The sequence below is a fragment of the Carcharhinus amblyrhynchos genome, chromosome 12, assembly GCF_965287045.1.
Source record: "Carcharhinus amblyrhynchos chromosome 12, sCarAmb.v2.hapA, whole genome shotgun sequence".
Taxonomy (NCBI): Eukaryota; Metazoa; Chordata; class Chondrichthyes; order Carcharhiniformes; family Carcharhinidae; genus Carcharhinus; species Carcharhinus amblyrhynchos.
Genome location: NC_137335.1, coordinates 8,767,801 through 8,911,979, shown reverse-complemented (window position 1 = coordinate 8,911,979; position 144,179 = coordinate 8,767,801). Strand labels below are relative to the sequence as shown.

The 144,179-nt window shown below is 47.3% G+C and overlaps 2 protein-coding genes across 2 annotated transcripts; both read right to left on the bottom strand.

Moving 5' to 3' along the window:
- Nucleotides 1–40,495: 40,495 nt before the first annotated feature.
- On the bottom strand, nt 40,496–73,560 carry hao1 (hydroxyacid oxidase (glycolate oxidase) 1). Its single transcript, XM_080199725.1, has 8 exons — nt 73,424–73,560; nt 64,521–64,672; nt 56,534–56,789; nt 53,801–53,973; nt 50,858–50,949; nt 46,965–47,123; nt 43,465–43,534; nt 40,496–41,067 (listed from the first exon to the last, which is right to left on the bottom strand). Exons 1-8 carry the CDS (start codon nt 73,558–73,560, stop codon nt 40,997–40,999), a joined length of 1,110 nt encoding a protein of 369 aa, XP_080055851.1. The 3' UTR covers nt 40,496–40,996.
- Nucleotides 73,561–81,301: 7,741 nt separating this feature from the next.
- On the bottom strand, nt 81,302–130,807 carry tmx4 (thioredoxin-related transmembrane protein 4). The gene is made up of 8 exons (XM_080200040.1): nt 130,499–130,807; nt 109,038–109,153; nt 98,393–98,438; nt 94,719–94,847; nt 91,961–92,006; nt 87,128–87,229; nt 85,069–85,132; nt 81,302–81,992 (listed from the first exon to the last, which is right to left on the bottom strand). The coding sequence occupies exons 1-8, from the start codon at nt 130,642–130,644 to the stop codon at nt 81,760–81,762; spliced, it is 882 nt and encodes a 293-aa protein (XP_080056166.1). The 5' UTR covers nt 130,645–130,807; the 3' UTR covers nt 81,302–81,759.
- Between the last annotated feature and the right edge of the window lie 13,372 nt (nt 130,808–144,179).

Here is a 144,179-nt window from a genome sequence, read left to right as displayed (position 1 = left end):
TATACTCTATGAATGGTATTTCTTGTTGGTACAGCATGCAAGAAACAATACTTTTCACTGTATCCCAATAAAAGAAATTTGGAATCAAGAATCTACTGATGACCATAAACCATTGTTGGAAAACCCCAGCTGGTTCACTAATGTCTTTAAGGGAAGGAAATCTGCCGTCCTTACCTGGTCTGGCCTACATGTGACTCCAGAGCCACAGCCACAGGAATGTGGACTCTCAACTGCCCTGGGGCAACTAGGGATGGGCAATAAATGCTGGCCGTGTTCCACAAATGAATTTTTTAAAATGTGATAATAATAAATCAAATCAAATTAGTATCTTGGGGTGGAATTTTCCAGACCCGCCTACCATGGGAATTGTGGTGTGCGAGACAGGACCATGCAAAGTTCCATTGATCTCAGGTGGGATTTTCTGGTCTTGGGGCAAGCAGACCAGAAAGTCCCACCTTTTGCGTCAACTTCACGGTAGAAGACACTTAATAACTTTCCAAGATTGCTAAATAATTGAGGGACATGGGGCGTGGAGTAAATATCACAGGGAAAAAATATTACTTGGGAATCTAATGGGGCTAATGGTCGATAAGTCCTTGGAATGATGAGTTGCATTAAAGGAAGCAGATATAGATACAGTGGGTGAACTTGGGGGGTAATCTTCCAAGAATCCTTAAGTTCAGGAAAAGTCCCAGAGGATTGGAGAATTGTTTCTGTAAGACCCTTATTTAAAAGGGTAGGAGACAAAATACAGTCAGTAGGCCAGTTAGTTTAACATCTTGAAACAGAGAAATAAGAAGAGAAATTACTAAAATACTCAGTAGGTCTGGCAACATCTGTGGAGGGGGGAAGAGAGGTAAGATTTTGGGCGGAAATTTCTGGTTGCGCTTGCCCTCGCCATCTCCGATTCCCGTGCAGGTAGGTCGGGAAAATTTGCCCCTTAGAGTCGAACATAACTCTTCTTCAGAACTGAAGGGGGGGTAGAAATGCGATGAGAAGCAGGAGGGACAGGAAGATCAAAATGCAAGGCTGGGGATGGGGGAGGGTATGGGAGAGATTAAACGACAAAAATGTCTTGGAACGAAAGGCTAAGGGAGTGGAACTGGTTGTCAGAAAGAAACAACGCGTAGGCCCAGAATGAGTGTGAATGGCAGAATAAGGGATATCTCCGCCTAAAATCAAAAACCTGAAGAACAAGATTCAAACCGTCACATGTCAAAAGAGAAACAGAATCAAAATGGAGGACAGAGTTCCTGGTTCGAAAGTTGAGGTCAGAAGGCTGTAAGGATCCAAGTGGAAGATGAGGTGCAGTGCTCTGATATACATTCACTGGAGTACTGCAGCAGGCCAAGGACAGAGAGGTGAGTGTGAGAGCAAGGTGGTGAATGAAAGTTTTAAGTTCATTTGTTTATGTCACAAGTAGTCTTACATTAACATTGCAATGAAGTTACTGTGAAAATCCCCTAGTCGCCACACTCCGGCACCTGTTTGGGTACACTGAGGGAGAACTTAGCAAGGCCAATGCACCCAACCAGTACGACTGTGGGAGGAAACCGGAGCACCCAGAGGAAACCCACGCAGACACAGGGGGAATGTGCAAACACCACACAGTCAGTCATCCAAGCCAGGAATCAAACCGAGGTTCCTGGCGCTGTGAGGCACCACTGCGCCTCTGTGCTACTGACGAGATGATGCTGTTGGAAGTTTGGAATCCAAATTGTGTGTTCGGTAAATGAAACATCCTGTGGTGATTATCAACGCTGTGAAACTCATTTTACAGTAAGCGATTATGCTTCCCTGATTGCCTCATCTACCCAAAGGGAGCATTTGGGTCAGGAATGCATCCCACTGTCACCACATCCCTTGCTACAACTCCCGCTTCTGAAAGTGCAATCAGATTTACAACGGTGAGCTGATGTCGGGATTTTAGAGAGCTTGTTTTTGTTTAAAATAGATAAGCCAGACATTGCTCTCAAAAATGAAGAACGGCAGGGTTGTAAACCATTCATTCCTTGGCTTGCGATGAAGAACCCCACTTTCAATGAAGCCACATCTGAATACTGCAGAGTACAGGCAAACACAGAGGTCACCTGGGACACAGCAGGCCCCACAGCAGCGAATGAGCCTCGGAATATAATTAAGGCAGAATTAGATAGATTCATGATAAGCACGGGGGTGAAAGGTTATTGGGGGTCATGGCAGAAATCTGAACCATAGAACTCCTACAGTGCAGAAGGAGGCCATTCAGCCCATTAAATCTGCACCAACTTTCTGAAAGAGCATTTTACCCACCCCACCCCATCCCCACAACTCCATGCAATTACCTTGGCCAATCCACCTAAACTGCACATTTTTGTGCGTGGGAAGAAACCAGAGCACCCAGAGGAAACCCACACCGACACAGGGAGAACACGCAAACGCCACACAGGCAGTGACCTAAGCCGGGAATCGAACCCGCATCCTTGACGCTGTGAGGCAGCAGTGCTAACCACCGTGCCTGCCGTCTACTGACTTTGTGTACGGTTTGCTTCGTTTCTGCAAAGACTTCATTTTAAGATATTTCTGCCCATGCGGTTACAATTAAATGCTAAGCTTAAAAAACCTGACTACATTTTAAACCTAAGTTGGCCACATTTTAAAACTCAGAAGGCATGCTGGGTTAGCTGGAAAGCTGACGGCATTTGCTGAAAGTATGATGCAAGGGTAAACAGGTTCTTTTTATCCGCCAAAGCTTTTCATCTGCGAGGCTGCAAGATAAGGATGGATACCTTGTGGAATATTAAGTATGTTTTGAGTTCTGCGTTGTTCTGTACAGGACTGGCAGAAAAGCCAGTTTTTCTCTCTCACTCTTCTCCCCAGTTTTACCCTTTTCTGTTCGCTTTGTAATGATTTAATTTTAAGTTCTGTTCAATAAAAGAAATCCATCGTATCAGTGCCGTCTCCGCCTATTCAAAGGAATGAACGGACAGTATGGATTGCATTGGATGGCAGCTGAGGATTGTGGGGCCAACTGGCCTACTCCTGTTCCTGAGTCACATACTTCAGCATCATTAATGAAAACTGTAACTCATTAATCACAAAATGCTTGTATAACCATAGCTCAGGAATTTCCCCGCACTGCTTGGGGATTTTTAGCCACACTTTCAGAGCGGAGGTAGTTCCGGGTAAGTTCCTGACAGAATTGATTAGGGGATGGCCTACATTCCTTTTTAGTGATCCGTACTTAGTTAATGCACCTTAACTGATTTCAGCAAACTCACTGACAGGCAAGTTAAGAGAGGATTTGCATTTGCCCATAGCGCACTGCTTACAGTTGGAATGTCCGACTGAAGGATGATAGAATCACAGAATAGAATCCCTACAGTGCAGAAGGAGGCTATTCGGTCCATCGAGCCTGCACCGACAACCATTCCACCCAGGCCCTATCCCCACGTAGCTAGTTCCTTCTGACACCAAGGGGCAATTTACCACGGTCAATCCACCTAAACCAGAACATCTTTGGAGTGCGGGAGGAAACCCGCACAGACACGGGGAGAACATGTAGACTCCACACAGACTGTGAACCCGAGGCTGGAATTGAACTCCGGTCCCTGGCACTGTGAGGCATCAGAGCTAACCATTCTGTTGCCATTCCACCCAGGCCAGATTTTGCACACCCTGGCACCACATGCCAGCGAGAACGGGAAATTTGGCCCCATTCGCAGCAACGGGACTGGAGGATCCCATCTGTTGTCAGGGTCGGAGAATCCCAGCCCAAATCCCATGAGGAGCAAAGTCGGAAACTTCCAAAAGCGCTGAAGGTCCCTCTCCTCTAAGGTTAATTAATCTGGGAATCAGCGTGAAAGGTGCTGGGCACTTTTAAAATATGTATTTAACAATTGAACATGGGTACATTAATTCTTATCATATCCACAGTGTTTATTAAAGTCTAGATAGGCCGATATATTAAGCATTACCGACTGCTGTGGATCCTGTATATGGTCTGCTTCATTTACACAATGACTTCATTTTAAGATACTCCTGCCTATGCAATTACACTGAGATACTGAGCTTTTAGAGTTAACCTGACCACATTTTAAATGCAGCAGGCATGCCGGGATTAACTTGAAAAATCGACTGCATTCTTTGAAGTCGCAATGCTAGCTAGCAGAAACAAGCTTTGTCACAAGCCAAAACAAAGCTTTTCGTGTCCACAGCTGCAAATTGTTTATGAAAGTTGGAGACTGCCTGCATCAAACAGTTCTAATACAAGATAATGGAAAACTTATAATTCTGTATTCAGCCCTACGCTTGCAGTTTGGGTCAAGTCTGGTTTTGAAACCAGGACAATACTTTTGCCAGTATCTCTCTCTCTCTTTCTCCCAGTTAATTCATTTTCTGTGATGTGTTAATTTTGAGACCTGTTCAATAAAAATATGTCAACGTATTAATGCTGTCTCCGTCTATTCTGAGGAATGAATGGACCCGACATTGACCTTGGCCTTTCCTTTATAATTATGGAACAGGATTTTCCACTCTCGCGGCATACTTCGCGGCAGTGGGAGGCTCACCGGGAAACCCGTGGCAGAGGCACACCGTCAACGGGACTGTAAGATCCCGCCGGCGTGAATGGCAGCAAGATTTTGGTGATAATGTGAGCTTCCCTCACAGCTCAATTGACAAACTGACATCCGAGTGCGAACATGGCGAGATGTGGTTGGCTCGGCAACTTGACGTCATCACACCGGTTCGCAAAACTATGGAAGGTGAGTGGGTACCCAAAGCAGAATGACCAATTAACAGGCTATTGAGCGCGTTCAAGAGTTTGTCATTGTCTGCTGCATTACTCAAACGTCAAACAGGAAAACATTTAGGAATGCCTTACTCCAGCTATTGCATTCTAAATGATTTCCTTTTTGAGGTTTGAGTAATGCAGCAGACAATGACAAACTCTTGAATGCACTCAATAGCCTGTTAACTGGTCATTCTGTCAGAACAGGTCTGGGGAGAGCTTGGTGCAAGGCAGGCCTGAGGCCTCTTATAAGCCCTGGAAGGTCCCCCCTCATCCTCATGGTTGCATAGAATCATAGTATCCCTACAGTGTAGAAAGAGGCCATTCAGCCAACTCTCTGAACATCTTACTAGGCCCTTTCCCCCTAACACCACATTTTTACCCTGCTATTCCTCCTAACCTATACATCTTAGGACACTAGGGGGCAATTTAGCATGGCTAATTCCCCTACCATAAACATTTTAGGACCCCAGGGGGCAATTTAATATGGCCAATCCACCTAACTTGCACATTTTGGGATACCAAGGGGCAATTTAGCATGGCCAATTCACCTAACCTGCACATTGTTGGACAGTGGGAGGAAACTGGAGCACCCGGAGGAAACCCACACAGCCCGGGGAAAACAGGCAAACTCCAACTAGACAGTGTCCAAGCCGGGAATCGAACCTGGGTCACTGGCGCTATGAGGCAGCAGTGCTAACTACTGTGCCCGCCCCACAGGGGTATCAAGTGTTTAGGAAGGATAGGAAGGAGGAAAAAGGGGGGGGCGTAGCTGTGCTGATTAAGGATAGCATCAGGGTGGTAGTAAGGGATGATATAGGAACCAAAGAGCAGAGGGTGGAATCGTTGTGGGTGGAGATTAGGAACAGCAAAGGGAGGAAGACGCTGGTGGGTGTCGTTTATAGGCCCCCGAATAATGATCTGGAGGTGGGGCGGGCTGTTAACGCGCAAATAAATGCGGTGTGCAGGAATGGAACGGCAGTAATTATGGGCGATTTCAATCTACATATTGATTGGTCGACCCATGTTGGACGCGGTGGGCTTGAGGAGGAGTTCTTGGAATGCTGCCGGGATAGTTTCCTCGAACAGTGTGTGTTGGAGCCGACGAGGGAGCAAGCGATCTTGGATGTGGTGCTATGTAATGAGGCGGGTAGAATTAGGGACCTTGTGGTGAAGGATCCTCTTGGGAAGAGTGATCATTGTATGGTGGAGTTTCTAATGCAGATGGAGGAGGAGAAAGTGGGTTCCCAGACATGTGTCCTTTGTTTGAACAGAGGGAAGTATGGTAGGATGAGAGAGGAATTGGCGAATGCCGATTGGGGGAGTGTGTTGGAAGGTAGGTCTGCGGAGGAACAGTGGAGGATCTTTAAGGAGATCTTTCTTGGTGCTCAGCAGAAATTTATTCCGATGGTTAAAAAGGATCGTAGGAGGAGAGGTAATCAGCCGTGGATAAGGAAGGAGGTGAAAGGAAAGTGTTAAATTAAAAGCGGATGCGTTTAGAGTAGCTAAGAGTAGTGGGCGAGAAGAGGATTGGGAGAGGTTTAAATGTCAGCAAAGAATGACAAAGAAATTGATAAAGAAGGGTAGGATAAACTATGAAGCTGGGCTAGAGATAAAAATAAAAAAGGGTAGCAAGAGTTTTTATAAATACATAAAAAGGAAGAGGCTGGCTAGGGTGAACGTTGGACCCTTAGAGGATTAGAGGGGGGACTTAGTGGTAGGGGATGGGGAAGTGGCTGAGGCCGTGAATAACTTTTTTGTTTCGGTCTTCACGGAGGAGGACGTGAATAATTTGCCGGGTGTTAGCGATGGAAAGATGGTAGGGGTGGAGGGCCTGAATGAAATTATTGTTACTAGAGAGGCGGTGCTCGACAGACTGGAGGGACTGATTGTGGACAAGTCCCCAGGACTGGGTGGAATGCATCCAAGGGTTCTGAAGGAAATGGCGGAGGTGATAGTGGATGCCTTGGTGATTATTTTCCAAACGTCGCTGAATTCCGGAGAAGTGCCGGAAGATTCGAAAATGGCTAATGTTACGCCGTTGTTTAAGAAGGGTGGCAGGCAAAAGGCAGGGAATTATAGGCCGGTTAGTTTAATGTCTGTTGTAGGAAAAATGTTAGAATCCGTGATCAAGGAGAAAATAGCGAGGCATCTTGAGGAGAATTGTTTGGTAGAGCAGACGCAGCACGGTTTCGTTAAGGGGAAGTCGTGTCTGACGAACTTATTGGAGTTCTATGAGGATGTGTCCAGGGCGGTGGATAGAGGAGAGCCGGTGGATGTGGTCTTTCTTGATTTTCAGAAGGAGTTTGACAAGGTGCCTCACAAGAGGTTATTGCAGAAGGTCAGGGGGCATGGAGTTGGGGGTAGGGTGTTAGCGTGGATAGAGGATTGGCTGTCAAATAGGACGCAGAGAGTGGTGGTCAATGGGTGCTATTCGGATTGGCGGTTGGTGACTAGTGGAGTGCCCCAGGGGTCGGTGCTGGGGCTTCAGCTATTTACCATTTATATAAATGATCTGGAGGAGGGAACCGAGTGTATGGTGTCGAAATTTGCTGATGACACCAAGATTGGTGGAACGGCAAATTGTGCGGAGGGTGTGGAGAGTCTGCAGAAGGATCGAGATAGGCTGGGCAAATGGGCCAGGAACTGGCAAATGGAATTTAATGTTGGCAAATGTGAGGTTGTCCACTTTGGTAGGAATAATGGTAGGAAGGACTATTACTTAAGTGGCGAAAAACTGCAGCATGCGACGGTCCAGAGGGACCTCAGGGTCGTTGTGCATGAGTCGCAAAAACCCAGCTTGCAGGTGCAGCAGGTGGTCAGGAAGATGAATGGGATGCTGGCCTTCATCGCGAGGGGGATTGAATATAAAAGTAGGGAGGTCTTGCTGCAGCTGTATAGGGCACTGGTGAGGCCGCAGCTGGAGTACTGTGTGCAGTTTTGGTCGCCGCACTTACGCAAGGATATTTTGGCCTTGGAGGGAGTGCAGAGGAGGTTTACTAGGCTGATTCCGGAGTTGAGGGGGTTGAACTATGAGGAGAGGTTGAATAAACTAGGCTTGTACTCGTTAGAGTTTAGAAGAATGAGGGGAGATCTCATTGAGACGTATAAGATGTTGAATGGGATGGATAAGATAGAGGTGGAAAGACTCTTCCCGCTCAGAAAGGACAGTAGGACTAGAGAGCACAGCCTCAAGATAAAGGGGGGGCGGTTTAGAACGGAGTTGAGGAGGAACTTCTTCACTCAAAGGGTGGTGAATCTCGGAATTCTCTGCCCGTTGAGGTGGTGGAGGCTGCCTCGCTAAATATTTTTAAGACGCGGGTTGATGGGTTTTTGATAGGCAAGGGGATTAAGGGTTATGGGGAGAGGGCGGGAAAGTGGAACTGAGCCACGACAGATCAGCCATGATCTTATTGAATGGCGGGACAGGCTCGAAAGGCTAGATGGCCTACTCCTGCTCCTATTTCTTATGTTCTTATATTCACAGCAAGCGGGAAGCCTGAGGAGAGTGGGTAACTGTAGTAGATCGAAGGTGACTCATTAGGGCACAAAGCATAAAAGGATTTACGACCAACAACAAATAGTTATCTACGTGGAAACATACACAGAAAATAGAAGCAGGAGCAGGCCATTTGGGTTTGTTCCACTATTCATTCAAGTCAATAGGCTGATCCCACCTTCCCTCCCCATATCCCTTGACCCCTTTCGCCCCACAAACAAGGATCTGATGCAATTAAATATACAACCATTCCCGCCCCACCTCCCTCCCTGGCTCCAACTGAGGGTTCTCCCCAATTGGCTCAGCTGCCTGCCTTGACACCCCATAGGGTGTGGCCTAACCATGTGACCCTCCGGTATATCCCCCTTAAAGGGGCCACATTGAATGACTTGCTTTATTTTAACTGATTGATAACCACCACCCCCCCCACAACCCTCTCACCTCCCATTGACCCATTTCCACCAGTTAAAATCCGGCCCGTTCCCAGGTTAAACTCAGAGTCAGACGCTTGGGAAATGCACCAAGCACAGGAAATGGCACCATGCCAAGTTTCTGTCCTAGCCGCGATAAAGGAAACATTTCCGCTAAGCTTAAAGCTTATTTATTCGTGTCACAAGTAAGCTTACATTAACACCGCAATGAAATTACTGTGAGAATCCCCAAGACATCACACTTTGACGCCAGTTTGAGTGCACTGAGGGAGAATTCAGCATCAAATTCAGCCTTCCCATAGAATCCCTACAGTGCAGGAGGAGGCCATTTGGCCCATCAAGCCTACGCCGACCATAATCACACCCAAGCCCTATCCCTATAACGTATAAGATGATGAATGGGATGGATAGGATAGAGGTGGAAAGACTCTTCCCGCTCAAAAAAGACAGTAGCACTAGGGGGCACAGCCTCAAGATAAAAGGGGGGCGGTTTAGAACGGAGTTGAGGAGGAACTTCTTCACTCAAAGGGTGGTGAATCTCTGGAATTCTCTGCCCGTTGAAGTGGTGGAGGCTGCCTCGCTAAATATTTTTAAGACGCGGGTTGATGGGTTTTTGATAAGAGAGGGGATTAAGGGTTATGGGGAGAGGGCGGGAAAGTGGAACTGAGCCACGACAGATCAGCCATGATCTTATTGAATGGCGGGGCAGGCTCGAAGGGCTGGATGGCCTACTCCTGCTCCTATTTCTTATGTTCTTATGTTCTTATGTACCATGCATTTACCATACCTAGTCCTCCTGACCACTGTGCCTTCATTGGCATGGCCAATGCACTTAACCAGCATGTCTTTTGGACTGTGGGAGGAAACCAGAGCATCTGCAGCTGCTCGAGCGGCATGGTGGCACAGTGGTTAGCACCGCTGGCTCACTGCGCCAGGGACCCAGGTTCAATTCCAGCCGCAGGTCACTGTCTGTGTGGAGTTTGCACATTCTCCCCGTGTCTGCGTGGGTTTCCTCTGGGTGCTCCGGTTTCCTCCCACACTCCACAGTTGTGCGGGTCAGGTGGATTGGCCACGCTAAATTTCCCCTTAGCGTCAGGGGATTAGCTGGGTAAATGTGTGGAGCTACGGGATAGAGCCTGGATCGGATTGTGATCAGTGTAGTCTCGATGGGCCGAATGGACTCCTTCTGCACCGTAGGAATTCTATGACTCCCCTGGAGGAAAGCTACACGGACTCGGGCAGAACTCCGCACAGGCAGTGACCCAAGCTGGGGAAAGGAACCCCGATCCCTGGCACTGCGAGGGAAGCAGTGCTAACCATTTGTAACCATTTAACCTTTGTACGCCTTGGTGTGTAGAAATCCGAAACCGGTCAATAAAAGACAAGCTGCACATTGCGAGGATGAGGCTGGAAATCACTGTTTATTTTGAGTGAGTTAATGTCCGCATTAAAATAGCAGACAGACGAACGTCATGTGAATAGGTCCAACGCTTGTCCAATATCATTGCCGGAGCAGCGGGGGGGTACATTTCCATGAAGTGTGCTTTGGATCTATTTGCGTGAAAACACCCGAGGGGATAGTCTACTGAAAAGTACATAATTACATTAATCAGGAACTTGACCGCAAAATGCCGTGGTCCGAGAGGGAAAATGTTTAAAGCCGGCCTCAGCTGTCTGCACCCGAACAGCATCAGGTCAAATCGGTGCCTGGCTTGGTGGTCACTTGCTAGCAACGAGCGATTACAACGGGGAGACGTCGTTTGCTGACCCAGCGGCGCACCGTTTGCTCAGGCAGTGGGTTGCTACCAATTAAACGCAGCGGAGGATAAACTCCGAAACAGGAAATGAACAGAAGGTGGAGGGGGGACGGCGGGGGGGGCGGTGGGGCTCGGCCGAAAAAAAAAAGAGAGGAAAAAAAAATAATCGCTCAGTGCAGTGAATCAGCTTATTCGAGCGATTGCGCAAGTGAAGCCCAGCTGCTCAAAGCTTTGATTCATTCGCCAAGGCAGAGGGCACAATGTGCGATGTCACCCAATTCATTAATGGTGTCCAAAATTCAACACTCACACCCATTCCACCACCACCGCCCCCCCCGACAGTAACACACACTGGTGATTCATTGTCACAGACAAGTTTCCGACCACTTGCTATTTTTGAGCGCTTAATCAGCGCGGATGATTCCACCAGTGTCCCTCAGGTGACTGGACAACAGTGTTTTGTGGTCTTGCTCCCAGTACGAAACAGTCACGCCCGATGATTCGGTGACCACTCAGCACGTGCGTTGTTTTAGTCACAGACTTTGGAAGGGGGGGTGCTCATGTAATAAGTTAATCACACCGGGTTATTCCTTTGACCCAGCCCATCGTTCCACATCCTCTGGAATATTCCGCACTGACTCAGCCAACCAGCGAGCGAGCGAGCAAACAAAATGGCCGGAGGGAGCGGCTACCCGGCTGGTACTGTTGCAAACATTGCAGGAGTCACCAGCCGCGCTGATTAAGTGCGGGCTATAAATAGAGGAGTAGAGGTGGGATAATGGAGCTGCCTGTGCTCGGAACCATGACTCCAAACCCTGTCTCCAATGACCCCGTTGTACTGTTGATCTTACTGTGTCATCGGTCCCGCACCGGGTCAACAACAAGGCTGGCACACGTCGGCAGTGTGTTTGGATCCACCGAGCCCCTTCTCCATGGCAGCGCAGGGCAATCAATGTTTTAAGCTAGACACTGACCCATCCAGTGGGTCAGTTTTGTAATGTGGAGTTGCCGGCGTTGGACTTGGGGGTGGGCACAGTAGGTCGTCTCACAACACCAGGTTAAAGTCCAACAGGTTTATTTGGAATCACGAGCTTTCGGAGCGCTGCTCCTTCATCAGGTGTGTGTCACTCATCTGATGAAGGAGCAGTGCTCCGAAAGCTCGTGAGTGTCACTCATCTGATGAAGGAGCAGTGCTCCGAAAGCTCGTGAGTGTCACTCATCTGATGAAGGAGTAACGCTCCGAAAGCTCGTGATTCCAAATCAACCTGTTGGACTTTAACCTGGTGATATGAGACTTCCTACTCCAATTTATAAGGGGAGGTGATGGCCTAGTGGTATTATCGCTGGGCTATTAATCCAGAAAGTCAGCTAATGTTCTGGGGACCCTGGTTCAAATCCCACCACAGCGGATGGGGGATTTTGAATTCAGTTTGAAAACTCTAGCATTAAAAATCGACTGATGACCATTGCCTGTTGTCGGAAAAATCCACCTGGTTTCTTTAGGGAAGGAAATCTGCTTCCCACACCTGGTCTGGCCAACATGTGACTCCAGTTGACGTTCAACTGCCCTCCAAAGGCAACTGGGGATGGGTAATAAATTCTGGGCCCAGCCAGCGATGCCCGTGTCCCACGAATGAATTTAAAAAGACCCCCCTTTAGCCACTTGGGTGTAAAGAAAAGAACTTGCATTTATTTATGTATCAGCCGGAAATTCTCTGGCCGGTCACTCCGGCAGGATTCTCCGGACCCAATCGGCAGCGTACTTCCAGCCGCGGGTTTTTCATTGACGGCAGCGAGACCAGAGAATCCCACCGCGAGCAAACAACACGGCTGGGAAGTGAAGAATCTCGCCCATCGTCTTTCGTGACCTCAGGACATCCCAAACCACTTTATAGCCAATGAAGTACTTTTGAAGGGTAGTTATTGTCATAACGGCAGAGGTTGAGGAGCGACCTGATAGAAGTCTGCAAGATCATGAGGGGCGTGGACAGAGTGGATAGTCAGAAGCTTTTCCCCCAGGGTGGAAGAGTCCATTACCTGGGGAGGACAGGTTTAAGGTGCGAGGGGCAAGGTTTAAAGGAGATGTACGAGGCGCATGTTCTACACAGAGGGTGGTGGGTGCCTGTTACTCACTGCTGGGGGAGGTGCGCGGAAGCGGATACGATAGTAACTTTTAAGGGGCATCTTGACAAGTACATGAATAGGATGGAAATAGAGGGATATGGTCCCTGGGAGGGTCGAGGTTTTAGTTCAGCCGGGCAGCATGGTCAGTGCGGGGCCAAAGGGCCTGTTGCAGTTGCTGTCATTTTCTTTGTTTTGTGTTCTTTAACGTAAAGGATTCAATAACCAATTTGTGCACAGCAAGATCCCAAAACAACGTGACAACAACTAGGTTTTTTTTTGACTGAGAATCCATTTTCGATTTGATTTAGTATTGTCACGAGTATTGGGATTCAGTAAAAAGTATTGTCTCTTGCGCGCTAGACAGACAAAGCATACCGTTCACAGAGTACATAGAGGGGAAGGAAAGGGGAGGGTGCAGAATGTAGTGTCATAGAATCCCTGGAGAGAACAAGGATGGCCAATCTGGTCTGCGCTGACTGTCCAAAAGAGATCCTTATCCAAGCCTGCATGTACCCCCCCTCCACCCCAGCCTCCCACCCTATCCCCATAACCGTAGACATTTGCCCTGCTAATCCACCTAACTTACACGTCTTGGGATGCTGAGGGGAAATTTAGCATGGCCAATCCAACCAACCTGCACACCTGCGGGAGTTGAGGAGGAACTTCTTCACTCAAAGGGTGGTGAATCTCTGGAATTCTCTGCCCGTTGAAGTGGTGGAGGCTGCCTCGCTAAATATTTTTAAGACGCGGGTTGATGGGTTTTTGATAGGAGAGGGGATTAAGCGTTATGGGGAGAGGGCGGGAAAGTGGAACTGAGCAGCGACAGATCAGCCATGATCTTATTGAATGGCGGGGCAGGCTCGAAGGGCTGGATGGCCTACTCCTGCTCCTATTTCTTATGTTCTTAAACCCATACAGACAAGGAGTAAGTGCAAACTCCACACAGACAGTGACCTAAGGCTGGAATGAAATCTGGATCCCTGGTGCAGTGAGGCAGCGGTGCTAACCATTGTGCCACCGTACCGCCCAGTATGGAGGCAAAGTTGCGACGCTCTCCCGTGTTGTGAGTCTAAACTATACTGACCGAGATCTTTGTCCGCTTTCTTTAGTGACGCGTCCTAAAAACTCCCTATTGGCTCAGTGCCAACCTCTGATGATAGCGCTCCTGTGAAGTCACCTAGGAGCTTTCACAGCATTAAGGATGCTACATAAATGCAAGTTGTTGTTGCTGTTGCTTTCAAAAGTCAGAAGAAATATACTCTTACGGTGCAGAACAGATCTGGCAATCCTTTCTGTTGTTATCCTAGTGCCCTACCAAACATTTATCTGGTGCCCAAACCCAATCTATGAGGCTGCAGGCTCTCAATGATCTGTAAAAATAATCAAAAAGACAGAATCAAAATCATATAAGAAAACAAGAAACCAATATCTCCAACATCAAGTTACTGTCTGTGTGGAGTTTGCACCGTGTCTGTCTACCAGGGCTTCCTCCAGGTGTTCTGGTTTCCTCGCACAGCCCAGGGTTGTTCAGGTTAGGTCGATTGACCATGCTAAATTGCCACTTAGTGTCAGGTGAATTAGCAGAGTAAATATGTCAGGTTGCTGTATGGGGTCTGGTTGGGATTGTGGTCGGTGCAGACTCGATGGGCTGAATGGCCTCTTTCCACACTGTAGGGATTCTATGATTCTATGAACAACGCACTTTAAAATATACCAGTTTTGAGAGCTGGAGCAACTTCAAGGTCTTGAGCTGAGTGCTAGCGATGAGTCAAGACAGACCGAATGGGCCAAATGGCCTCCAACCATATTGTTATAATTTTATAATTCTCAATGCTTTGAAGCTGGCTGATAAACAAATAAAACTGGCCAATATGCAGCTGTCCGCTTGTTCAGTTGTGACCGGATAAATGATGCACATACATTAAATTTGAAAAATATTAGAGAAACGCGAGTTATAAAGTTAGTATTTATTTATTAGTGTCGCAAGTAAGGCTTACGTTAACACTGCAATGAAGTTACTGTGAAATTCCCTTCATCGCCACACTCCGGCGCCTGTTCGGGGTCAATGCACCTAACCAGCACGTCTTTCACACCATGGGAGGAAACCGGACCACCCGGAGGAAACCCACTCAGACAGTGACCCAAGCCGGGAATCGAACCTGGGTAACACGGTGGCACAGTACTTAGCACTGCTGCGTCGCATCGCCAGGGACCCCGGGTTCGATTCCCAGCTTGGGTTACTGTCTGTGTGGAGTCTGCACACTCTCCTCGTGTGTGCGTGAGTTTCCTCCGAGGGCTCCAGTTCCCTCCCACAGTCCAAAAGATGCGCGGGTTAGGTGTATCGGCCATGCTAAAAAAGCCCCTTAGTGTCAGCGGGTCTCGCTAGGGTGAGTACATGGGATTATACGGATAGGGCCTGGGTGGGATTGTGGTCGGTGCAGACTCGATGGGCCAAATGGCCTCCTTCTGCACTGTAGGGGTTCTATGATTCTATGATTGTGGGTGGATAGTGTTGTGAGATTGAGTTTGCAAAGGTATAAAGAATGTTTATAAAGATATAAAAGAATTGTAAAAATATTTTCATCGGGGGAAAGAAAACAGTACATGGTCCATTTAAAAGCTGTTTTGTACTAAAATGCAGAGTACACACAGACTGCAGGTTGTAATATTTGTTCCAAAAGGACAAAAAGCATAAGGGTTGACTTGGCAACAGGTTTTTTGCATTCTGCCAGCCTATCTGTTTAAAAAGCACCATCAACTATTAGATTTGAATTTGGTAGTGTTGACAGCATCAAGCCAATCGTGCGGTAAGAAAATTGCGAGGTCATAGCCGATATAAAAGGTCAAAGCAACAGCCTTTTCAAGACAGAACATCTTGTGAGAACATCTCCAGAGGCCAGGGCAGCCAGTCAGGAGGCCAGCATTCATCTCTAGAGCAGACCATCATCCTGCAAGTGTAAATATCTCTTCAGAGAATTATTCAGCTATCTAACAGAAGGATATTGAGTCAGAAAGACCTTACAGAGAGCGGACAACTTCCAAACAACTTATGAATGCTTTCAGACCTGGTTTTATATATATATATATATATATTTGTTAAGTGTGACTAATATTTTGTTATTACTGACTTGGTAATGAATGTTCCTTGTATTATTCAAACAACATTCAGTCGAATCATACCTTAATTAATATATTACTTGTTTAGTTAAAGTTCCTGGTTACTTAAATAAAATACTTTGCTAATTATTCACTTAAAGCAAGTGTCAGGCCTTCATATTAATGAACACTCACCGTTAATTAAGAACTGATAACACCTTCCCAAATATTTTTACCAGATTACAACGCGAGGCAAAGGGGATTAACATCCGTATTGCAACAATAAACTTTGTGCCAGAAAAAGCTTTGTGTTCAAGCCTCAGAACTTGCTGGGCAAGGCAGATATATTGGTAATACAGCCAAAAGATAATACGTCCAACCTACACCATAACCTGCAACCAGCACATGCCAATGGCAGCCGATGTGAGAATGGGAGAGATTTCTGACCAACCAAGGAATGTTGGGGCAATCACCATCCATAACTCCAGACTACAACATGCATGTTAAAGAGTGCACATTTCCCACTCTCACTCGCTCGCAATGGGTCTCGCCACGGATGAGACTGGGGAATCCTACGGAGGGAGCCTGAGTTGTGATTTCCTCTTAGTATCCAAAGACATGGACGAGCTATGGTAAATGTCAAGGGACAAAGCAGAGAGTGGGGATGATCAGGGATAAGATGATCCTTCGGAAAGTCAGTGCAGACATGAATGGCCTCTTTCTGCGTGGTAGAGACTCTTTGGCTCTCAACAATCAATTCACCCACCACCACCACTGGGCTAACATGTGGAGAATGACCAATGAATGCCTGTCCTGAGTGTGTAGGTGCCTTTAGAAGTGTTTATTTTTAATTCATTCATGAGATGTGGGCTTTCCCTGGCTGGGCCAACATTTACTGTCCACCCCTAATTGCCCATTGAGCTCAGCCATTTCAGGGGGCATTTTGTAAACAGTAAACCACCTTGCTGTGGCTCTGGAGTCAGGTATAGGCCAGTCCAGGTGAGGACAGCAGATTCCCTTCCCCAAAAGGAATTAGTCCAAATATGTGCTGGTTAGGTTGATTGGCCATGCTAAATTGACCCTTTGTGTCAGAGGGATTAGTAGAGTAAAAATGTGGGGTTACAGGAATAGAACCTGGGTGGGATCATGGTTGGTGCAGACATGATGGGCTGAATGGCCTCCTTCTGCACTGTAGGGATTCTGTGATAGCGAACCAGATGAGTCTTTGTGACAATCTTTGAGTGTCTGGAACGAGCTGCCAGAGGCAGTAGTAGAGGCTGGTACAATTTGTTTGTTAAAAAGCATTTAGAGTCATAGAGGTTTACAGCATCCCTATGCTGTAAACCGAGGCTCTTCAGCCCAACTTGTCCATGACACTCTTTTTTTTTAAAACCCCTAAGCTAATCACAATTGCCTGCATTTGGCCCACATCCCTCTATACCAATAGTCCCCATGTAACTATTTAAATGCTTTTTAAAAGATGAAATTGTATCCGCCTCTACTACTACCTCTGGCAGCTTGTTCCAGACACTCACCACCCTCTGTGTGAAAAAATTGCCCCTCTGGACACTTTTGTATCTCTCCCCTCTCACCTTAAACTTATGCCCACTAGTTTTAGACTCTCTTACTTTTGGGAAAAGATGTTGACTATCGACCTTGTCTATGCCCCTCATTATTTTATAGACCTCTATAAGGTCACCCCTCAGCCTTCTATGCTCCAGAGAAAAAAATCCCAGTCTATTAAGCCTCTCCTTATAACTCAATCCATCAAGTCCAGGTAGCATCCTAGTAAATCTTTTCTGCACTCTTTCTAGTTTAATAATATCCTTTCTGTAATAGGATGACCAGAATTGCACACAGTATTCCAAGTGTGGCTTTACCAATGTCTTGTACAACTTTAACAAGATGTCCCAACTCCTGTATTCAATGTTCTGACCGATGAAACCAAGTATTCTGAATGCCTTCTTCACCACTCTGTCCACCTGTGACTCCACTTTCAAGGAGCTATGAACTTGTACCCCTAGATCTCTTTGTTCTGTAAATTTCCCCAGTGCCCTACCATTAACTGAGTAAGTCCTGCCCTGGTTTAATCTACCAAAATGCATTACCTCGCATTTGTCTAAATTAAACTCCATCTGCCATTTGTCAGCCCACTGACCGAATTGATCAAGATCCCACTGCAATTGGAGATAACTTTCTTCACTGCCCACTATGCCACCAATCTTGGTGTCATCTGCAAACTTACTAACCATGCCTCCTACATTCACATCCAAATCATTAATATAAATGACAAATAACAGTGGGCCCAGCACTGATTCCTGAGGCACACCGCTAGTCACAGGCCTCCAGTTTGAAAATCAACTCTCTATAACCACCCTCTGGCTTCTGTTAAGAAGCCAATTCTGTATCCATTTAGATACCTCACCCTGGATCCCGTGAGATTTAACCTTATGCAACAACCTACCATGCGGTACCTTGTCAAAGGCCTTGCTAAAGTCCATGTAGACAACATCACCTGCACTGCCCTCATCTACCTTCTTGGTTACCCCTTCAAAAAACTCAATTAAATTTGTGAGACGTGATTTTCCACTCACAAAGTCATGCTGACTGTCCCAAGTCATTTACGTGAGTATGATGGGTATAGAGGGATATGGGCCAAACACGGGCAGTGGAGACTAGCTTAGTGGCTAAAAAAAAGAGGCAGCATGAACAAGTTGGGCTGAAGGGCCTGTTTCCATGTTGGAAACCTCTATGATTAATTGTTTCACAGTCATTGTTGGAGTTTTAGCTCCAGTTTATTTTTTCCCACCATCTGCTGTGGTGGGATTTGAGCCCAGGTCTTCAGGGCATTACCCTGGATGTCTAGGTTATTATTCCAGTGACAATACCACTACATCACCACCTCCTGTCATTGTGGGTTAAGATGGAAAAACGACAAGGCAAATTCAGGAAAAATGTTAATTATTTTAACTTCTCCTGCGTACGGCAACTAGTTTTCTCCACTTTGTTACATTTGCAGGCCGAAATCTTTCCCAAATGGACGTGGACATCTCCTTCCCAGCCATTTCTGCGTCAGATGAGCAGATTCCTGCACCAGCTGCACAAACGTGGCTTTGTAATCGAGATCATTGTTCACCCGACCCAGAAAAACACAGACAAATACCAGCTCGAGGGCCACTGCCAAGTTCTGCTGCTCTGTCGTGTTTCATGGTGAGAACCTTCGCTTGTTTGCGAGGACTTGCGTTCAACCGGGGTCTCACTGGACCCATTCAGGAAGCCACGATTCTCATCGTGCCAAGTCAGTTCACACTGCTCGGGTGCCTGGCTCTGGATTGTAAAATTGATCCCATTGGTTAGCATGTCCACGCACACTCCAACAATTTGAGAAGATACTGTGGGCAAGTAAGGTTAATTCTGTCTTCTGAAGTCCTGTCTTTGAATATATTTTGGGTGATTACTTGCAACGTTCAAAGTCTAATCAAGAGTTTTGGGTCTTGGCGAAGTGTGATTCCCTCCTTGTTCATCCAGTGCTGTCAAACTCTCTGACAGACATTACTGTGGTTCAAACAGAGTTGGAGACAGTGGTGTAGTGAGTGTATTATGGGACTAATAATCCAGAAGCACAGGGTAGTGTTCTAGGGACCTGAGTTCAAATCCCACTACAGCAGACGGTGATACTTGTATTAAGTTAAAAAATCTGGAGTCAAAAGTCAAATAATAGAAGCTCAACAATGCAGAAGGAGACCATTCAGGCCATCGAATCTGCACCGACAACAATACCACCTAGGCCCTATCCCCATAACCCCACATATTTACCCCTCTAATTCCTCTAGCCTACCCATCCCAGCACATTAAGGGGCAAGAAAAGACTTGCAATTACAAAAGTAAAACAAAGTATTAATCGTGTCACAAGTAGGCTTATATTTACATTGCAATGAAGTCACTGTGAAAATCCTCTAGTTGCCACATTCCAGCACCTGTTCAGGTAATACTGTGGGAGAATTCCTCAGTGGCCAATGCATCTAACCAGTATGCCTTTCAGGCTATGGGAGGACACCGGAGGAAACCCACACAGACACAGGGAGAATGTACAAACTCTGCACAAATGGTGACCCAAGCCAGGAATCGAACCTGGGTCCTTGGTGCTGTGAGGCAGCAGTGCTAGCTACCGTGCCGCTCCTATGATGACCCACGAATCCATTGTCGATTGTTGTAAAAACCCATCTGGTTCACTCATATCCTTTAGGGGATAGAGCCTGAGTGGGATTGTTGTTGGTGCACATTCAATGGGCCGAATGGCCTCCTTCTGCACGTTAGGGATTCTGTGATTCTATGAAACCTGCCGGCCTCCCCGGTCTGGCCCGCAGACTCACAGACTCTGTGACTCCAGACCCACAGCAAAGAGGTTGGCTCTTAAATGCTTCTCTGAAATAGGCCTAGCAAAGCCACTCAGTTCAAGAGCAAATAGGGATGGGCAATAAATGCTGGCCCAGCCCGCAACGCCCATGTCCCATGAATAAATAAAACAAATGAGGAGATCTTCTGTCCGAGTTTTAATATCGGATCTGAGCGCTGAGTTGAGGATTCACTGGAATGACGGATTGCCTCCTGCCAGGTTAATGGATGTAAAATATGTTTCACTGAGTGGTTGGTTATTTATGATGTAAACCAGGCAGCAAAACTCAGACTTTTTAGTTATTTTGTCCTCTCATTCTGCATCTGAAATGGGCAGCACGTGGCATACTCGTTAGATTCATAGAATCCTACAATGCAGAAGTAGGCCATTCAGCCCATTGAGTTTGCACCAACCACTGCCCTCCCAGGCCCTATCCCTATAACCTCATATGTTTACCCTAGCTAATCCCCCTGGCACCCAGGGGCAACTTAGCATAGCCAATCCACCTAACCTGCACACCTTTGGACTGTGGGAGAACATGCAGACTCCACACAGATGGTGACAGGAATCTGGGTTCAATTTCAGCCTCAGGTGACTGTGTGTGGAGATTGTACATCCTTCCCCTGTATCTCCGTGAGGTTTCCTCTGGGCGCCCTGGTTTCCTCCCACAGTCCAGAGATGCGCAGGTTAGGTGGTTTGGCCATGTTAAATTGTTCCTTAGTGTCAGGGGGACTAGCAGGGTAAATGGGATGACAGGGGTGGGGCCTGAGTGGGATCGTTGTCTATTCGAAGGGCTGAATGGCCTCCTTCTACATGGGAGGGATTCCATGGTTCCATGCTGCTTATCTGGTGCTGTAAGGTGGGCAATGAACTGTTCTTGACGCAAGAACAATGAGCATGGTAATGCAAAGTAAGATATCAATAGACATACTTGCATGGCCCACACGTCGTCACAAAACAGATAATGAATTTAACTATATCCCTGAAAGAATATTTAAGATTTGGCTGTATTAGATCAGTAAATCACTTATAATGCAAAGAAGTTACAAAGATATTTCAAATATTACTACTTGTTTAATTAAAATGTGCCTTTCCGACAATCTGTACCCCTTTAAAATTTCTGTGTTCCTTCACATCCTAACCTCAACACATTTGCAGTTACTTTGTATATTACAGTGGGGAAAGTTGGCTTAGCTCAGTCAGCTGGACAGCTGCTTAGCGATGCCAACAGCATGGCTTCAATCCCCATTCCAGCTGAGATTAGAACATAGGAACTGGGAGCAGGAGTAGGCCATCTGGCCCTTCGAGCCTGCTCCGCCATTCAATAAGATCACGGCTGATCTATTTGTGGACTCAGCTCCACTTACCCACCCGCTCACCATAACCCTTAATTCCATTACTGTTCAAAAATTTATCTATCCTTGCCTTAAAAACATTCAACGAGGTAGCCTCAGCTGCTTCACTGGGCAGGGAATTCCACCGATTCACAACCCTTTGTGTGAAGAAGTTCCTCCTCAACTCAGTCCTAAATCTGCTCCCCCTTATTTTGAGGCTATGCCCCCTAGTTCTAGTTTCACCTGCCAGTGGAAACCAGCTCCCTGCTTCTATCTTATCTATTCCCTTCATAATCTTAAATGTTTCTATAAAAATCTCCCCTCATTCTTCTGAATTCCAATGAGTATAGCCCCAGTCTACTCAGTCTCTCCTTATAAGCCAACCCTCTCAACTCTGGAATCAACCTAGTGAATCCCCTCTGTACCCCTTCCAGGGGTATCTTTTCTCAAGTAAGGAGACCAAAACTGTACACAGTAGGCTATTGATGAGGGCCCCGCCTTCTCAACCTTGCCCCTGGCTTGAGGCACGGTGAACCTCAGGTTAAATCACCACCAATTATCTCGTGCTCCCTCAAAAGGGGAAAGCAGTCACCTGCGACTGTAGTGACTCCACCTTTTATATTACAGCACCATCTGCTGGCTGAAGGTGAGGAGCTCAGGTTGCTCAGTCTGCAACCAATAATCCTTATTAAGACAGATAATGAATGGACGCACATCAGTGGATTGCTTTCCTGTTCACCGCTTCACAGTAAAGTGCAGGAGTGACTGTCTGCTGTGTGTAACTTCTCATTCCATAACTCACTCAAAGCACTAGATCCATTATTTCCACAGTTTCATTCCCAATCCAAGGCTGCAAGCTCCTCATTACTATCAGGAGGCACAGATTGGATAAGTAGTCCTTAATTAGATACCCATTTCACTCATTCGCTTCTTAATCTAATGAGCAGGTGTAAAACAACGGAGAGTTACTATTAATATTTTAGGATGGGAATAGAGGGATACGGTCTTCGGAAGGGTAGGGGGTTTTAGTTCATTCGGACAGCATGGAATCTGTTCCTATACTGTAATTTCTTTTGTTCTTCATATAAAGGCAAGATACAGCAGATAAAAATCACAGAGTCTCTACGGCGCAGAAAGAGGCCATTTGGCCCAGCACGTCTGCAACAACCATAATTCCACCTGCAACCCCATTCATTTATCTTAGCTAGTCTGCCTGACACTAAGGGGCAATTTAGCATGGCCAATCCAGCCATCTCACACATCTTTGTGATTGTGGGAGGAAACCGGAGCACCCGGAAGAAACCCGCTCAGATACGGTGAGAATGTGCAAACCGCAAACAGACAGTGACCCAAGCCAGGAATTGAACCCGGGTCCCTGGTGCTGTGAAGCAGCAGTGCTAACCACTGTGCCACCTTGCCACCATGCTGGAATCTGAAACTAAAGCAGAAAACATTGGAAAACCTCAACAGGTCTGACAGCATCTTCATTTGATTTGATTTGATTTATTATTGTCACACGTATTAGTATACAGTGTATTGTCTTTTGCGCACTACACAGGCAAAGCATACCGTTCATGGGGAAGGAAAGGAGAGAGTGCAGAATGTAGTGTCGCAATCATAGCTAGGGTGTAGAGAAAGATCAACAGAGATCTACGGAGAAAGAATAGAGCCAACATTTCAAGTCTCGACAACCCTTCATCAGAGCTGCTCTGACAAAGTGTCATCCAGACTCAAAAACATCAGCTCTATTCTTTCTCTACAGATGCTGCCAGACCTGCTGAGATTTTCCAGCGTTTTCTGCTTTAGTCCTGATGAATATCTTGTTGCTGCGTATGAGAGCTTGCTGCCAGCGAATTGGTTCCCCCATCTCCCATGTTCCGGCGGTAACAGTTTCTCAGAATCAAGTCACCAACGGGAAAGAGCTTGGTGACATCCTAAGGTCGCGAGAGGTGCTACATAAATGCAAGTCTTCCTTTCCAACAACCCAAGCATTGAAACCGCTCAGACTGGTAAACTGCTCAGACTGCGCAAAGAAATGCGGCGTGCAGGAATGGAACGGTGATAATTATGGGGGATTTCAATCTACATATTGATTGGTCAACCCATGTTGGACGCGGTGGGCTTGAGGAGGAGTTCTTGGAATGCTGCCGGGATAGTTTCCTCAAACAGTGTGTGTTGGAGCTGACGAGGGAGCGAGCGATCTTGGATGTGGTGTTATGTAATGAGGCGGGTAGAATTAGGGACCTTGTGGTGAAGGATCCTCTTGGGAAGAGTGATCATTGTATGGTGGAGTTCCTGATGCAGATGGAGGAGGAGAAAGTGGGTTCCCGGACATGTGTCCTTTGTTTGAACAGAGGGGAGTACAGTAGGATGAGAGAGGAATTGGCGAATGCCGATTGGGGGAGTGTGTTGGAAGGTAGGTCTGCTGAGGAACAGTGGAGGATCTTTAAGGAGATCTTTCTTGGTGCTCAGCAGAAATTTATTCCGATGGTTAAAAAGGATCGGAGGAGGAGAGGTAATCAGCCGTAGATAACGAAGGAGGTGAAGAAAAGTGTTAAATTAAAAGCGGATGCGTTTAGAGTAGCTAAGAGTAGTGGGCGAGAAGAGGATTGGGAGAGGTTTAAATGTCAGCAAAGAATGACAAAAAAATTGATAAAGAAGGGTAGGATAAACTATAAAGCTGGGCTAGGGCTTAATATAAAAAAGGATAGCAAGAGTTTTTATAAATACATAAAAAGGAAGAGGCTGGCTAGGGTGAACGTTGGACCCTTAGAGGATGAGAGGGGGGACTTAGTGGTAGGGGATGGGGAAATGGCTGAGGCCGTGAATAACTTTTTTGTTTCTGTCTTCACGGAGGAGGACGTGAATAATTTGCCGGGTGTTAGCGATGGAAAGATGGTAGGAGTGGAGGGCCTGAATGACATTATTGTTACTAGAGAGGCGGTGCTCGACAGACTGGAGGGAGTGATTGTGGACAAGTCCCCAGGACCGGGTGGAATGCATCCAAGGGTTCTGAAGGAAATGGCGGAGGTGATAGTGGATGCCTTGGTGATTATTTTCCAAACGTCGCTGGATTCCGGGGAAGTGCCGGAAGATTGGAAAACGGCTAATGTTACGCCGTTGTTTAAGAAGGGTAGCAGGCAAAAGGCGGGGAATTATAGGCCGGTTAGTTTAACGTCTGTTGTAGGAAAAATGTTAGAATCCGTGATCAAGGAGAAAATAGCGAGGCATCTTGAGGAGAATTGTTTGGTAGAGCAGACGCAGCATGGTTTCGTTAAGGGGAAGTCGTGTCTGACGAATTTATTGGTGTTCTATGAGGATGTGTCTAGGGCAGTGGATAGAGGAGAGCCGGTGGATGTGGTCTTTCTTGATTTTCAGAAGGAGTTTGACAAGGTACCTCACAAGAGTTATTGCAGAAGGTCAGGGGGCTTGGAGTTGGGGGTAGGGTGTTAGCGTGAATAGAGGATTGGCTGTCAAATAGGAGGCAGAGAGTGGGGGGTCAATGGGTGTTATTCGGATTGGCGGTTGGTGACTAGTGGAGTGCCCCAGGGGTTGGTGCTGGGGCCTCAGCTATTCACCATTTATATAAATGATCTGGAGGAGGGAACCGAGTGTAGGGTGTTGAAATTTGCTAATGACACCAAGATTGGTGGAACGGCAAATTGCACGGAGGGTGTGGAGAGTCTGCAGAAGGATCTAGATAGGCTGGGCAAATGGGCCAGGAACTGGCAAATGGAATTTAATGTTGGCAAATGTGAGGTTGTCCACTTTGGTAGGAATAATGGTAGGAAGGACTATTACTTACGTGGCGAAAAACTGCAGCATGCGACGGTGCAGAGGGACCTCGGGGTCCTTGTGCATGAGTCGCAAAAACCCAGCTTGCAGGTGCAGCAGGTGGTCAGGAAGGCGAATGGGATGCTGGCCTTCATAGCGAGGGGGGGATTGAATATAAAAGTAGGGAGGTCTTGCTGCAGCTGTATAGGGCATTGGTGAGGCCGCAGCTGGAGTACTGTGTGCAGTTCTGGTCGCCGCACTTACGCAAGGATATTTTGGCCTTGGAGGGAGTGCAGAGGAGGTTTACTAGGCTGATTCCGGAGTTGAGGGGGTTGAACTATGAGGAGAGGCTGAATAAACTAGGCTTGTACCCGTTAGAGTTTAGAAGAATGAGGGGAGATCTCATTGAGACGTATAAGATGTTGAATGGGATGGATAGGATAGAGGTGGAGAGGCTCTTCCCACTCAGAAAGGACAGTAAGACTAGAGGGCACAGCCTCAAGATAAAGGGGGGGCGGTTTAGAACGGAGTTGAGGAGGAACTTCTTCACTCAAAGGGTGGTGAATCTCTGGAATTCTCTGCCCGTTGAAGTGGTGGAGGCTGCCTCGCTAAATATATTTAAGACGCGGGTTGATGGGTTTTTGATAGGAGAGGGGATTAAGGGTTATGGGGAGAGGGCGGGAATGTGGAACTGAGCCGCGACAGATCAGCCATGATCTTATTGAACGGCGGGGCAGGCTCGAAGGGCTAGATGGCCTACTCCTGCTCCTATTTCTTATGTTCTTATGGTGGGTCATGGAAATAGTGAAAAGGGCATCAGCTCCGCCTGAAGGTGGAGGTTCAGCCTCAGCTCACTGGGTAGCAAGTTCCTCCTCAGACACGGATTATCACGGGTTTTAAGCCCCACTTTTCTGAGAGTGGAGCACAATTATCTCAGCTGGAGAGCTGCCGTGTCGAGTGCTGGATCTGTCAGTGGTGCTGTGTTCCAGAAGTACGCCACCCCAACTGGATGTTGAAACATCCCCACGAGGCAATTCAAGGGAGTGGAAGAAGAATCCCGGCCAACATCTGTGCCGCAACCTGAAAAACAGATGATAGTCTCATCGCTGTGGACAGGACCTAGCTGTGCACATTTCCTATATTTAAATCATGACTGCATATCGCTGGCTGGAGCACACTTGGGGGTATTCTAAGGTCACAAAATGCTTTCCTTCTCTCTCTTCCTCAATCCCTTCCCAATCGAGGCGATGGTCTCATGGTATTATCACCAGGCTATTAACCCAGAACTTCTGGGACCTGGGTTCAAATCCCACCATGGTGGAATTTAAACTCAATTTTAAAAAAAAGTACCTGGAATTAAGACCATGAAACCATTATTGGGGAAAAACCCATCTGGTTCACTAATGTCCTTTAGGGAAGGAAATCTGCCATCCTTACCTGGTCTGGGCCTACTTGTGACTCCAGAGCCTCAGCAACGTGGTTGACTCTCAACTGCCCCCCAAGGGCAACTAGGAATGTGCAATATATGCTGGCCAGCCAGCGACACCCATGTCCCCCAAATAAAATTTAGAAAACATGAGTTTATGAGTGTCATTGTGGCACAGTGGTTAGCACTGCTGCCTCACAGTGCTGGGTTCGATTCCAGCCTCAGGTGACTGTCTGTGTGGAGTTTGCACATTCTCCCCGTGTCAGCGAGGGGTTCCTCCGAGTGCTCCAGTTTCCTCCCACAATCCAAAGATATGCGGGTTAGGTTGATTGCAATTGCCCCTTCGTGTCGGGGATTAGTAAATGTGTGAGTTTTCAGGAATAGGGCCTGGGTGGGATTGTTGTCAGTACAGACTCGATGAGTCAAATGGCCCCCTTCTGCATGGTTGTGATTCTATAATTTCTGTAAGTTTACCGGGGAGATGGCAGATGGAGTTAAATCCGGAGAAATGTGAGGTAATGCATTTTGGAAGGTCTAATACAGACAGGAAATATATAGCAAATGGCAGAACCCTTAAGAGTATTGATAGGCAAAGGGATCTGGGTGAACGGGTACACAGGTCACTGAAAGTGGCAACGCAAGTAGAGAAGGTAGTCAAGAAGGCATACGGCATGCTTGCCTTCATCAGCTGGGGCATTGAGTTTAAAAATTGGCAAATCATTTTACATCTTTATAGAACCTTAGTTAGGTCACACTTGGAATATAGTGTTCAATTCTGGCCGCCACACTACCAGAAGGATGTGAAGGCTTTGGAGAGGGTACAGAAAAGATTTACTAGGATGTTACCTGGTATGGAAGGCATTAGCTATGAGGAGAGGTTGGAGAAACTTGGTTTGTTCTCACTGGAACGATGGAGAGGAGACCTGATAGAAGTCTACAATATTATGAGAGGCATGGACAGAGTGGACAGTCTGGCTTTTTCCCAGGATGGAAGAGTCAATTACTGGGGGCACAGGTTTAAGGTGCGAGGGGCAAGGTTTAAAGGAGATGTATGAAGCAGATTTTTTACACAGAGGTTGGTGGGTGCCTGGAACTCGTTGCAGGGGGGAGGTAGTGGAAGCAGATACAGTAATGGCTTTTAAGGGGCTTCTTGACATGAGTAGGATGGGAATAGAGGGATATGGTCCCAGGAAAGTTAGGGGGTTTTAGTTCAGTTGGGCAGCATGATCGGTGCAGGCTTGGAGGGCCGAAGGGCCTGTTCCTGTGCTGTAATTCTCTTTGTTCTTTAAATGTACACCTTATCCTTATTGTACCACACAGTGAAACCTGTGAAAATTAATGTAAATGTTGCTGAAATCTTTCATCTTGCATTTTTCAGGACAAATGCAAGAATGCCAAATTTCAAATGATTGCACCAATTATCCATGCACTATAATTGTTCGAAACTTGATCATCTTGCATTTGTCCTGATGAGTACAAGATGATGATATTCAGCAATATGTCTCTGTTTTCTGCCATTTTCAAGTTCTATACTGCCAAGTGAGCAGATGAAAATGTATTCAGTGTCACACTACACGAGGAGATCAGTAGCTACAGAATTGCTGGCAAACTCAATGAACAAGCAAAGAAATATTGCCCATGTACAAGGCAACTTGCTCTCAGAGTGGTTGTGTTTTTTGGTCGACCATTAGCTTATCAGAGTCAAGCATTGGTGGCTATCCCATATAGAGATATCCGAGAGCTTGAAGTTTGTCGGTGTCCAGATCACCAAAAACCTGTCCTGGTCTCTACATGACGACGCGATAGTTAAGAAAGCCCATCAATACCTCTACCTTCTCAGGAGGGTAAGGACATTTGGCATGTCTGCTTCAACTCTTGCCAACTACTAAAGATGCACCATAGAAAGCATTCTTTCTGGTTGTATCACAGCTTGTATCACAGCTCCTGCTCTGCCCAAGACTGCAAGAAACTAGAAAGAGTCTTGAATCAATCCTGGTCCATCACTCAAACCAGTCTCCCATCTAGTGACTCTGTCTACACTTCCTGCTCAGAAAAACAGCCAGCATGATTAAGAAACCTACGCACATCAGGCATTCTCTCTTCCACCTTCTTCTGTTGGGAAAAAGATACAAAAGTTTGAGATCACATACCAACCAACTCAAGAACAGCTTCTCCCCTGCTGCCATTAGACTTTTGAATGGACCTACCTCGCACTGAGTTGATCTTTCTCTACACCTTAGCTATGGCTGTATTACTGCGTTCTGCCCTCTCTCCTTTACTTAGAAAGGAGTGGTATGCTTTGGCTGTATAGCACGCAAGAAACAATACTTTTCACTGCATGTTAATACATGTGACAATAATAAATCAAATTAAATCAAAAGGGATTTGGGTGGGATTTTCTGGCCACACTCACCCCAAGACCAGAAAATCCCACCTGAGATCAATGGACCTTTGCATGTTCTGTGTCCCGCCTGCTAGGATTCCTATAGCAGATGGGGTTAGAAAACCTGCTGGTTGTTTCGCTGCTGCTGATCTGTATATGCCCAGTCCAGCAACTGACCAAATAGTTACTGTTCTCAATGACCATGTTTCTTACAATTGCATCTCAGAACTACTTCCCAGAGTGTAAAGCACTTTGGGACATTATGAACTTGTCAAGAACATTACAGGATGACAAATCATTCTCTCTCGCTTTATTTTAAACCCTAAAAACCACTTACTTGCAATGATGCCAGTTCCTGCTTTATAGAATCCAAATAATCCCAACAGTGCGGAAAGAAGCCATTCGGTCCACCCACTCACCCCAATACAACATCTCACCCAGACTCAGCCCACCCCCCCCCCCCCCTCACCTTATAACCCCACACAGTGGTTAGCACTGTTGCCTCACAGCGCCAGGGACCCAGGTTCGATTCCTGGCTTTGGATTATTGCCTGTGTGGAGTTTGCACATTCTCCCCGTGTCTGCGTGGATTTCCTCCATGTGCTCTGGTTTCCTCCCACAGTCCAAAAGACGTGCAGGTTAGATAGATTGGCCATGCTAAATTGTCCCTTAGTGTCAGGGGGATTAGCAGGGTAACCCCACTCATCCCCCCCGACACACAAAGGAGTTTCAGGTCAATGACCTTGGTGGGATTGTTGTTGGTGCGGGCTCGATGGGCCAAATGGCCTTCTCCAGAAGTGTAGGGATTCTGTGATTGTATGAAAAATACTCTGCAATATCTGGGATTGTGTCAACATTATTGAGAGTATGAGATACAGGTGACTGAGTATAAAGTTTAGAAAGGTGAAAGGGGATCTGATCAAGGTATATAAAATTTTAAAAGGGATTGATAAAGTAAACATAGGCCAAATGTTTCCTTTTGTGAGGCAATCGTAGAGTTCATAGAATCCCTACAGTGCAGTAGAAGGCTATTCGGCCCATCAAGTCCGCACCAACCACAATCCCACCTAGGCCCTATCCCCGTAACCTCACATATTTACCCTGCTAATCCCCCGACTCTAGGAGACAATTTAGCACAGCCAATCAACCTAACCAGCGCACCTTTGGAGTGTGGGTGGAAACCGGAGCACCAGGAGGAAACCCACGCAAACACGGGGAGAACATGCAAACTCCCCACACTGCCAGTGACCCGAGGCTGGAATTGAACCCAGGTCCCTGGCGCTGTGGGGCAGCAGTGCTAACCACTTTGCCACCATGCCGCCCTGATGGCTGAAATATCCATCGTCAATAGGAATGAACACGATAGAATTGGAAATCTGGTAATAGCATTGCCCCAGATACCTAACTGTCTGTGCAGAATCAGCAAGCTCAGCCCGTGTCCGTGTGGGTTCCTCCGGTGCTCCGATTCCCTCCCACAGTCCAAAAGATATGCAGGGTGGGTGGATTGGCCATGCTAAATTGCCCCTTAGTGTCCCAGGATGTGTAGATTAGGGGGATTGGCCATGCTAAATTGCCCTAGTGTCCCAGGATGTGTAGGTTGGGGGGGAGTTAGTGGGGTAAAGGTGCAGGGTTTTGGGGATACATAAGAACATAAGAAATAGGAGCAGGAGTAGGCCATCTAGCCCTTCGAGCCTGCCCCTCCATTCAATAAGATCATGGCTGATCTGTCATGGCTCAGTTCCACATTCCCGCCCTCTCCCCATAACCCTTAATCCCCTCACTTATCAAAAACCTATCAACCCGTGTCTTAAAAATATTTAGCGAGGCAGCCTCCACCACTTCAACAGGCAGAGAATTCCAGAGATTCACCACCCTTTGAGTGAAGAAGTTCCTCCTCAACTCCGTTCTAAACCGCCCCCTCTTTATCTTGAGGCTGTGCCCCCTAGTTCTACTGTCCTTTCTGAGCGGGAAGAGTCTCTCCACCTCTATCCTATCCATCCCATTCATCATCTTATACGTCTCAATGAGATCTCCCCTCATTCTTCTAAACTCTAACGAGTACAAGCCCAGTTTATTCAGCCTCTCCTCATAGCTCAACCCCCTCAACTCCGGCATCAGCCTAGTAAACCTCCTCTGCACTCCCTCCAAGGCCAAAATATCCTTGCGTAAGTACGGCGACCAAAACTGCACACAGTACTCCAGCTGCGGCCTCACCAATGCCCTATACAGCCGCAGCAAGACCTCCCTACTTTTATATTCAATCCAGCTCGCGATGAAGGCCAGCATCCCATTTGCCTTCCTATACGGCGGGGTCAACCTGGGGTAAAGTTTTAAAGTTAGTTTATTAGTGTCACAAGTAGGCTTACATTATCGCCGCAATGAAGTTACTGTGAAAATCCCCTAGTCGCCACACTCTGGTGCCTGTTCGGGTTACACTGACAGAGAATCTGTCATGGCCAATGCACCTAACCCAGTACATCTTTCGACTCGGACTGCAGGGAGTGACTTGCCCTACTCTTCCCCACTTCCCCCTTCCCCCTTACCTTCCCTTACTCCTTCCCCCCTCCCCCCCATTTCCCCCCTTCCCCTTCTCCCCCCCACCCCACTCCCCCACAGCGCACTTTACACGCAGGGAATCGAACAGAGCGCGGCGGAACTGACAATCAGTGGCTCACACAGACCGTTTCCAGCCCTCCCACCCTCCACCCCCCCCAACCCCACCGGCTGCCTGTCCAAACATAATGACTTCATTCAGCTGCCGTTGGAAAGTGTCAGGAAAGAAAATCCCACAGATCTCAAGCAAGCTTTCTGCAGTCCCAATCAGCACCGAGCTTTCCTCTCTCTCTCGTTTCCACCTACACACCCCCATTCACACTCCTCCCCGTTTCCCCCCCCCGCCCCCCCCAAAGCCTCAGCTCCCCCTCTCTCCCCCACAACCCCTTCCCCCAGCTCCTTCTCTCTTCCTCCCCCACCTCCCCTGTTTGCACTGCAGTCTTTGCCTGGGAGAACCTTAATATTCACAAACTGCTGTGTGCAGTAGCTCGCTGGGTTATGGACGGGCTAGATTACCTCCGTGTGTTCACTCTTACGTCGGCGACATGGAAGCTTCTGGTCCTTGCTTCAAGCCAAATGACGTTTTTCAATCCCCCTCCACCCTGCGCCCCCCCCTCCACGCACATACACACACACACATGCAAAGTACTCCCTGAGGTTCCTTAAGTTAGCCAAGCTTTAATGTGCTAAGCAGAAATACTGTCTGCCCTTTATTTGTCTTGGGATTACAGGAAAATATATATTACTTCTCAAGCCTTTAAATTTATTCATTGCTTAACATAATAGGCAGAAGTGTTGGCAAGACTGCTTCCCTGCATCTCAGCTGAGTATTTTCTCTTTTTGAATATAAAAGAACAAGACAGAGGTGCACATTGATGGAGTAAGAAAAAAAACACAACGCAAAAATATGTTGAGCTTGCCACAGAATTGATTGAGAAAAATAAATCACCAACCAAGAGGTTTTCCCTAAGCGTCGCTCATTAAGTGTTCACTGTTCTTTGGCCGTGACACACTCTAGGACATCCTCAGACTGCCAAAGGCGTCATCTTGGTGGCGCAGTTGTTAGCACTGCTGCCTCAGAGCGCCAGGGACCTGCGTTCAATTCCTGGCTTGAGTCACTGTCTGTGCGGTGTTTGCATGTTCTCTCCGTGTCTGCATGAGTTTCCTTCGAGTGCTCCGGTTTCCTCCCACAGTCTAAAAGATATGCTGGTTAGGTGCTAAATTCTCCCTCAGTGTACCCAAACAGGCACCAGAGTGAGGCGACTAGGGGATTTTCACAGTAACTTCATTGCAGCGTTGATATAAGCCTACTTGTGACACTAATAAAATCTTACTTTAGTATTTAAATGCCAAGTCCCTCCTCCGGCACTTCTTCAGAGTCCCACTAGCAAACCCAAGGGCCAGGATTCTCCAACCTCACCTGTGGCTGGTGTTGTCCAGTCCCGCTGCTGTGAGCGGGAGTTTTGGCTAAGCACCAAGTTCTCCATTCTCGCTGGCAACAGTGGCCGGGTGTGGGGATTGGAGAATTCTGGGCCTTTATATAATGATGGCCTAGTGGTATTATCGCTAGACTATTAATCCAGAAGCACAGCTAATGTTCTGGGGACCTGGGTTCGAATCCCGCCACGGCAGATGGTGGAATTTGAATTCAATAAAAAAATTCTGGAATAAAGAATCTACTAATGGCCATGAAACCATTATTGATTTGCAGAAAAACCTGTCACTAATGTCCTTTAGGGAAGGAAATCTGCCATCCTTATCTGGTCTGGCCTACATGCAGCTCCAAAGCCACAGTAATGTAGCTGACACTCAATTGCCCTACGAACAAGAGCAACTAGGGATGGGCAATAAATGCTAGTCCAGCCAGTGATGTCCTAAGAATGAATTAAAGAAATCAATAAACAAATGGACTGGATTTTGCGTGCCCCTGGCGACGTGCTTTCTTCCCCGGATAGCGGGGTCACATAAAATGACGTGGGCACCAATCCCAAGGTTTTACCGCCTACCCCAAAGTTTACCCCCTTGGCACCTAAAGCAGCAACCCACCCATCACACTTACACAGCCATTTAAAGCTCATGTAGGCTTGACATAAAGCTTATTGATCGTAATCATGTGATTCCCATGCCCGAATATGTTTGGCAGTCAGACAGTATCAGGAAGGCCAACCAGGACTCCTCTCAGGAGTCTGCATTGCTGTGGCAACATGCTATTTACATGCATGTTGTGGTCTGGAGCTCTGGACAGTAATGACAGAGGTTCTGATATCTTTCCACAACATGTCTGATCAGGAATCTCTCTGCCACATGTACTGCCTACCATTGATGTTTGTTGGTAAGATTTACTGTAAATCTCCTTGTTTGGACCAGTTAGGAATGCACTTTCCTTGACCATCAAGGTGTGACCTGAGCCTGGTACCTCTTGCTCAGAGACAAGGATATCATGAGGTCTCATCTGGGTGAAGTATTTGGTTTTATCGTCAGCTGAACATGGTTTCCAGTCATTCTAATTTTGTTATTTTTTTTATTCATTCATGGGATATGGGTGTTACTGGCTGGCCAGCACTTATTGCCCATCCCTAGTTACCTGAGGGCAGTTGAGAGTCAACTATGGCTCTGGGAGTCACATATAGGCCAGGCCAGGTAAAGACGCCACATTTCCTTCTCTAAAGGACATCAGTGAACCAGATGGGTGTTTCCAACAATTGACAATGGTTTCATGGTTGTTGGAGGGAATGAATGAATTGAGTCTTCAGAGATCATATAGAACTTCAACAAAAATAGCTTTATTCAACATGCATAAGGGAGTGCAGAACTTGTGGCTGTAACTACAGCACTACTCTATTAAGCATTGATTCTTACAGATTCTTATACTCTTTGCTTACATTACCAAGTTACATTTACATGAGGTCATCGTATTGCTACTTTGAATTGGTTAGAGTTCTGTTTTTGATTACATTAGATGGTTCCATTGTCTTGTGTGCTTTAGCTTTTAATGATTTTCTGGACATCTTCTGTCTACCTTTTTACAATACCAAAGCATTGTGCTTGTCAAACTGATTTTGATGGGGGTCAATTGTCCCATCTCCTGGATATTCGATTAGTTCTTCAGAGACACACTGATTCCTCTAGACTTTTTGGAGCCTTGATAACTGATATCAATTCTCATACGGTTGTTGTAAGCTTGGAGCGATACCACCTCAGTTTCAGTGCCGCCTGAGATGTTGTTACTTATATTTTGTCCAGTCTGCCTGAGTGTAGATACCACAGTGCTGTCTCTTTAACCCTTTTGACATATTCCTCACCTGCTGTAGCCCACACTCCCTGGGTTTGCCCTATTACAATGTCATCAGTAGATTCTTAATTCCGGATTTTTTTACTGAATACAAATTCCATCAGCTGTCGTAGCGGGCTTCGAACCCGGGTCCCCAGAAGATTTGCTGAGTTTCCGGATTAATAGTCTAGCGATAATACCACTAGGCCAAAGCCTCCCGATTTTGAGCACAATAAAACAATCTTGACTAGAATGTTGTGAGGAATACTGCTTTCAAAATATTTCTTTGTGTGATTAAGTGGTGCAATGTAGGGTGCGGTGTGGCGGCACAGTGGTTAGCACTGCTGCCTCACAGTGCCAGGGACCTGGGTTCAATTCCCAGCTCGGGTCACTGTCTGTGTGGAGTTTGCACATTCTCCCCGTGTCTGCGTGGGTTTCCTCTGGGTGGTCTGGTTTCCTCCCACAGCCCAAAGCTTTGCAGGTTAGGATGATTGGCCGCGCTGAATTGCTCCTCAGTAAAAAGTCTGACAACACCAGGTTTTAGTTGGACTGAAACCTGGTGTCGTCATGCTTTTTACTGTGTTTACGCCAGTCCAACGCCGGCATACCCACATCATTACTCCTCAGTGCCAGAGGGACTAGCAGGGTAAATACATGGGGAGAGGGCTTGGTTGGGATTGTGGCTGGTGCAGGCTCGATGGGCCAAATGGCCTCTTTCTGCGCGGTAGGGATTCTATGAAAGTGTACCAAGGATCGATATTAAGTACAACACATTTAAGTATCTCTTTATTGGGAGGGTTTAATGGATACTATCATCTAGTAAAATGTCACCCGAGATATTTGGAGGTTTTTCAGCTTTGCAATCAGAAACAATGCAATGTCCTGTCGTTTTATGCAAAAAAGTTAACAAGACAAAGGTTGAAATGTATGAATCACATCATAGTAGTTACACCACAGCAGTAGAAGTATTGTTCAGACATCGCTGCATGGTTCAGTGTGGGTTCTCCTGCCTGCACCAGGAACTACGCCCATTGGAAAATGTCATAATTAGAAGTTCTCAAATGAAAGTGTCTCTGGGTACACTCTGTTGGAGGAGTCAGCTGAGGCTCAGTGATGAACACTTTCATCCTTGGTGCTCAGAAGGCTATTGGATCAAGACCCATCTCAGGGATACATGCGAGGCTGGTATTCCAGAGTGTGCCGTACAACACTGAGGGAGCCAGAAGTTTAAATCTGCCAGTTTCCAGGTGGTCATATCCCGGAGGTGCCCCCGGGAGATGCATTGGGGGTCCCTTAGGAAGTCCCAGAGCAAGGATTCTATGGGAACAGCCCAGGAATTTGCAACCTCTGATGCACAATTACCCTGAGTTAGAGTCAGAGACTTTAGAGGGTTCATAGAGTCATGGAATCCCTACAGTGCAAAAGGAGGCCATTCGACCCATCAAATCCTTACCAACCACAATCCCACCCAGGCTCTATTCCCTATTCTGACACATTTACCTGGTTAGTTACCTAGGAAATACTAAACTTAAAAAAAAACTTTAAAAAGTTCCTGGATGTGCATCTGAAATGCTGGAACCTGTGAGGTTATGGACTGGGTGGTGAAAAATGGGATTAAACTGAGCCGCTAGTTTATTTTCTTCTCTTTATGGCTGGCACAGACACAATGGGCTGAATGGCCTCTTTCTGCACTGTAACTTTTCTATGGTTTTAACTCCTGGACAGTGATGCAAATATCCTATCTGAACTCTAGTTTGTCCAGCCCCTCTTTGTAACTCATACCCGCTAATCCAGACCACATCCCGGTAAACCTCTCCTGCACCCTCTCCAAATCTCCCTGTAATGTGGCGACCAGAATTGAGTGCAGTACTCCAAAACTGCGTCCTTTCCGAAGGCTTGAAACCTTAACTCTGTTCCTCCCTCCACAGACGCTGCTCGGACCTCTGAGTTTTTCCAGCATTTTATGTCGTTACTTTTATCATAAATAAGGGCGATCGTTTCATTGTAACTTTTAACGCTGGCAAACTCAAAGCAGTAGCATTAATTATTCACAAGTGAAAATTTGTTATAATTCAGGAAGACGGCATGTTCTGATATTTCAAAACCTTTCCGAGTGATACAGTGACTGGTTTTTGCTTGTGGATTGAATATATCCAGTGAGATTAATGGCTTTTTGATAACTGAAGGAACTTAGAGTAGAAGTTATTATAACAACCTTTCTGATGCAATACCTTGTAGGAATGAAGCAATAGGAATGATTTTCCCAGTGCTGATTCGCACTCCAATTTGTGAAGGAAATCTTTTTCCATTACACCCTGACTAGACACGGGGAGAAAAGAATTGCAGCTGTGACGCACCGTGGAACATGTACGGAATCAAAAACATTTTAAGAATGGTGTGAAGACAGTGAGGCTGTAGTAAGAATCGCTCTGTCCTCATTTTAACCCCTCACTTGTGTCCCCTTCCCACGAGACACTAAAATCAGGGGAGCCTGCATTGGGGGGTGGCAAGGCAGCACAGCAGTTAGCACTGCTGCCTCGCAGCACCAGGGACCCCAGGTTCGATTCCAGCTTTGGGTCACTGTCTGTGTGGAGTCTGCACATTCTCCCCGTGTCTGCGTGGGTTTCCTCCGGGCGCTCCGGTTTCCTCCTACATCCTGGAAGTCATGCTGGTTCGGGTGCGTTGACCCGAACAGGCGCTGGAGTGTGGCGGCTAGGGGAATTTCACAGTAACTTCATTGCAGTGTTAATGTACCTGTGACTAATCAATAAACTTTATCCGTTGTATTTCCACAACTGACGTAAACTGCTGTGACTGCACAATGCATTGAGGGCAGCACAGTGGTTAACGCTTCTGCTTCACGGCACCAGGGACCCGGGTTCAATTCCAGCCTCGGGTGATTGTGATGAGTTTGCATGTTCTCCCCATGTCTGCGCGGGTTTCCTCCCCCACATTCTGAAAGACATGCTGCTTAGGTTGATTGGCCATGCTAAAGTGCCCCTTAATGTCAGGGAGATTACTGGGTAAATACAAGGGTTAGGGTGATAGGACCGAGGTGGGATTGGCCAAGTGGCCTCCTTCTGCACTGCAGGGATTCTATGATTCACTTTGGCCCCCTCACTCGAGGAAGGATGTAGTTGCACTGGAGGCAGTTCAGAGGAAGTTCACTCAGCTGTTTCCAGAGATGAAGGTTTGTCTGATGAAGAGAGGTCGAGCAGTTTAGGTCAACACTCTTTGGGGTTTAGAATGATGGGGCATCCTAGAATAAGAGGTCATAGTTTTAGGATAATGGGTAGCAGATGTGAAGCAGAGATGAGGAGACACTACGGAGATGATTTTACCAGGAATATTCGAAGTGCCAAAAGAGGGTGAAACTGGGAATCACACTGTTTTTTGCGAGATTCAGTTAAATATACTTCTCAAAACCAAGATGTCAGCATTCCTGAAATGCTTAGAAAAGTATTCAGATTGTGATATAACTCAGTAACTTTTCCTTCTTTTTAACTATCCTCCGCTGGTTTCTATATTTAACTCTGTCATCTTTCGTCTCCTGCCAGTTCTTCCTCCATTCTATTTGCCCTTTTTGTTACAGATTTTTTTTATTGCTGCTCTCCTTTAGCTTCTGCAGGCTACGGGAGGGGTGGCACAGTGGCACTGCTGCCTCACAGCATCAGGGCTTCGATTCCTGGCCTTGGGTCACTGTGCGTGTGTGGGTAGAGTCTCCCCATGTCTGCATGGGCTTCCTCTGGGTGCTCAGTTTCCTCCCACAGTCCAAAACACGGCATGGTTAGGTGAATTGGCCATGCTAAATTTCCCCTTTGTATCCCAAGATGCGCAAGTTAAAGGGATTAGTGGGGTAATTATGTGGGATTATGGGGATAGAGCCTGGGTGGAGATTGTTGTTGGTGCAAATTTAATGGGCCAAATGGCCTCCTTCTGCACTGTAGGGTTTCTCTGATTCTAGAATCATCAGGGACCTGGGTTCGATTTCTGGCTCTCTTCACTGTCCCTGTGAGGAGTCTGCACATTCTCCCCATGTCTGCATGGGTTTCCCCCGGGCGTTCCGGTTTCCTCCCACCATCCAAAAGATGTGCTGCTTAGGTGGATTGGTCGTGCTAAATTCTCCCTCAGTGTACCCGAACAGGCGCCGGAATGTGGCAACTAGGGGATTTTCACATTGTTGCAGGGCAATATCAGGGATTATGTCTTTTATATTTTAATTTATGTGCCCGTTCATATTTTGTTTGATTTCAGTGTATTACATGCAGGGTCACATAGAGCAAGCCCAGACAGCCAGGCCTCACCGGAGGGAAGAAAAGGGTTAACACAGAAAGCCGGTGGCCTGCTCTGCTGATAGATAATGAGTAACACAAGCTATCAACTTCTAACAATAGTAATGCGCAGGAGATCTTTCCAAGTTATCATGACAATGGGAGAAATGGCATTAAGACAACCAGGCTCCGTACAGCCTAGGGAGATCATTGTCTTCTGGAAGACATGAAGTTTTCCAGAAGACTATGATCTTCAGGAAGCAAGGGAAGCAATTACAGAACAAACAGATCTATGTTTACAGGTTCATAGCTCCTTAAAAGTGAAGACACAGGTGGACAGGTGAAGAAGGCATTCAGCATGCTTGGTTTCATTGGTCAGAACACTGAATATAGGAGTGGGGACATCTTATTGAAGTTGTACAAAGCATTGGTCAGGCCATATTTGTGTACAGTTCTGGGTCACCCTTTTATAGAAAGGATATTATTAAACTAGAAGAAGTGTAGAAATGATTTACTAGGATGCAACTGGGACTTGATGGTTTGAGTTACAAGGAGAGGTTGGACAGACTGAGACTTTTTTCTCTGGAGCGTAGGAGGCTGAGGGCAATCTTATAAAGATCTATAAAATAATGAGGGGAAAAAATCAGCTAGTTAGTTAATATCTTTTCCCAAAGGTAGGGGAGTCTAAAACTAGAGGGAATAGGTTTAAGGTAGGAGATACAAAAGAGTCCTGTTTCTCCGTCCCAGTGTCAAACATTGTGTTGGCCATGTGCGTGTTGAAAGAGGTGACAGTGCTTTCTCAACGTAGAAATATTCTAACAATCAAATTGCTCAATCCTAGATGGACAAGGGCGTAGGCGCATGGGAACACCACCACCCCAGTCCCCTTCCGAGTCACATTCCGTCCTGCCCTGGAATGAATCAGCAGATCAGCCATTCCTTCATCATCGTTGGGTCAAAATCCTGGAGCTCCCTGCCTAACAGCACTGTGGGTATACCTACACCACGTAGATTTCTGTGGTTCAAGAAGATGGCTCACCACCTACCTTCTTAGAGGCAACAAAGGATGGGCAATTATTGCTGGCCTGGCCAATGATACCCGTAACTTGTGAACGAATGAATTTTAAAAACCCATAAAGTTTATTTATCCATCTCACAAGTAGACTCACATTAACACTGCAATGAAGTGAAACTCCCTTAGTCACCACATTCAGGTACACTGAGGGAGAATTTATCATGGCCAATGTACCTAACCAGTATGTCTTTTGGACAGTGGGAGAAAACTGGAGCACTCGGAGGAAACCCACACAGGCACGGAAAGAATGTAAACTCCACACAAACAGCTTTTTAAAGTTTATTTATTCATGTCACAAGTACGCTTACATTAACACTGCAATGAAGCTACTGTAAAAATCCTCTGGTTGCCACATTCCACTGCTTGTTCGGGTACACTGAGGGAGAATTTAGCACGGCCAATGCAACCTAACCAGCACGTCTTTCGGACTGTGGGAGGAAACTGGAGCACCCTGAGGAAACCCACACAGACACGGGGGACTGTGCACAGAACATGAACGAACGGTAAACATGAATGATTGCAGTAATTCACAGAATGATCGAGGGGGCTATTCGATGAAGATTAATATCCAGTCTTCCCAGTGCCTAAATTTAACTAACATTATGAACAAGAAAGGGAAATCCATCGTAGGGTGGATTTTTTTAGCAGAAGTTCACGCGGTAAACCAATATAATAGCACCAGAGGATTAGCAAGTACTTTAGTGTTTTCGTAACCACAATGGTTTCAGGGGGAGTTAACTGATTGGCCCGAATGCAGCTTTCCCTTGGAGAATTCTCGCACTGGGCTTGCTGCATCCATTGCTGACTCTGTCCCCTCCTTCTCACAATGAAGATCCTCAGATACGGGAAGTCACCCAGGGATTCCTTTTCACCAGAGACTTGTCAACTTCTTTCACACTGCGACACCCTGAAACAGGATTTTATATTTAATTCATGAGGACAGTGTGACAACAACTTAACGAGTTGGCCTTCGCAATAATTCACCTGAGCATCAAAAGCGGTCTGTTTTGTGTCACGCCTGGTCGAGGTCCTTTTGTTGCCAGTTTATTACAGCTTAAGGGCCTTCTCCTGCTGCCTTTGGCAGTGGAAGATGCCAGGCCCTCAAGTGGTCTAAGTGCTGGGTTGGGATAAGGGGAGGGGGGGGTGAGGGTTTGCCTCCTACCCTTCCCTAGTGAACCCAACCCCTGACCCGCCGTCGCCCAGGCCTGGCTGCCAGGCCCCTAGGAAAACCCCAAGCTAAATTTGAAGCTTGTCACCTCTTCTTCGGGGGACTCTCGGTGGTGGCCATTGTCTCAGGTGTCACCGCTGGATCTGGAGATCCTCCAAGCCACTTAATTGGCCTACCTGTGACTCCAGACCTACAGCAATGTGCTCGACTCTTAACAGCTCTCTGAAAGCGCCAAGCAAGCCCACTTAGTGGAGGGGCAATTAGAGATGGGCAACAAATGTTGGCCTTGACAGTAAAGCCCATGGGCAAAAGAGCTGCATTCAAGAGGGGAGGTGAGAGTGGTTGTCCTTGACATCAAGACAGGATTTGATCAAGGGACCCCAACAGAGCTGAAATCAATGGGAATCATGGGAAAATTCGCCAATGGTTGGAGTCAAACCTGGCACAAAAGGGAGATTGTTGTGTTTGTTGGAGACCAATCATCTCAGCAAGAGTTCCTCGGGGTAGGGTTCCTGGCTGTATCGCTGTGGAGGACACACATCCTAATTGCAAATTACAAGTGAACCTCTCATCATACTGGAATTTTAAAGAGACTTTACACGGCCAATCCTTTCCATGGAACTCCTGCTCATTATCAAAGCTGAGATTGTTAGATTCTTGTTAAACTGCATTAAGACTTATGATACCAAGGTGGGGTTACGATATAGATAAGCCAGGATCTATTTGGGATGGCAGAACAGGTTCAAGGGGCTGAATGGCCTTCCCCCTGTTTCCCCCGTCCCAATGTCGAACATTGTGTTGGCCGTGTGCATGTTGAAAGGGGTGACAGTGCTTTCTCAATGGCAGCCATACTCATAACTCTTTGGCACGGTGGCACAGCGATGCACGTTGCCATCTCACAGCGCCAGGAACCCAGGTTCAATTCCAGCCTCAGATGATTGTGTGGAGTTTGCACATTCTCTCGTTGTCCACGTGGGTCTCCTCTGGGTGTTCCAGTTTCCTCCCAGGCTCCAAAGTGTGCAAGTTAGGTGGATTGGCCGTGGTAAACTGCCCTTTAGTGTCCCAAGATGTGTAGCTTGGGTGGATGAGTGGGATTGTAGGACGGGGGGGGGAAAGCCTAAGTGGAATGCTCTTTCGGAGAGTCAGTACAGACTAGATGGGACAAATGGCCTCCTTCGGCACTGTAGAATGGTTCTATTTCACTAGGCACTGTGCAGCACTGTGAAGGATGCTGTGTATTGCCCATATAACAGGAAGGTAGCGAGTAATTAAGAGCACCTAGTCAACAATAGGGGAGGCGATGGCCTAGTAGTATTATCACTAGACCAGAACCTAATCCAGAAACTTAGTTAAATGCTCTGGGGGCCCGAGTTCAAATCCCGCCACAGCAGTCGGTGGAATTTAAATTCAAGAACAAAATATCTGGAATTAAGAATCTACTGATGACCATGAAAGCACTGTTAATGGTCGGAAAAACCTATCTAATGTCCTATAGAGAAAGAAATCGGCATCCTTACCCAGTCTGGCCTACATGTGACTCCAGAGCCATAGCAATGTCATTGACTCTCAACTGCCCTCCAAGGGCAATTAGGGATGGGCAATAAATGCTGGCCAGCCAGCGATGCAAATGCCCTATGAATGAATAATAAACATGCGTCCATTCCTCACCACAGAACACCAGAATCAGCAGGTTTAAGTCACGTGCTAACAAACACAGAACGCTACGTCACCATGCCGAACTAAAGCAAGCCCGGGCCCCTCAGCTGCACACGGAGGGGGAGGAGGGGGGGGAGGCATTTCATAATTTCAGAAAGCAATCAAAAGGTGAATCATCTCTGGTGGATCATAGATGGGGCTTAACTGATAGCTGGAAACTGGCGGCAGCCATGAAATAGCCTTGGGCCTAGTTGCTCGATGATTGAACGATGGGGTGAGGGAAAGAATGACCAAAACAGAGAAATGTCAAACAAACCCAGATAAAAAACGAGAGGAAGGAAGCTGGAGAACAGACTGAGAACAGGTTGACGGATATTTGAACTAATAACGTTGTAGATATTTGCACCCTTTAGCAGTAAATGATTCACAGTGTTAGGTAAATATTCTTGACGCCAAGATAATTATCCACACGCCACTAACCTGTAAGAGCCAATGCTAGCTTGAATTCTTCCTTTAACATCTGGAGAACTTCACAAACCCCTTCTTCTCCCTATTGTCGTGAGAAGAAAATTGCAGTTTAATAACCTTGACTTTACCTTATGGTGAGGTATTCAAGTCCCAAAATGTCTCAGTTTTTCTCAAGGAATTCTACTGGCCAGAAATTTAGGATGAGTAGAGGGGGAGGACTCGGGGTGAAATTCTGACCCACTGCTGCTTTGTGTTGGCCATGTTTCAGTTGGCGGCAGTCTTGTTCATGGATCAGGCAGCTGTGGGTTGACGGCCCACCTCAGAGATCTGAGCGCAAAAGTCTAGACTGATACTGCAGTGCAGTACTGAGGGAGTGCTGCATCGCTGGGGGTTACATAGGAAATAGGAGCAGGCGTAGGCCATTCAGCCCTTCGAGCCTATTCCGCCATCCAACATGATCATGGCTGATCCTCTACCTCGACACCAAACTCCATGCTCTCCCATTCGCCTTCTCACCTGTGGCATGGTGGTCAAGTGAGTCCTGTTGCTTCACAGCCCCAGGGACCCAAATTTGATTCCTGGCTTGTGTCACTGTGTGGAGTTTGCATGTTCTCCCCACGTCTGAGGGTTTCCTCCGGGTGATCCGGTTTCCTCCCATAGTCCGAATGATATATTGGTTAGATGCATTGGCCATGCTAAATGCTCCCTCAATGTACCCAAACAGGCGTCGGAGTGTGACGACTAGGGGATTTTCACAGCAACCTCATTGCAGTGTTAATGTAAGCCATTTTGTGACACTAATTAATTAACTTTAGCCTTTAGAATCTAGAAATCTATCTATTTCCTTCTTAAATATGTCCAATGATTTGGCCTCCACAGCTTTACTTGGTAGAGAATTCCAAAGATTCACCACTCTCTGAGCAAAGTTGTTTCTCCTCATCTCAGTCCTAAATGGCCTCCCCCATATCCTGAGTCTGGGACCCTCCTGTTCTAGAACTTCCAGACAGAGGAAAAGTCCTCCCTGCTGTCAGACTTTTATACATTTCAATAAGATATCTTCTCAATTTTCTAACGTCCAGTGAATACAGGCCCTGTCGCCCCAATCTCACCTCATATCTCACCTGCTATCCCAGTCTGGTTAACCTTCACTGCCCTTTCTCAATGGCATAGAATTATAGAATCCCTACAGTGCAGAAGGAGGCCATTAGTTCATAGGCTCTGCACCAACAACAATCCCACCCAGCCTCTATTCCTGCAACCCCATATATTTATCCTGCTAATCCCCCTAACCTACACATCTTGGGACACTAAGGGACAATTTAGCACGGCCAATCCACCTAACCAGCACGTCTTCCGAACTGTGGGAGGAAACTGAAGTGCCCAGAGGAAACCCACTCAGACACGGGGAGAACATGCAGATTCCGCACAGACAGTCGCCCGAGGCTGGAACTGAATCCGGGTCTCCGGCGCTGTGAAGCAGCAGCGCTAACCACTGTGCCACCCCCAGCTTTCAGATCAGATGTTAAACCCAGCGCGCAATCTCTCCGCAGGCTCCTTATCTTTCAGTCAACATCACAAAAACTGGTTATCTGGTCACCATTCAGTTCTGGGATCTTGCTGTGCACATTATTGGCAGCTTTTCCTAGATCACGACAGTCGCTACACTTCAAAAGTACCGAGTTGGCATTAAGCCAGTGAAGAGGGCATGAACGGTGCTATATAAATGAAGTGATTAAAGATTTCAGCTAGAGCAGACAGAGGAATCTTGTCCCATGAATCAGTTACCAAATGGTACTTTGGCCTTTATTGCAAAAGGGTTGGAATTTAAAAATAGGGAGATTTTGTTACGATCATGCAGGGTACTGGTGAGGCCTCACCTGTAATACTGTGTACAGCTTTGGCCCCCATACCTCAAAAAGGAAATAGTAACATTGGAGGCAGTCCAAAGGAGATTCACCAGGCTAATGCCTGGGATGAGAGAGTTGGCCTATCAAGAGAGACTGAATAGTCTGGGTCTGTATTCCTTAGAGTTTAGAATCATAGAGTCCCTACTATGCAGAAGAAGGCCATTCGATCCAGCGAGTCTGCCTCCGATAACAATCTCATCCAGGCCCTATCCCCACAACTCCACATATTTACCCCGCTACTCCCTCTAATCCAAGCATCCCAGAACACTAAGGATCAATTTAGCGCAGCCAATCAACCTAAGAGGCACACTATTGGAGCGTGGGAGGAAACTGGAGCACCCAGAGGAAACCCACGCAGACACGGGGAGAATGTGCAAACTCCACACAGGCAATCAACTGAGCTGGAAATCGAACCTGGGTCCTTGGTGCTGTGAGGCAGCAGTGTGCCACTGTGCCACTGTGCTGCCTGGTGAAGAGTGAGGGGTGACCTTTTCAAAAATATAAGAACCTGATTATATGGATTGACAGGTTAGATGGTGAGATGTTTTCATCAGTGGGAGAGTCTCGAACAAGGAGACATCATGACAAGATAGAGGGTTGGTCATTTAAAACTGAGGTGCAGAGGAACTTCTTCTCGTAGCGAGTGGTAAATCTCTGGAATTCTCTGCCTCAAAGGCTGGTGGAGGCTGGGTTATGAGAAGTATTCAAAGTGGAAGTGGGTAAATATTTGATGGAGCGAGGAATAGAGGGAAACTGGCACAGAAATGGAGCTGAGGTCAGAAGTTTAGAATGATGAGGGGGAGATCTTATTGAAACTTACAGGATACTGGATAGAGTAGACATCGAAAAGATGTTTCCAGCAGTAGGAAAAACTAGAACCAGAGGGCACAACCTCAGGCTGAAGGGACGATCCTTTAAAACTGAGATAAGGAGGAATTTCTTCAGCCAGAGAGTGGGGAATCTGTGGAACTCTTTGCCGTAGATGGCTGTAGATGTCAGGTCATTGAGTGTCTTTAAGACAGAGGTAGGTAGATTCTTGATTAATAAGGGGATCAAGGGGTTACGGGTGAAGGCAGGAAAATGGGAATAAGAAAAGTATCAGCCATGGTTGAACAGCAGAGCAGACTCGATGGACCGAGTGGCCTAATTCTGCTGTTATGTCTAATGGTTTTATGATCAGCATTGATCAGCTATGATTGTATTGAATGGTGGGGCAGACTTGAAGGCTTGGTGGCCTATTCCTGCTTCTATTTCTTGTCTCACAGTGAACTGCTTCTGTGGCAGAGTTGTATCCTTTACCCAGTTGGACTAGTTTGACCCTCCCTCTCTCAGCCATCCAGAGCCACTGCAGATTTCCATGATTCCCATTGGACAAGATGTCCAGGGAGCACTGAAAATGGCACAGGCTCCTCCCTACCCATGTTAAGTGAACAAACCTGACTCCCAGGATTTAGGACAGGGGGCTCAGTGATAATAGTGGTGGTGAGGGGGGGAGGGGCATGGAGGGGTGTAGAGGGTGGGGCGGGGGGGGCGGGGTTGAAAGGTCTCCAACTATACAGCATCCCGCCCAGGGCTTGTCCTAGGTTTTAACCACTCTCTCTTTACCTGGTATGCCAACCCCCAGAGAATGGGTCTTCCCAAAAACACAGCCTTGGCACCCATTGCAAGAGCTTTCAGCACATCCGTACCCTTCCGCACTCCACCATCCAAGAAGACTTCAACCTTCCCTTCTACAGCTTCAGTGATCTCAGCAAGGACATCGATCTGGGGAAGACCAAAACAAGTATGAGATGGAGTGTCCCTTTAAGTTGTTGAGCTGTAAATCCTGAGCTTATGATAGTAAATTGTGTTAGCTGTGGCACCTGCTGTTGTAATATGCCTTCAAGGGGTATCAGCATGACATCAATAGAAGAGGAAATGTGTCAGTCTTTGTTTTATTTCTACCTTGAGCAGAGCACAGGCGCACAGCTCTGATGTCCTCAAACTTTACCTCATCTCAATAAATGAACCCACAATGTGCTTGCCTGGCCCCTTGTGAATGATTGGTGCCTTGTATCTTGTATAGTAAATAAGCCCAAGATATATCATTGCAAAGTTGAGTTCATGAAGTTGGAATTTCATGTTGATAAAGATGTAAAAAAATGTAAAAATGCTAGAGGGGAAAAAGATTGTGTGGTTTCTTTAACGGCTAGTATTTGTTTCGGTGCTTGGAGGTTTAAAATGCAAATTACATACTGAATCCAAACTGAAACATTTTTATCAAGGGTCAGGCAACAGGATTGCCTTGGTAACAGGCTTCAGGCATTTGAATGTTTTTGAATTCAGCCTATCAATTTAAAGCAGAGACTCAATTACCAAGAACCTACATTTGAATTTGATGGTGTTGACAACATCAGACTAATCCTATTGTAGGAAAATTGATAGGTCATCACAGGTATAAAAGAGAGTGCAAGGGGGAAAAGAAAAAATAGACAGCAACTGCCACCTCTCAAGCCTCGAGAAGGAGAGAGAAGCTACCAACTCTGCCAGCTTCAGATACCTCTTAAGAGAAAGCACCATCTAATGAGCAAAAGATACCAAATCAGAAAGAACTTACAGACAAAGGAATCAACAGAAAAACTCTAAAAGTCTCCGAAAGCCAGAAAACCTGGTTCTGTCTTTTTGAGAGTGACTGAATTTTATTAGTTTTTTTTGTTAATGAATTGTATTTATTTGAACAGCATACCAGTAGAATCTTATTTTAGTTGATATTTTACTTGTTAAAGCTCCCTGTTAGTTAAACAATTATTAAGTGTTCATTTTAAAGTGAGTTTCGGGTATTTCTGTTAGTTAACCACCAAACGTTACTGAAGAACAGGTCACACCCCCCCACACACACACTTTTAACAGATTACGAGACGAGGTATTCCTCTTTGGGGGAATTTGATGTTACATCTCAAAAAGGAGACTGCGTCATAACAATATCAATGTAATAACACAACTAGTCTCTGAGTCTGCAGGTTGTGAATTCAGCTCCCACTCCAGAGATTTGAGGCAGACACTCGTTACCTAGAGAAATGTTACACTTTCAGAAGTGTGATTTTGATTTGATATATTATTGTCACATGTATTAACATACAGTGAAAAGCACTGTTTCTTGCACACTGTACAGACAAAGCATGCCGTTCATAGAGAAGGAAAGGAGAGGGTGCAGAATGTAGTGTTATAGTCACAGCGAGGGTGCAGAGAACTTAGTGCGAGGTGGGTCCATTCTGGTCAAATATTTATTCTTCAATCAGCGTCACTTAAAAACAGATTGGGCCTGCACTTGGCAATTTGAGTTAGGTTGCTGTTTTGCTCCTACATTTTTACCTTGAAATCTTTCTGATCCTTTCCCCCTGACCTTCTCGCTCAGACCAGGTGAGAAACATGCAGGGCAACATGTTTCTGGGGCCTTCTGTCAAGGGCTTCAGAGTGGGGTGCAGGGAGATTATGCACAATGTGTTACACGCTGGCTGCCATTAATCAGGAAGCGTTGAAGGTCCAGCCGTACTCAGTCAAGGAGAACATTGGTTTATCAGGCGCAAAAACTCAGAGGAAGGGAGGCAGTGGTAGGCAGTCGGTTTGGAGGAGTTCTAGCTGAGCCAGGCCCAGGGCTGGTCGGGGGTTCTTCATGTGTATTTGTCAGTGTCACAAGTATGGATGGTATGGTGGCACAGTGATTAACACTGCTGCCTCACGGCGCCAGGGACATCGGTTCAATTCCGACTCAAATACAATTCCTCGACTGACTGTCTGTGTGGAGTTTGCACATTCTCCCGTGTCCGCCTGGGTTTCCTCTGGGTGCTCTGCTTTCCTTCCGCAGTTCGAATGCTGGGTTAGGGTGCATTGACCTGAACAGGCGCTGGAGTGCGGGCGACCAGGGGAATTTCACAGTAACTTCATTGCGGTGTTAATGTAAGCCGTACTTGCGATTAATAAATAAACTTCAACTTTGAAACCTTTCCATGCCCTATCCACAGAATGTTAAGGTGCCCTCGGAGGCTATTTGGCCCATCAAGCCTATACCTGCTCTACCAAATGAGCATTTTGAGCAGGATTTTACAGCCTTGCTCATCCTGGGACCATAAAGTCTCACCCTAGATCAACAGACCTTCCCACACTCTGTCCCTTGCTCACTCTGACTCCCGTGGCGGGCGAGGTGGTAGAATTATGGATTCTCTTGCCTTTTCCCCATGCCCCTGAACATCAGTACCATTCGAGTCATCATCTAATGCCCTCTTGAATGCCTCGATTAAACCTGCCTTCACCACACTTCCAGGCAATGCACTCCAGACCCCAATCACTCGCTGCGTGACTAAGTTTCTTCTCACACCGCACTAGCTTTTTTTAGCAAATCGCTCTAAATCAATTTAAATCTAAATGTCGTCTGAAGAGAGATTGAACAGGTTAGATCTATACTCTCTGGAATTTAGAAGAATGAGGGGAGGTCAAATTGAGGTGTTCAAGATGATAAAAGATATGGATAAAGCAGACATGGAGTGGACACTTCATCTTGTGGGGCATCCTAGGACAAGAGGTCTTAGGATAAGGGGTAGCAAATCTAAAACAGAGTTGAGGAGAAACTAATTGTCTCAAAGGGTTGTGAATCTGTGGAATTCGCTACCCCAAAGTGCGATGGATTCTGGGATAATTTAAGGAGGAGTTAGACAGATTTTTAATTGGTAATGGTGTTGAAGGGTTATGGGGAGAAGGCGGGAAAATGGGAATGAGGAGTATTTCAACCATGATCAAATGACGGAGCAGAATCGATGGGCCGAATGGCCTAATTCTGCTCCTATACCTTACGAACTTATCAACCTGTGCCCTCTCGCTCCTGATCCTTATACGAGCAAGAGCAGTTTCTCCCGGTCCACCCTGCCCAGGGTGTTGCAAACATCTCCACGCCTGCTAGCCTGTAGGTTTGCCACCTGGTAATACGTTATGCCCGCGTGGACATAATCGGCCCCAACGTGTTAAAGCCCAGAATCTGAAAGGGCATCCCCCGGGAGATCTCATTGAGACGTATAAGATGATGAATGGGATGGATAGGATAGAGGTGGAGAGACTCTTCCCGCTCAGAAAGGACAGTAGGACTAGGGGGCACAGCCTCAAGATAAAGGTTTAGAACGGAGTTGAGGAGGAACTTCTTCACTCAAAGGGTGGTGAATCTCTGGAATTCTCTGCCCGTTGAGGTGGTGGAGGCTGCCTCGCTAAGTATTTTTAAGACGCGGGTTGATGGGTTTTTGATAAGAGAGGGGATTAAGGGTTATGGGGAGAGGGCGGGAATGTGGAACTGAGCCACGACAGATCAGCCATGATCTTATTGAATGGCGGGGCAGGCTCGAAGGGCTAGATGGCCTACTCCTGCTCCTATTTCTTATGTTCTTATGTTCTTATGATAGCCACGACAAAATCTTTTAATCACGCGCGTCTGAACAAACTGTGATGTATGGGCTGTAGGTCAGGGGTTAACTCACTGTCGCTGGGACACAATCCAACTGCCTCGCTCCGTGATTCGATACAAGTATCCCAGCAATTCCGTGCTTAACCGCTTCCCTGGCATCATCAGCTGAAATTACAGAGAGCTGGCGGTTAGTAACAGCGGCTAAAATAGCTTCTAGTGAAAATTAAATAACAGCATCTGTACAAACACTCAGGAGTGACTGAATAAACTGCGAGGGTGTAAGTTTCTCCAGACACGTCAAATCCTGCAGCGGGAGACGTACATCCTTACACTTCCACGGTCCCTTGCTTTTATTAGCTTTCTACTCCACAGTCTGAAAGAGGTCCTCTTGACGAGAGGTGGTACGGTTTCACATCCAGGGTGTCAGTCAGGCCAGTTTGTACTGTGATACCCCCATTCATCTTAATTAAGCAACCCTTCCACTGAAATGTTTTTGTATCGTTTTAAGTTATTAATATGATTACAGTAATAGCGTGTATTTTAATTTAATTACTTCACCATGCCAAAGGAGCATGATTGATGGCTGGATGTGTTAAAAGAATAATAAAATTCCACGCAAAGACGGATTATAAGACTTTCTCTGCAACACGTGCTTTTGCAATCAATATCACTCTTCCTATCCATTCCGGAATGGTTCATCCCTCAATGTGTAAGCTTTCTAAAACTTTGGTTAGGCCACACCTAGAGAATTGCGTTCAATTCTGGTCACCACATTACATAATTTTTTTACTTGTTGTTGTCGCAAGTAGGCTTACATTAACACCGCAATGAAGTTACTGTGAAAATCCTCGAGTTGCCACGCTCCGGCATCTGTTTGGGTGCACGGAGGGAGAATTTAGCACGGCCAAGGCACGTAACCAGCACATCTTTTGGACTGTGGGAAGAAACCAGAACACTCAGAGGAAACCCACGCAGACACGGGGAGGACATACAGTCTCTGCACAATGATCCAAGCAGGGAATCGAACCTGGGTCCCTGGCGTTGTGAGGCAACGGTGTTAACTATTGTGCCGGATGTGGGGCCCTTGGAGAGGGTGCAGATGGGGTTGACCAAGATGCTACCTGGATTAGAGAGTGCGAGCTATAAGGAGAGGCTGGACAAACTAGGGATGTTTTCTCTGAAGGGACAGAGGCTGAGGGGAGGCCTGATCAAAGTCTATAAAATTATGAAAGGCATAGATAGGGACAGTCAGAATCTTTCTCCCGGAGTTGAAGGATGGAATTTTCCAGTCGTGTTCACCCCAAAACCAGAAAATCCTGCCCGAGGTCAACGGACATTTGTATGTTCCACATTTCTCCTGCTACCATTCCTGTGGCAGACAGGACTGGAAAATTTCCTCCAAAATGTCTAATCGAGGGGGAATGCACTTAAGGTGAGAGGGGGAAAGTCCAAAGGAGATGTGAGAGGCAAGTTTTTTTTACACAGAGAGTGAAAGGTGTCTCAAACCCGCTACCAGGACCAGTGTTGGAGACAGATACAATAGGGCATTTAAGGGGCTTTTAGATAATGAACAGAGGGATATGGGCCAAGGACAGTCAGAAGGGATTAGTTTACTTTGTTGTCATGTTCAGTACAATATCATGGGCTGAAGTGCCTGTTCCTGTGCTGTACTGTTCTATGTTGTCTATGTATTCCTTATGCTGTCAGGATGGGAGCCAGGTGGGGTGGGTGGTGCTATCTACCCACAAGCAGAAGGTAGCCAATGAAGCTAACTGGCTTTATTTGGCCATTTACAGAGACCAACTGGAGAATTTTAATCAGTGTAACATTACAACCCACACCTTTCCCTTTCGCTCCCATGGCAACATGGACTAGGCCACCTGCCTGGAGGTGGCCTATCAGCACGACTGACTAGGAAGCCAATATTCCAGACAGACTTTGAGGCCCCTCCCCATCTGTCTGGATCCCCTGAGGCCACACACTGGGTTACAGACTCCTCCTCCCACAGGCCCAATTGCTAAAGTCATTTTTAAAATTTAAACGTTGCTAAAGTTGCACAGAAGGTTCTTTAACACAATCGAAAATAATGAATTATCCAGCATCGGTTTTCAACCTACCAACCTATGTGAAGGGATACCTCATTGGATTTTGGTTCTAGCCTCTGGAGCTCATGGGAGACAATATTTATTTTCTCTGTGCTCTCTGCACTGTAAATCTCTGGCTGTGTGGGAAGCAGTCCCTTAATTTTCCCCGGATTAGCCATTTTTGGCCAGAAGGCGGGCTGACTGTCCAAATTTAGGACAATGGGCAGTCTCACAAGCTGGAGGGTCAATAGATTTTAAAGGGATGAAGCCTCCATCTCAATCCTTTTCTTTACTGTCTGAGTATCATAGAATCCCTACAGCGTAGAAGAGGCCTTTTGGCCCATCAAGTCTGCACTGACTTTCTCTGACAGAGTATCTTACCCAGAAACTCTCACCCTTGCTTTATCTCCATAACTCCACACATTTCACATGGCTAATCCATCTAACCTACACATCGTGGGCCACCAAGGGGCAGTTCAGCATGGCCAATCCACCCAACTTGCACAGCTTTGGCGTGTGGGAGGAAACCAGAGCACCCAGAGGAAACCCACGGAGTCATGGGGAGAATGTGCAAACTCCACACAGATACAGTCTCCCAAGACTGGAATGAAACTCGGGTCCTTGCCACTGTGAGGCAGCAGTGCTAACCACCGTGCCACTGTTCAGCCCAGTATGGAGGCAAAGTTGGGACACTCCTGCCGTGCTGTGAGTGTGTGCAAATAAACTAACCCTTTGAGTTTATCCTACCCTGAAGTGGGATTCGTAATAGGAAAATTGGACTGCACCAAACTGAGAGGTTGGGAAAATATGCCATCGCATGTGAGGAGGGACACAGGCCGAAATACCTTACCGTTTACAGTGGGGATGGTGAGAGGAGAAATTAGTTTGAATTAACCCCTCCCTGTCTGTAACACTCTGGACAAGTGACTTACCTCGCAGAATGCCTTTGAGGACAATGGGCAGCTTTGTCAGCTGTCTCAGCCAGTCAATGTCCCCCCATTTCACAGAGGAATCGATGGCGTCCGCTACGTAGACTGCCAATCCACTATCTTCCCCGTAGTCGCTTTTGGAAAAAGCCAGATCGAGTGTCTCGAAGTTTGCCATCCTGAGAAACAAAGAGTCCACATCGGGTAGCGTGGCTTCATCCACTGATAATCATACAAATCGAGAATAGGACATTATAAATGCCAAATGGATCTTTCAGCATTTTTGAATGATTTTTCTTATTTTGTTTCCCTTTGGCACTCCACTTATGAATCTTCACGTCAGTTGGCATGTTTTTTTTGGTCATTAATGGCACCCTGGGTTACCCAGTGGGAACTCTCCCGATTGGAATGGCTCTGAAGAAGATATTCCTGATGGTGGGGGAGTCCAGAACCAGGGGTCACAGCCTGGGGATTCAGAGGTGGACCATTTAGGATGGAGATGAGGAGACATTTCTTCACCCAAAGAGTGGTGAGCCTGTGGAATTCATTACCGGGGAAGTAGTTGATGTTGAAACATTGAAATGTATTCAAGAGGTGGTTGGATATAGCATTTGGGGTAAACGGGATCAAAGGTTATGGGAAGAAAGCAGGATTAGGCTATTGAGTTGGACAATCAGCCATTATCGTATTGAATGGGGAGAGCAGGTTTGAAGGGCCTCCTCTTGCTCCTATCTTTTATGTTCCTATGTTTCTAAGATAAAGACTATCGGAGGGAGGCCATGCAGGCTGAGATGCGTGAACTCCTTGGAAAAGTACGGGTTAAATATTCAACCAGAAGCATTTAGAATTGGAACAGCCCGAGCTGTTAAATCTGGATCCTTCTTTGTTGTTTTGCTCCTCCAAGCAGACTCCCTCTGCCGGTATATGTGTATGTTACCCTCAAGTGGACAAAATGCACAATACAATTTTCAATACGCTGCAAAGTGCGCACACAATGCTCTGTCCCCACATGCAGCATCTACAGAGAGGCAAGATAAGCTTATTGCCAGTGGCTGCTCTACTTCCCGAGCTGAGATGTAACCCCACTAATCCCAAAAGCATTAATGCCTTGCCAACAGAAATGTCAATTGCTTCAATGGCAGGAACATATTTGGACACTACGTGAAGGAGGTCATGTCCCAGAATCTTAGAAGGATTCATCGTTAGATTTGTAATTCCAGATATTTATTGAATTCAAATTTTATTACCTGCTGTGGTGGGATTTGAACCCCGGACTCTTGGGCATTATAATAACAAAATCAGCAACACAGGATAGCAATCCAAGCAGCTTTGCCTCAATAATTGGTGACCTTAGGATTCCATCTCAAATTAATGGCCACACCAGGTTTCACAAAAAGTAGGAGAAAGGTTGGCCAACACAGTCGTCCAGAGTTCTCCAGGGATGACCTGAGCTATTTACTCCTGCTGATTCATGGAGGACACCCCTATGCATCAGCTTTCATCTTCAAACTCATATTTTTAAATTTTCTTTTACTTATTCATTCATGGGATGTGGGCATCGCTGGCTGGGCCAGCATTTATTGCCCATCCCTGAGGGCACTTAAGAATCAATCACATTGCTGTGGCTCTGGAGTCACGTGTAGGCCAGACCTGGTAAGGATGGCAGATTTCCTTCCCTAAAGGACATTAGTGAACCAGAAGCTTTTTACAGCAATCAAAAATAGGCAGCACGGTGGTTAGCACTGCTGCCTCACAGCGCCAGGGACCCAGGTTCAATTTCAGCCACGTGTGACTGTGTGGAGTTTGCATGGGTTTCCTCCGGGTGGTCCAGTTTAATCATAGAATCCTACAGTACAGAAGGAGGCCCTTCAGCCCATCGAGTCTGCACTGAACACAATCCCACCCAGTCCCTACCCCCATATCCATAGATATTATACCCACTAATCCCTCTAACCTACATATCCCTGGGCTCTAAGGGGCAATTTCTTAGCATGGCCAATCAACCCTAACCTACACATCTTTGGACTGTGGGAGGAAACCGGAGTACCCGAAGGAAACCCACGCAGACACGAGGAGAATGTGCAAACTCCACACAGTCAGTAACCCGAGCCAGGAATCGAACCCAGGAACCCTGGAGCTGTGAAGCAGCAGTGCTAACCACTGTGCTACCGTGCCGCCCATATTCCTCCCACACTGTCCAAAGATGTGCAGGTTAGGTGGATTGGCCATGCTAAATTGCCCTTAGTGTCCAAAGATAGGCAGGTTAGGTGGATTGGCCATGCTAAATTGCCCTTAGTGTCCAAAGATAGGCAGGTTAGGTGGATTGGCCATGCTAAATTGCTCCTTCGTGTCCAAAGGTGTGCAGATTAGGTGGATTGGCTGTGCTAAATTGCCCCTTAGTGTCCAAAGGGAGGCAGGTTAGGTGGATTGGCCATGCTAAATTGCCTCTTAGCGACAAGAGATTATAAGGGTAAATATGGGGATAGGACCTGGGTGGGATTGTGGTCGATGCAGACTCAATGGGCCGAATAGTCTCCTTCTGCACTGTAGGGATTGTATGATTCTACATTGGTTTCATGTTCATCAGCAGGTTCTTAGTTCCAGATATTTTTTATTGAATTCAAATTTCACCATCTGCCGTGGCAGGATTCGAACCCGGGTCCCCAAAGCATTAGCCCCTGTCTCTGGATAACAAGCCCAGCACCAATACCACTACGCCACACTTCCCCATTGTGTTACCTGAGGTGAGGGGGAAGCTTGAACTTGTTTCGCACATCTGCTAGGCGTTTGCCCAGGTACGGAGTGTCCACGGTCAGGAAGATGCCTCGGTAGCCGGCCTTCTCCGCTCTCCTGACCAGGGATTTGGTGAGCTCCCGGTCCTTGTAGATGTACAGCTGCAGCCAGCGAAGGGCCTCGGGCGCAGCCTGGGCTACCTGTTCGATGCTGGAGGTCGCCCAGGTACTGAGCATCATTCCTGTGCCTTGAGATCTGCAAGCTGGACAATCCGGCATCAGTTACGAAGTGGAAAAGTGGAACCGTTGAGTGAATATTTGACGCGCAACAACTCAGATAGAAAACCATGCACCCAAAACACATCACCACTCTCTGGTGAGGTCTTGCAAGGTGTGGAGTTTTGGTGTATTCTACTCTCGGAAGACCGCTCACTCATTTTGGCCGGATATTCTGGTTGGAGATGGAAATCGTCATGGGCTGGACGGATAATTTGACACACAAGCCCAAAAGGATTTACCCATCCCACAGCGGGAAAAACTACCAAATCCCAACCAATTTGTAACTACTGGAGCTACGAGTGATTGGAGGAGGGACGGAGGGGGAGGGATGTGGATTAACATGTTGCTAAATAAGTCAAATTTATCTCATGAGGAACCAATTAAGGTTTTACAGCACTGTGGGTGGTCCTCCCAACCGGGCAGCACTGGATGGGATGATGCCACAGTCATTAGCACCGCTGCCTCACAGTGCCAAAGACCGGGGTTCGATTCCTGGCTTGGGTCACTCTCTATGTGGAGTCTGTATGTTCTCCCCATGTCTTCATGGGTTTCTTCCAGGTACTCTGGTTTCCTCCCACAGTCCAAAAGACATGTTGGTTAGATGTATTGGCCATGCCAAATTCCCCCTCAGTGTACCTGAACAGGCACCAGAGTGTGGCGACTCGTGGATTTTCACTGTAACTTAATCGCAGTGTTAATGTCAGCCGACTGGTAACACTAGATTCATAGAACCTTGCAGTGCAGAAAGAGGCCCTTCGGCCCATTGCGTCTGCATCGACCACAATCCCACCCAAGCCCCATCCTCATGTCCCTACACATTTTACCCACTAATCCCTCTAACCTAAGCATCTTAGGACACTAAGGGGCAATTTTAGCACGGCCAATCAACCTAACCCGCACATCTTTGGACTGTGGGAGGAAACCGGAGCACCCGGAGGAAACCCACGCAGACACGAGGAGAATGTGCAAACTCAGACAGTGACCCGAGCAGGGAATCGAACCCAGGTCCCTGGAGCTGTGAAACAGCAGTGCTAACCACTGTGCTACCGTGCCGCCCGCACTAATAATTAAATTTTAAACTTTTTAGTGTGCCTGCTCTGAGGCAAGAACTCTGTATTCAAGTAGGGGAAATGATGGTACAATGGCATTGTCACTGGGTTCGTAATTCAGAAATCCAGCTTAATGCCCTGGGAACTGAGTTCGAATCTCACCATGGCAGATAATAAAATTTGAATTCAATAAATATATGGAATTACAAGTCTAATGATGACCATGAAGCCACTGTCGGAAAAACCCATCTGATTCACTAATACCCCTCAGGAAAGGAAATCTGCCATCCTTACCTGGTCTGGCCTACATGTGACTCCAGAGCCACAGCAATGTGGTTGACTCTCAACTGCCCTCCAAGGGCAACTAGGGTTGGGTGATAAATGCTGGCCAGTCAGCAACACCCATGTCTCAAGAATGAATAAAAATATGAAGAGTTTGCTGCTGTCTATTAGAAAACTTCCTCTCCTGTTATAATCGATACAATGATGTTATTTTGTAAGGTGCACAGATTTAAGTTAGCTGGCAAAGAACCAGAGGTGAGATGAGGAGTTTATTGACAAAGCAAGTTATTATAAACTACAATTTACTGTCTTGCTTTGGAACAAGCAGATTCTGTAGCAACCTTCCGAGAGAAAATGGATAAATGGTTGAATTGGGGCCATGAGGAAAGAGCAGAGGGAATGGGACTAACTCAAGGAGTCAGCATGATGAGCTGAATAACCTCACGGTGGCACAGTGGTGCACGATGGCACAGTGGTTAGCACTGCTGCCTCACGGCACCAGAAATCCGAGTTCGATTCCCGGCTTGGGTCACTGACAGTGTGGAGTCTGCACATTCTCCCCGTGTGTGCGTGGGTTTCCTCCAGGTGCTCTGGTTTCCTCCCACAGTCCGAGAGGCATGCTGGTTAGGTGCTAAATTCTCCCTCAGTGTGCCCGAACACGCGCCGGTGTGGCGACTAGGGGATTTTCACAGTAACTTCATTGCAGTGTTAATGTGAGCCTACTTGTGACACTAATAAATAAATAGTCTCTTTCTGTGCTACAAGATGCTGTGATTGGACAGACATAGTTGTTTGTAGGGTAACAGTGCCATCTCCTGGTTTTATGCAAGCCTCACAATCAGGACAATGTCTATACTTACAGTTCTAAAAGCAAACTGCTTGGTTACTAGAAAGGTTGTGATGGGAATCTTTGCTTGGAGGACAGAATTAATTGGAGCAACATTTAATTTCAGCTCTTTAAAGTAAACTTTATTTGCATCTGTGTGAAGTGGGCTGTCAGGGTTAGCCTCACAGCGTTACTACTAGTCTTCAAGCATGGTAGTTAGGCAACTAGGCAAATTAAAACCACATAGCAAAGCCAACAACTTCTTCATAAGCAAATCACAAGTGTACACTACACAAGTGAGGGATTTTTAATGTGTTGTCTGCTGCGTAGAATCCCTATAGCGCAGTAAAGGCCCATTGGATCTGCACCAACTCTCTGTCATTGGGCAGGATTTTCCAGCAGTGCTCTCCCCAATGCCAGGAAATTCCACCTGAGGTCAACGGGACTTTGCTTGGCGCATTGGCCTCGGACGGGAGGGGAAAATTCCGCCCCGCATATCATACCCAGGCCCTCTTCCCCACCCTATCCCTGTAACCCCCAAAACATTTAGCATGGCCAATCCACCTAACCTACACACCTTGGGATAGTAAGGGGTAATTAAGCACAGCCAATCCATCTAACCGACACACCTTGGGACACTAGGCTCAATTTAGCACGGCCAATCCACCTAGCCCACACGTCTTTGGACTGAGGGAGGAAACCGGAGCACCCGGGAGAAACCCATGCAGACATGGGGAGAATGTGCAAACTCCACACAGACAATGATCCGGGGTTGGAATTGAATTCGGCTCATCGTATCCACTCCGCCATTCGATCATGCCTGATATAATCCTCATCCCCATTTTCCTGCCTTCTCCCCATAACCCTTCACCCCATTCCCAATTAAAAATCTGTCTAACTCCTCCTTAAATTTACTCACTGTCGCAGCATCCACTGTATTTTGGGGAAGCGAATCCCACGGATTCACAAACCTTTGGGAGAAGTAGCTTCTCTTCAACTCTGTTTTAAATTTGCTTTATCCTAAGACTTTGATCTCTCGTCCTAGAATGACCCACATAAAATCCACGTCTATTTTATCCATACCTTTTATCATCTTACGATACAAAGCTCTTGAATCTCGACCATCCCGTTGTAGCTGAAAATCTGACAGATCAGCAAAATATCTGTTGTCTTTGGACGGGAAATTCCCCAGACCCAAAAAGTTTGTGATTGTTTATGTTTGGTAAATCATTCTTCTTTGTCCTGCAGGCCTTTCAGGGTCACTGTTCATTTAATTTTTGATTAGCTTTGAACGGGTTTGGGGTCAGGGTTGTTTAGTTTATTGATCGTGTTTGTGCATTCATCCTGTGAACTCTTGTTCAAAGAAGTCCCGCTGACGTTTGACTCACATATTGAACATTATCCTGCAGCCTGGGTGCTTTGGATCTTTTCCTTTTGCTTTGGATTTAATAAGAATATAAGAACATAACAACTAGGAGCAGGGAGTAGGCCATCTGGCCCCTCGAGCCTGCTCCGCCATTCAATAAGATTATGGCTGATCTTCTCGTGGACCCACTTACCCGCCCGCTCACCATAACCCTTAATTCCTTTACTGTTCAAATCTATCCTTGCCTTACAAACATTGGATAAGGTAGCCTCAACTGCTTCACTAGACAAGGAATTCCACAGATTCCCAACCCTTTCCTCAACACAGTCCTAAATCTGCTGCCCCTTATTTTGAGTCTATGCCCCCTTAATTCTAGTTTCATCCGCCAATCGAAACAACCTCCCTGCTTCTATCTTATCTATTCCTTTCATAATCTTATATGTTTCTATAAGATCTCCCCTCATTCCAATTCTAAGATACATAGAATTTTAGAGTCTCTACAGTGCAGAAGGAGGCCATTCAGACCATCAAGTCTGTACTGACTACAATCCCAACCAGCCCTATTCCCGTCACCCCACATACATGAGGTTACGGTGATAGGGCTGGTTGGGATTGTGGTCAGTACAGACTTGATGGGCTGAATGGCCTCCTTCTGCACTGTAGAGACTCTATGATTCTATGTATCTTAGAATTGGAATGAGGGGAGACCTTATAGAAACACATAAGATTATGTACTGTAGTGGGGGAGGGGGTGGTGGGATAGTAGGGAGGCAGGGAGCCAGATCGGGTTGGAGGAAGGAAGTTCAGTTTGGGCCTATGGGTGACCGTGGGGGAGGGCAGGGGAGAGGTGATGGGTGATGGTTACTATGGGGAAGCCATGGTTGTTGTGGGAGTGTAGAGTGAAGGTTGGGAAAGTACTGGAAAGGTGTGTAGGCAGACCAGGCCTGGCGGGAGCACCCTTCCCCCCCACCCCCCACCCCCACCCCCACCCCCCCCACCCCCCACCCCCGGTAAGGGAGGGTGAGGGAGTCCCATTGGAGTGAGGGTTGGGGGCTGTGTTTATTTATTTATTAATTAGTATCACGAGTAGGCTTACATTAACATTGCAATGAAGTTACTGTGAAAATCTCCTATTCGCCAAGCTCCGGCACCTGTTCGATTACACTGAGGGAGGATTTAGCACGGACAATTCATCCAACCAGCATGTCTTTCAGACTGTGGGAGGAAACTGGAGCATCCGGAGGAAACCCACGCAGACTCCACACAGATGGTGACCCAAGTCAGGAATCGAACCCGTGTCCCTGGCGCTGTGAGGCAGCCGTGCTAACCATTGTGCCACCCAAGCCATGCCATAGTCTGTGGGGTTTGTGCCATAGTTACTACGAAGTTAGAGGATGTTTTAATTTCATGTAATTTTCTAAGTTTGCGATTTAAATCGCATTTCCAGATGGTTCCCCGTGCAGGGCAATAGCCCAGGGGAATATCGCACTCCGGATCTTAGTCAAGCAAACATTAACTGGGAACATCCAAAGGGAACTCCCCAGCACACATTAAGGGTAGCCCCTTACAATCTGATGCTTTGGGCCTCGGACGTTATGGCCCATTATGACATCCGCCATTTATCAGTGCAACATTTTAGAACGTGATCTTTTATATATTTTGTTGCATTATGAATTTTTAAAGAATTTATTCCTTTCTCAGCGTTACAAAGGCCCCCAATCCATTTCTTTGCATGTTTCAATAACAAATCAAATTGAATCCAATTCACAGTCCCCACACAAGGAACATACCAGGTCCAAACTGACAAGCAGAGGCATTAGAATCATAGAATCCCTACAGTGTAGAAGAGGCCATTTGGCCCATCGAGTCTGCACCCACTCTCTAAGAGTATCTTATCCAGACCCCATAACCATACAAGACCAATTCATCTAACCTACTGATCTTGGGACCTTAAGGGGCAATTTAGCGTGGACAATCCACCTAACCTACACATCTTTGGAGTGTGGGAGGAAACCGGAGCAGCCGGAGGAAACCAACGCAGGCACATGGAGAGCATAGAAATATCACACAGTCACCTAAAATCGGTATTAAACCCGGGTCCCAGGCGCTGTGAGGCACCAGTGCTAACCATCGGCATAATTAAGGACCCCACGCACCCTGGGCATTCTCTCTTCCACCTTCTTCCGTCGGGAAAAAGATACAAAAGTCTGAGGTCATGTACCAACCGACTCAAGAACAGCTTCTTCCCTGCTTTTGAATGGACCTACCTCGCACTAAGTTGATCTTTCTCTACACCCTAGCTATGACTGTAACACTACATTCTGCACTCTCTCCTTTCCTTCTCTATGAACGATATGCTTTGTCTATATAGCACGCAAGAAACAATACTTTTCACTGTATGTTAATACATGTGACGATAATAAATCAAATCAAATCCTTTGAGAAGGAGATCTGACTATGGTAAATTTTATTTTGTCTAGTTTAGCAGCTTTGTTTAATCTTATTTTGAGTGGAAATTACTTCATTTAAAAAAAACTAAACAAAATTATTTACCAGTATCATTGGTGTACACTAATCAGTTTCTTCATGAATTAAAATGAAATCTAATAACTGGCACGGTGGCACAGTGGTTAGCACTGCTGCTTCACAGCGCCAGGGACCTGAGTTCGATTCCTGGCTTGGGTCACTGTCTGAGCAGAGTCTGTACATTCTCCCCGTGTCTGCATGGGTTTCCTCTCACATTCCGAAAGACGTGCTGGTTAGGGTGCATTGACCCAAACAGGCGCCGGAGTGTGGTGACTAGGGGAATTTCACAGTAACTTCATTGCAGTGTTAATGTAAGCCTTACTTGTGACTAATAAATAAACTTTTACTGATATGTGGAAGCATAAGGTGCCTCATTGTGTCTTTAGCTTAAATAAAATGCATCCTCCAAAGCCCATGGTGATATAGGGAAGTTTCCTTTCTTCAGAGGACACAAACCTTTGGAATTTTCTGCTGAAGAGTGAGCTTGTGGAGACCAAGGCATTCAATTTATTCAAGGCTGAGATAGATCTCCGAACCGGAGGAGAGTTGGGGATGAAGAGGCAGGAGAGTGGAGTTGGGGTCCAGGTCAGATCAGCCCATCATCTTACTGAATGGCAAAGGAGGCTCAAGGAACCATGTGGCTTATTCTTCCTCCCAACTCGTACGCGCTTATCTTATTAACCGAGCGCTGTTGATGGAAACTCACCTTGTGATGAATGCCATCTGGAACGCGCAGCCTGTTTTGTGGACAGGACTAGCTTCCAGCACGATGATTTGTAAATTGATGCGAAAGTAGGCAGAAACTCTGTGGGTGGCACAGTGGTTAGCACTGCTGCCTCACAGCGCCGGGGACCCGGGTTCGATTCTGGCCTCGGGTCACTGTCTGTGTGGAGTTTGCACGTTCTCCCTATGTCTGCATGGGTTTTTTTCCAGGTGCTCTGGTTTCCTCCCAAAGATTTGTAGATTAGGTGGATTGGCCATACTAAATTACCCCTTAGTGTCCAAAGATGTGCAGGTTAAGTGGATTTGTCATGCTAAGTTGCCCCTCAGTGATCAAAGGTGTGTAGGTTAGGTGGATTGGTCATGCTAAATTGCCCCCTAGTGTCCAAAGGTATGCAGGTTAGATGGATTGGCCATGCTAAATTGCTCCTTAGTGTCCAAAGATATGCAGGTTAGATGGATTGGCCATGCTAAATTGCTCCTTACTGTCCAAAAATGTGCAGGTTAAGTGGATTTGTCATGCTAAATTGCCCCTTAATGATCAAAGGTGCGTAGGTTAGGTGGATCAGCCAGGGTAGATTGCCCCCTAGTGTTGGGGAACTAGCTGGGGTTACGGGGATAGAGCCTGGGTGGGATTGTTGCCAGGGCAGGCTGGATGGGCCAAATGGCCTCCTCCTGCACTGTAGGGATTCTACGATTTCTTCTATGAAACTTGATGTACGATGAATGTATCCCACGCCAGAAATTTGGCGATCTTTTTGTGCCCTCTTGTCCGGTGAGGATGATCTGGACTGACACACAATCCATGGCAACCAGGCCAGGCCCTGACATCCGAGGTATTTCAGTCAGATGGTCGCAAATGCGAGAGGGAAAATGGAGATGCAATTAACGTGAGTCACGGTCTGTGGCTCTGGAGGGAACCGATCCAGCAACAAACATCGATTACCTTTCACTGTTGCCACTTCGCCCTCTGGGTGAGCCATCCTTTGCAAGGCAGTGGCGGAAACGCAAATGGGCATGTTAACCCTCTGTCCCAAGACAGTGGTAGACAAGTCCATCCTGGAAACATCCCTGAGCATCCGTGGGCACAGTGTCCATCTAGCAAAACAAACGGGAGAATTAGAAATCAGCTACTGGCCTGCCCTCAGGAAGCACTAACTTGGCAAGTCAGAAGATAAGACCATAAGACGCAGGAGCAGAATTGGGCCACTCGGCCCATCGAGTCTGCTCCACCATTCAATCATGGCTGATATCTTTCTCATTCCCTTTCTCCTACCTTTTCCCCATAACCCTTGATCCCCTTATTAATCAAGAGCCTATCTATCTCTGTCTTAAAGACACTCAATGGGCTGGCCTACACAGCCTTCTGTGGCAAAGAGTTCCACTAGATGACTAGAGACAGGCTCAGACTAGTTGTCTCCACCTTTGGCCCATTGCTAATGCTTTTCTTTGGAAGGACTGTCATCTGTGGCACTTCTAGGCAGCGACGAGATAAGTAGACATGAGTTTGTATCCCACCATGACCACTGAGGAAGAATTAATCAGATAAATCTGCCATAAGAGACTCATATCAGTAAAGATAGCCACATAAATATCAGATTCCTGATCGATGAGGGTCCCATAGGGAAGGAAATCTGCTGGTTTGGCCTAAATGTGACTCCAGACTCTCAGCATGATAGAAACACAGAAATTAGAAGCAGAAGTGAGATCCCCTCTCACTCCTCTAAACTCCAATGAATATAATCCTAACCAACTGAGTCTCTCCTACATACGACAGACCTGCCATTCCAGGATTGGTAAACCTTCGCTGCGCTCCCCCTATAACAAGGACATCCTTCCTCAGATAAAGACAGCAAAACTGTACACAATACTCCAGGTGTGGCTACACAACGGCCTATACAATTGCAGTAAAACATCCCTATCCCTACACTCAAATCCTCTTGCTATGAAGGCCAACATACCAATTGCCTTCTTCACCGCCTGCTGAAACTGCGAGCTTACTTTCAGCGACCAATGCACAAGGACACCAAGGTCTCGCTGAGTGTCCACTTCACTCAATTTACCCCCATTCCGGTTGACTCTTACCTGCTCTCTGAAATGGCTGAGCGAGCCATTTGGTTATATTTACAGAGGTGGCTTAACACCACCTAAGACCACATCGGGAAGAGCAATAAATGCTAGTGTGGCCAGTGTAGCCCATGTCACTACAAGTAGTAATAGAAGCTTGGAGTTTGAGAGGTTGAAAGATGAACTGTTGAAGTTTGGAAGGAGTAATTTGATAAGGAAGAATACTATGAAAGGTCTGACATTGGGAAGTTCCGAGGAACAAAGGGACCTTGGTGTGTTTGTCCATAGATCTTTGAAGGCAGAAAGGCAGATTAATAGGGTGGTGAAAAAGGCATCTGGCACACTTGTCTTTATCAAAAGCAGGGAGGTCATCATGGAGTTGTAGACAACTTTGGTGAAGCCACAGCTGGAGCACTGTATTCAATTCTGGTTGCTACATTATAGGAAAGACATGAACACACTGGAGGGAATGCAGAGGAGATTCAACAGGATGCTACCTGGGTTGGAACATTTAAGTTATAAAGAGAGTTTGGATAGAGTTGGCTTGTTTTTTTCTGGAGCAGAGAAGACTGAGGGGCAACCTAATTGAGGTGTTCAAGGTTACGAGGGACATGGACAGGATGGATAGGGAGCAGCTGTTCCACTGAGCTGAAGGATCAGTTACAAGGGGACACAAGTTCAAAGTGAGGGGTGGGGGGTTTAGGGGGGATGGAAGGAAAATCTTTCTACCCAGAGGGTGGTGAGGGTCTGGAATGCGCTGCCTAGGTGGGTGGTGGAGACAGGATGCCTCACATCCTTTAAAAAGCACCTGGATGATTTGATTTTGATTTGATTTATTATTGTCACATGTATTCGTATACAGTGAAAAGTATTGTTTCTTGCGCACTATACAGAAAATGCATACCGTTCACAGAGAAGGAAAGGTGGGAGTGCAGTATTACAGTCACAGCTCAGATCGAGAGAAAGATCAACTTAGTGCGAGGTCGGTTCAGAACTTGGCACGTTATAACATTCAAGGCTACGGGCCAAATGCCAGCAAGTGGGATTAGGTGGGTGGGTCAGGGCCTTTCATGCAACGGTGCAGAATCGATGGGCTGAAGGGCCTCTTCTGCGCTGTAGTATTCTGTGATTCTGTGAGTTGCATCCACTGGCTGTGTAAAACTAGACCTTTGCTGGTTGGAAAAGCAATTGTGAAAACTCAGATAAGCTTCGCAAACCTGTTTACTGACCTGAAGTCTGAAGCATCTCCTCTCAGGCAGGAGGACTTACTTCTAGCCACGCTTTGATCTTTTCCTTCTATTCCACGTGACGGATTAAAGGGGGCACACTCTGCGCTACCAGCAGCTTAGATGGATTGGTAAGTGTGGATGGTTATGGGGGTAGGGTGGAGGAAGAGGGCCTGGGAAAGATCCTCGGCAGGATTCTCCAGCCATCCAGCCAGCGGGAGGGGGCGAGTTGTTTGCTAGCGGCAGGATTCTCCGGTCTTGTCGCTATCAATGGGAATTCCCATTGATGTCATCTCATTCCTGCGGGAAACCCGCGGGCTGGGGTGTGCTGCCAGCGGGACTGGAGAATCTCGCTGGTGTGAACGGCCAGAGTATTTCAACTAGTCAGACAGTGGGTACAGATTTGAAGGGCTGAGTGGCCTCCTCTGCACTATAGGGATTCTATGAATACCCAGCATCACAGCATTGCTGCTTGTTGGATGGATTTTATGGTGGTGTAGTGGCAATGACACTGGACTAGCAATTCAGAGGCCCAGGGTAAAGCTCTGCGGACACAGGTTCAAATCCCATTGAATTTAAATACGACAAATAAATCTAGCTTTGAAACCTGGTCTCAGTAATGGCGATAATAAAACTGTTGTTAATTCTTAATTTGGAGCCCATCTGATTCACTAATGCCCTTGAGAGAAGGAAATCTGCCATCCTTACCTGGTCTGGCCTACGTGTCACTCCAGAGCCACAACAATATGGTTGACTCTCAGCTGCCCTCTGAAGCGACTCAGTTCAAGGAGCAATTAGGGATGGGCAATAAACCTTGACCGTGACGCCCATAGAGGAAACAGGAGTAGGCCACACGGCCCATCAAGCTTGCTCTGCCGTTCGATTCAATCATAGAACTCCTACAGTGCAGAAGGAGGCCATTCGGGCCATCGATTCGGCACTGACTCTCCGGAAGCCCACCCAGGCAACTCATAGTTACAACGGGAATATTAAAAATTTGGCACAGTGGTTATCCTTGTTGCCACACAGCGCTACGGACCCGAGTTTGATTCCCAATTTGGGTCACTGTTGGAGTTTGTACCTTCTCCCCATGTCTGCTTGGGTTTTCTCTCAGTGCTCCGGTGCTCCGAAAGACGTGCTGGTTAGATGGATTGGCCATGCTAAATTATCCCTTTGTGTTATGGGGATAGGGCCTGGATGGTATTGTTGTTGGTGCAAATCCAATGGGTGGAATGGCCTCCGTCTGCAACGTAGGGATTCTATGATTCTGTGAAAACGTCAAGGACTGTCCAATGTGTGCTGATTCTTGGGTGAACAACGAGTTCAGGGCAATTATTAATCTTGCCATTAAGTAATGGCCCTTTCAAATGTGGCAGGGTCACCCAGGTGGTTTCAAGGCAGCCCACAAGCCTACATTGTCAGGCTGTCATGCATACTGAGTTCAACAAATTAATTGTTCTTTAGCAAGAGAGTGGTGAAGGAAGTACCAAGGAACATTACCACAAATGGGGGATTGTGCAACATTTCATGTGCAGGGCAGCCAAGAGAGCTAAGCAATTAAATTATCTTCGGCTTCTCCACCTGAAACTTGTTGCAGAGGTCCCACTCTGTTCCCTCCTCGCCTGCAAATCCTCCACATTGTGCAAGCTGCCCCTCCTCCTCCTCTATGTGTAGATCATAGAATCGGAAAATCCCTACAGTTCAGAAGGAGGTCATTGAGCCCATCGAGTCTACACCGACAACAATCCTACCCAGGCCCCATCCCAGCAACCCCACGCATCTACCCTGTTAATCCCTCTAACCTACACATACTGGAGCTCTAGAGTCTATTTAGCCTGGCCAATCAACCCAACACGCACATCTGCGGGAGGAAACCAGAGCACCCGGAGGAAACCCATTCAGACATGGGGAGAACGTGCAAATTCTACACGGACAGTGACCCAAGCCGGGAAGTGAACCCCAGTCCCCAGCACTGTGAGGCCGCAGTGCTAACCACTGTGCCACCATGATTACAAGGTTGCACAAACATACAAATCACAACCACAACAGATGAGGCCTTCAACATGGTCCACACTCTGCAAACTCTACCCAGAAGTTTAAATCATCATTGAAGGCGCAAACACATACCCAAAGATGATTCTGGTGCTTGCTTCATGCATAAGAACAGCAGTCTTCTTCAGTGCCTGCTTCTTTAATGAACTGAACTGAGGGCAGCACGTTGGCACAATGGTTAGCACCGCTGCCTCACGGCACCAGAGACCTGGGTTCGATTCCCGGCCTCGGATCAGTCCGTGTGGAGGATGCATGTTCTCCCTGTGTCGGCGTGGGTTTCCTCCGGTATCCTGCCACACTCCAAAGACGTGTGACAAAGGGTAACAAAATCATTCGGCATAGAAAGAGGCCGTTCAGCCCATTGAGTCTATGCCAGCCCTCAGCAGAGCAAATCAGTCACATTCCCCAACTCTATCCCTGTAGCCATGCCAGTTTATTCACCCTCTAAAGCTCACCCAATTTCCTTGTGAAATGAAAAGCCTATGGTTCCGCCAATCTCATAAGCAGCAAGATTCAGGTCATTACGTATGGCGGTGAGAAACATTCTTCCTCACATCTCCCCTTCACCGTTGGCGCAAAACTCTTCATCTGGATCCCCGACTCCTTCTACCATTAGCTAATCAGAGCAGGTTTTTTTTTAATCTACTTTATCCAAGCCTGTCAGAATCTTCTACACCTCTATCTAATCTTCCCTTATCTTTGCTCCAAGAACAAACTTTGCTTCTCCAACTTAACCTCCCACTCCTGGTACCACTCTACTAAATCTTGTCTGTGTCCAAGGCCTCTTTGATTTGATTTATTATTGACATGTATTAACATACAGTGAAAAGTATTGTTTCTTACATGCTATACAGACAAAAACATAGAGAAGGAAAGGAAAGAATGTAGTGGTACACTCATAGCTAGGGTGTAGAGAAAGATCAACTTAATGCAAAGTTCATTCAAAAGTCTGATGGCAGCAAGGAAGAAGCTGTTCTTGAGTTAGTTGATACGTGACCTCAGACTTTTGTATCTTCATCCCGATGGAAGAAGGTGGAAGAGAGAACGTCCGGGGTACATGGGGTCCTTGATTATGTTTTTATGTCTCTATGAGATAGCACGTAAGAAACAATACTTTTCACTGTATGTTAATACATGTCAATAATAAATCAAATCAAAAATTAAATCAAAGAGTTCTTGGACACAGAGGAGATTTACTCAAGTGATACCAGGGATGGGAGAGTGGGAGGTTAAGTTGGAGAAGCAATTGTTTCTAGTGCACTGTACAAAGCATACCATACATAGAGAAGGAAGGGAGAGAATGTACAATGTAGTGTTACAGTCATAGTTAGGTGTGGAGAAAGTTCAAATTAATGTGAGGTAAGTCCTTTCAAAAGTCTGACAGCAGCTGGGAAGAAACTATTCTTGTGTCATTTGGTATATGACTTCAGACTTTTGTATCTTTTTCCCGATGGAAGAAGGTGGAAGAGAGAATGTCCGGGGTGTGCGGGGTCCTTGATTATGCTGGTTTGCAACCTCTTTGTATTGTGGTTATCAGAACTGGACATTGTATTCCAGCTTTGGTTTCACCAGAAGAGCTCTGGGATGTATGGACAGCAACTCATTGCTGAACTAAATGTCTTCACTAATCGTTGAGGAAAGGGAAATGAATCTGCGTCATGCCAGACTTGGTGAAAACCCCCATTTACATCCATTTCTATACATTTTGACTATAACATAAGACCTCCCTCGCCAGATCTTCCCTTCACTCAATTTTGTGAACCTGTCATGGACTTCCTCCCAGGAACAGGAACAAGGAGGTCATTATTGCCCCTGGGGGAGAGGGACATGTCCAGACAGTGCCAGTCTTGATGGGGGTGGCGAAACAAGAGTATGAATTAGGATCTATAGGAAGATGGCGAGAATTAACACTAAGTCATTAGTTCTCTTTCCAAATGTGAGACTTTGTGAGTGGCGAGACAGTCCCAAGCTAAGATACCCACAGGAGACTTTCCCAGGGTGGCATGGTGGCACAGTAATTAACATTGCTACCTCACAGCGTGAGGGACCCAGGTTCAAATCCTGCCTCGGAAGACTATCTGTCTGGAGTTTGCACGTTCTTCCCATGTCTGCGTGGGTTTCCTCCCACACTCCAAAGATGTGCGGGTTAGGCGGATTGGCCATGAGAGATTGACTCTTGCCAGGGGGATTAGGAGGGTGAATATGTGGGGTTATGGGGATAGGTCCTGGGTGGGATTGTGGTCAATGCAGATGTGCAGGTTAGGTGGACTGGCCATCTTAAGTTGCCCCTTTGAGGACCAAGATGTGTAGGTTAGAGGGGTAAATACATGGGGTAACAGGAAAGGGCTTGGGTAAGATGCTCTGTTACAGAATCGGTGCAAACTGAGTGGGCCGAATGGCCTCCTTCTGCATTGCAGGGATTCTATATGATCCTTGTCTGAGTCATTTTGAATCTCACTAGCTCAGGATTGAACTGGACTGAGTAGAAGAGACTCCTACGCATATGGGAGTGGAGGAATTTCTGGACAGTCTTACCCAGATCTATCAGTAAGCCCAGTTAAAGAAAATTCTTTTGTGGGAGTAGCATGAACACAGAAAGAAACAGGTTTAGCAGTTTGTTTTTTTTTAAAAGAAGACCAGGAACAAAAGGGATATTGGGATGAACTTGAGTTTTTGTTTGTTAGACATGTCAGAATGTCTGTTACACAAAATGTCTTGACCGAATTGAAATATTAATTCACTGTCAGAAGCCTCTGGGGAGCAGCATTCATCCACCAAGCTCAGAAAGCCCTTTTAAGACTTTAAGTCAAGTTAAATTGTTGGAATATTATGATGTGCTATGTACAAGTTGGTGATGGTTGCAACCATACACTTCTTAGAATCCCTACATTGCAGAAGGAGGCCATTTGGCCCATCGAGCCTGCACCAATAACAATCCCACCCAAGTTCTATCCTTGCACACCTCCTTGCATTTACCCTTCTAATCCACCTGACACTAAAGGGCAATTTAGCATGGCCAATCTATCTAACCTACACATCTTTGGATTGAGGGAGGAAACTGGAGCACCCGGAGGAAACCCACGCAGACACAAGGAGAATGCACAGACAATCACCCAAGCCGGGATTCGAACCGGGGTCCCTGGCACTGTGAGGCAGCAATGCTAATCACAGTGCCACCGCGCCTTGATACCTTTGTATGGAATTGCTCCAGCCACTATTTCATCAGAGCACTAAACTGTCTGCATTAAACAGGTTGTTTCAAGTTAAGTTGGCATGAGAAAACTCATGCATTCACAATATGCATTCGTTATTAGGGCAGCACTGTGACATTGCTACCTCACGGCGCCAGGGGCCTGGGTTCGATTCCTGGCTTGGGTCACTGTCTGTTCTGAGTCACTGTCTGTTCTGAGTTTGCACGTTCTCCGTGTCAGCACGGGTTTCCTCCGGGTTTCCTCCCACAGTCCAAAAGATGTGCTAGTTAAGTGTATTGGCCGTGCTAAATTCTCCCTCAGTGTACCCGAACAGGTGCCAAAGCGTGGCAACTAGGGGATTTTCACAGTAACTTCATTGCAGTGTTAAAATAAGTTTATTTGTGACACTAATACTTAATAGAAATAGTAATTTCAAGCCAATTCTTTAAAAAAATTCCCCAGAAGTCAACATAGACATTTACCAGTTTATTTAGGCCATAAGAATCAAAATGCAGGTATTTCCGCTGCCTCGGTAAAGCAGCCAGCATAATTAAGGACCCCATGTATGCCAAACATTCTCCTTTCCACCTTCTTCCATTGGGAAAAAGATACAAAAGTCTGAGGTCACGTCCCAACCGACTCAAGAACAGTTTCTTCCCTGCTGCCATCAGGCTGTTGAATGGACCTACCTCGCATTAAGTTGATCTCTCTCTACACCCTAGCTATGACAGTAACATGACATTCTGCACTCTCTCCTTTCCTTCTCTATGAATGGTATGCCTTGTCTGCATAGCACGCAAGAATTAATACTTCTTACTGTATACCAATACATGAGACAATAATAAATCAAATCAAATCCATAGAGCAGATGAAGGCCATTCGGCCCATCGAGCCTACGCCAACACCAACTGGACCCAGGGCCTATCCCCGTCAACCCAAATCCCCCTGAAACTAAGGGCCAATTTTATTTGAGCATGGTCCTAATCCTCCGAACCCACGCATCTTTGGACTGCGGGAGGAAACAAGAGCACCCAGAGGAAACCCACGCAGACATGAGGAGAATGTGCAGGTTCCACAGAGACATTGACCCGAGGCAGGAATTGAACCCGGGTCCCTGGCGCTGTGAGGCAGCAGTGCTAACCACTGTGCCACCCAAAGCCAATGTTCCTATTCATTCGATATTTCCTGATGTTTCTCTCTTTTTATTCAGTTGTTTTGGGTTTGACCGGGGGGGGGATATTTTCTCCAGATACATTGACAAGAAGGCAAAGTCAATCAAGATGCCCTGAGCTGAATTAAATCTCCAAGAATACCTTGAGAAAGCAGCCACGTTGTCCACCAACGTCTGCTGCTCATCTGCGCCTGATCGGTAATAATCGTACACCGCTTTGGGAAGAAATTCTTTTGCGTGTTGTTCAAAGTCGTCAATGCACACTGGCTTGCCAGGCATCCTTCCTGCTTTCACTCGCGGCGGAGGTAAACAGCGTCTGCTGGTAACCGCACCACACTGCACTCTGCCCTCCTACACGGTTAACATTTAACTCTCAGGTCGACAGCACTTGGAGATGGAGTCCGTGCAAATCGTCACTCACCCGAGATTTATGCAGGCCGACCACCTCCCCCGTCAAAAGACAAAAAGAACATAAGTTCATCGTGAGTTTGCAAAAAAAGAACACCCAGATATAGAGGGTGGGCACCTGGAGAATGGCACGGAGTTTGTTGTGTGTGTGGGGGACGATCCTGGGAGGATTGCGAAGGCACAGAGAAATTGGGTGAGTCGGCACAATTTGGGCCTTAAAACCTTTCGCCCACCCCCACCCGATCTCCCATTCTGCTCCTTTTTGAGAGTTAGATTGCTAACCCATTGAAACAAAAAACAGACAGCACAAAGACACACATTTGAAGTGGATTAATCTGCAGGTTTATGGGTGAGAAGACCAATTTAGATAAATCCAACCCTTCGATAATTTCACATTGAGGTGATTCTTGGCACTGGTCCCTGGCGAGCGTGCCAGGATTAAGCTTCCTTTACCAATCAAGTTTATTTTGAATGGTTGCCAGGGAAGTTCCAGATCAGATGAATGTAGAACCCGTCTCTGGGAGGTTTTGGGTTGCTCTAGAGGCCTCTGCCCTGCTTTTCATTTCATTTGTTCACAAACCTTTACAGAATCGTAGAATCCCTACAGTGTAGAAGGAGGCCATTCGGCCCATCGAGTCTGCACTGAGCACAATCCCACTTAGGCTCCATATTTACCACGCTAATACCCCTGACACTAAGGGGCAATTTGGCATGGCCAATCAATTTAACCCGCACATCTTGGAACTGTGGGAAGAAACCAGAGCACCTGGTGGAAACCCACACAGACATGGGGAGAAGGTGCAACTCCACACAGACAGAGAAGTGAACCTGGGTCCCTGGCACTCTGAGGCTGCAATGCTAACCACTGTGCCATCGTACCACGATATCTTCATACAAATTGCTCTAGCCACTATTTCATCAAAGCTCTAAGCCACTTGCATTGAACAAATTGTCTCAAGTTAAATTAGCATGAGAAAAATCATGCATTCGTTGTTAGAGTATGACAGTGGCACAGTGGTTAGCACTGCTGCCTCAAGGCACCAGGGACCCGGGTTCGATTCCCGGCTTGGGTCATTGTGCGGAGTCTGCGCATTCTCCCCGTGTCTGCATGGGTTTCCCCCAGGTGCTCCAGTTTCCTCCCACAGTCTGAAAGACATGCTAGTTAGATGCATTGCTAAATTCTTCCTCAATATACCAGAACAAGTGCTCAGAGTGTGGCAATAGCGGATTTTCAAAGTAACTTCATTACAGTGTTAATGTAAGCCTGCCTGAGACACTAATAAATAAATAATAAAAACAGAAATTTCTGGCCAATTCTTAAAAAAATCTCCAGAAAACAACAGACATTTGCAAGTTTACTTGGACCATTGGAATCAAAATGCAATTATTTCCACTGCCTCGAAAAAGCAGACTGCATAATTAAGGATCCCACACACCCCGGACATTCTCTCTTCCACCTTCTTCTATCGGGAAAAAGATACAAAAGTCTGAGGTCACGTACCAACCGACTCAAGAACAGCTTCTTCCCTGCTGCTGTCAGACTTTTGAATGGACCTACCTCACATTAAGTTGATCTCTCTCTACACCCCAGCTACGACTGTAACACTACATCCAGCACCCTCTTCTTTCCCTCTCTACGAATGGTATTCCTTGTCTGTATAGCGCACAAAAAACACTTTTAACTGTACACTAATACATATGACAATAATAAATCAGACCATAAGACATAGGAGCAGAATTAGGCCACTCAGCCCATCAAATCTGCTCCGCCATTCAATCATGGCTGATATTTTTCTCATCCCCATAACCCCTGATCCCCTTATTAATCAAGAACCTATCTATCTCTGTCTTAAAGACACTCAGTGACCTGGCCTCCACAGCCTTCTGCGGCAAAGAGTTCCACAGATTCACCCACTCTCTGACTGAAGAAATTCTTTCTCAAATCAAATCAAATATATCTGTTCCTTCGATATTTCCTGATGTTTGTCTCTTTAGTTTCAGGTTTGACAGGGGGATATTTTTTCCAGATATATCGACAAGAAGGCAAAGTGAATCAAGATGCCCTGAGCTAAATGATGTGGAGATGCTGGTGTTGGACTGGGGTAAACACAGTTGGAAGTCTCACAACACCAGGTTAAAGTCCAACAGGTTTATTTGGTAGCACAAGCCACTAGCTTTCGGAGCACTGCTCCTTTATCAGGTAAGTGGGAATTCTGTTCACAAACAGGGCATATAAAAACACAAACTCAATTTAAAAAATTATGACAATAATATGCCCTATTTGTGAATAGAACTCCCACTTACCTGACGAAGGAACAGCGCTCCAAAAGCTAGTGGCTTTTGCAACCAAATAAACCTGTTGGACTTTAACCTGGTGTTGAGAGACTTCTTATTAAATTAAAGCTCCAAGAGAAAGCAGCCACATTGATGGACAATGTCTGCTGCTCATCTGCCCCTGATCGGTAATAATCGTACACCGCTTTGGGAAGAATATCTCTCGCGTGTTGTTCAAAGTCGTCAATGCACACCAGTTTGCCAGGCAACCTTCCTGCTTTCGCTCGTGGCAGAGGTAACCGCAGCACACCGCACTCTGCCCTCCCACACACTTAACATTTAACTCTCAGGTTGACAGCACTTGGAGATGGAGTCTGTGCAAATCGTCACTCACCCGAGATCTACGCAGGCCGACTACCTCCTCCCCTCAAAAGAAAAAAAAGAACATAAGTTCATCATGAGTTTGCAAAAAAAAACCCCAAATTCTAGAGAGTGGGCACCTGGAGAATATCACGGAGTTTGTTGTGTGTGTGGGGGACGATCCTGGAAGGATTGCGAAGGCACAGAGAAATTGGGTGAGTCAGCACAATTTGGGCCTTAAAACCTTTCGCAACACCCCACCACCCCCCCCGATCTCCCATTCTGCTCCTTTTTGAGAGTTAGATTGCTAACCCATTGAAACAAAAACAGACAGCACAAGGACACACATTTGAAGTGGATTAATCTGCAGGTTTATGGGTGAGAAGACCAATTTAGATAAATCCAACCCTTCAATAATTTCACATTGAGGTGATTCTTGGCACTGGTCCTTGGCGAGCATGCCAGGATTAAGCTTCTCTTACCAATCAAGTTTATTTTGAATGATTGCCAGGGAAGTTCCAGATCAGATGAATGTAGAACCCGTCTCTGGGAGGTTTTGGGTTGCTCCGGAGGCCTCTTTCCTGCTTTTCATTTCATTTGTTAACAAACCTTCATACAATCCCAACAGTGCAGAAGGAGGCCATTTAGCCCATCGAGTCTGCACCGACCACAATCCCACCCAGGCTCTATCCCCGCAACGCCTCGTATTTACCCTACTAATCCCCGTAACACAAAGGGGCAATTTAGCATGGCCAATCAACCTAACCCGCATATCTTTGGACTGTGGGAGGAAACTGGAGCCCCCTGGAGGAAACCCATGTAGACACAGGGAGAAGGTGCAAACTCCACACAGGCAGTGACCTAAGCTGGGAATCGAACCCGGTTCCCTGGCACTGTGAGGCAGCAGTGCTAACCACTGTGCCATCAGAGCATCCATCCTGTGATAGGTTTTACAGTGTTTGAATTGTCAACATCACCTTCAATAAACGGCATTGTCCCATAAATTACGAAGGGCAGTATGGGCGGTTAGCACTGTTGCCATAGTGGGGGTTGCCTCCTGGTGCTCTGGTTCCTCCCACGGTCCAAAGACATGCTGGTTAGGTACACTGAGGGAGAATTTCGCACAGCCAGTGTACCCGAACAGGCAGCGGAGTGTTGCAACTCATGGGTTTTCACAGTAACTTCATTGCAGTGTTAATGTAAGCCTACTTGTGACACTAATAAACAAGCTTTAAAAAAACCTTGGACATTTATGAGGCTATTTCACCATTTCCAGTTGCAGAAAGGATCAATAACCAGAGCGCAACAGGTTTAAAGGTAATTTGCCAAATAACCAGAGGTGAGAGCAGGGCATATTTTTAAAACACACTGTGTTCCTGTGACTTGGAGTGTGCGCTAGAAAAGGTGGTGGAAGCAGACCCGATGCTAACTTTCAAAAGGCCATTGGGTAAAGTGTTGGAAGGAGAAAGTTTTGGATTATGCGACCAACCAGATAGATCCTTTCAAAAGCCAACCCAGTAAAATAGCCTCCTTCAGTGCTGTATCATTCCACAGTGTGCACAAATGCAAATAAAACACATGACACTGACTGTTTCAATTACAACTTCCACAGAAGCCTACAAAGTTTGGGGGTAGCGGGTCGCAGAGCAGTTGTGCTAACGGCTGTGCCACCGTGCCAGGTGCTGGGTTGGCGTGACAAGTGGCAGGGATGGGTCATATTTGCAGGTTGAGCGAAGGTGTCCCACAGTCACCCCCAGTCCGCGTTTGGTCTCCCCAATGTAGAAACCATATCGGGACCAGTGAATGCAATAGCCGTTTAACTTTCCCTGCGTTGCGAGACTAAAAGGAATCAGTTTCACTTAGCTTCCAAGGTGAATTTTCTTCCCGATTATTTAATAGATCACTCACCTTACCGTCCTGGAAGGGTGACAACCATCCAGGATTGGCCTGGAGTCTCCTGGAAATTGATGATTTATCCCACGGAAATTGTTGGGTGCAACCCTCTTCAAACAACTTTGGGACAATAGATGGTCTTTTCTTCTGAGCATTTCCAGAGCAGAGAAGACTGATGGGGCAGCCTGACTGAGGTGTCCAAGATTAGGAGGGGCTTGGTTAGGGAGCAACTGTTCCCCTTAGTTGAAGGGTCAGTTACGAGGGTTCACAAGTCAAAAGTGAGGTGTGGGAGGTTTAGGAGGGATTTGAGGAAATTTTTTTTAAAACCAGAGGGTGGTGAGGGTCTGGAATGCGCTGCCTGGGAGAGTGGTAGAGGCAGGATGCCTCACAACCTTTAAAAAAGTACCTGGATGAGTACTTGACACACATTCCAAGGCCACGGGCCAAGTGCTGGTGAGCAGGATTAGGTGAGCATTGGCAAAGGGTCATCTGGACTCGAAACGTCAGCTCTTTTCTCCTCTTACAGATACTGCCAGACCTGCATTAAATTTCCGGCATTTTCTCTTTTGCTCCCAAGATAAAAGCCTGTTCCGGGAATTGCTAGCTCTGGAAATAGACGGAAGACTAAGTGTACCACCAGGTGTGGGAAAGAGTTGGAATTCAAGGAGGAGTCAAACCAAAAGGTAGAAAAGGCATGCATTTATTGCATTGTCCGTTAACAAATCGATAGCTTTATAAACACTTGCATTGTAAAAATTGTGTTTTCCTGTTCCATCCTTCTCCTCTCCCTGACTCCCCCCAAAAAAAAACAGACATACGTCGCTGCCCCATCACATTCCTTCTGACAAGCTAATTACTGAGTGTAAAACGGAGATGGGAAGACTGCGTAATTAACACTTTAGCCCACGCCACATCCATTATGCCTGACTTGGCAACCCTCTAGAAGCATCGCACTACTTTGAGCTTCAAGCATATTCATCAGTTAACAACGGGAGGGGGAAAATATCTTCTCAGAATTAAAAAGGCCAATTTGATGGACAAGTCCAGAAGCGGCGAATCGTAAAAATACGGGGGTGGGGGGGGGGGGGGTATCCCATTGTGGTCACAGTGTAGAGATGCACGTGAGTCTTCACAAACCTCCACACCTTCAACTTGTAAACAAAGCCAGCCTAACTCTGAGCAAAAATATAAACCAAACCAATAAATACAAAATAAAGCAAGTACTTCTGCATTCATTTTACAAAAAAAAAATACATCTCCAATGTCATTCGCATAAAATACAAAAGGTCAAATTTTAAAATACAGCCTTCCATATCCCCGTAAAAATACAGAAAAGAAATATTCTTTACAAAAATAGTGCAAAAATCCCGCACTCCAGGTCCAATTTTCTAAATGAGGATACTGAACGGTTATGTACAAGTGGCAAAAGATTTTTGCGTTAAATCGGTCAGAAATACATCTGCCTTTACAGCCATGCAGAAAAATTGTCAACATATTGCTCGTTATATTTAAAAGTGAACGGTTTCAGAACAGTAATTACATATGAAGACTCGAGAACAACCACTACCTGTTCCTGAAGATGTGGAGAGGGCAGCGTTGGACCGGGGTGGGCACAGTTAGTCATCTCACAACACCAGGTTAAAGTCCAACAGGTTTATTTGGTAGCACGAGCTTTTGGAGCGTTGCCCCTTCATCAGGTGAGTGGTAACACGAGCTTCTGGAGCGTTGCCCCTTCTTGTAGATCTTATAGAGACATACAAGATAATGAAGGGGCTAGACAGGGTAGTGGCAGAGAGATTCTTTCCACTTAGAAAGGAAACAAGAACTAGAGGGCACAGCCTCAAAGTAAGAGGGGGTCAATTTAGAACAGAGTTGAGGAGGAACTTCTTCTCTCAAAGGGTGGTGAATCTGGAATTCTCTGCCCATTGAAGCAGTGGAGGCTACCCCGTTAAATGTGTTTAAGTCACAGGTAGATAAGATTTCTGACCAATAAGGGAATTAAGGGTTATGGGGAGCAGGCGGGTAAGTGGAACTGAACCACTATCAGATGAGCCATGATCTTATTGAATGGCGGGGCAGGCTCGAGGGGCCAGTTGGCCTACTCCTGCTCCTATTTCTTACGTTCATCAGGTGAGTGACGAAGGGGCAATGCCTCGAAAGCTCGTGCTACCAAATAAACCTGTTGGAACATCAACTTGGTGTTGTGAGACTACTTACTGTTCCTCAAGAGTTATACGTCCCTCCTCCACACGCTCAAAATAATCTTCTCAACTTCCAAGTTCCAGCGGTAAGCTTTATACCGCAGTGCACTACTAATTTAAAACTCTCTTTTTTTAATCAAAACAAAAGTAGCTGAAATCAAGAACATTCAGTCTTGGGGAACTGAATCCCAACAAGGTTAAAGCCACAGTGAATCCCTGAAGAGGTTTAAGAGCTGAATGAAGTTGGGGGGGGGGTCACACTTGTGTCGAGGCGAGATAAAATAAACCCAGGTTAATTCTTGCACACGCGACGATTGCCAAAGAACAGCACATTATGGGACATTGACGTGTTTGGCTGAATTCTAGGTAGACCGCGCTGGTTTCTTGACGCAAATCGGTGCAGCCACAGGGGGTCAGCAATATTATCATACAAGTGTCGCGGGGGAGCTCAGATCACGTTCCTTCTCCCACTATTTTAAGGCAAGGCAGTGACCCTCTTTGTTAAGAGTGGTGGGTGGGTGGGTGGGGGGGACCAGATCCAAATGCTTTCATATCAGCAACCAGTCATCAAATCCTACCCTACCCTCAGCTGCAGCTCAAAGGCGACCGTCGGAATCTTTCCATCCCACTGCTGCAGCGGGATGGGAAAATCCCGCCGGCCTGAACCGTGGCAAGATTCCGGCCTGGAAGTTACAATCATTCTACTGCCTTGACTCAGGTGACCGCAAGTCCCACCGTCTCGGGTTGATTTAGCGCGCGTACCCGACGCGGGATCCTCCGGTCTCGCACGCCCTGCTACCAGTGAGAACGGGAGAATTTGGTGCCCAGCCGAATCCCGGCCGTGGACGAGGCTGGAAAATCCTGCCCCCCCCCCCCCCCCAGCCCCCAAAATGCAGTGTACGCTCGGGGCGTAGAGTTACGCTACCGGAAGCTGAGAGCTGCGTAAAGTGGAATTCCTATTAAAACATGCGCCTGGAGAGGGTGCACAGAATGGTCAGGGCTGATATCTGTCAGTGTAAAAGGTCACGCTATTTGTTTTAACGTTAACGTCTGCTCAGTGAAATCTGTTCAGCGGCTTTCGTGGTGCACTGCTTATTTTTTTTTATATAAAAAGTACAAAAATGTGGAACATTCATTAACCTATAAAAAGCATTTCAAAAGGCTACAGGCAGAACCTGCGTATTGTCGTCATTTCATCAAGATTGTCATTCTCAATTCCACAACCAGGAAGAGGAAAGGAAATAATCCAAACAAACCAAGTTTCCGAGTTCAAAAAAAAGGTGGGGACGGGAAGTCCACAGAAGCACAATTCTTTGGTCCAAGTCCTGCTCGCTTCGGGCCCTCAGCAGTCTCCGGCCACCGTCCGTTTCCTCAGGCCCCCGTCCGACGCCTCGGTGTCCGACACCTGCTGGTCCTCCTCGAAGGCGGACCCCTCCTCCTCCTCCTCCTCCGAGGCCTTGCTGCTCGGGCTGTTCTGCTCGTCCTCGGCTCCCGACCCGCGCACCTCCCAGTCTGGAGCGTCCTGCTCCCTCTTCTCCAGCTCCTCCGAGTCCTCGTCCTCCCCTCCGATTATCTCTGTCGGGGGAGAAGGGAGGAGGGGGTTGAAGGTGCCCCCGGAGACACGGTCAGCTTATTTAATAATTAAATTCGCGGGGCGAGTGCGTCGCGGGCTGGGCCAGCATTTATTGTCTGAGTGCCCTCCATTTCCAGAGGGCAGGGGAAGGACTTCTCAGACTTTTGAATGGACCTACCTCACACTAAGCTGATCTTCCTCTACACCCTAGCTATATCACTGCAACGCTACATTCTGCACTCTCTCCTTTCCTTCTGTGAACCGGGGTGGCACAGTGATTAGCACTGCTGCCTCACAGTGCCAAGGACCTGGGTTCAATTCCCGGCTTGGGTCACTGTGTGCGTGTCTGCACATTCTCCCCATGGCTGTGTGGGTTTCCTCCGGGTGCTCCCATTTCCTCCCACACCCCAAAGACGTGCGGGTTAGGTTGACTGGACAAGCTCAATTGAGCCTTGCGTCAGGGGAACGAGCTGGGTAAATGAGGGTTACGAGCATGGGGCCCAGATGGGATTGTGGTTGGTAAAGATGCGATGGGCCAAATGGCCTCCTCCTGTACTGTACGGATTCTATGACTCCCTGAGCTTTGTCTATATAGTGCCCATTCCAGTCACGATGCGGAGATGCCAGCGTTGGACTGGGGGGTGGGCACAGTAAGAAGCCTCACAACACCAGGTTAAAGTCCGACAGGTTTATCTGGAATCACGAGCTTTCGGAGCTCTGCTCCTTCGTCAGGTGAGTGCAAACTGTCGGGTAATCATCCTTCATCAGGTAACAAAGCAAAATAAATCGGTCGTCAGTCAACCACATTGCTGTGTGGGTCTGGAGTCACATGTAGGCCAGACCAGGTAAGGGTGGCAGATTTCCTTCCCTTAATGGGCATTAGTGAACCAGATGGGTTTTTTTTTTCCTTCGACAATTGACAATAGTTTCACAGTCATCACGTTGACTTTTAATTCTAGATTATTACCGAATTCAAATTTCTGCTGTGGTGGGATTCAAATCCAGGGTCTCCAGATCTGAATCACTGGCCCAGCGACGTTACCGCTTTGCCACTGCCTTCCCCAAAATACTCCAATCGTCAACCCATCTTCCCAATAACCCGAAGCCTCCTGACATCCGCGTGCTATTAATTCACTGAACCCAGCACCAAACCAGTGCTTGTTCCTTTTACTGTAGGTCAGATGGTACAGAGTGAAAATTCTTTATTAAAAACTTTGGCCCCCCCCCCATCTCTCCTCCCTACAGAAAAGGGCCGGACTCCAGCTCAACTCGTTAGTACGCACAATCCGAGGAGGGGTGCGCACTTTATTACACAGCTCCGAACTTCAGAAGGGTTTTCAGGACGGACTCTTGCCCACAGGTTGGCAATGCCAGAGTGTGGAAATAAATCACTAAATAACTCATAGCGCGGCTGTAAAGGATATAAAGCAAGCATCTGTTTCGGCAGGCAAAAATGTCTGGATGGGGAGCAACAAATATCAAAATTGTACACTCATTTCTTTCAAAAGTGGTTGGCACTGCTGCCTCACAGCGCCAGGGACTCAGATTCCATTCCAGCCTTGGGTGTGACGTTTGCACGTTCTCCCTATGTATTTCCTCCGGGCGTTCCGTTTTCCTCCCGTACTCCAAAAACGTGTAGGTTAGGTTGGTTGGCCATGCCCCTCAGTGCCAGGGGGATTAGCAGAGTAAAATACATGGGGTTACGGGGATAGGGCCTGGGTAGGACTGTTGTTGGTGCAGACACGATGGGCCGAATGGCCTCCTTCTGCACTGCAGGGATTCTATATAAAAAAAACCTTCAAGGAAGTTGATAGTCTTCTCCGGTTATTGGGGTAGTGGGATGGACATTAAAACCAGTTGCAATAGCGCATTGGGAATGGGCAGGCAAAGATAGTAAAGTTCTGATTGCAATGCAGCAAGTTCGCACCCCTAGGGTGCTGACACACTTTTAAATACCCTCCCTATATTGATAGGTTGAGGGAAGGATAATATCTGCGATGCAATTCAATCTACCTACGCACAAAGTTCTTTGGTGACCCTTATAATTGCTAAACAGCACATGACCCATGCTTCCAAATGGGATGCAAAACACTGCGGGACAATAATCTGCTGAACTAGTTATGTGTGCTGTACCCTGTGGTGGGCAGTAGAGTGGTCAGCAGTGCTGCCTCACAGCATCAGAGATCCAGGTTCAATTCCAGCCTTGGATGACTGTCTGTGTGGAGTTTGCATGTTCTCCCCATGTCTACGTGGGCTTCCCCCCAGTGCTCCGGTTTCCTCCCACAGTCCAAAGATGTGCGGGTTAGGTGCATTGGCCGCGCTAAATTGCCCCTTAGTGAACCAAGATGTGCAGGTTTGGTGGATCAGCCATGCTAAATTGCCTCTTGGTATCCAAAGATGTGTAGGTTAGGTGGATTGGCCATGCTAAATTGCCTCTTGGTATCCAAAAATGTGCAGGTTAGGGGGATTGGCCATGCTAAGTTGCCTCTAGGTATCCAAAAATGTGCAGGTTAGGTGAATTGGCCATGCTAAATTGCCTCTTGGTATCCAAAAATGTGCAGGTTAGGTGGAATGGCCATGCTAAATTGCCTCTTGGTATCCAAAAATGCGCAGGTTAGGTGAATTGGCCATGCTAAATTGCCTCTTGGTATCCAAAAATGTGCAGGTTAGGTAGATTGGCCATGCTAAATTGCCTCTTGGTATCCAAAAATGCGCAGGTTAGGTGAATTGGCCATGCTAAATTGCCTCTTGGTATCCAAAGATGTGCAGGTTTGGTGGAATGGCCATGCTAAAATGCCGCTTAGTGTGCCAGGGTTAGGGGGATTAAGCAATGTAAATACATGGGGTTACAGGGATAGGATCTGGGTAAAGGTGCTCTGTCAGAGACTTGGCGCAGGCCTGATGGGCTGAATGGCCTCCTTCTGCACTGTAGGGATTCTATGATAAGTTTCTAATGGACACTGCTGCACGTGGAAACAAACCAACGTTCTGAATGGCGCACGCTATCCACCGCACTTACAAAGTTATTGTGCGACAGATAAGGACATGCAAGTTGTGTTAAACTGCTGAGCTTCTTACCTGTTGCCTGGTATTTCTGTTGACGTTTGGGTGGGCAGATACAGTCAGCAGTTAGCACCAGAAGCTGAAAAGATCAGATCAGGATTTGATACAGAGTACAAAACGTAACGAGTGTATTTTACATCCCAACATTAGATGCCCTCTGTGCAAAAGGAGACGGATTTAACAGCTTGGCTATCAATATGAACAATCTAAAGAACTCCCGCTCATCTTTACCAGAGACTAAATGTTGAGTGTAACCTAAAAGATTAGATTTTAAAAATTTGGAAAAGGTCACTCGTTCACATCAATCGAGGCATCGACTACAAAAGCAGGGAAGTCGTGTTGGAGTTGTACAGAACTTTGGTGAGGCCGCAGCTGGAGTACTGTGTACCGTTCTGTTCACCGCATCGCAAGAAGGATGTGAGTGCACGGGAGGGGGTGCAGAGGAGATTCACCAGGATGCTGCCTGGGTTGGAAGTTATGGAGAGAGGTTGGACAGGCATGGGTCGTTTTTCGTTGGAGCAGAGAAGATGAGGGGAGATCTGATCGAGTTGTACCAAGATTTAGAGGGATGTGGGCAAGACTGGATAAGCAGCAGCTTTCGCCTCAGTTGAAGGAAGGGTCAGTCATGAGACGACACAGGTTCAAAAGGTGAGAGGCAGGAGGTTTAGGAGAGATTTGAGGGAAAATTTCTTTACTCAGAGGGTCTGGAATGCGCTGCCTGGGAGGGCGGTGGAGGCAGGATGCCTCGCATCCTTTAAGAAGTATCTGGATGAGGACTTGGCACGCCATAACATCTAGGGCTCTGGGCCAATTGCTGGTAAAGGGGATTAGGTGAGCGGGTCAGATATTTCTAATGTATTGGTGCAGACTCGATGGGCCGAAGGGCCTCGTCGGCACGCAATGTTTCTTTGAAAATATAAATTCGACACAGAAAACTATACCCCAGAGAAGTACGCATGTGAAATCGTTTCATTTGAATTAAACATTTTGTGTGTTATAAAGAGGCATCCCTGCCTCAGAGCCAGGAACTCCAGGTTCCAGGACTTGATGGCCAAGGAAGTTATCTTCATAACACGTTCAAACAGGTTGAAAGTCAACCTGCAAGATTCTTCCCACACACCAAGGCTGGCGTTAAGAGGGGAGAGACTCCTGATCAGCCATGCTGGATGGGGAGTGGTGCCCCTCAAGCCAAAAGCCCCCTGGCAACAGACTAGTGACCTGTTCCAGGAATTACCCACTCTGGAGTCTGAAGTCCACCTCAGAGTGCCACTGGATACAGAACAGGAGAATTCAACAGCAGAATTGATTAGAGTATAGAATCATAGCAATGCTACAATGCAGATGAAGGCCATTCAGCCCATCGAGTCTGCGCCAACAAAAATTCCACCCATAACCCTAGCCTGCTAATCCTCCTGACATTAAGGGACAATTTAGCATGGTCAATCAACCTAACCTGCATACCTTTGGACTGTGGGAAGAAACCAGCGCACTCACAGGGAACCCACGCAGGCATGGGGAGAACGTGCAGTCTCCACACAGACAGTGACCCAAGGCCAGAATTGAACCTGGGTCCCTGGCGCTGTGGGGCAGCAGCGCTAACCATTGTACCACCGTGCAGCTAACCTCAATCAGTTAGCCCCAATCCCTTACACCAAACAGCTGATAAGTAATCTACGAGGTAGCACTGCTGCCTTGCAGCATCAAGAACCCAGCTTTGGTCAGAGAGAGAGAGAGAGAGAGAGAGAGAGTGAGAGTGTGTGTGTGTGTGTGTGTGTGTGTGTGTGCGCAGTTTGCACATTCTCCCCATGTCTGCATGGGTTTCTTCCGGGTCCTCCAGTTTCCTCCCACAGTCCAAAGATGAGCGGGTCAGGTGGACTGGCCGTGCTAAATTGCCCCTTAGTGTCAAGGGGGCTAGCTCGGGTAAACGCATGAGTTATGGGGAAAGGGACTTGGGTGGGATTGTGGTCGGTGCAGGCTTGATGGGCCGAATGGCCCCCTTCCTAAAGGATTCTACGATTCTATATTTGTGGCCTGGTTCAGATTCACACATCAGAAAAAGAGTGCACGGACTTACCAGCCCAAGGAGCAGGCCTGCCAGCAGAGTCGCTACAGCAAAGATTACGTAGGAACCCCAGGCTGGAATGCCCAGTGTATCAGTCAGGTAGCTGTGCATTTGCTGCAAATCAAAGAGAAACATTTTACACGGACAAGTTAATCAGAAATTTACACAAATTCACTCCACCCTAGTATGTAGCAAAGCGACTGACAACGAAACAAAAATTGCACCAAGATGGAAACATATATTAAATATTTAAGATCACCAACTCTGTTCTTTCCAATATCTTTCTGTTGTGCGTAATAGATATAAAACAAGTCTTTAAATTACACCTGCACTTGAAATTCAGCACATCTGCTACGACTCACCAATTTTTAACCATAGAAAGTATCCTTTCCGGTTGTATCACAGCTTGGTTTGGCTTCTGTTCTGTCCAAGACCGCAGGAAACTACAAGGGTCGTGAATGAAGCCCAGTCCATCACTCAAACCAGCCTCCCATCCATTGACTCTGTCCACGCTTCCTGCTGCCTCGGGAAAAGCAGCCAGCATAATTAAGGACCCCACGCACCCCGGACATTCTCTCTTTCACCTTCTTCCATCGGGGAAAAAGATACAAAAGTCTGAGGTCACGTACCAACCGACTCAAGAACAGCTTCTTCCCTGCTGCTGTCAGGCTTCTGAATGGACCTACCTTGCACTAAGTTGATCTTCCTCTAGATCTTAGCTATGACTGTAACACGACATTCTGCACTCTCTCTTTTCCTTCTCTGTGTACAGTGCGCTTTGCCTGCAGAGTGTACAAGTAACAGCACTTTTCACTGTATGCTAATACATGTGACACACCTGTCGAAGGAACAGCGTTTCCGAAAGCTTGTGGGTTTACTATCAAATAAACTGGTTGGACTTAAACTTGGTGTTGTGAGACTTCTTACTGCGTTTACCCCAGTCCAACGCCGGCATCTCTACATCATACTAATACATGTGTCAGTAATAAATCAAATCTAATTCAAAGCCTGTCAATGGATGATTTTCAGACTGGGAGATGGTGATCCCCAAGGATCAGTTGGGGATCTATTTGTCTGATAAACAGGAGAGACAGGTGGCATTGTGATAATGTCGCAGTGGTTAGCAGTGCTCCAGGTTTCCAAGTTCAATTCCAGCCTCGGGTCACTGTGCGTGTGGAGTCTGCACCTTCTCCCCATGTCTGCGTGGGTTTCCTCCAGGTGCTCCCACACTCCAAAGATGTGTAGGTTAGGTGGATTGGCTGTGCTAAATTGCTCCTTAGTGTCCCAAGGTGTGTAGGTTAGGGGGATTAGCCATGCCGAATGTGTGGGGTCACAGGGATAGGGCGGATGTGGTGGCCTGGATAAGATACTGTCAAGAGTCGATGCAGTCGTTGATGGGCCGAATGGTCTCCTTCTGCACTGTGGGGATTCCATGATCTTTATTTAAACCAACCAGACCAGAGGCACATGCCGGAATTTTACTGGCACCAAAATCGGAGCAGGCGAGCCTGGCAGAACAGTATCCTCCATTGGCCTGAGGCGGGATATTACGAGGCAGTAAAACTCCAGCACCAAGACTCTATAGACCAGGGTGAATGGGCCGAATGGTCTCAGTGCTGATTCTACACCCTGTGTGAACGACGGCCTGAACGAAATTTCCAAAGCTTAAAGAAATACTAATTCTGAAGGGGAGACCGCACTCTGAGAACAGCAGGCCGCGTCAAAGGGGGGCCATCAATAACTCTTTTCATACACAAATTAAATCAAAATAGATTTGCCGTTCCTACCTCAGCACTTCCAACAACACGCTCGCTTTCTGAAAATTAAAAATCTACGCTACCCGATCTGTACAAAAGCCAATTAATAATCCCAACTGCGAAGCTTACCAGAAAGTGCGTGTCCAACCTCATCACTTATGACAGAGTACTTACAGGATCTAAACGGCATTGATTTTAATACCGAGTTCGATTGATAAACATTAAATCAATCAACGACTCGTTTTGGAGATAGAACAAAGAATATTTTACCACAGGAACAGGCCCTTCGGCCCTCCAAGCCTGCACCGATCATGCTGCCCGACTGAACTAAAACCCCCGACCCTTCCGGGGACCGTATCCCTTCATTCCCATCCTATTCATGTATTTGTCCAGGTGTCCCTTAAAAGTCACTACCGTATCCGCTTCCACTACCTCCCCCCATCAACGAGTTCCAGGCACCCACCACCCTCTGCATAAAAAAAAATTTGCCTCATACATCTCCTTTAAACCTCACCCCTTCGCACCTTTAACCTACACCCTCGAGGAACTGACTCTTCCGCCCTGGGAAAAAGCTTCTGACTATCCACTCTGCCCGTATCTACAGTCTAAAGATGTGCGGGTTAGGTTGATTGGCCATGCTAAATTGCCCCTTAGTGTCCTGGGATGCGTAGGTTAGCGGGTAAAATATGTGGGGATGTGGGGTTAGGGCCTGGGTGGGATGGTGGTCAGTGCAGATTCGATGGGCTGAATGGCCTCATTCTGTACTGTAGGGTTCTACGATATCCCCTATCATGGAAGAGACTCAGAGAAATGGGATTGCATGTTGCAGCACATCCCTTTGTGGTTTCATCCCAATGCAGCCCACGCCCACAAGGAGTCTGCAATTCACAGAATCCCTGAATCCCTACAGTGCAGGAGGCCATTCGGCCCATCGAGCCTGCACAATCCCACCCAGGCCCTATCCCCATAACCTCATGTATTTATCCTGCTAATTCCCCTGACGCTAAGGGTCAATTTAGCATGGCCAATCAAGCTAACCCACTCATCTCTAGACTGCGGGAGGAAACCGGAGCACCCGGAGGAAACCCACGCAGACACGGGGAGAACGTGCAGACTCCACACAGTCACCCAAGACCAGAATTAGCTTCTGTTTAATTCAAGAAAGTTGTCATATAAAAATTTGAACAATACAATAATGGTTGATTGATAAAAGCTAAATACTGCACGTGCCAGAAATCTGAAATTCGAAATAAAAATGCTGGAAAATCTCGGGAGGTCCGGCAGCATCTGCGGAGAGCGAGAAACAGCGTCAACTCTTCCTCAGAGTGAAAGAGAGTGAGAGCTCTGCCCGCTGCCACAATCACTGACCACCTACTTGGCTTCCATTTCCCTCTTCTGTTCAACACATTAACCATCACGTCTCTCCCTCTCCTTCACTCCAAAGTGTAGCTCTGATTCTCTCTCCACAGATGCTGCTGGGCCTGGTCAGCCTTTCTTTGACTTACACAACATCCTTTCACATACGGGACTGTCTAGACACCGTGGGCTGCACGGTAGCACAGTGGTTAGCACTGCTGCCTCACAGTGCCAGGGACCTGGGTTCAAATCCCAGCTTGGGTCACCGTCTGTTTGGAATCTGCACATTCTCCCCGTGTTTGCATGGGTTTCCTCTGGGTGCTCCGGTTTCCTCCCACAGTCCCAAGATGGGCAGATTTGGTGGATTGGCCATGCTAAATTGCCCCTTAATGTCAGGGGGACTGGCTCGGGTAAATGGAAGAGGTTATGTGGATAACGCCTGGGGTGGGATTGTGGTCAGTGCAGACTCAATGGGCCGAATGGCCTCCTTCTGCACTGTAGAGATTCTAAACCTTATTGTTCTGGGTCTAACTCTTCTTTTCAACCCCTCCCGTCCATGACAGCTACACCAAAATAATCCTCCATCCTGCGCTGGTGAATTCAATTAAAAATAACATTATAAAACACAATTTGCTGAAGCCTTCTCCAGAGGACTTGCTATTTATTCACAGCTACCAATTTCATGCATCGCTTCATCCCAGGGAGATCAACGACTGTGGATTTCACAAACCGCCCGCCAACACAGAACAAAAATAAAAGGGTGAGAAATTCTTCAAGAAAAAAATTCATACTGAGTTAAAATCTCTGGGCACCAGAATACTCAAATACAGATTTCAATCAGCGATTGAAATCTATTACACTCGTGGAAACCAAAAATACTGTGCCAATGTGCGCACTATATCTAACAGCATGAGAACGTCTACAGTGCAGAAAGAGACCATTCAGCCCATCGAGTCTGCACCCATTCTCTGGGAGAGAATATTAAGCAGACCTCGACACACCCCGCCTTATCCCCAAAACCGTGCGCATTTAGCATTACCAATCCACCTAACCTGTACATCTTGGGATACTAAGGGGCAATTTAGCATGGCCACTTCACCAAACTCATCACCTTGGGACACTAAGGGGCAATTCAGCATGGCCAATCTATCTAACCTGCACATCTCTGGACACTAAGGGACAATTCAGCATGGCAAATCCATTTAACCTGCACATCTTTGGACACTAAGGGGCGATTCAGCATGGCAAATCCATTTAACCTGCACATCTTTGGACACTAAGGGGCGATTCAGCATGGCAAATCCATTTAACCCACTTATCTTGGGACACTAGAGGGCAATTTAGCATGGCCATTCCACCTAACCCGCACATCTTTGGACTGTGCAAGGAAACTAGAGCACCCGGAGGAAACCCACGCACACAGGGGGAGAATGCGCAGACTCCAGACAGACAGTATCCCGAGGCTGGCACCAAGCCTGGATCCCTGGCACTCTGAGGCAGCAGGGCTAAACGCTGTACCGCCCCCGTGCCTGAGTGGGTGAATTGCATAACATTTCATCAGCATTGGGTGCAACTTCTTAAGTTCTATTCAGGCACACGGGCTAGGATCTGCGTGCTGCTCCCCTCACAACAAAGCTCGAGACTCGTGACAGGCCCGACAAACAGTTCATTTATTGAAGAAACCATACGATCGCACGCGGAATGGTTTGCCAGAGTTCTGGTGGACACTCACCCTGATCCAGACCGAAAGGCGGAAAAGGCCGGCCATCCCGGACATTCTAAAAAGGAAGGTTGAAAAAGAAAACAAATGAATCGACGCGATTTAACTGACCGCCGTCCACTGTGGGCCGCACTGCAGACAAAAGCTGGTCAACAAGGGCGGCCACAAGGCGAGGACACCAAAATGAGTCGGCAGAGCACAATGGGCTGAACGGCCTGTCCCTCTGCTGCATGGTTCGCATCCAAAATGGACAAGGATGATAGGACGGTGCCCAATAATTGCTTTCCCACCATCTCAAGACTGTTTCTAGCCAATGAAGTATTGAGTGCACTCACTGGTGTAGTGGGGGGGGGGGGGGGGGAGCAGGGCAGCACCAGGGTACACAGCAAGATCCCACAAAGAGCAATCTTGCAATCTTTAATTGGATGGAAGTGCTGCTGGCCTTGGGAAGGTGGAGCTGGACTGTTACCTTAGGGCTCTGCATTCCGTCTAGAAATTGTAGAGTCCTTACAAGGTAGGAGGAGGCCATTTGGCCCATCGTAGAAACTAGAAGCAGGTGTCAGCCATTCAAGCCTGCTCTGCCATTCATCTTGATCATGGCTGATCATCAAATTCAATATCCTGATCCCCCCTTCTTCCCAATATCCCTTGATACCTTTAGCCCCAAGAGCTATATCAAATTTCTTACAGTAAGGTTTATTTATTAGTCACAAGTAAGGCTTACATTAACACAGCAATGAAGTTACTGTGAAAATCCCCTAGTCGCCACACTGTAGCATTCGGGTGCACTAAGGGAGAACTTAGCATGATCAATGCACCCTAACCAGCACGTCTTTCACAATGTGGGCGGAAAGCGGAGCACCTGGAGGACACCCACGCAGACATGGGGAGAATGTGCAAACTCCACACAGACAGTGAGCCAAGCCGAGGCGTGAACCCGGGTCCCTGGCGCTGTGAGGCAGCAGTGCTAACCACAGTGCCACCCAGACATTTTGGCCTCAACTATATTCTGAATATTCAGAATTAGGCCATTCGGCCCATCAGGTCTGCACCGCCTTTCAATCATGGCTGATATTTCTCAACTCCATTCTCTTGCCTTTTCTCCGTAACCTTGGATCCCCTGACCAACCAAGAACCTATCCATTTCTATCTTACACACACTCAATGACCTGGCCTCTACAGTCTTCTGTGGCAATGAAATGTACAGATTTGCCACTGTCTGACTAAAGAAATTCCTCCTCGCCTCGGTTCTAAAAGGTCACCCCTTTACTCTGAGGCTGTGCGCTTGGATCCTAATCTTCAGGGAAGGAAACCTGCCGTTCTTACTGATCTGGCCCACATGAGTCCAGATCCACAGCAATGTGGTAGGCACAGTGGTTAGCGCAAGGAACCCGGATTTGATTCCAACCTTGGGTCACTGTCTGTGCGGAGTTTGGTAGGAATAACAGCAAAATAGTCTTTAAGTGGTAAAAAATTGCAGCATGCTGCTGTGCAGAGGCTTCTTGTGCAAGAATCACAAGGAGTTGGGTTGCCGCTACAGGAGGTAATTAAGGCGGCAAATAGAATTTTGTCCTTCATTGCTTGAGGAATGGAGTTTAAAAACAGCGAGGTTATGTTGCGGCTGTATAAGGTGCTGGTAAGGCCACACGTAGAGTATTGTGTATAGTTTTGGTCCCCTTACTTGAGAAGGATGTACCGACACTGGAGAGGGTGCAGAGGAGATTCACTAGGTTGATTCCAGAGTTGAGAGGGTTGGCTTATGAGGAGAGACTGAGTAGACTGGGACTACATTCATTAGAATTTAGAAAAATGAGGGGCGATCTTACAGAATCATAGAAGACTATGAGGGAATAGACGAGATAGAATTCCCTGCCCAGTGAAGCAGTTGAGGCTACCTCATTGAATGTTCTTAAGGCAAGGATAGATAAATTTTTGAACAGTAAAGGAATTAAGGATTATGGTCAGCGGGTGGGTATGGGGAACTGAGTCCATAAAAAGATGAGCCATGGTCTTACTGAATGGTGGAGCAGGCTCGAGGGGCCAGATGGCCTACTACTGCTCCTAGTTCTTATGTTCATTCTCCATGTGTCTGCGTGGGTTTTCTCTGGACACTCCGGTTTCCTCCCACACTCCAAAGATGTGTGGGTTAGGTTGATTGGCCATGCTAAATTGATCCGGGTGTCAGGAGGACTAGCTGGGGTAAGAACATAAGAACATAAGAACATAAGAAATAGGAGCAGGAGTAGGCCATCTGGCCCTTCGAGCCTGCCCCGCCATTCAATAAGATCATGGCTGATCTGTCGTGGCTCAGTTCCACTTTCCCGCCCTCTCCCCATAACCCTTAATCCCCTCTCTTATCAAAAACCCATCAACCCGCTTCTTAAAAATATTTAGAGGTCCTGGTTGGGATTGTGATCGGTACAAGCTCGATGGGCCCAATGGCCTCCTTATGTGTTGTAGGGATTCTACAACTCTCAAATGCCCTCTGTGATGGAGGGCAGTTAAGGATGGGCAATAAATGCTGGCCCAACCAGCGATACCCACAGCCCATGAGTGAATATTAAAAAAATATTACAATAGACTAGAACGTCCTCGGATTAGTGGACGGAGCAGGCAAGGAAGTCATAACGGCCGACACACACAGGGTTCGGAGATGTTCCTCTGGGAATGATGTGGTATATCCAACTGCTTTGTGTTTAGAACCAGGCTGGACGTCAATACTAATCGAGTCAACCGTTCATTTCTCCCAGAAAGAAATTAAGTTCATTACATGATGGAAGACGGAGATTTCCATCCACTGATCGACTCCACAGCCTTCCACTTCTTCTCCCTGACGAAACTCTCGAAATCTTCCAGCATCCTGGCTCCGTGGTATTTCCGAAAAGCACCGTCTTTGGCGCTGGCAAGGGGGAGATGAAACGTGACAAAGTAAACAGCAGGTTGCAAATTGGCCGCAGCTCAGAAGATTAAAACAATACAAGCAAGCAATTTAAAGTCACGTAGAAAACCACAAATAAAACGCGGGGGAGCTTTCAAAGTACAAGCCTAGGTGATTGCAACATGAAGCTGATGAATAATGTAAGAGGGATCTGGCAACATTAAATGTTACATTTTCCAAGTTATCTGTCTTTCTGTTAAAGGAAGAGGCTGAACAATGTCAGGGCGGGTGAATGAACACAGCCTGTGCCCGGGCATCCTTGTGCCAGCAAATAGTTTGAGATGACAAGACTGCTCGGTCCATAGGACCTGTGGCTTTAGTACGCACCCACACGCACCACCAAAAGGCATGCACGCACAAGCATCTCCGTACACACAACCACAAAACCTACACACCCAATTCCAAACGTAAAAACACACGCACAAGCAAGAGAACCTCCTTTCTAAAGCTGGTCTTGGCAACTCTCAGCTGCTTTACACATGGGCTCCAACACAAGGCCTGGGCTTACCTAACTTCTTTTTTAATTCATTCATGATGTTAAGTTAGTTTTTTGCGAGACTCTTCCTTCCTTGACACAAAGGCAAACACCAACCACTGTCCGATTCAAAAGTTCTTTATTCTTCTTACATACGCAAGTTGGCAAGCCTTTGCTACGTAACTTCCACTCAGTGGCGGGAGTCAGGCAGCAAAGGCACCCCCAATAATTGGTCGGTCCCCCTTTATGTAGTTTTACAATCCTCATGGTCACATGCGGTCTGATGCAATACAGCTAATCACAAGACACCCTTTGTTCTAGTTAGGTTAACTATATCTGAAGTCCTAATATGGTTATATTGAAAGAAAGAGAACTGTTAATGGGCAAGTTCGTTAATCACAGATATCCTAAGCTTGTCATTTTGAAATCAACTCACAGCAGGCTAAAGTTATTCATGCCTTTCATACCCAAACTTCTGGTTTAGCAGGTTTTTGCAAAAGCTTGTAGTTGCATGAGATATTAGCCCCTTAATATCTCAACGGGACAAGGGCGTCACTGACTGGCCTGCATTTATTGCCCAACCCTAGTCGCTCTTGAGCTAAGTTGCTTGCTCGGCCATTTCAGAGGGCAGTTGAGAGTCAACCACATTGCTGTGGCTCTGGAGTCACACGTAGGCCAGGCCAGGTAAGGACGGCAGATTTCCTTCCCTAAAGGATATCAGTGAACCAGACGGGTTTTTCCAACAATCGACAATGGTTTCATGGTCATCAGGAGATTCTTAATTCCAGATATTTTTTATTGAGTTCAAATTCCACCATCTGCTGGGATTCAAACCCCGGTCCCCAGAACATTAGTTGAATTTCTGGATTAATAGTCTAGCAATAATACCACTAGACCATCGCCTCTCCACCTGACAGCACGAGCACAATATATAAATACTGTCAGGCGAGATGCACTGCTGACAACATCTGGAATAATGTTCCCAATTGGTGGATTTTAACTCCAAACTCAATAAACGCTCCCTATTTCATCAGCATGACTTTTACATTTCCCACATTGGTCACCTTCACAACTCCTCAGTGACTGTAATCTTAGAATCCCTACAGTACAGAGGGAGGCCATTCAGCCCATCAAGCCTGCACCGACTCTCCAACAGAGCATCCTACCCAGGCCTTATTCCCATAACTCCATTAATCCCCCTAACCTACAGATCCTGGGAAAGCAAAGGGAAATTTAGCATGGCAAAATCACCAAATCCAAGGAGGGTATTGCCTGGTATGGAGGGCATTAGCTATCAGGAGAGGTTGGAGAAATTTGGCTTGTTCTCACTGGAATGACAGAGGTTGAGAGGCGACCTGATAGAAGTCAACAAAATTATTGAGGGGCATGGACAGAGTGGACAGTCAGAAGCTTTTTCTCGGGGGGGGAAGTGTCAATTACTGGGGGCACAGGTTTAAGGTGCGAGGGGCGAGGTTTAAAGGAGATGTATGAGGCAAGTTTTTTTCCTTTACAGAGGGTGGTGGGTGCCCGGAACTCACTGCCGGGGAAGCAGATACAACAGTGACTTTTAAGGGGCATCCGGACAAACACATGAATATGATGGGAATAGAGGGATATGGTCCCTGGACGGGGAGGGGATTTTAGCTCAGTCAGGCAGCGTGGTCAGTGCAGGTATGGAGGGCCAAAGGGCCTGTTCCTGTATTGTAATTTTCTTGTTCTTTGAATAGTTCTCCAAGAGCGTAAAGCACATAAACAAGCCATTCTGCCCATCTAGTCCATACTGGCTCTTCATACGAGTCTCGCAATTTCTCTTCTTCATTGCACCCTATTTCCCCTTATTCCTTCTGCCCTCGCATTCTTGCCTAACTCCCCTTTAAGTGCACCTATGCTATCTGCCTCAGCCACTCTTTAATGTCAAATCTCCCACATGCCCAGCACTCTGGAGGCTAAAGAAGTTTCTCCCGCGATCCCTACTGGATTGAGTGGTGATCTTTTATTTTTTTGGCCTCGCGGGCTTGGGCACACCCCCACAAGCGCAAACATTTTCACCACGCACCCACACACCTGACTTCATTACCACGGTAGCACAGTGGTTAGCACTGCTGCCTCACAGCACCAGGGACCCGGGTTCGATTCCCACCTTGGGTCACTATCTGTACATTCTCCCCGTGTCTGCATGGGTTTCAAAGAACAAAGAACAAAGAACAACACAGCATGGGAAACAGGCCCTTCGGCCCAACGAGCCCGCGCCGCCGTCCCATTGTCTCAGTGACCTATTCATGATTTTAGTCTACGCCTAATGTGCGAGGATCAGGGACGTCCAATATAGGGACAATTTGTTACCCAATCAATCAGCCTAAAAGCACATCTTTGGGATGTTCCTCCTACAGTCTAAAAGCTCTGCTCATTAGGGCCCCAACTTGTCCCTACCACCTTTTTTTTTAAAACCCTTAAGCTAATCCCAATTGCCCGCATTTGGCCCATATCCCTCTATACCCATGTAACTGTCTAAATGCTTTTTAAAAGACAACATCGTACCCACCTCTACTACTACCTCTGGCAGCTTGTTCTAGACACTCACCACCCTCGTTAGGGTACATTGACCCGAACAGGCGCTGGAATGTGACGACTCGGGGAATTTCACAGTAACTTCATTGCAGTGTTAAATGTAAGCCTTACTCGTGACGAATAATAAATAAAATACCTTAACGACCTCTCACACTCTACGTGACTGTACCTTGGACCACAACTAGCCGGATAATCTGTCCAACCTTCGGCTGAAACAGGCAGGAAGACAAGAGGCTTCAAATTCTTAATCCAGGTTGCTGGGGAACGTGAGGCCAGAGACGCAAAGAGAAAAATTATTTATTCCACCACCCCCCACCCCGTCCAAACGTTTCCCTCAAGCTTCGTATTTTTAGGAAATAATCAACAAATGTTGCGTCACATGTAGATGTTGCTTTTTTTAAAAAAAATCCAATTTTAATTGGCACATTGCACGAACAGGCACAGCAACACACCCGGTACTTACTGGTAAATGGTTGGCAAAGTCGTGACGAAGAAACGGCCGCTCAAACCTAAGGAAAGATTTGGAGAAAAGACAGCAACAGTTTAGCCACAGCATTCCGTCCTCGTGTCGCACTAATCCCGGCAATTAGTCATTGAAATACGGTCTGCAAAAGATGCGAATGTGATGAGGAAAAATTGGTTGTGCAATTGGGGTTTGGAACGTACCGCCTGGACGTGTGGTGGAGGCAGACTCCATCGAGGCATTCAGGACAGCATTGCATGCTGGCACGGCAGCGGAGTGGTCAGCACGGCTGCCTCACAGCGCCAGGATGTGCAGATGCCGCGTTGGATGGGGTGGGGGGCACACACTAAGAAGTCATTGCGTCATGGAGATTCCAGCATGGAAAGAGGCCCTTCGGCCCAACTTGTCCATGCCGCCCTTTCTTTTAAAACCCCTAAGCTAATCCCAATTATCTGCACTTGGCCCATATCCCTCTATACCCATCGCACCCATGTAACTATCTAAATGCTTTTTAAAAGACAACATTGTACCCACCTCTACTACTACCTCTGGCAGCTTGTTCCAGACACTCACCACCCTGTGTGAAAAAATTGCCCCTCTGAACACTTTTGTTATCTCTCCCCTTAAACCCATGCCCCCTAGTTTTAGACTCCCTTGCTTTTTGGAAAAGATATTGACAATCTAGCTGATCTGTGCCCCTCATTATTTTATAGACCTCTATAAGATCACCCCTCAGCCTCCTACACTCCAAAGTAAAAAAGTCCCAGTCTATTCAACCTCTCCTTATAACCCAAACCATCAAGTCCCACTAGCATCCTAGTAAATCTTTTCTGCACTCTTTCTAGTCTAATAATATCCATTCTATAATAGGATGAGCAGAACTGCACACAGTATTCCAAACGTGGCCTTACCAAAGTCTTGTACAACTTCAACAAGACGTCCCAATTCCTGTATTCAACGTTCTGATCAATGAAACCAAGCATGCTGAATACCTTCTTCACCACTCTGTCCACCTGTGACTCCACTTTCAAGGAGCTCTGAACATGGACCCCGAGATCTCTTTGTTCTGTAACTCTCCCCAACGCCCTACCATTAACTGAGTAAGTCCTGCCCTGGTTCAATCTACCAAAATGCATCACCTCGCATTTGTCTAAATTAAACTCCATCTGCCATTCGTCAGCCCATTAGCCCAATTGATCAAGATTCCATTGCAATTGGAGACAACCTTCTTCACTGTCCACAATGCCACCAATCTTGGTGTCATCTGCAAACTTACTAACCATGCCTCCTACATTCACATCCAAATCATTTATATAAATGACAAATAACAGTGGACCCAGGACAGATCCCTAAGGCACACCACTGGTCATAGGCTCCAGTTTGAAAATCAACCCTCTACAATCACCCTCACAACACCAGGTTAAAGTCTAACAGGTTTAGTTGGAATCACAAGCTTTCGGAGCGCTGCTCCTTCCTCAGGTGAGTCTCACTTTAACCTGGTGTTGTGAGACTTCTTAAAAGTCCAACAAGTTTATTTGGGACCACAAGCTTTTGGAGCGCTGTTCCTTCACTCGGGTGAGTCTCACTGTCTGTGTGGAGGTTGCACGAGGTACTCCGGTTCCCCCCACAGTCCAAAGATGTGGGGGTTAGGTTGATTGGCTATGCTAAATTGACCGTAGTATCGGGGGGGGGGATTAGCAGGGTAAATACGCACGGTCATGGGGATAGGGTCTCCCCATGGGATTGTGGTTGGTGCAGATATGATGGGCTGAATGGCCTCCTTCTGCACTGTAGGGATTCTATGATTAATTAACTAGAAGCAACGAGCAGGGAAAAGACAGCAGAATGGCACCAAGTTATGATGTGAGTCTGAAGAGTCGGTGAGAATACAATGGGCTGAACAGCCTCCTTCCCCGTAACAATTCTGTAATTTCAGGGAGAGGAACAATGAGGTTCTTTTATAAGAGTACGTTATGAGCTGTGGATCCTTTAATGAATGGCGAGATGTGTGCGTATATTTCCAGGTAATGTAAAAGACATTTAGAACATGATTTGATTTATTACTGTCACATGTATTGGCAAACAATAAAAGTTATTGTTTCTTGTGCACTATACAGACAAGCCATACCGTTCATACAGAGCATCGGGCAGAAGGAAAACCGAATATAGTGTTACAGTCATAGCTAGAGTGCAGAGGAAGGTCAGCTTAATATAAAATAGATTCATTCAAAAGTCTGACGGCAGCAGGGATGAAGTTGTTTTTGAATTGGCTGGAACGTAATATCAGACTTTTGTATCTTTTTCCTGACGGAAGAGAAGTTTAAAGTTTATTTATTAATGTGACAAGTAGGCTTACATCAACACTGCAATGAAGTTACTGCAAAAATCCCCTAGGTGTCTCCGGCGTCTGTTCGGGTACACTGAGGGAGAATTTGGCATGGCAAATGCACCTAACCAGCATGTCTTTTGGAGTGTAGGAGGAAACTGGAGCACCTAGAGGAAACCCACACACACACACATGGGGAGAACGTGCAAACTCCACACAGACGGTGACCCAAGCTGGGAATTGAACCCGAGTCCCTGGCACTGTGAGACAGCAGTGGTAGCCACTGTGCCACCTTGCTGCCCCAGAAGGTGGATGTCCGGGGCATGTGGGGTCTTTAATTATGCTGGCTGCTTTGTCGAGGCAGTAGGAAGTATAGATACAGTCAATGGATGGGAGGCTGGTTTGTGTGATGGATTGGGTTATGTTTACCTTTTGTAGTTTTTTTTTGCGGTCTTGGGCAGAGCAGGAGCCATACCAAGCTGTGCTACAACCAGGAAGAATACTTTCTACGGCGCATCTATAAAAACCGGTGAGATTTTAAGCGCGAGTGAAAATGCAAAGAAAGCTCAGAGTCGAGTCTTGGCCCTTGACTATGTGGTTGCTGGGGAAGCCACTGTGCTCTCTGCCTTCAATCACACGTTTACATAACGGGTGCTAGTACCTGGATGGGACGGGGTGGGGGGGGGGGGGGCGTTGGAGAGAGAAAGAGCCAAGTTTGTAACTGAAGTCGCTGGAATGCAATTACAATGACTTCACGTGGGAGGATGCGAGATGGATGGGGCGCCATTCCATTCTGAATGCAGGTCAGATCACAGGATTACTCCCTTCCTATTAACCGTGAAATCTTCTCTACTTTGGATTAAGAGCCTGCCATTGTCAGGACAATGGGGCACTTCCAGTAAAGCACAGCTTGTATCAGGTTCATGTTTCTGCTGTGCGCTGGGATTAAATCCCAAGGAAACTGGTGCAAAAAAATAATATACAAACAGGCTGACTGATCCGCCTCCAAATCCTCCCGACGGAGGCTGTTTTGTGTGCCGAACACTAGATGGGGCAACTCTACAGGGGAGTGTAGTGTTGTCCATCAGTTGTACCTCATTTATGATCAGGCGCTGACAAAGAGGGGAAAAAGTGAGAGCAAAGCAAAATCAACCCGCTCAACCCGACTGCTGAGATCAAACACTTCACACCTCCTTTAATCTGGAGGGTAAATACAGCAACACAAACAACACATGCAACTAACTGGGCTGGCTGATTGCTCTCTAGCCAGATCCTCGGGGCATCACGGTGCCACAGTGTTTAGCACTGCTGCCTCACAGCGCCAGGGACCCAGGTTCGATTCCCGGCTTGGGTCACTGTTTGTGCGGGGCCTGCACGTTCTCCCCGTGTCGGCGTGGGTTTCCTCCGGGTGCTCCGGTTTCCTCCCACAGCCCAAAACGTGTGTTGGTTAGGTGAACTGGCTATGCTAAATTACCCCTTAGTGTCTCAAGGTGTGCAGGCTAGGTGGATTGGCCCTGCTAAATTGCCCCTTAGTGCTCAAAGATGTGCAGTTTAGGTGGATTGGCCATATTAACTTGCCCCTTAATGTCCAAAGGTGTGCAGTTTAGGTGCATTGGCTATGCTAACTTGCCCCTTTGTATCCAAAGATGTGCTGGTTAGGTGGATTGGCCATGCTAAATTCTCCCTCAGTGCACCCAAACAAGCGCCAGAGTGTGGCAACTTGGGCATTTTCAGAGTAATTTCATTGCAGTGTTAACATAAGCCTACTTCTGACACTAATAAGCAAACTTAACAACAAAATCTGGTGAAAGCATGGGTACCACCAGAGATTTTGCAATGTGGTCCCTCCCATATGTCAGACGTTTTGTTTCTAAAGAGAGCCAGCGTTCGCAATCACTGACGGGGCAATGTGCCTTTCAGTGCAAAATCCAGTTCGTGTCCAAATTTAGAAGCTGTTAGCGTCTCCACGTAACCTCTCATCCGATGGCTCGCTATTAATTACCATCAGAAACACATGGGCGCGTTTTTCTTCAAGAAACCACTTCATATCCTGCCCCCTACAATTATGATTGTTTGTCTTCTAATTATTGCATTGTGAGGATATGAAAGAAAACAGATCTGCTTATTTTCAAAAAACAAACCCATTTTTTCAGATGTGGGCGCCCCTCGCAAGGCCGACATTTCTCACCCATCCCTGATCGCCACTGAGAAGCTGGTAGTGAGCTGCCTTCGTGAGCCGCTGATGTAGGTACACCCACGCTGAGTTCAGGGAGGGAACTCCAGGGTATTGTGCCAGACACGCTGAAGGAACGGCCAAGGTGCCTGAAGGGCATGTGGAGGTAGGGGATGGGGGTGGAATCTCACACAGCCAAGCCAATCTCTCTCACAAGAACAGACCAACAGGTCATTCATATTTAAGTGTTGCTGGTGGAACCTTACTATTCCACTGAACGTGGGCCTCGCTGGCTAGGCTAGCCTTTGTTTCCACTCCTAATTGCCCTCAGAAAGGTGGTGAGTGTTGGTGAGCCATCTTCGTGAACACTTGCAGTTCACGTTGTACAAGTACACCAAGAATGCAGTTCAGGAGAGAGTTCCAGGATTTTGACCCAGCCACAGTGAAGGGACAGTGATGTTACTCCATGTCAGGATGGTGAGCAACTTGGGAGGGGAATCCTCATCCCGACTCTATAATTCAGAAAGCTCACCAATGCCTCATCTTTCTCAGAAGACTAAGGAAATTTGGCGTGCCCGCTACAACTCTCACCAACTTCAACAGATACACCATAGAAAGCATTCTTTCCAGGCGTATCACAGCTTGGTATGGGCTCCTGCTCTGCCCATGACTGCAAGGAACTACAAAAGGTCATGAATGTAACCCAATCCATCACGCAAACCAGCTTCCCATTCATTGACTCTGTCTATACTTCCCGCTGCCTCGGCAAAGCAGGCAGCATAATTCAGGACCCCATGCACCCCAACATACTTTCTTCCACCTTCTTCCATCGGGAAAAAGATACAAAAGTCGAAGGCCACGTACCAACTGACTCAAGAACAGCTTCTTCCCTGCTGTTGTCAGACTTTTGAATGGACTTATCTCATATTAAGTTGATCTTTCTCTACACCCTAGCTATGACAGTAACACTGCATTCTGCACTCTCTCATTTCCTTCTCTATGTATGGTATGCTTTGTACAGCATGCAAGAAAACACTTTTCACCGTATACTAATATGACAATAATAAATCAAATCAAGTTGGTTGGTGGTGCCCCTAACCATTCTGCACTTGTAATTCCAGATGGTAGGAGTCGTGGATTTAGAAGGTGATGTTAAAGGAGTCTTGGTGATCTTAGAAACCTTACAGTGCAGAAGGAGGCCATTCTGCCCATTGGGTCTGCACCAACTCTCCAGCAAAGCATTTTACCCACGGACTATCCTCATAACCCCACACATTGACCCCACTGATCTCCCTAACCTACACATCCGATTACGAAATGCCGCAGTGGTTAGCACTGCCACCTCACAGCACCAGGGATCTGGATTAAATTCCCAGCTTGGATCACTGTATGTGTGGAGTTTGTACGTTCTCCCTGTGTCAGCATGGGTTTCCTTGGTCACCACACTTGTGCAAGGATATTTTAGCCTTGGGGGGAGTGCAGAGGAGGTTCACTAGGCTGATACCAGAGATGAGGGGGTTGGACTATGAAGTGAGACTAAATAGACTGGGTCTGTACTCGTTGGAGTTTAGAAGGATGAGGGGGGATCTTATAGAGACGTATAAGATAATGAAGGGGATGGATAGGGTAGAGGTAGAGAGATTCTTCCCGCTCAGAAAGGACAGCAGGACTAGAGGGCACAGCCTCAAGATAAGGGGGGAGCAGTTTAGATCGGAGTTGAGGAGGAACTTCTTCACTCAAAGGGTGGTGAATCTCTGGAATTCTCTGCCTGTTGAAGTGGTGGAGGCTACCTCGCTAAATATATTTAAGTCATGGGTAGATAGGTTTCTGATAGACAGGGGAATTAAGGGTTATGGGGAGAAAGCGGGAAAGTGGAACTGATCCACTTCAGATCAGCCATGATCTTGTTGAATGGCGGGGCAGGCTCGAAGGGCTAAATGGCCGACTCCTGCTCCTATTTCTTATGTTCCTCTGGGTGTTCCGGTTTCCTCCAGTCCAAAGATGTGCGGGTTAGTTGGATTGGCCACGCTAAATTGCCCCTTAGTGTCAGGGGGACGAGCTAGGGTAAATGTAGGGGGGTGACGGGAATAGGGCCTGAGTGGGATTGTGGTAGGTGCAGACTCGATGGGCCAAATGGCCTCCTTCGGCACTATAGGATTTCTATCTTGGGATGTATTTGCATAGCTGCTTGCTATTTACAAGCTAGCTCTGGTATTTAAACAATGTACCAAAAGCGAATGATAACCCAAAATGATTATTTGGTTGTGGGAATATTCTGGAGGGAGCGTAAATTAATGTAAATGCACGTTCTTCACATAACATCTCCACTTCACAAAACATTTCAACTGTTAAGACCGATTTGAAGATTAAAAACTTCACCTGCTCCGGAAGTTTTATTCCAGTTTGACACTGTGTGTTAATGCCAGCCAATATCAGAATCAGGGACACTCTGTTCCCAGTTTGGTGCTTTGAACCAACTTAGATAAAATATAGGGCCTTGTCTGTGACACAGCAACAGACCGTAATATAACATTCAGATCCTCCAACTGGCCTGCAGTACATTTACACTTTGAAAAATCATGGAGCAACCTCACTGCAGTCACAGAATCACTTCAGTGCAGGAAGAGGCCATTCAGCCCATCAAGTCTGCACCGACCACAACCCCACCCAGGCCCCTACCCCTGTAACCCCACGTATTTACCCTAGCGAGTCTCCCTGACGCTCAAGGGACAATTTCGCACGGCCAGTACATCTAACCCGCACGCGTGGGAGGAAACCGGAGCACCCGGAGGAAACCCACGCAGGCACGGGGAGAATGTGCGGACTCCACAGATAAGTCGCCCAAGACCGGCACCGAACCTGGGTCGCTGGCGCTGTGAGGTGGTAGTGCTAACTACTGTGCCACCCACAACGCCACGTGATCATTCACACCCGTCTCGCAAAGCAGATGGTGCCTCAGCTTAAGGTCTCATCTGAAAGTCTGCATCCCCCACAGTGCAGCACTCCCTCTGTACTGCAGCCTTCCACTCACATCTCTGGAGAGTGGGAGACCTCAAAAGAGAATGGAAACCCATTTATAAAAAAATAACTCACTGGCACAAAGCAAGTGACTTCAATTTACAAACGATTTTGGTAATGTTTTCTCCTCCTCAGCACAAATATGTCGGAATGTTCTTAAGACTGATTAAATTTATTTGCTTGTTGAGCTTCTGAGAGATATTTAGTGCAGATTATAGCCAAGTTACTCAATTTCCTGTCTGCAAGACTGTTCAACGATTAACAAGAGTGCAAGCTTTTAACCCTAGTTGTCATTGCACCAAATTGCCAATCATCACATTTCACTAACACAATTTGGAGGGGATTGGGGCAGAGCGAGAGAGAGAGAGAGAGAGAGAGAGGGAGTTGGGGGAGGGGGGTGGAGAATTATGGGGACGTTCCAAAACGGCTTTCACACAGCCAGACTGTCCCTCCCTTTCCCCAGCACCCACCCCGCCATGAAGGCTGGCGAACCCCATTATCATATCATTGGGGTGGCACAGTGGTTAACACTACTGCTTCACAGTGCCAGGGACCTGGGCTCAATTCCCGGCTTGGGTCTTTGCCTGTGTGGAGTCTGCACATTCTCCCCACGTCCGTGTGGGTTTCCTGTGAGAGGAAACTGGAGCACCCACAATCCAAAGATCTGCGGGTTAGGTGGATTGGCCATGGTGCCAAATTGCTCCATGGTGTCAGGGGGCTAGCTGGGTAAATACACGGTGTTATGGGGATTGGGCAGAGTGGGATTGTGGTCAATGCAGACTCAATGGGCCAAATGGCCTCCTTCTGCACTGTAGGATTCTATGATTATGATCTATGAACATCGTGGGCCAAAGGGACTGTTCCTGTGCTGTACGGTTCCTGGGCTTCCCTGTTGTGTTGTCCCCTCTCCCCACATAAGGGTTTCCTCTGGAGGGGTTTGAACAAGTTCTGTCAAAAGGGAAATGGTGAAGGGTCCCCTTCAGGGGTGTACAGCTGAGTACAACACACCCCTCCCTCCCAAGGGAGAAGGAACATGCCTGGGCAGTTCCTACGGACTGCCAGGGACCCCGGGGAGTGGGGGAGGGTTTTCATGGCCTATTGATTTTTAATTGTTTTTAGAGGGTGCACCACTTGGTCAGGGGCTGATGTTGCTAGTGGGATGGACTCTGTAGTGGCACGTCGTGGGACCCACCTCCTGGATTCTGTTTTTTGACGATGCGTCACAAACAAAAGAAATATGGTGAGTAAAGCCAACAGTGCACTCTACGGGGTCTTCCCACCCGAGTCAATACATCGTCAAAAAGAAGGGACAATTCCGCCCCGCGAGATCCCTTAAATTGTAACGCAGGGTTCAAAGTGAACGGAATCGAACATATGCACAGGGCATAGAAACCAAAATCTCAAATAATATCTGGAACATTATTTGATTTATTGTCACATGTATTTACAGTGACAAGTACTGTTTCTTGCGTGCTATACAGACAAAGCATATCATTCATAGAGAAGGAAAGGAAAGAATGCAGAATGTAGTGTTATAGTCATAGCTAGGGTGTAAAGAAAGATCAACTTAATGCGAGGTAGGTCCATTCAAAAGTCTGACAGCAGCAGGGAAAAAGCTGCTCTTGAGTCGGTTGGTACGTGATCTCAGACTTTTGTATCTTTTTCCCGATGGAAGAGAGAATGTCCGGGGTCCCTAATTATGCTGGCTGCTTTGCCGAGGCAGCAGGAAGTGTAGACGGAGTCAGTGGACGGGAGGCCGGTTTGCAAGATGGGTCGGATTACATTCGTGAACTTTTGTAGTTCCTTGCGGTATTGGGCAGAGCAGGAGCCATACCAAGCTGTGACACAACCATAAAGAATGCTTTCTATGGTGCATCTGTAGAAGTTGGTGTGAGTCGTAGCTGGCATGCCAAATTTCCTTAGTCTTCTGAGAAGGGAGAGGCGTTGGTGGGCTTTCTTAACTATGGTGTCGGCATGGTGGGGGGGAGATCAGGACAGATTGTTCGTAATCTGGACACCCAAAACATTGTTATTGGTACCACACGCCGTGATGTTCAAAGGTATTGGAGTCTTCTTTAACAGTGCAATTCAGTATCTGACATTACTACAAAACTATCCACAAAGAGTGTAGAAGAGGTTTACCAGAATGCTACCGGGACTTGATGGTTTGAGCTATAAGGAGGGGCTGGATAGACTGGGACCTTTTTCCCCTGGAGTGTAGGAGGCTTAGGAGTGATCTTATAGAAATCTGCAAAATAATGAGGGGCGTAGATCAGCAAGATAGTCAACATCTTTTCCCAAAGGTAGGGAAGTCTAGAACTAGACGGCATAGTTTTAAGGCGAGAAAGGAGAGATACAAAACAGTCCAGAGGGGAACTATTTTCACTCAGAGTGGTGAGTGTCTGGAACAAGCTGCCAGAGGCAGTAGTAGAGATGGGTACAATTCTGTCTTTTAAAAAGCATTTAGACAGTTACATGGATAAAATGGATATAGAGGGATATTGGCCAAATGTAGGCAACTGGGACAAACTTAGCAGTGAAAACTGGGCAGCATGGACAAGTTGGGCTGTAGGGTCTGTTTCCATGCTGTAAATCTCTATGACTGTGATTATCAGGCAGCATGGCGACACAGTGGTTAGCACTGCTGCCTCACAGCGTCAGGGACCTGGGTTCGATTTCAGCCTCGGGTCACTGTCTGTGTAGAGCTTGCACGTTCTCCCAGTGTCTGCGTGGGTTTCCTCCCACACACTGAAGATGTGGTTAATTGTAAATTTCCCCTTCGTGTCAGGGAGATTAGCAGGGTAAATATGTGGAAGTTATGGGGATAGGGCCTGGGTGGGATTGTTGTCGGTATAGACCCGATGGGCCGAACGGCATCCTTTTACACTGTCGTGATTCTCTGATTCTGGTTTAGGGAAATTACTCAGAGGTTATGGAGGTGTATTCTCGAAAGCAGTGGAGAACACACCGCATTACGCCGCGCGTTTAAGACTGTCCCAGGTGGCTACACAAGGTGTACGGTCACGTTACGGGACTGCTCCACACCCCTTCCAAAAAAATACAGCCATTCGAGTGTTTCGCAAACTCAGTCCAGAGAGAAAGTAGGAAGAGCAAAGTCTTGAGTGTACCTGGTTCTCGAGTGACATCGACCTTTCCCACGTGGATGCCAAGCTCCTGGCGGGATTTTCCAAGCTGCTCCCAATCGTCCTGGATTTGCTTGCAGGCTGGACACCATGGGGCATGACTGCAGAAGGGAAAAAGAAAAACAGCTCAAATTTCGGTAACTTCTCCATCTCCCACACACCAACCAACTACCTACCCTCACTCCTCCAACTCAAGTGATTGGGTCACAAACTGCATTAAAGTCTTGGAATATCAGAGAGTTTAACAAAGAGACATTGGTACTGGTTTGTTGCATGGCCAAGAGTGCAGTCACGAGGTTTTTTAATTCATTCGTGGGACACAGGCTTCACCAACTTATTGTCCATCCCTAGACGCCCTTGAACTGAGAGGCTTGCTATGCACAGTAAGAAGTCTCACAACAACAGGTTAAAGTCCAACAGGTTTATTCGGTAGCACGAGCTTTCGGAGCACTGCTCCTTCATCAGGTGAGTGTGCGTTCTATTCTCAAACAAGGCATATATGGATACAAACCCAATTTACAAAATAATGGTTGGAATGCGAGTCTTTTACAGATAATCAAGTCTTAAAAGTACAGACAGTGTGAGTGGAGAGAGGGTTAAGCACAGGTTAAAGAGATGTGTATTGTCTCCAGACAGGACAGTTAGTGAGATTTTGCAAGCCAAGCAAGGCCTGGAGGTTACAGATAGAGTGACATGAACCCAAGATCCCGGTTGAGGCCGTCCTCATGTGCGGAGCTTGGCTATCAGCCTCTGCTCAGCAATTCTGTATTGTCGTGTGTTGTGAAGGTCGCCTTGGAGAACGCTTACCCGAAGACCAGAGGCTAAATGCCCGTGAAGAGAACACTTCTGTCTGGTGATTGAGCAATGACAGTGGATGAACGAACACCGCTTGACACTCACCTGATGAAGGAGTAGTGCTCTGAAAGCTTGTGCTACCAAATAAACCTGTTGGACTTCAATCTGGTGTTGAGAAACTGCTAACTGTGCTTATCCCAGTCCAACGCCGGCATCTCCACATCATGGCTATGGTCGTTTCAGAGGGCAGTTGGCTGTTAACCCCGTTGCTGTGGCTCAGAACGCACATGTAGGCCAGACCGGGTAAGGACGGCAAATTTCCTTCCCTAAAGGACATTAGTGAACCAGATGCATTTTTCCAAAAAAAGTTTCATGGTCATCAGTAGACTCTTAATTCCAGATAGTTCTTATGATTTCAAATTCCACCATCTGCCATGGTGGGATTCGAACCTGAGTCCCCAGAACATCAGCTGAGTTTCTGGATTAACAGTTTAGCGACAGCACCACTAGGCCATCTCCTCTCCCATGACGGGTGTCTTGTGGGCTTTGCCTTAGTCGGGATCCAGCCCTCGTTGAGTACACAGCTCTTAATAAACATACTGGCTGCTTTCTGCAAAACTCATGCGTTATCAATTCCCCGTTCTTTACAACCACCATCCGCAAGTTCAACGGACAATGAGGATAAAGGAGAGTACGGCACAGAAACAGGCCCTTCAGCCCAAACAAGCCTGCGCTGACACAAGTTACTGGATGGCTGAAAACACGGCCACCACTGGGGAAGCGAAGAAAATCAGGGGCGCGCAAGAAGCCAGACTGGGAGAGCACGGGGGTCTCAGAGTTGTGGAGCGAGAGGAGATCACACATATTAGCAACCCCTGGAACTCCCTCCCCAATAGCACAGTGGGTGTACCTCCACCACAGAGACTGCAGCGGCTCAATATGGCAGCTCACCACCACCTTCTCAAGGGGCAATTATGAATGGCCAATAAAATGCTAGGCCTAGCCAGCGATGCCCACATCCCCTGAAAGAGTAAAAAAGTTGCCACTGTACACTAAGTCAATCATTTAGCTGGACCATCTGTCAAAAGCAAAAGTTAAACTTGCTTGAAAGTCACACGCAGCTTTTGACAATCACACGTCCCAACTCATTAAACCCCCATCTCCTAATCCAGTCTCCCTTCTTCTTCCGATTACTCATCTAACCTGCCCTACAGCTCCTGTCCTACTCTGTTCTCCATCCACTGGCAATATTGCTCCGACGTGGAGATGCCGGCGTTGGACTGAGGTAAACACAGTAAGAAGTCTCATAACACCAAGTTAAAGTCCAACAGGTTTATCAAGTAAACCTGTTGGACTTTAACCTGGTGTTGCGAGACTTCTTACAACGTTGCTCCATCAGCCTTACCCTCACAAGTTCTCTCATTCACTTCCAGGGTGGGTGAGACGGCTGGTAATTTTCCACAACTTGGTACATAATCCCATCACAAGGTTTCCTTTAATATCTGTTGTTCTATCACCAACCCCACCTCAGCAAGCCTGCACTTACACGGCCCAACGTCAATCCAGTACTCTCAAAAGGTTAATAAGACATAGGAGCAGAAATAGGCCATTCAGCCCATCGAGTCCGCACCGCCATTCGATCGTGGCTGATATGCTCCTCATCCCCATTTTCCTGCCTCCTCCCCTTAACCCTTCAACCCATTCCCAATTAAAAATGTCTAACTCCCCCTTAAATTTACTCACTGTTCCTGCATCCACCGTAGTTGGGGTAGTGAATTCTTGCTCTCAATGGCGCTGATGCAAAGGGGTGGGGGAAACCAGGAGTCAGGCATCTTCTCCCTACACTCCCACCCCTCCTCCCAAGACAGCAGAGAAAGTCCAGCAGAACCTGCAATGCGAATCCACCCAGTTGAAGTCGTACAAAATAATTCACTAATCCTTTCCTGGTTAATAGGTTGATTCACAAGATGCAGCATTACAGATGTCTGCTTCCTACCTACTGACAACCCAGTAGTCTGCGGTCTCTCTTTACACGTGCCCCAAGTACTTAATTAACCAATGCCTTCCAGCTCATATTTTAATAACATAATTAAACACACCACTAACATGAAACTCTCTTCCTACACTGCCGAGAAGCATAAAAATAACTGGGTCCACTGCCTGGAAATACCTGCACGTCACCTTGTCTACAAGACGATTCAATAGGGCTCGCCAAACTTCAGGTACCAGCTCATTTTTAATATTTTAGTTTATATTAATTCGTGGGACATGGGTGTCGCTGGTCAGCCAGCATTTATTGCCCATCCCTGGTTGCCCCTGAAGGGCAGTTGAGAGTCAACCACATTGCTGTGGCTCTGGAGTCACACATAGGCCAGACCGGGTAAGGACGGCAGATTTCCTTCCCTAAGGGGCATTAGTGAACCAGATGGGTTTTTCCAACAATCAACTCTGGTTTCGTGGTCGCCAGTAGATTCGAATTTGGGTCCCCAGCTGAGTTTCTGGATTAATAGTCTGGCGACAATACCACCAGACCATCGCCTCTCCATTAACATTGTCCAAGTTACAATGATCATCAAGTTCCTCCCTCTCTGTGCAACCTCCTCTTTCTCCACTACCCTCAGACATCTCCACTCTCCCAATTTTGGCCTCTTGCGCACCCCAGACTTTCTTTGCTACACCAGTGGTGGATGTCCCTGCATTCAACATGCTCCTTAAAACCTATCTATGGGTAGGTTTAATTGTAGAGCCCTGGGGAACGCTGTGGATCAGAGAGACCAAGGGATGCAGGTACATAGTTCCGTGGAAGTAGTGTGGTGAAGAATGCAGTTGGCATACTTGCCTTCATCAGTCAGAATCTTGAATTACAGGAGTTGGGACATTATGTTACAACTATCCAAGGTATTGGTAAGGCCAATACTGTGTACAATTCTGGTCACCTTGCCATAGGAGGGACATTATTAAACTGGAAAGGATGGAAAAAAATTGACAAGGATGTTCCAGGGACTTTGAATTATAAGGAGAAGCTGGATAGGCTTCCCCCTGGAGCATAGGAGGATGAGGGGATGACCTCTGAGGTTTACAAAATCATGAGAGGTATAAATGAGGAGGATAGCTGTGGTCTTTTCCCCAGCGTAGGGGAGACCAAACCTAGCGGACACAGGTTTAGAGAGAGGGGAAAGATTTAAAAGGGACTTTTTCCACACAGAGGGTGGTGTGAATATGGAATGAGCTGCCAGAGGGGGTGGTTGAGGTGGGTACAGTTACAACATTTAAAAGACACTTGGACGGATACACCGATAGGAAAGATTAGAGGGCCACTGACACCCATCAATCGCTGGCCTCCCTCCTTCCCCCACCAATCCTTAGGCACAGCAGCAGCAGAACCCCTCCGCCACCCTCGCTAATCACCCCTAGGCCCAGAGACTTCAGTCCCCGGGCCGCTAATCGTATTTAAGTTCTATTACAACGGTCACGTAAACGGCCTTTGCGCCTGCCTCCCTTCTCAGTTTCCAGCGCAGAGAGGACGCTGCCGGAAACCCGGCGCTGGGAGGGGCAAGCGGGGCGCGAACCGGCCACTGTGACAATCTCCAGGGCCGCCGCGCCGACGGGAGAAATCGCAGAGCGGAATTTTCACCTTAAAAACCAGGGAGAGCTCGGAAACGGCAGGATTAACTCATCGGCGGGGAGTGTTTCGGAGAGGTGGCGACATTTAAAAGAAAAAAAATATTCACCTGCAAGTTAAAAAAAAATAAACATATAAAACAAAAGGCTGGTTGTTGTCAAGCACCCATCCTGAGCAAACATAATCACTGCGCAGGTGAGTCACATTTTAGCTGAAAAGGTGTCGTAACCAATTGACTACGCATGAATTCCTGAAATGTGTCCGATTGCTTTTAAACTGTTTACTTTGTTATGTACACACACGCATTTGAATAAATTGCCCATTAAGGCGATGATATTTTGCCACAAGGACAATTCACCTGGAATAAACTTCAAAAATGAAGCCAGATTTCAAAAGGATCTAGATTGCTGCCTGTGAGAGTTGGTGCAACGCAGCACACGGACACTGGCCGGAATTTCACCGGCACGCCCGCCCCAGGCCAATGGAGAACGCCGTTCTGCAAACCTCACCCACCCCGATTTTCAGGACGGGTGTGCCAGTAAAATCTGAGTCATTAATTCCATCGATAAGCTCTCAAAGTTCATTTAAAAAGGTGTCACACGTAGGCTTACGTTAACACTGCAATGAAGCTACTGTGAAAAATCCCCTAGTCGCTACACTCCGGCACCTGTTCGGGTGCTCCGAGGGAGCATTTAGCACGGCCAACGCACCCTAACCAGCAGGTCTTTCGGACTGCGGGAGGAAACCGGAGCAGCCGGAGGAAACCCACGCAGACATGGGGAGAACGTGCAAACTCCCTCCTTGATGTCACAGCCAATGCTTATCCATCATCTAAACTGAATGGCCCTGGTGTTCTGAGATGCGTAGGTTAGAGGAATCAGCAGGTAAAATGTGGGGGTAGGGCCTGGATGGGATTGTGGTCGGTGCAGACTCGATGGGTCGAATGGCCTCTTTCTGCACTGTAGGGTTTCTACAATTTCTAAGATAAAGGACTCATCTGATCCTTATTACTACAGAGTATATGGGAGGGGGGGTGGGGTTGTTGTGGGCAAACCGTCTGCCATGTTGACTTGAGAACTGTAACAACATTTCAGAAATCAGTCTCACCACACCAGGTTCAAAGTCCAACCGGTTTATTTGGTACCACGAACTTTCGGAGCGTTGCCCCTTCCTCAGGTGAAGGAAGAGTTTGGTTCACAAACAGGACATATACATGTATATAGGACACAAATACAAAACCTGTTGGACTTTAACTGATGTTGTGAGGTGCCTACCCCAGTATAACGCCAGCAACTCCACATCATAACATTTCACCGGATCCAAAGCATTTTGGAGATGATGAAAGAAACTGAACGGCCCTGGAGCAGAAGTAGATCATTCCACCCTTCCATCTGCTTTCGCCATTCCAGAAGATTGTGGCTCACCACTTCTTGCTTCGAGTTCTGCCTTCCTGTCTACCCGCAATTCAATTCTCCCCTATCTGTGGCAAGAACCTCTGCCTTATAAATATTCAATGACCCGCTCCACCGCCTTCTGAGGCAAAGAGTTCCCAAGTTGCATTTATTAATATTTCGTCCCTCGCTGGCGGTGCACATCCTGACTTAGCAAAGTTGCCCGACTGGATGAGGCTTGTTGGGGCAGATGTCACGTGGCATCAACGGGGCTGTGCATCTTGCAACACCTTAAACTGGCAAATCTCCCCAGCAGCGCTAACAGGAAGTGCAGGGTGACTCAGTCATACATTGCTCAGTGTCACTGCTGCTGCCTGCACTCTCCGAAATGCAGGAAACGAAACTTCTGATGTTCATTCAATCATCCTTCCGAAAGCAAACACGTCCAAGTTTGCAGCTGTCAAGAGCTTCGCTCGGACTGGTTCAGATACCAATCTTTACTTGTTTGCTCAAATATCGCGCTGCTTTTTTTCTAATTATTCATTCCTGGGACACAGGCATCGCTGGCTGGGCCAGCGTTTATTGCCCATCCCTAGATCTCCGAGGACAGCTGAGAGTCAACCACATTTCTGTGGCTCTGGAGTCATTTGTAGGTATCCTCCCACAGTCCAGAAGATAAGCAGGTTAGGTGGATTAGCCATTATTAAATTGTCCCCGAGTGTCAGGGGATTAGTAAGATAAATATGTGAGGATAGGGCCTGGATGGGATTGTTGACAGTGCAGGTTCGATGGGCAGAATGGCCTCCTTCTGTACTATAGGGACAGGAGGCAGCCAGACCAGGTAAGGACGGCAGATTTCCTTCCCTAAAATGACATTTGGGAACCAGATGTATTTTTCCAACAAAGTTTCACGGTCATCAGTAGATTCTGAATTCCAGATTTTTTTTTTGTTGAATTCAAATTCCACCGTCTGCCGTGGCGGGGTTCGAACCCATCTCCCCAGAATATTAGCCCAGTTTCTGGATTAATAGCAATAATACCACCAGGCCATTGCTTTGTCTATTTCCTAAATGCTTTCTCCAATAGCTGATGCAGTTTGAATGTCAATAACCACCTCTTCTATGTGGTCATCAAGTTTTGACAGCAGGCACCAGTCAACTATTTAACTGCAGGATGCATCGCAGAGGCGCGTGACCCTGCCCTCCTCTAAAGTCTACTTGCAGATCTGTTCCAGGAAGCTATCAGAAGCAGGGTCCCTCCAAAATCCCTGGGAATTCAGAGCAGGATACCTAACCTCTGACCCTCACAGGAACACGAGCAACAAGCCTGTCCCAACTTGCAGACTATTTTCCATCCTTTGCATCGAGGGAGGAAAGCATGCTCACGATGGGCAGAAAGGCTTCCTCAAATGAGGTAATCCTTGATGATCCTGTATCCGTCTGTGATCTGATTCCTAACTCCATTCATCCGCTTTGCTCCCACATCAGTTAATACACCTCGCCAGCAAAAATCCACCGCCCGCAGGACGTAAAACAAAGGGAATTTGCGCTTTTGTGATTTTGGCAGGATGGGGTTCCACTTCAACTGCCCTGTTTGTCAAATAATGAATCATAGAACCCTACAGTGCTGAAAGACGCCCTTCGGCCCATCGAGTCTGCACCGAACACAATCCCACCCATATCCCTACATATTATACCCACTAATCCCCTCTAGCCTACACATCCCTGGGTGCTAAGGAGCAATTTCTTCACAAAGCCAATCAACCTAACCCGCACATCTTTGGACTGTGGGAGGAAACCCACACAGACACGAGGAGAATGTGCAAACTCCACACAGACACAGTGACCCGAGCCGGGAATCGGACCCAGGAGCTGTGAAGCAGCAGTGCTAACCACTGTGCCACCGTGCTGCCCACTTCCTAACTTTCTTCCTGAATGGTCTGACTCCAATTTCCATGCTGTAGCTCCACGTCTCAGGACGGTCCACGTCACGCCAGTCCACCTGACGAGCGGCATTTCACCGGGGATCAGAAATGATCCCTCCCCCTCTTGTCACCAGGTTAGAGATGAGGAGGTTTGCTGATCGCTGCACAATAGTCAGCACCATTCGTAACTCTTCAGATACTGAAATGGTCCAAACCTGCCTGAGGCAAATGCTACGTTGGCCTTTACAGCGAAAGGATTTGAGGATGGGGATTGGGATGTTTGACTGCAGTTGCATGGGGCATTGGTGAGGCCACACCTTTTAAAGTTGAAGTTTCTAAAGTTTATTTATTGGAGATGCAAGTAAGTTGACATTAACACTGCCACAAAGTTACTGTGAAAATTACCTCCTAATGGTGGGGGACTAGCTAGGGTAAATGTATGGGGTTACGGGAATAGGGCCTGGGTGGGATTGTGGTCAGTGCAGATTCAATGGGTCGAATGGCCTCCTTCTGCGCTGTAGGATTCTACAAAAATTCCCTGCTTGCCTCAATCCAGCACTGAGAGAATTTAGCATGGCCAACGCACCTAACCAGCGCATCTTTCGGACTGTAGGAGGAAACTGGAACACCCGGAGGAAACCCACGCAGACCCGGGGAGAATGTGCAGACTCCGCACTGACAGCGACCCAAGCCAGGAATCGAACCCGGGTCCCTAACGTTGTGAGGCAGCAGTGCCAACCACTGTGCCACCAGCCGTCCTGGACTATTATGTGCAGTTTTGGTGCACTTATCTGAGGAAGGATGACCTTGCTATATATAAAGGGAGTGCAGTGACGGTTTACCAGGCTAATTCCTGGGGTGGCAGGTCATCATATGAGGAGAAACCAAGTCAGTTAGGATTATATTCACTGGAGTTTAGAAGAGTAAGAGGGGAAAACTTATACAATTCTAACCGTGTAGATTCAGAAAGAATGTTCCCGATGGGTGAGGGAATCCAGAACTTGGGGATCATAGTTTGAAGAGGTAAATCTTTGAGAACTAAGGTGAGGAGAGGGTGGTGAACGTGTGGAATTCACTACCACAGAAAGTAGTTGAGGTGAAAACATTGTGTGATTTCAAGAGGAAATTGGATATAACTCTTGGGGATGAAGAGATATGGGTTTGGCGGGGGGGTGGGGGCGATCAGGATATTGAATTCGATGATCAGCCATGATCATAACGAATGATGGAGCAGACTCGAACGGCCGAATCCTGCTTCTGGTTTCTACGTTGCCCATCAGTGAACGAAATACCGCCACGATTCCCGTGGGGGTGGTACGTGAAAATTTGACAAAGAAATTCATCAAATCCACGGCTCCTCATCACAGAGGGGAAAACAGCTTTCCGAGGCAGCGTCATCAGGCAAGAAGCCTGACTTAGGCCGCACGCGTTAATCACAGCCCTCAAGGCAATAAGTGTCCTGTGATCACTCACGTTGCCCAAGGTTAAGTTCAGTTGGAAAACAGGATTCCCTCACAGGACAATGACATTCTGTTTCCTCAGCATGTTGGAGCAAGCTTCACCAAGACAAGATGCTTTTGCGCTAGCGTATGTGACCATTACTCGATACAAATATCCATTTCACACACTATATGGTTTAGTCCATGGAACTAATTAGTTATTAAAGACAGTTTATAGATTCCTAGTGGAGAAGGCGGCGATTTGGCCCATCGAGTCTGCACTGACCACAATCCCACCCAGGCCCTATCCCCGTAACCTCACATATTTGCCCCACTAGCCCACCTGACACTAAAGGGGCATTTTAGCACGGCGTATCAACCTAATCCACACATCTTTGGACTGCGGGTGGAAATCGGAGCACCTGGAGGAAACCCACCCACGGGGGAGACAGTGGCCCAAGCCGGGAATCGAACCCGGGTCCCTGCCGCTGAGAGGCAGCAGCGCTAATCACTGAGTGGGTTGAAAGGAGGAGTGTGAAACAGAGAGTTTACTGAGAGAGGCACAGGCCGCCGATACTGATTATAAACTCAGGGTGTACAACAGGCCCGAATTGCAGGAGCACAGGGAGACGGAGGGTTATCAGGCTGAAGGAGGTTACGGAGATGGGCTGAATGGCCCCCTTTTTGCACCGTGGGGATTCTATGATTCAGGTGCAGCCACTGCCTGCTGCCGATAGGCTGGTGCAAGGTTAAAAAATGGATAAGCAACAAGGCCTCACAAAGCTTGCATCCAGGATGAAAAAGACTTAGGGAGTCAACTACTAGGCAACTTTTTGTCTCGGTATTAAAAAAAAACACAATACATTGGGCTTAACAAACAAGTTAGTCTTCTGGGAGGCAGAATAACACTTGAATGAATCAGACCTTTGCAATTCATTCAGACATTCTTTCACCAGTTACTCATTTAAGTGCATCCAAATATACTCCCGTTTATCATCCCACAAAAGGCTGATGTCGCATACATGGACATTCAAAAAGAAAAGAGACGGATGAAATCCTTGGTGGTTATGAAATGGAATTGAAGGAGAAAGTGACGTAGGGGGACAAAACTGGCTCACTGACAGGAGAACATAGTGGAGGCTGGTCCCCGTCTACATCAACGGGGACAAAGTAGAAAGGGTCGAGACTTCAAGCTTTTAGATGTCCAGATCACCAACAACCTGTCCTGGTCCCTCCATGCTGGTGTTATAAGTAAGGAAGCCCCCCACTTTCTCAGGCGCCTAAGGAAATCTGGCATGTCAGCTACAAATCTCATCAACTTCTCCAGATGCAGCATAGAAAGCATTCTTTCTGGTTGCCTCACAGCTTGGTATGGGCTCCTGCTCTGCCCAAGACCGCAAGGAACTACAAAAGGTTGAGAACATAGCCCAATCCATCACGCAAACCAGCCTCCCATCCACTGATTCTATCTACACTTCCCACTGCCTCGGCAAAGCAGCATAATTAAGGACCCCACGCACCCGGGACATTCTCTCTTCCACCTTCTTCCATCGGGAAAAAGATACAAAAGTATGCGGTCACGTACCAATCGACTCAAGAACAGATTCTTCCCTGCTACCAGACTTTTGAATGGACCTACCTTGCATTAAGTTGATCTTTCTCTACACCCTAGCAATGACTGTAACACGACATTCTGCACTCTCTCATTTCCTTCTTCCCTATGTGCTCTATGAATGGTACGCTTTGTCGACATGGTGCACAAGAAACAATACTTCCAACTGTATCCCAATACACGTGACAATAATAAATCAAATCCAATTCAAAGCATGCCAACGGATAATTTTTAAATTGGGAGATGGTTAATCTCAAGGGTCATCTTGAGATCTATTTGTCTGATAAACAGAAGATAATGTGATAATGTCAGAGTGGTTAGCACTGAGCCAGAGACACAGGTTTGATTCTGGCCTTGGGTAACAGCCCAGGACACTGTTCTCCCTGTATCTGCGTGGGTTTCCTCCAGGTGCTCCAATTTTCTCCCAAGCTCCAAAGAAGTGCATGTTAGGTGGACTGTAGATGCGCACAGAACCCCTCCAGTGCAGGGGAAGGCCATACAGCCCATCAAGTCTGTACCAACAACAATCCTACCTGGACCCTCTCCCTGGAACCCCATATATTTGTCCCGCTAATCCCTCTAACCTACGCAGCCCAGGACACTGAGGGGCAACTTAGCATGGGTAATGCACCTAACCTGCACATCTTTAAACTGTGGGAGGAAACCCACGCAGACACGGCAGTGGGGGGCAGGGTGAAGAGAGAGACAGAGGGAAAGAAAGAGAGAGAGAATAAGCAAGCTCCACACAGAAAGTGACCCAAGCTGGGAATCGAACCCGGGTCCTTGGCGCTATAAGGCAGCAGTGCTAACCACTGTGCCACCCACCAATGCGTGACATCACGGAGATAGGGTGATGGAATGGGCTTAGATGGACTGCTCTTCTGCAGGATCGGTGCAGACTCCATCAGGAGAGACGTCCTATGGACAGTAAAGAACATCTTGTATACTTCAAGTCCATTTTTTTTAAAAATTAAAAACATTCCCCTCTGACGTGTCCCAACTCTGGAAAAGATTTATCCAGCTTTTGCCAATTCCTTTAACGTGCCAAAATCTGACGTAACTACCTTTCCCCTTGTGGGAGAGTCTCAAACCAGAGGGCTTAATCTCAGAGTGAGAGGGTCACCCATTTAAGGCCACGATGAGGAATTTTTTCTCTCAGATGGTAGTAAATCTGTGAAATTCTTCACCAGAGGGCTATAGAGTCTGTGGCATTATGTCCAAGGCAGAGAGAGACAGATTTTCAGTCAGTAAGGGAATCAACGGGTATGGGGATAATGTGGGAAAGTGGAGTTGAGGATTATCATAGCAGTTCAATCGTGTTCTCATTGAATGGCAAAGCAGATTTGATGGGCCGATTGGCCTACTTCTGCTCCCAAGACTTTAGCATTTGTCACAAGACTGGTTTCATTATCCATTCATGGGACCTGGCCATCACTGGCTGGGCCAGGATTTATTCCCCGTCCCTAGTTACCCTTGAACTGAGTGGCTTGCTCAGCCATCTCAGAGGGCAGTTGAGAGTCAACCATATTGCTGTGGCTCTGGAGTCACACATAGGCCAGACCGGGTAAGGATGGCAGATTTCCTTCAATAAAGGGCATTAGCGAAACAGATGGGTTTTTTCCGACAATGGTTTCATGGTCATCAGTAGATTCTTAATTCCAGATTTTTTTTTAAAAATTCAAATTCATCTGCTATGGCGGGATTCGAACCCAGGTCCCCAGAACATTAGCTGAGTTTCTGAATCAATAGCCTAGCGATAATACCACTAGGCCATCTGAATAGTTGTCATCCTTCTGAATGTTCAGTCTCATCCTTCACTCTTTTTTCCCCTTCATTGCACAATGGTCAGCATTGCTTTCTCACGGCGCCAGGGACCCAGGTTCCATTCTCGGCTTGGGTCACTGTCTACGTGAAGTCTACACCTTCTGCCCATGTCTGAGTGGCTTTCTTCTAAATGCTCTGGTTTCTTCCCACAGTCCAAAAGGTTTGGTACATTGGCCGTGCTAAATTCTCCCTTGTGAACCCGAACAGGCGCCAGAGCGTGGCGACTGGGGGATTTTCACAGTAACTTCATTGCAGCGTTAATGTGAGCCTACTTGTGACGAATAAACAAACTTTCGTCAGAGAACACTTGCAAAGAAATAGCAAAACCTTTCAGTGACTTCCCCATTCTTACACATAACCACATTTCAGTTTAAGTGATGGATATCTTTCCTGTCAATTTGCTTAAAGTTTATTTATACGTTAGTCACAAGTAGGCTCACATTAACACTGCAATGAAGTTACTGTGAAAATCCCCTAGTCGCCACACTCCGGCCCCTGTTCGGGTACACTGATGGAGAATTTAGCATGGTCGATGCACCTAACCAGCACGTCTTTTGGACTGTGGGAGGAAACCAGAACACCTGGAAGAAACCCACACAGACATGGGGAGAACGTGCAGATTCCGCACAGACAGTGACCCAAGCTGGGAATCGAACCCGGGTCCCTGGTGCTGTGAGGCAGCAGCGCTAACCACCGTGCCACATTCAATTTCTAATATGAACCATCGCGACATTTGGCCTTAAGTCCACGACATCTATTTTCCCGCTTGTATTTTCTCTCCAAACTTCGTTTTCCATTTTCCTTTTCTTTAAATCTTTCTCTTCACAGACCGGCGTCACTTTATCCGTTCAAACAGAGATAAAAGCAAAAGAGAAAAATGCCGGAAAATCTCAGCAGGCCTGGCAGCATCAGTAAGGAGAGGGAAAAGAGCTGACATCGAGTCCGAACGACCCTTTGTCAAAGCGTCGAAGATAAGAGCGTTGGAATTCTGACTAAAGGCAGCCAACCTGAAACATTGGTTTCGCTTCTCTCTCCGCAGATGTTTGAGTGCTTGACCCTCTCCTGCTCGGTGGGTGATAGATTCGGCTGTTATTAAAGTGCTTCTCCTTTTGATGAAAAAGCTAAAACTTCTTTCAAAAGGCACGTTCTCCAAATTTCGAAGTGGAGGAGATCACGTGTAAAACAGCAAGCAGTTCACTCACTTGGCAAAACAACAAGGCACCGCCAAGTGCGGAGACAAGCTTTTTCTTAGGCTGCGCCTCTGGTTTGAGTATGACTTACTCCCACACTAAAAACGAGTTCTCTGGTGACTGAAGAGTCCAATGTGTGACGTACAGATGGTTGGAGTAGCAGGCGGGTGGGGGTGTCAAGGTTGCCACATGCTCCCTGGCTCCGTGAGGCAGTGGTGATAACCACTATCAGATTTTGTGGAGGTGATGCTGGTGGTACTTCTGTGTTTTGAAGGGCCTACACTACATACTCCACATCTCTGAGCCACAGAGGAGGGCGGGTATCACCACTGCTCTGTAGCTTGGTGCTGGATCTAAAGTCCTGGCCTTCAAACACTCTCTTCCTCAGGCACAAGGCAAGTAACTGCTCAGGTGAATAAGCCAGCCCATAGTGAATATTTTTTTTAATTATTTGCCAGCAATGAGGGAACATCACTCGTGGGAAATGAAACTCATTTAACTTTCTCAAACTCAAGATTGTTCTTAGTGCCATTCACAAATAAGAGAGTGGACCACAGAGGGCAGTGGCACAGTGATTAGCACTGCTGCCTCACAGCGCCAGGGACCAGGCTTCAGTTCCGACCTCGGGTGACTGTATGGAGCTTGCATGTTGTCCTTGTCTCTGCGCAGGTTTCTCCCGGGTGCTCCAGTTTCCTCCCACAGTCTAATGATGTGCGGGTGAAGTGGATTGACCGTGCTAAATTAACCCTCAGTGTCCCGAGATGTGTCGAGTCATAAAGGTTTACAGCATGGAAACAGGCCCTTCAGCCTAAATTGGGGGCAGCATGGTGGCACAGTGGTTAGCGTTGCTGCCTCACAGCTCCAAGAACCATGGTTCGATTCCCGGCTTGGATCACCATCTGTGCACATTCTCCCCTTGTCTGAGTGGGTTCCCTCTGGGTGCTCTGATTTCCTCCCACACTCCAAAGATGTGCGAGTTAGATTGATTGGCTATGCGAAATTGCCCCTTTGTATCCCAGGATGTGCAGGTTAGAGGGATTAGTGGAGTAAATGTGTGTGGTTAGGGCCTGGGGTGGGTAAGTGCCTCCTTCTGCACTGTAGGATTTCTATGATTTCTATGAACTTGTCCATGCCGGCCTTTCATTTTTAAACCACTAAGCTCACGTTTGGCCCATATCCCTCTACGCTCATTTTACCCATATAACCATCCAAATGGTTTTTAAAAGACAAAATTGTACCCACTTCTGCTACTGCCTCTGGCAGCTCATTCCAGATACTCATCACCCTCCGTGTGAAAAAATTTCTCCTCTGGACCCTTTTGTATCTCTCCCCTCTCACCTTAAACTTTTGCCCTCTAGCTTTAGACTCCCCTGGGTTAGGAGGATTAGCTGTGGTAAACGTGCGCAGTTACTGGGATAGGGCCAGGCTAAGATGCCTTTTTGGTGGGCCGAATGGCCTACTTCTACACTGTAGAGACTGTCCAGATGGTAAAGCCCGCTTTACTCCAGCCAGAATACTAGATTAACTTTCACGTGTCCTATTGTGTCAGGCAGTAAACAAACTGGGGACTACTTTCTTTGTCTCCGTTTCCACATATTTCTGCCTTCCATGGTCTATTCTGGACTGTTTCCAATATTACACGTGTTGTACTCTGTGAAGCAAGGTAGTCTTGTGACACAGTAGGTAGCACCTCTGTGTCCGAGTTATAATTTAGGGTCCCAGCCCAGAACTTGACAGGCGCAAGACCATAAGGAGCAGAATTAGGCCATTCAGCCCATCGAGTCTGCTCCACCATTCAATCATGGCTGATATTTTTCTCATCCTCATTCTCCTACTTTTTCCCCCATAACCCCCGATCCCCTTATTAATCAAGAACCTATCTATCTCTATCTTAAAGACACTCAATGACCTGGCCTCCGCAGCCTTCTGTGGCAACGAGTTCCACAGATTCACCACTCTCTGGCTGAAGAAATTCCTCCTCATCTCTGCTTTAAAGGATCGTCCCTTTAGCCTGAGGTTGTGCCCTCCAGTTCTAGTTTTTCCTACTGCCGGTAACACCCTCTCCACATCCACTCTATCCAGGCCTCGCAGTATTCTGTAAGTTTCAGTAAGATCCCCCCATCATCCTTGTAAACTCCATCGAGGGCAGACCCAAAGCCCTCAACCATTCCTCGGTCAGTGAAGGTACACTTATTACACAGCCAATCTGAAAAATCCTTCCAAAGCGCACCAGTGACAGGGGCTAAGAGCGGGAGAGACTCCTAGTCAGCAACGCTTGATGCAGAGTGGCGTTCCTCAAGGAACTAGCCCCTAGCGACATCTTCCCAGGAAAAACTACACAAACAGATCGGAATTTTACCAGCCCACCTGCTGGAATTGGGAGCAGGCCTGGGGCGGACAACGGGAAGGTCCGCCGATCTGGACCGGGATTTTGCAGTTTTGGGACAAGCGAGGTCACAAAAACCCACCAGCGTGGGAACAGAAACAAGAATGACTCCAAAACGGCAATGGATCTGTTCAGATGTATTACTTTTTAAAACAATCCTGACGGGGTTTTGTTCGCTGGGGCTAAGCCTGGGCCTTACTATGCAATGTCCACACTGTCGTACCCCTGCTGCATTCTGCCCTGCTAAACCTCAGCAGCTCTCTGCCATTACATTTCTAATCCGCTTCTCGACTTCAAATCATTTACCGCTCGCTTTTATGTGTCACTGGTTTAAAAGTCCATCAGTGGCTGCCAACAGTACAATGCGTACAGTACTGGAACACTTACTGAAGCGGAACTCTCAAACCATCCAACAGTTTTCGAGAACACTAAAGCCAAACACTAACTACTGATGTGGAGTGTTGGGGCAGGAGGCACACAGTCGTCACAAGACAAAGGAACGCACGGATTTAATAAAAACTATTGCATGGCTGAAGGGCCTATTTCTGTCTGCTCTATTATTTTTATGGCACGAGGACATTGCTACAAGGCATTTGCTACAACAAAGACCACTTCAGACGGCAGTTAAGAGTTTTAGTTTTAACTAATTTATTAGTGTCACAAGTAGATGTACATGAACGACACTTCAATGAGGTTACTGACACAGAATCCCGACAATGCAGAAAGAGCCATTCGGCCCATCGAGTCTGCATCAACTCTCTAACTCAGTTTCTTACCCCAGTTCTATCCCCATAACCCCACACATTTAGCACGGCCAAGTCATCCAATCTTTGGACGCTAAGGGGGGCAATTTGGCATGGCTCATCCATCTAACCTTCCATGGATACTAAGGGCTAATTTAGAATGACCAATCTGTCTAAACCCACACTCCAAAGGTGTGCGGGAGGGGAATTTCACAGTAACTTGACCGCAGTGTTAATGTAATCCTTACTTGTGACCAACAAATAAACTTTAAAAAAAAAACTAGAACTGGAGGAAACCCACGCAGACACGGGGAGATGGTACAGACTCCACACTAACCAGTCAATTAAGGCTGGAATTGAACCTGGGTCCCTGATGGTGTGAGGCAGCAGTGCCAACCACCATGCCACCCATAACCACTGTGCTACCATTCTCACTCACTCACTGTCTCAAGGGGCTGTTGTAACTCTCTCTCGCCCTACGAGCATTGAAGGCTGGATCACTGGGTAGTCTCAAGGCTGAGTTTGGACAGGGTTTTGATCGCAGTTAAGGGTTATCGGGGGAGAGGGGGGGCAGCAAAGTGAAGGCCCCAATCTCATCAGCCACGATCTTCTCCAATGGCGGAGTACATTCCAGATGGCCTACTCTTGCTTCTAGTTTTTTAACGATCTTACGAACAACAGGATGGCGAGATACTCGAGCAGGATCTCCCCAAAAAAAAAGGGAAAATTCACAGGAGTTTTCATTCCCCTGCTCCGGGAAAGTCACAATGCGCTTTGCTTAAAAAAGAATCCAATGACAGCTAACAACATGAACACCTGGACCGAGGTGTTTGCCGAGTAAGATACCGGGATAACTATCCCGATCCTGGAAGCAGCAATCACAGACCCCGGGGGGGAAATCCTGGATTGGCTCGTCATAATCTTCACAGCCACTCCGTGACAAATTATTTGAACCGCTGGCGATTTGAGAAAGGCTACAAGCCCACACGAGGGAAAGGAACTGACAATTAAATCGCCCCAGAACACACATTTAAAACCGCACGGCCCTAATAGGGAAGTGAAGAAATCAAAGTTTGGTGAGGAGGGGACAGGAAGAAGGGAAAGTGAGGGAAGGTGGAATAAATAATTTGCAACGGGTGGGAAGGTGGTGTGTGTGTGTAGGAGGTAGGACGTAAACAATCTGTCGTAATAGCAAGACTGTACAGCAGAGATGGTGGGAAGTACTTCTATACACTAAAGGGCGTAGAGTCATAGAGCGGGATTTTATGGCCTTGCTCAGGTGTGATCATAAAATCCCGCCCGAGGCCAACAGGGATTCCGGTTCTGTTGCGGTAGTGTTCCAGTCACAGAGTCATAGAGTAATACAGAAAAGGCCCTTCAGCCCAATCGAGTCTGCACTGAACAATAACTACCACTAAAGTCACGCTAATCCCATTTTCCAGCACTTATTGAGCAGCGCAGTGGTCAGCACTGCTCTCTCTCAGCACCAGGGACATGGGTTTCGACTCCCGGCTTGGGTCACTATCCGTGCAAAGTCTGCACATTCTCCCCATGTTTGCATGGGTTTCCTCCGGTTTTCTCCCACAATCCGAAAGGTGTGCTGGTTAGGGCGCAGTGACCGTGCTAAATTCTCCCTCAGTGTACCCGAACAGGCGCCGGGATGTGGCGACTGGCGGAATTTCACAGTAACTTCATTGCAGTGTTAGTGTAAGCCTACTTGTGACACTGAAATAAACTTTAACTTGTCCCATATCTTTGAATGTTACGTGTCAAACATTAATCCAAATACTTTTTAAAAGGTTATAAGGTTTCCAGCCTCCACTACCATCCCAGATAGAGGGCAGAGCAGTAGCTAGCATTACTGCTTCACGGTGCCAGGGACCAGGTGGGTGATGCCAATAAAATAAAGAGAGATTTGGGACTCAGGCAATGGTATTTGACAGATCATTTCCTATCTTTGAATCTGTGATAGATTAAAAAAAAAGAATTCTGTTCAGCAAAGGTACTAAGGGATACTTGGCCAGAAGGACAAACAAGTATGTGGAGTTAGGCCACAGATCAGCCCAGGATCTCACTGAATGGCTCGATGGGCTGAATAGCCCACTGGGGAGGTTAGGACTTATCGCTGGACTTTTAATCCTGAAACTCAGCTACTGTCCGGGGATCCGGGTTTGAATCCCACCACGGCAGCTAGTAGAATCTCAAGTAAAAAAAAACTGGGATTAAGAATCTACTGATGACCATGAAACCATTGCTGGTTGTTCAGAAATCCATCTGGTTCACTAATGTCCTTCAGAGTTAAAATGTCTAATACTAGGGAGCACACACTTAAGGTTAGCGGTTGAAAGTTCAAAGGAGATATGAGGGGCAGTTGTTTCTTTTTAAACACAGAGTGGTGGGTGTCTGGAACGTGCTGCCAGGGGTTGTGGTGAAGGCAGATACAATAGGGGTGTTTAAGGAGCTTTTAGATAAGCATATGAATTTGGTAGGAATAAAGGGGTATGGACCACGGGCAGGCAGAATGGATGAGTTCAATTGGCATCATGGTGGGCACAACATTGTGGGTTGAAGAGCCTGTGCTGTTCTATGGAAGGAAGTCTGCCATCCTTGCCTGGTCTGGCCTACACCTGACTCCAGAGTCACAGCAGTGTGATAGACTCTCAGCTGCCCTCTGAAATGGCCCATTAAGCCACTTGGTTGTGTCAGCATTTCAAGACGGCAGCTCACCGCCACCTCCGCAAGGGCAATCAGGGGTGGGCAATAAATGCTGGCCTAGCCAGCGACGTCCATGTCCCACAAATGCACCCCTCCCAAAGAAAACACACAATTATTTAACATGCAAAGAATAATTCATTCAGCTTGCAACACACTGCCAAGATGTACAGGAGTGCACACCCAGAACTCTCAGCAACAGGCAGCAGTGCTTCAGAGAATCATCACAGAATCCCTACAGTGCACAAGGAGGCCATGTGGCCCATTCAGCAATCCCACCCAGGCCCTATCCCCATAACGCCATGTATTTACCCGTGCTGGTTAGGTGCATTGGCTGCACCTAACCAGGAGTTTGCACCAGTTCTGGGCGGGGTGTGGGTTGCACCAGTTCTGGGAGGGGCGGGGTGGGGGGGAGGTGGTTTGCACTAGTTCCGGGCGGAGCAGGGTTGGGATTGCACCAGTTCTGGGCGGGGTGGGGGGTGGGGTTGGGGTTGCACTAGTTGCAGACAGGGGTGCGTTGCGCTAGTTTCCAGGGGGAGGGGGAGGGGGAGGGGGAGGGGGAGGGGGAGGGGGAGGGGGTTGGTTGTACCGGGGGGGAGGGGGGGTTGGTTGGTTGTACCGGGGGGGGAGGGGGGGTTGGTTGGTTGTACCGGGGGGAGGTTCGTTGGTTGTACCGGGGGGGGGGGGGGGGGGGTTCGTTGGTTGTACCGGGGGGGGGGGGGGGGTTCGTTGGTTGTACCGGGGGGAGGGGGGGGTTCGTTGGTTGTACTGGGGGGAGGGGGGGGTTCGTTGGTTGTACCGGGGGGAGGGGGGGGGGGTTCGTTGGTTGTACCGGGGGGGGAGGGGGGGGTTCGTTGGTTGTACCGGGGGGAGGGGGGGGGGGTTCGTTGGTTGTACCGGGGGGGGGGGGGGGGGTTCGTTGGTTGTACCGGGGGGAGGGGGGGGGTTCGTTGGTGGTACCGGGGGGAGGTGGTTGTACCAAGGTGGAGGAGGGGGGGGTGGTGGTGGTGGTGGTGGTTGTACCAGGGTGGGGTGGAGGGGGGGTGGTGGTGGTTGTACCAGGGTGGGGTGGAGGGGGGGTGGTGGTGGTTGTACCAGGGTGGGGTGGAGGGGGGGTGGTGGTGGTTGTACCAGGGTGGGGTGGAGGGGGGGTGGTGGTGGTTGTACCAGGGTGGGGTGGAGGGGGGGTGGTGGTGGTTGTACCAGGGTGGGGTGGAGGGGGGGTGGTGGTGGTTGTACCAGGGTGGGGTGGAGGGGGGGTGGTGGTGGTTGTACCAGGGTGGGGTGGAGGGGGGGTGGTGGTGGTTGTACCAGGGTGGGGTGGAGGGGGGGTGGTGGTGGTTGTACCAGGGTGGGGTGGAGGGGGGGTGGTGGTGGTTGTACCAGGGTGGGGTGGAGGGGGGGTGGTGGTGGTTGTACCAGGGTGGGGTGGAGGGGGGGTGGTGGTGGTTGTACCAGGGTGGGGTGGAGGGGGGTGGTGGTGGTTGTACCAGGTGGAGGGGGAGTGTTGCACTAGTTCCTGGGGTTGTTGGGGGGGAGGAGATGGAGGGGGTGTTGCACTATTTCCACCCCTCCTCCCTCTGTGTTGCCTCTGCTCCAATTGCTGCAAGTGTTGGGATTCCCTCCTGGTCATTGCAGTGGGGCCTCCCTCCCCGCGCGCGCCCAGTGCTGGGCCAGGAGGCTGGCTGCCGAGGGATTCCCCGCTCCGAGTTATGGCCCGCGCGCCCCACTGGGACTCCCCGCCTCTCCTCCTCGCGCCGGGATTCCCCCCGCTCCGGGCCACGTTCCATTTGCAGCCCGATACTCACAACTGCAACATCCACTCGCCGCTCAGGATCAGGGTCCAGTTGCTGTCTCCCAGTTGCTCCACCGCCACTGCTGCTGCTGCTACCTCCCCCTCGCTGCGGGCCGAACCAGCCTGCAACAGCAGCAGAACCAAACTGCAAAGCGCCATCTTTTTTAAAAAAAAAATTGCGTTGACAAATTGCAACCACTGCCCAAAACAAAACAAGAAAAATTTGCAAACCAGCAGGAGGGGATTCCAATTTCAAACCCTCTTCCCTCTGCAGAAGCACAAACAGTTCCTGGCAGATAGGCAAGCAGCCCTAAGTGGGCGAGGTCAGAGTGCCAGTAAGTGAGTGGGTGGAGAGAAAGGGGTGACCCCGCCTTCAAATCTACAGCTGCAGCCCTTTCTTAAGTCTCCAAGTGCAAGTTTTGAATGTACAGAATCCCTACAGTGCAGAAAAAGGCCATTTGGCCCATCGAGTCCACACTGACAACAATCCCACACAGGCCTTATCACTGTAACCCCATATATTTATCCCACTAATCCCTCTGAACTACGTATCCTGGGACACTAGAGGCAATTTTAACATAGCCATTGCACCAAACTTCCACATCTTTGCAATGTGGGTGGAAAACAGAATATCCAGAGGAAACTCACGCAGACATGGGGGAGAATGTGCAAACTCCTCACAGACAGTGGCCCTACCTGGGAATCAAACCCAGTACCTGGAGCTATGAGGCAGCAGCGCTGGCCACTGTGCCACCCTATGCAAGTTCTTCAAATGCAAGTTTTGAAATGTGCCTGCTCTCGATGGTCCTGAAGATATAAGAGCAAATTTAGGCCATTTGGTCCATCGAGTCTGCTCCACCATTCTAAGATGGCTGATAGGTTTCTCAATCCCATTCTCCTGCCTTTCACTGAAGCCTTTGACCCCCTTACCAATTAAGACCCCATCTATCTCTGTCTTAAATACACTCAGTGATCTGCCCACCACAGCCTTCTGTGCCAAAGAGTTCCACAGATTCACCGCTCTCTGGCTGAAAAAAATTCCTCCTCATCTCTGTTCTAAAGGGTCATCCCTTTACTCTGAGGCTGTGCCCTCAGATTCTAGACTCTCCTACTTATGGAAACATCTTACCTCCGTCCACTTTATCCAGGCCTTTCAGTATTCTGTAAGTTTCAATGAGTTCCTCCCTCACCCTTCTAAACTCCAACAAGTACAGACCCAGAGTCTTCAACCATTCCTCATACGACAAGCTCTTCATTACAGGGATCATTCTTGTCAACCTCCTCTGGACCCTCTCCAAGGCCAGCACATCCTTCCTTAGATATGGGGCCCAAAATTGCTCACAATATTCTGAATGTGGTCTGACCAGAACCTTCTAAACACTCAACAGTACCTCCCTGCTTTTGTGTTTTGGCCCTCTCCAAATTAATGCTAACATTGCACGTGTTTTCTTAACTACCAACTCAACTTGCAAGCTAACCTTAAGAGAATCCTGAACTAAGACTCCCAAACCCCTTTGTGCTCCTGATTTTTGAATTCTTTCACCATTTAGAAAATAATCTACACTTCTATACTTCCTACCAACCTTACACTTCCCCATGTTGTATTCCATCTGCCACTTCTTTGCCAATCTCCTAACCTGTCCAAGTTCTTCTTCATCCTCCCTGTCTCCTCAATATTACCCATCCCTCCACCTATCTTTGGATCATCTGCAAACTTTGCCAAATACTCTCAGTTCCTCCATCTAGATCATTAACGTATCAAGTGAAAAGTTGTGGCCTCAACACTGACCCCTGTGGAATTCCACTGGTCACCAGCTGACATCCTGAAAATAAGAACATAAGAAATAGGAGCAGGAGTAGGCCATCTAGCCCCTCGAGCCTGCCCCGCCATTCAATAAGATCATGGCTGATCTGTCGTGGCTCAGTTCCACATTCCCGCCCTCTCCCCATAACCCTTAATCCCCTCGCTTATCAAAAACCCATCAACCCACGTCTTAAATATATTTAGCGAGGTAGCTTCCACCACTTCAACGGGCAGAGAATTCCAGAGATTCACTACCCTTTGAGTGAAGAAGTTCCTCCTCAACTCCGTTCTAAACCGCGCCCCCCTTTATCTCGAGGCTGTGCCCCCTAGTCCTACTGTCCTTTCTGAGCGGGAAGAGCCTCTCCACCTCTATCCTATCCATCCCATTCATCATCTTATACGTCTCAATGAGATCTCCCCTCATTCTTCTAAACTCTAACGAGCACAAGCCTAGTTTATTCAGCCTCTCCTCATAGCTCAACCCCCTCAACTCCGGCATCAGCCTAGTAAACCTCCTCTGCACTCCCTCCAAGGCCAAAATATCTTTGCGTAAGTGCGGCGACCAAAACTGCACACAGTACTCCAGCTGCGGCCTCACCAATGCCCTATACAGCTGCAGCAAGACCTCCCTACTTTTATATTCAATCCCCCTCGCTATGAAGGCCAGCATAAGAAACATAAGAAACATAAGAAATAGGAGCAGGAGTAGGCCATCTAGCCCTTCGAGCCTGCCCCGCCATTCAATAAGATCATGGCTGATCTGTCGTGGCTCAGTTCCACTTTCCCGCCCTCTCCCCATAACCCTTAATCCCCTCTTTTATCAAGAACCCATCAACCCGCTTCTTAAAAATATTTAGCGAGGCAGCCTCCACCACTTCAACGGGCAGAGAATTCCAGAGATTCACCACCCTTTGAGTGAAGAAGTTCCTCCTCAACTCCGTTCTAAACCGCCTCCCCTTTATCTTGAGGCTGTGCCCCCTAGTCCTACTGTCTTTTTTGAGCGGGAAGAGTCTCTCCACCTCTATCCTATCCATCCCATTCATCATCTTATACGTCTCAATGAGATCTCCCCTCATTCTTCTAAACTCTAACGAGTACAAGCCTAGTTTATTCAGCCTCTCCTCATAGCTCAACCCCCTCAACTCCGGTATCAGCCTAGTAAACCTCCTCTGCACTCCCTCCAGGGCCAAAATATCCTTGCGCAGGTGCGGCGCCCAAAACTGCACACAGTACTCCAGCTGCGGCCTCACCAATGCCCTATACAGCTGCAGCAAGACCTCCCTACTTTTATATTCAATCCCCCTCGCTATGAAGGCCAGCATCCCATTCGCCTTCCTGACCACCTGCTGCACCTGCAAGCTGGGTTTTTGCGACTCATGCACAAGGACCCCGAGGTCCCTCTGCACCGTCGCCTGCTGCAGTTTTTCGCCACGTAAGTAATAGTCCTTCCTACCATTCTTCCTACCAAAGTGGACCACCTCACACTTGCCAACATTAAATTCCATTTGCCATTTCCTGGCCCATTCGCCCAGCCTATCTAGATCCTTCTGCAGACTCTCCACACCCTCCGCACAATTTGCCTTTCCCCCAATCTTGGTGTCATCAGCAAATTTCGACACCCTGCACTCGGTTCCCTCCTCCAGATCATCTATATAAATGGTAAATAGCTGAGGCCCCAGCACCGACCCCTGGGGCACCCCACTAGTCACCAACCGCCAATCCGAATAGCACCCATTGACCCCCACTCTCTGCCTCCTATTTGACAACCAATCCTCTATCCACGCTAACACCCTACCCCCAACTCCATGTCCCCTGACCTTCTGCAATAACCTCTTGTGAGGTACCTTGTCAAACGCCTTCTGAAAATCCAGAAAGACCACATCCACCGGCTCTCCTCTATCCACTGCCCTAGACACATCCTCATAGAACTCCAGTAAATTTGTCAGACACGACTTCCCTTTAATGAAACCGTGTTGCGTCTGCCCTATCAAGCAATTCCCTTCAAGATGCCTCGCAATTTCCTCCTTAATGACGGATTCCAACATTTTACCTACCACAGACGTTAAACTAACCGGCCTATAATTCCCCGCCTTTTGCCTGGCACCCTTCTTAAACAACGGCGTAACATTAGCCGTTTTCCAATCTTCCGGCACTTCCCCGGAATCCAGCGACGTCTGGAAAATAACCACCAAGGCATCCACTATCACCTCCGCCATTTCTTTCAGAACCCTCGGATGCATTCCATCCGGTCCTGGGGACTTGTCCACAATCAGCCCCTCCAGTCTGTCGAGCACCACCTCTCTAGTAACAGTAATGTCATTAAGACCCTCCAGTCCTACCACCTTTCCATCGCTAACACCCGGCAAATTATTCACGTCCTCCTCCGTGAAGACAGAAACAAAAAAGTTATTCGCCTTCCTGACCACCTGCTGCACCTGCAGGCTGGGTCTTTGCGACTCATGCACAAGGACCCCGAGGTCCCTCTGCACCGTCGCCTGCTGCAGTTTTTTGCCCCGTAAGTAATAGTCCTTCCTACCATTATTCCTACCAAAGTGGACCACCTCACACTTGCCAACATTAAATTCCATTTGCCATTTCCTGGCCCATTCGCCCAGCCTATCTAGATCCTTCTGCAGACTCTCCACACCCTTCTCTGCCTTCTGCCAGTCAGCCACTCTTCTATCCATGCTAGTCCCTTGCCTCGACCACCACAGGCTCTTATCTGACTCAGCAGCCTCCTGTGCATCACCTTATCAAAGGCCTTCTGGAAATCCAAGTCGATAATATCCACTGGCTCTCCTTTATCTAACCTGCTTGCTACCTCCTCAAGGAATTCTTACAGATTTGTCAAGCATGACCTCCCCTTGGTGAAACCATGCTGACTTTGGCCTATTTAACCAAGTACTCCAAAATCTCATCCTTAATAATGGACTCTAAAACCTTACCAATGACAGAGGTCAGGCTAACTGGCCTGCAATTTCCCATTCTTTGCCTCCCTCCCTTCTTAAACAAGTTGATTTATTCGTCACAAGTAGGCTTACATTAACATTGCGATGAAGTTACTGTGAAAACCGCTGAGTTGCCAAACTCCGTTGCCTGTTTGTGCACACTGAGGGAGAATTTAGCGTGGCCAATGCATCTAACCGGCACATCTTTCGGACTGTGGGAAGAAACTAGAGCACCTGGGGGAAACCCACGCAGGTACAGGGAGAACGTGCAGACTCTGCACAGGCAGTGACCCAAGGCTGGAATTGAACCCAGGTCCCTGACACTGTGAGGCAGCAACAGTAACCACTGTGCTACCGTGCCACCCTATGAGAGACTTAGCACTCCTCTGCAACCCTCCAACCCCCGACAACTGCAGTGATTCTTGAAAGATCACACTATCTGACCAAGAGGATAAGAAGTTGAGAAGTTAGGCACGCCAACACAGAAAACAAATCACCCTCATTAAAAATCTGCCTTTTTTAAAACAAGCTGAAAACTTAGTAAATCCTTGTTGTTTGAGGACATTTTCCATTGGTTGGGTAACAGCTATAGGGTAGAGAAACAGAGGCTCCATTGAAATGCATCCAGGCCTTGGATATTACAAACAAATTAATTCAAATTAGCAGGAGGTGGCCATTCGACCCCTCGAGCCTGCTCCGCCATTGTTTATTTATTAGTGTCGCAAGTAGGCTTACGTTAACACTGCAATGAAGTTACAGTGCAAACCTCCTTGTCCCCACACTGCAGCACCTGTTTGGGTACACTGAGGAAGAATTTAGCATGGCCATTGCACCGAACCAGCACAACTTTCAGACTGTGAGAGGAAACCGGAGCACCCGGAGGAAACCCAGGCGGACACGGGGGGGATGTGCAATCTCTGCACAGATGGTGACCCAAGACTGGAATCAAACCTGGGTCACTGGCACCGTGAGGTAGCAGCGCTAACCAGTGTGCCACCATGCCACCCTGAAACAAGATCATGGCTGATCTGATTGTAACCTCAACCCCACATTCCTTCCTACATTCCTGATAATATTTCACCCTCTTCACCCCCAAAATCTATCTCCCTCTGCCTTAAAAGACTCTGCTTCCACTGCCTTTTGAGGAAGGAACATAAGAACTTAAGAAATAGGAGCAGGAGTAGGCCATCTAGCCCTTTGAGCCTGCCCCACCATTCAATAAGATCATGGCTGATCTGTCATGGCTCAGTTCCACATTCCTGCCCTCTCCCCAGAACCCTTAATCCCCTCGCTTATCAAAAACCCATCAACCCGCGTCTTAAAAATATTTAGCAAGGCAGCCTCCACCACTTCAACGGGCAGAGAATTCCAGAGATTCACCACCCTTTGAATGAAGAAGTTCCTCCTCAACTCCGTTCTAAACCGCCCCCCCTTTATCTTGAGGCTGTGCCCCCTAGTCCTACTATCCTTTCTGAGCGGGAAGTGTCTCTCCACCTCTATCCTATCCATCCCATTCATCATCTTATACGTCTCAATAAGATCTCCCCTCATTCTTCGAAACTCTAACGAGTACAAGCCTAATTTATTCAGCCTTTCCTCATAGCTCAACCCCCTCAACTCCGGTATCAGCCTAGTAAACCTCCTCTGCACTCCCTCCAAGGCCAAAATATCCTTGCGTAAGTTCCAACGACTCACCAATCTCTGAGAAAAACAATTCTCCTCATTCCAGTCTGAAATGAACTACCCCTTATTTTTAAACTGTGACCCCCCCCGCCCCCCCCAAGTTCCAGATTCTCCCGCAAGAAGAAACATCCTCTCCGCATCCACCCTGTCAATAACCCTCAGGATCTTAAAGATTGCAATGAAGACACCTCCAGGGTGGCACAGTGGTTAGCACTGCTGCCTCACAGTGCCAGGGATCCGGGTTCATGTTCCTGGCTTGGGTCACTGTCTGTGTGGAGTTTGCGCGTTCTCCCTGTGTCTGCGTGGGTTTCTTCTCGTTTCCTCCCACAGTCCAAAGATGTGTGGGTTAGGTGGACTGGCCATGCTAAATTACCTCTTAGTGTTAGGGAGAATGAGTAGAGTACATACATGGTGTTATGGGGGTAGGGCCTGGATGGGATTGTGGTCAGTGCAGCCTCAATGGGCCAAATGGCCTCCTTCTGCCCCTTAGGGATTCTATGATTTCTGGTAGTTTCTCTGATGCCTGCGGTGGATAGTTCAGAATGTTAATAAGTGAACAGTTCTGTGAACTGGTCTGGAGATTATGAAACAACGGTGTCTCGGGGATCAATTGGAGAATTATCACAACTGTTCAGGGTCACAATGCAAATCATCATTGTGTGTTAAGGTTTATTTGTTAGTTTCACAAGTCAGCTTACATTAACTCTGCAATGAAGTCACTGTGAAAATCCCCCACAGTCCGGTACCTGTCCGGATACACTGAGGGAGAATTTAGCATGGCCAATGCACCCTAACCAGCATGTTTTTCAGACTGTGGGAGCAAACCCATGCATTCATGGGGAGAATGTGCAGACTCCGCACAATCAGTGACCCGAGCTGGGAATCAAACCCAGGTCCCTGGGGCTGTGAGGCAGCAGTGCTGACCATTGTGCCACCGTGCTGCCCCTATGCAAATTTTGAACTGTACCTTCTTTCAATCAATACACATAAGATACAGGAGCAAAATTAGTCCATTCTGCACATCGGGTCTGCTCCACCATTCGATCGTGGCTGATAAGTTTCTCAACCCTATTTTCCCACCTTTTCCCTGTACCCTTTGATCCCCTTACCAATCAAAAACCTATCTATCTCTGTCTTAAATACACTCAATGACCTGGCCTCCATATACTTCTGTGGCAATGAATTCCACAGATTCACCACCCTCTGGTTGAAGAATTTCCTCCTCATCTCGATTTTAATAGTCATCCCTTTACTCTGAGGCTGTGCCCCTCAGATCCTAGTTTCTCCTACTGATGGAAGCATCTTCCCCACATCCACTCTATCCAGGCCTTTCAGTATTCTGTAAATTTCAATGAGATCCGCCCTCCTCCTTCTAACCTTCATCAAGAACAGACTCAGAGTCCTCAACCGCTCCTCATTCGTCAAGCTTTTCATTCCAGGGATCATTCTCATGAACCTCCTCTCTAGGGCCTTCCTTGGATACGGGGCCCAAAATTGCTCACAATATTCCAAATGGGGTCTGACCAGAACCTTCTAAATACTCAACAGCACATCCCTGCTTTTGTATTCTAGTTCTCTCGAAATGAATGCTAACATTACACTTGCCTTCTTAACTACCAACTCAGCCTACAAGCTAATCTTAAGAGAATCATGAACTAAGACTCCCAAGTCCCTTTTTGCTTCTGATTTCTGAACTCTCTCCCCATTTAGAAAATAATCTATGTCTCTATACTTCCTACCAACCTTACACTTCTCCATGTTGTATGCCATCTGCCACTCCTTTGCCCAATCTCCTAACCTGTCCAAGTTCTTCTTCATTCTACCTGTCTCCTCAATATTACCCATCCCTCCATCTATCTTTGTATCATCTGCAAACTTAGCCACACTGCTCTTCGTTGCTCCATGGATCATTGATGTATAAAGTGAAAAGTTGTGGTCCCAACAGTGACCTCTGTAGAAGTCCACTAGTCACCAGCTGCCATCCTGAAAAGGACCCTTTTATCCTCAGTCTCTGCTTCCTGCCAGTCAACCACTCTTTAGGTAGCGATGTGATCAGCACAACTTGTGGGCCGAAGGGCCTGTTTGTGCTATAGTTTTTCTATGTTCTACCCATACTAGTCCCTTGCCTCTATCACCATGGGCTCTTATCTGACTCAGCAGCATCCTGTTGGCAACTTGTCGAAGGCCTTCTGGGAATCCAAGTAGATAATATCCACTGGCTCCCCTTTATCTAACCTGCTCATTACTTCCTCAAAGAATTCTTACAGATTTGCCAGGCATGACCTCTCCTTGATGAAATCAGGCTGACTTTGGCCTATTTAACCAAGTACACTGAAATCTCATCCTTAACAATGGATCTAAAACTTACCAGTCATAGAGGTCAGGCTAACCGGCCTGCAATTTCCCATCATTTGCCTCCCTCCAGTCTTAAACAAGGGCGTTACATGAGTGATTTTGTGATCCTCTGGGGCCCCCCTGACCCCAATGACCCCTGAAAGGTCACCTTCACTATCTGACCAACAGGATGAGAAATTGAGAAGTGAGGCACACCAACACAGCAAACAAATCTCCCTCACTAAAAACAGGCTGAAAACTTAGTAAATCTTTGTCATTTGAGGTCATTTGCCCTTGGCTGGGCAACACCTATTGGTAGAAAAACAGAGGTTCCATTGACGTGCATCCTGGCCTTAGACATTACGAACAACCAAATTCAAATTACAGGAGGTGGCCATTCAGCCCCTCAAGCCTACTCTGCCATTGTGTTAGTGTTGCAGTAGGCTTACATCAACGCTGCAGTGAAATTACTGTGAAAATCCCCCTGTTGCCACACTCCAGTGCCTGTTCAGATACACTGAGGGAGAATTTAGCATGGCCAATATACCTAACCAGCACGTCTTTCAGACTGTGGGAGGAAACCAGAGCACCCGGAAGAAACCCACACGGACACAGCCAGAATGTGCACACTCTGCACAGATCGTAATCCAAGGCAGGAATCGAACCTAGGTCCCTTGTGCTGTGAGATAGCTGCACTAACCACTGTGCCACTGTGCTGCGCTGAAGTAAGATTAAGGCAGATCTGATTGTATCAAACCTCAACCCCATATTTCTGCCAACTCCCTGATAACCTTTCACCCTCTTGTGAATCAAGAATCTATCCCACTCTGCCTTAAAAATATTAAGAGTCTCTGCTTCCACTGCCTTTTGAGGAAGAGAGTTCCAGCAACTCACCAATCTCTGAGAGAAAAAAAACTAAATGCGCCGTCCTTATTTTTAAACTAGTTCCCTGGTTCCAGATTCTCCCACAAGAGGAAACACCTAGCCACACCCATCCTGTCAACACCCCTCAGGATCTTAAAGATTTCGAATGAAGACATCTCCAGAGTGGCATGGTGGCACAGTGCTTAGCACTGCTGCCTCACAACGCCAGGGAACCAGATTCGACTCCTGGCTTGGGTCACTGTCTGTGCGGAGTTTGCACATTCTCCCCGTGTCTGTGTAGATTTCTTCCCCGGTTTCCTCCCACGCTCCAATGATGTGCGGGTTAGGTTGATTGACCATGTTAAATTGTTTTCTTAGTGTCAGGGAGACTAGCAGGGTAAATGTATGGGGTTATGGGGATAGTTCCTGGGTGGGATTGTGGTCAGTGCAGACTCGATGGGCCAAATGGCCTCCTTCTGCTCTGCAGGCATTCTATGATTTTTGGTAGTTTCTCTGATGCCTGCGGTGGATAGTTCAGAATGTTAATAAGTTAAGAGTTCTGTGAATTGGTCTGGAGATTATGAAACAATGGTGTCTCACAGAGCAACGAGAGAATTATCAGCAACTGTTGAGGATTACAATGCAAATCATCATTGTGTGTTAAAGTTAATTTATTCATGTCACAAGTAGGCTTACATTAACACTGCAATGAAGTCACTGTGAAAATCCCCCAGTCGCCACACTCCAGTGCCTGTTCAGGTGCACTGAGGGAGAATTTAGCATTTCTAATGCACCCTAAACAGCAAGTCTTTTGGACTGTGGGTTGAAACCGGAGGAAACCCAGGCAGACACGAGGAGAACATGCAGACTCTGCACACACACAGTAACCCAAGCCAGGAATCAAACCCAGGTCCCTGGCACTGTGAGGCAGCAGTGCTAACCACTGTGCCACTGTGTCATGTGTTTTTTTCCTCTATTATTATTTACAAAATGCTTTAAAAAAACATTTTTGTAAGCAGCTAAGTGGACCAAGATACTAACCCTGAAATAAATCTACTTGCTTTATAACAAAGGGAATTAGTTAGTGGCCTCGTTTGCTCAGGCATCCCTGCATTGGGCTATCCAGCAGGAATACAAAGTGACAGGTGAGGCAGGGAGCTGGAAATATTCTTTCCCACATCACTGAAGAGGTAATACTTAAGGTTTGTTTTTTATTAGCGTAACAAGTACATAAGAACATAAGAACATAAGAAATAGGAGCAGGAGTAGGCCATCTAGCCCTTCGAGCCTGCCCCGCCATTCAATAAGATCATGGCTGATCTGTTGTGGCTCAGTTCCACTTTCCCGCCCTCTCCCCATAACCCTTAATCCCCTCTCTTATCAAGAACCCATCAACCCGCTTCTTAAAAATATTTAGCGAGGCAGCCTCCACCACTTCAACGGGCAGAGAATTCCAGAGATTCACCACCCTTTGAGTGAAGAAGTTCCTCCTCAACTCCGTTCTAAACCGCCTCCCCTTTATCTTGAGGCTGTGCCCCCTAGTCCTACTGTCTTTTTTGAGCGGGAAGAGTCTCTCCACCTCTATCCTATCCATCCCATTCATCATCTTATACGTCTCAATGAGATCTCCCCTCATTCTTCTAAACTCTAACGAGTACAAGCCTAGTTTATTCAGCCTCTCCTCATAGCTCAATCCCCTCAACTCCGGTATCAGCCTAGTAAACCTCCTCTGCACTCCCTCCAGGGCCAAAATATCCTTGCGCAGGTGCGGCGCCCAAAACTGCACACAGTACTCCAGCTGCGGCCTCACCAATGCCCTATACAGCTGCAGCAAGACCTCCCTACTTTTATATTCAATCCCCCTCGCTATGAAGGCCAGCATCCCATTCGCCTTCCTGACCACCTGCTGCACCTGCAAGCTGGGTTTTTGCGACTCATGCACAAGGACCCTGAGGTCCCTCTGCACCGTCGCCTGCTGCAGTTTTTCGCCACGTAAGTAATAGTCCTTCCTACCATTCTTCCTACCAAAGTGGACCACCTCACACTTGCCAACATTAAATTCCATTTGCCATTTCCTGGCCCATTCGCCCAGCCTATCTAGATCCTTCTGCAGACTCTCCACACCCTCCGCACAATTTGCCTTTCCCCCAATCTTGGTGTCATCAGCAAATTTCGACACCCTGCACTCGGTTCCCTCCTCCAGATCATCTATATAAATGGTAAATAGCTTACCATTAAAGTAGGCTTACATCAACATTGCAATTAAGTTACGGTGAAAATCCTTAGTCGCTGCACTCCGGCGCCTATTTGGTTACACTGGGAGAGAACTTAGCACCTAACCCGCACAACTTCAGACTGCGGGGGGCAAACTGGAGCACCCGGAGGAAGCCCCACCAGACAGGAGGAGAACGTGCAGACTCCGCATAGGCAGTCCACCCAAGCCGTGAATCGAACCCAGGGGTCCCTGGTGCTGTGAGACAGCAGTGCTAACCCACTGTGCGACCCTAATTTTACCATGTTTGAATATTACAACCGAGATGAAAGTCATTGTTTAATCTGATTGAAAAGGAGAACTCCTAATAAACGTTCATTTTATTCAAAGATGGGTTCTGTGCCTCATTTATACGTTGTATGGAAGCTTGGTAATGAATCTATGCTATCTTACAGGGATAGAGTAGGATCTAAACGCAGCATCACAAATGTTGCAAATACTGTCCAACAACTTGTCAATGTTTGAAACTGACTCCCGTAAATTTGTTCCCTTTTAGACCATTGAACTGTGTGTGTGAGATTTTAGGTCAGATCAGCTCTGTGCTGCCAATACATTAGGTGGGAATTGCAACCCTCACGACTGATTGATATTTATAAAACATCAAATTCCAAGTTTAAAATATTTGAAAACAAAACAACTCTGAGAGCCAGAAACATGGTAGGCATGAGCCACTGAGGCAGAAAGTTGTTCAGCAGGGGATTCCTCCAACTGGAAGTAAATTTGCATTTGTTGTCGAGCCAGCTAACATATTCAGGTTGGGCTCATACATTAGTGCAGAGTGCTGAATCTCATTGAGCATGGTATTGTCTCTTGAATACTGTGGCCAAGATTCTGCAGAAATAATTATGGACAGCACGGTGATACAGTGTTTAGCACTGCTGCCTCACAGCGCCAGGGACCTGGGTTTGATTCCTGGCTTGCATCACTGTCTGAGTGGAGTTTTTTAGAGCGGCATCTTGGCCTTTTGGCTAAGATGCAAATGAGATCAAGCCTTGGAAGAGGAGCTACACCTCCTCCAATCAGCTTGGATCATGTAGATCAAGCCCAAGACAGGTGGTGAGAGCCCTGTCTTGTCAGCTTGGATGGGGAATGTCCCAACTTGTTGGGACTCTGAATTGGCTTTAATTTGACTTGATTGGATTGGAATAAAGTAAACAAAAAAAAATTTCTCCCTGTGTCTGAGTGGGTTTTCCTCCGGGTGCTCCGGTTTTCTCCCACAGTCCAAAAATGAGCAGGTTAGGTGCGTTGGCCATGCTAAACTGTCCCTTAGTGTTGGGGGGGGCTAGCTGGTGTAAATATGTGGGGTTATGGGGATAAGTGGGATTGTGGTCGGTGCAGGCTCGATGGACCGAATGGTCTCCTTCTGTTCTGTAGGACTCTATAATTCATGGTGAGGCAATCAAGGTTCACCATTGTTGTGAGGTAAATGGGACATTGGCCCAAATTTTCCGGTCACGCACACACCACCATCGCTTCCATGGAAAATTTGATGCTGAGTTCAAACTCCACTTACTGCAGCAGGATCGGAAAATCGCTGCTATGGGTGAGGTCGGAGATTTCTGGCCAGTATCTTCTGGTGCCTACACATTTTTTTTGATTCATTTATGGGACATTGGCGTCACTGGCTGGCCAGCATTTATTGCCCATCCCTTGTTGCCCTTGGAGGGCGATGGAGAGTCAACCATATTGGTGTGGCTCTGGGGTCGCATGTAGGCCAGACCGGGTGAGGACGGCACATTTCCTTCCCCAAAAGACATTAACAAACCTGATGGGTTTTTCCAACAATCAG

Bases quoted from the DNA above. Each gene is read 5' to 3' on its own strand.
- hao1 (XM_080199725.1), bottom strand. From the start codon at position 73,560: ATGCCTGGCAAGCCAGTGTGCATTGACGACTTTGAACAACACGCAAAA. The intron at 50,950-53,800 runs GTAAGTCACTTG...CTGTAATTTCAG, and splicing joins CCTCAAAGGCATTCTGCGAG to CTGATGATGCCAGGGAAGCG. The intron at 43,535-46,964 runs GTAAAGAGAGAG...TCACGACAATAG, and splicing joins TCTGGGGGTTGGCATACCAG to GGAGAAGAAGGGGTTTGTGA.
- tmx4 (XM_080200040.1), bottom strand. From the start codon at position 130,644: ATGGCGCTTTGCAGTTTGGTTCTGCTGCTGTTGCAGGCTGGTTCGGCC. The intron at 94,848-98,392 runs GTAAGTACCGGG...CCCCCTTGCCAG, and splicing joins ACTTTGCCAACCATTTACCA to CGCCAAAGACGGTGCTTTTC. The intron at 87,230-91,960 runs GTGAGTGTCCAC...TTTGATTTGCAG, and splicing joins GCCTTTCGGTCTGGATCAGG to CAAATGCACAGCTACCTGAC.